Here is a 120,785-nt window from a genome sequence, read left to right as displayed (position 1 = left end):
AAAGCACCTCCTAAAACAAGTTCATGTATTTGGACTTAAGAAATGTAATTAAAACCATGTGAGAAAAATAAATATTGCTTAAATATGTATTCAGCTAATCTGACATCAGGTAGAAGCATACCCAAACAAGCACCATGAAATGCGTCAGTCACTAAGTCACCTCCTTTGTTCTGTGTGTACTAAGAGACCCTAACAATCTACATGAGTGAGCGATGAACAAATACAGATACCTTATAGCACAAATAGTAAACATTTTCAAAATTTATTTCAGTACGAGGGCTGACAAGCTATTTTAAGCAAAAAGATCTAATAAAATGACAAAATTATAGAAGCAACAAACTTAAGAAATAAAGTCAGAACTTCACACAGTAATAGCCCCAAAGTTTTCAAATACACACAGACAAAACTTCATTGTCCTTCAGCAAACACATACTAAAAAAAAAAAAAAAAAAAAAAAAATTCACAAGCTGCTTTCTTCAATGGTGATTTCAACAAAAATACAGTGTTTGCTGTCCTTAAAGACAAATCACATTTGCAAAGTCTGACATTCTACCCATACAACTTCAGCATCTATTATTAAAGACAAGTATTTTTAATTGTACTTCAACTGGTAAATAAATTACAAATGACAAGTATTAAGTTCATATTTCACATCAAAAAAACCCAAACTCAATGAACTTCTGTAAAAATTTTTTCTCAAGATCTACAGTGTGCAAAAACTACACCTCAGTTAAGTTTGAAAAAGTGTATGTGGCAATTTTATATTGCATTAAGTTTTCTTGATGTATCTGCAAACACCTGTCATTTCGATGCTACCGACTGGTTCAGGGCTTAACATCACAAAGATAAGAATAGCATTAATTTGAGAACGGACCAAAAACCTAAAAGCTGGCTGCCTACTGCTTTGGGTAATGTGAAAAGGAGAAGGTGAAAAAACGTTTTCACAAGGAGAATGTGAAAAACTTTCAAAACATTGGCAGCTTACAGAAGAAAATATCCCCTTTTCCTTCCCTCTCCCTGACACACTTGTTTTTGGTTTGCATAGAAACGGGAATGTTGTGTCTGATTTTGGTAGGCTCTTATTTTTCAGTTTAGCTATCACTTGGAAAAAACCCACTAAAAATCACTACAGTTTATGTGTCTTATGATGAAATTCAGAAGATAAATATTTCGCTTTCAGATACCACAGCTACATCTTTCTATTCAGGACAGGTAAAATGATTCTCCATTTCCTTTTGCCATGTAACATATCCACCCATTTCTTTTAATTGCATCCCAAAGTTCTCAATTTCTGTAGTCTTCTTTTAGACTGCCTCCATGTTTTCAAGCATCCTTGCTAGACATCATAGACTCCTCCACACTGTACACCTCCAGAAAGCTTACTATTAAGTACCTAATATGAGTTATTATCCCATCCACTTAGACAACTCAGACTTGCTTTTTCAGACTGACAGAACACTGTTTCTTCAAGAAGGCAGAAGCACGCTTATTCTTCTCCCAAGTAGAAAAATCTGAATCCAAATGGAAACGAGTTTCCTGCGAGCAGATGTACAACTATGAAACAGTTGATCACGTCTCCATTTCAGTCTCCATGGTATCAGTCTTTGAAGGAGTTTTAGCTTCTGGTGGAGTCTCTCCATCCAGGTTCTGAATATCAGACAAATCAATAGTAGGCAGTGGTGCTCTCCAATACAGGAATGAGTTATACTGACAGAATTCTTCTTGCTTTGAAAAGAGACAAATAAACAAAACATTAATGTGTATCACAGCAGTACAGAATAATAAACTTCTATCAAAGAAAATGAAACAAGGAAGAGTTACTCCGCTGTTCCATATTAACAGCCATTTTACACAGAAAAAATATGAGCTATTTCTAAGGAAAACACCATAGAAAATCTCAACCAAATCATTATTTATTTTTGTATTACACATTTAGAAGCTGGTATTCAGAAGAATGTATTTAGCTATTTTACATCAACTCAGAGGATGATACTTGCAGGAAAAGTAAAGCATTGTGTAGTGTTTCTACCACATTCCATTTCTTCTTTTCTGTATCTACTTTTCACACTCAAGTATACATGAGAAAAATGAAGTCCTCTTCTAGGGGCAGGGAAGGCAAAGTCTAAGAACTGCTAAGTAGTACCAGAAAAACCCTGGGGGAATACGTACTTACCTACTACTTTAGTATGGCACCACAAGTTTACTTTTTTTTTTTTTTTTTTTTTTTAAAATCTGTTAGAAAATACACTGTTTATGGTGTGGTTATAAACACTGACCAATCCATGCATGTTTCTGTGGCCATGATACATGTAAGAAGAGGAATTCTCAAATCATTTCTTAGGTTTTGAGCGTGTACTTTCTTCTGGTATGTAAAAAACACTGAATGCTGCCACAAACCTAAAGTAATGCATTTCCATATAATACTGGTTTGCATTTTTCCTAACATACAATGAGAATTTAAAAATATTTTACTTTAATGTCTCAGCTGTAACAGGTGCCGAACAGAAGTACTTTTTAACAAATAAACTGGTATAACCATTTTGGTACGGCTCTTGAAAAACGTCATGCTTTATCTGCTGGCTCTGCAACAGAGTAAGAAAATGTGATGTTCAAAAAAATGCAGTAAATATTGTCCCTAAACCATCTCAGATACTAGAAAAATTATACTTCCCCTGCCTCCCCAAAAGACAGAAGTATGTAAATTCACCATACTTTCAATTTAAATAATACATTTTTCTATTTGTTACCCACAAAACTCTAGTGCATTACAATTTGTTGTACTAGGAAACCTGTTTTAACTACAAAACTATTACACTGTTCAAGACCTGTAATTATTAAGAGAAGCATGAAAAGCGTAGACATTTCATAGCAGCAAGATGGCTCTGTGCCTGTAGAGTACTGCTAACATGAATTTGCTCACTAAGAACATCTTGTCTTCAGGGAAAATATAAAAAAACCACGTTCCTGTTAATGGGAATTGAGACCAAAACCAGTTCAATAATACAGTGCCATAGGAAGAAAAGGACTGATCATATGGAAAGTGGAAGAAAGCCAAACTATAAGCAGTTGCACACATTTGCATAAATATTCTTGCAAACAGAAATTCTTCTACTACATTAACAACAAAAAACAAAGCGTGAAAGGGAAGATTTTCCAGTCCATATTCCAACCTAGGCAGAATCACTCACAGAGAACTGTGGAAGGCAGGTGGCTAACAAGTTCTTTGAAAAAAGTCTCCAGCAACACAGTTGCAGAAACTGTCAGGTACCCTTACAAATTCTCCCCATGTCTAATCTGAACTTCCCTTATATTTTAACAAGTTACTGCTCACATCGTGAGAGCTAAGTCCTTAAAGTCAGAACACCCCTGTGTTAGGTGCTTTGTATGCACAGAGTAAATGACAGCATTCTTGTTTCAAAGAGATAATCTAAAACTTCATAATCACAAAAATATGCATACCCTCAATTTTGGACTTGGACCACATAGAGGATTAGTCTCAAGAGCATTGAAGTCTCCAAAGCAGCAGTACTTCAGTTTATTGCTACCTCCCAGAAAGATTCAGTGTGAAAATGAGCAAATCCAAGGAGCACAAAAGACAGGCACAAACACTAAACATTCATACATACAATGCAAAATAAAATATCAAATATTTACAGTCACCTAAATATCTTTCAACATAGGCTTTGAGAAGAAATTCTAGCAAGGTAGGTAACATGCAACAAGCTTAGAGATACAAAAGCTCAGTTTCTATGGATGAAGTTGTTTAATTTTCAAAGCGTTAACTTTCCAACTCTAGTTGCAAAGGTGTGCTTGCAAATTACAAAAATATTATTTCTTCTCTAGCCAACTGTAATTTAACTGGAATTGCTCTTAATTTTAACAATAAGTGTGAAATTAACAGTATCCTGATCATGCTTATTACTGTAATGAACTACGCAAGCCACAAAACAGCAAAGAATAATCTCAACCTATGACTGTATTTTCAGAAAGGTGTAAAAATCATCATCAGAAATATGTCTGTGAAAGATTTAAAACATACAGGTAGGACACACAGAAGGTGGAAGAAACATCTCTTGTCTGCCATTAACCAAGCTTTATTTTAAAGCGACAATATTTTTTATACAATACTGTAATTGGGGAAACAACCTGTTAAAAATACAGTCCTGCAAAAATACTTTATATAAAGAAATACCCTTCACTGTGTGGAAATTCAAGAGGCTTACTGCCTTCCTACCATTGATAAAGCTTACAACACTATGTCCAATAGCCCTAGGGATAAGTAAAGAACTCAGCACCATATTTACGATGGAGTAAAACTGTTCTGTAGAGGTTCGCTCGATTTGTTTAATTTGCTTTGCTTCAGAAGATGCTAATTCTCTTCAAAAATGAAAGATATGCTTGTGTTTAAAAGGCACAGCCTAAAAAGGATGTACAATTTCCACAGAACACAGGGGTTTTTTCCTCAGTTTTTTTGTGCCTTAATTCTACTGTCACAAAAAAAAACCCACACAACCCAGCCAACCAACCAACCGCGAATTTTCTTTACAGATCACAGATGGCTATTGTACTATCAAAGGCCCCAACTTTTCAAAACCAGTGTAAAAATGGAGTCCAAAGTCCATCTGACCTGATTAGACTTTCTGCCACTTCCATGTAACTGGATCAAATACTTTGGTCCTACTGAAAAGATCCAGGTGGAAGAAAATGTGACTTTACATATATCAAACTTCTAGATAGGCATGAAATTTGACCTACCATTTTATTTTCGCAAAACTAAAACTTTCTTAGTACCTTATTTTGTTTTCTGGCCTATTGTACAAACTGTGGTCAAGGCCAGGATGAAGAATCTACATTGTTCAAAGTTAACCAGAAATGTCAGAAGTCAACTGTGCATTTCAGTACGTCCTGACTGTTAAATAACTGATCCCCTTGCCTTGATGCCCGCCTTCCATAGACATTTCGGTTAAAGATAGCTGTGGTATCACTACTAAATGGCCATCCTGAACAAAGTCAAGAAACAAAGCTGTCAGATACTGTAGTAAGCCTGACCGACAACCTCAAGCAACAGAGATGCTATCAAAATAAACTCTTCAAGTTTCCACCATACTTTTGGATGGGGATGTGGCTAAAGATGGACTTAAGTCAAACTCCAGACGGTTTGTTTTCCCTCTGTTTTTCGGGGGCGTGTGTGAAGCAAGCTAGAAATGTTACTTCTTTTGCTTCGGGAGAAGAAAAAATAAAGAAAAAAAATAGCCTTCAGGAGGCCCACGGCCGACTAGCACGGAAGAGGCTGCGGGGCACAGAGCGCCGTGCTGCGCCTGGCAGAGGCCGGGGGACTCGCGGGCCGAGGTCGCGACCCCGCGGTAACGCCTCCGCCGCCATCAATACCGCCCACGATTTTCTCTCCCCGGAGGCGACGTGCCCGGGCCCGCCCACGGCGGCACCGCAACATCCTCCCCGGGAGACCTCCCGCCGCCCCGGACCCGCTCCGTTACCTCAGCGGCGGCGGCCCGCTCTTTGACCCGGCCGCCGGCGCGCCCCTCCACCGTCCGCTCCTCCTGGGACGCCGCGGGCCCGCCGCGCCGCCGCCGCCTGCCCCCCGCGTCCCCCTGCTCCCCGCGTGGGCTGCTGCCCCGCAGCCCGGGCCGCTTGCCCGGCGGCGCCTCCGCCTCCTCCAGCTTCCGCTTTGGGGCGGCGGGGCCGGCGCCCGCCGCTTCGCCCCGGGGCCGCCGCTCGGACGCGGCTGCGGGGGTCGGCGGCTCGCGCAGGTGCCGCTTGACGGGCACGTGACACACCAGCGGCTCCGCGCGCCGCTTGGCCATGAGGGGGGTCCGAGCGCCGCCGGCTGCGCGGAGCGCGCGGACCCCGCCAACGCACGCACCGCCGCCGCGCGGACAGAGGGCGCATGCGCGCCCCGCGGCCACTGGGGGCGGTGCACGGAGCTCGGCCCCGCCCACCGGCGAGATGCGGAGCCCGGTCCCCACCCCGCCCCGCCCCCGCGGCGCCGGCACCCCGCGGACAGCACTGGGGCGCCCGGGCTAGGAAAAGCAGTCAGAAACTACATCTTACCTCAGCCTGGCTGACGGAATCAAACACATGAGCGAAAGCAAGTCATAATGCAAACTTTAATACCCAGGAAAAAACAGCCCGTTCATTACACACACTGAAAATCGGGGGAAGTTCACACGGAGACACGAAACTTCCCATTCTTTCCTTCGTAACTGATTTAGAGGGCACTACATATAAATAAAAGTACAGGACACTTTATGTTTGTCAAAGTTATTACATATAAAGAAGTATTACACTGAAGATTATGCAGCATTTTATTTTACACCCGGTAATCTGTATGTAGTAATAGTGACCTAAATTAAATGGTCTTGGCTTTGGCTGTAAACACCTTAAGCGTTTTTTCCCCCCCAGCTATACAACTGAAAAGAAGAACGTGATCACATTCAGTAATACACAATTATTCTCGTGCATAAAATTCACCACTTGCATTTTTAGGAACTCATAAATAGGACTGCTGGTAAAACACTATTAACTCATACAGCTTATTCACAAGATTATTCTGCTTCCAGCTCTTAATGCAACTGTACAATTTAAAAGGAAAACATTAGAGAAAACTGGCATTTTCTAGATTAAAAATAGAAGCGCATCACAGTAAATAAAAACATACTTTCTAAACACAACACAAAGAATGGCACTTGTGACAACGTGGCATGGCAAAGAACAAAACCACCAGAACAAAGGGTCCTGACATTCAACCAGAAAGCAAGAGTTCAATGTCCTGTTTGTGAAAAACAGGAACACCACATTTCAAGTGTAACTACAGACTGGCTTGGAGGCAGAAATTGGGCAATATTACAGATATATATACTACTGAGCAACAGTGTAATCAACATTCACCTAGATTTTCCTATTTCAAGGAGCCTGAAAATCAAGCAAAATACTAATCATATTCTACCTAACGAAAAATATCAGACTGAAAGCAAAGAATCACAAAGTTCCTCAAAAAATAAACAGTGCAACAAGGAAATTAAAGCAATGGGTTTTTTTATTTTTAGGTGTGCGTATGAGTTTATTTTTAATCTACTTGTTGCAAAGGCAGTGCTTCAGCTTTAAACAGATTTTTCTTGAAGCAGGGTAGAACTTTGGCAGTTCATTTATGGAGCTAAATCTTGGTGGTGCACTTTCAGGAAAAAGAGAGAGTTCAAAGAAGACTAGTTTAAGCAAAGTGCTAACTGAAAACTTAGGTAGATGAGAAAACTTTACTCTCAATAAGGATTCCAAGCAGAAAGATGCACACTACTGAAACACACTCCGGCACGCACTCTCTTATGCAGCGTTGAAACCATAAAAAAAGTTTGTGTTTTCCTCCTTGAAGACTTTCTTGCAGAATTTAGGAACAAAGGCACAAATTTCTGGCCGCAATGGGAAAAATCCAAAAGCCAGTAACAGATCTATTAAAGAAATGTGATTAGGCCATCACCATGAAAAAAGGGATGGAAATAATAAATAGAAATAATGGGAAACATTTCTATCTAGAAATAGATAGAAAGAATGGGAATCAAGCAAGCTATTGTCCAGTGCCATTATGCCCAAGTATGAAAAACCCCTTGATTCCTTATCATAATGTTTTTGTAACACATTTTTGAAAATGTATTAAAATGCTAACAAAGGTAATCAATATATTAAGAAAACAAAATGGCTAACATGACACCTCCTATCAGCACAGTAATTATTAGTTCATGTTTTCTCATGTACGTAACTTCTAAGCGACGGAGGATTCAGCCTCTTGTATAGTATGATTTGTAGACTAAATACTCACCTAAGCCACATCTGCCAGGAAAAAAACCCAAAAAACATAAGGATAAGGAACCAAGAAGTCCCTAAGTCACAAATGTAAAGTGCCTGAAATTACAAGGAAATTGTCTACCAACTGGCCTACATATGCTGACTCAGGTAGAGGTGATTAGGTATACAGCAGGTATTATTTACGCGTAACTGTTGCACTACCTACACATGGTCTGGGAAACTCAGCTGCTGTAAAATCCAAAAAACTAGGAAAATCTCAAGGTACAACAACTTCCTGTTAAGTATGTTTAATAAAAAATACTGATTCACTGTTTTGGCTTAAGCAGTAAATAAGTGACTTAAAAATCAATCTCTTTTAAGATGACAAAGAATCTTACATATTTCATTTTCAGCATGAAGAGATTAATAACAATTTGTGTTATTCCTGAACGGAGGTTAACATACTCTGCTCCTCTGTGACATGCTACTTTTTCATCACTCAGGACTCTGCTTTCACATAGTATTTCAAACTGCCTATACGTTCTGTATTTTGATTAAATTGTTAACAGTGGTGCAGTCAAAGATTAGAATTTGTGTAATAATCTACTTCATTTCAGTTCCACAGAAAATGTTCTAACAGCTCTGATGGCTATCTATCAAGAGTAATTTTATCACTTTCAAATCATTTCACACTTTGTATTTTAAGTATACATTTAGAAATACTTATCTAAATGTGACAAGGCTAGTAAAGTAAGCACCTCTATGCATTCCTAACATCAGAAAGTAGAAAAAAGAAAATTACTCTAAATCTATGAAAAATGAGGCAGCATATGCAGAGAAGCAGCCTAGTTATGGCAAACATTAAATTCTATTCTCAATAAAAAGTTTTTGCTTTTATTTTTAATGCATTCCAAAGCACAAAGACTGTGTATGTGAAAATTTCCTCCTCCATTTTCACAAGTATATTACAAATATGCATGGCATAGAACATGTCTGGATAGCAACAGATATTAAGAAAATAGACACTATCTAAATCCTAGTAGGAGTAAGAAGGCACCACTGATTTGAGGTTGTGTCCAGACATCACCCAGTCCATTTTGTTCTCATTCCCAGCTTTCAAGCCAACATTTTTTCCTGATTAACCTGTTCATACCACTTCTATTCTGGTTTTCTCACCACAAACAACACACATTCATAGTAGTATTTCATCATGGAGAGTTCATTCACAGTGTAAGTTGACAGTACAGATTCTTTCTCCACCTGAAAAAAGAGCAGCAGTTTTCAAAACACCTCTGCTACAAGAACTCTACATGTTTCTCTTAATATGAAAGAAATTGCAACATACTTACGAGATTTCGAGGCCCCTCTAAACATTTTAAAAACCCAGTAAAGTCAATAATTTGCAAAACACTTACAAACCTTTAGTCCTCCTAGACGTTACTAGTATATGCCATTATGTTGAACTAAATTTAAGGTACAGGTTTATTCAAAGCAGTTTGTCTGGTTTATAACAATACTACTTATTATAACTACAGCATCTTCTTACCTCTATATGGAATCCATATTGCAGTATAACATTTTTTATATCCTCATAGCTTAATTCTATAGAAAGTTCATTTCCTAAATTTTCAAAGTGGTAAAGGAGAGGACCTAGAGTACAAAGATACAATGGAAATGGTTATCAAAAAGACAAAAATGTTTTAAAAATCAAAAGCACATACTGAAAGTACAAGAATGCTTACATCCAGGCTCACATATTCAAATACAGACAAAAGAACGTATTTCTATTATTCACATATGATTTTTATAACGAATTTCAGAATCAATGCAAAACGAAGACAGATTATTTCAGCTGCTTATTCAACAATTAAGTCTCATTTCCTACCAGATTGTGTTTCTGGATCTTAAAATTTCTTCAGCCTAGCATTACTGCTGTCTCTACAGAACAGCAGGTGGGACATGCTGTGGTCTACTCAGGAGCTCTGCTTGCATTCTATGACTGGCCAGGACTGGTCTGGTGACCAACTGACCAGTTTGTACTCCCGAGCTTTGTCTGCCATTCTGTCACCATGGAAGACTTAAATTCTCTTTTGCATTGAGCTAAGGCATACATAAATCTTATTCCCAAAGCTTCTGCTTAGAAGTACAGTACAAATTAGACAACAGATTAAAAAAAAAAAAAAAAGCAAGGATGCGTTTGCAGAACAAGTTCCGTTTTCTTAGAAAAATAGCAAAGGAGAATACAGGACACAACATCTGTCATATAACAAATGCTTGATGCACGAATGCAAAACCTGCCACTGGGAAGATTTACTTTTCTATTTAAAAATCATATGGTATTGACTTGATTGTAAACATCTGGACATATTCTGAACACATCTGAGAATTTCCAAGACCTAGACGTTTCTAGTTCTACAGAGTTTTCAGCACAGACACATTCATCCCCACTGTTCTTTTCAAATACTAGATGCCTGTTATGTGATCAATAAATCAGGGCGAGCAGGAAGAGAGGTTGGTTACACTTGCCTACATTTATCCATATTCCTCCAGGCTTTAATATTTTCCATATAGTATCAATGTAATCAATAACGTTATGTGCTGTATCTATGAAAAAGCAAGTTGCTATGCAGTCCCATGTATCTGCATAAAAAAGAGCAAAGTATACAGAGATTAGTTTCAATGCTTCTACCCCTTTAAAAGTTCATCATTTAACCCTAATATTTTTTTATACACTCAGGATTAGCTTCAACTAACAAGAGTTGAAGGCTCTTTAATTTCCTTTACAAGTAAATAAAATATTTTGATCTATGTTAACAACAGTTGTTTGAGTTCATGTGGCCTATATATATACCTGTGTGTGCATATACACATACACTCTCCAAAACATTATACATATTTATGCATGTTATATTCACATAATGTAAAATATATTCAAAGCATATATTGTAAAATGTAAATATTACAACACATTTTATATAAGTGAATGCCCAAGCGTGCTATACCTCACCTGTCCTATGAACTTCATTACCATAACTGTTAAAAATACAACTGCAGAAATACCCAGTGATTTTGAACCTCTCTAGTTAATATCCGGAACAATACAAGTCTGTACAACTAAAGGGTACTTTCACAAATCACATTTTATTCAGTATCTGAATATTTCTCCAGCTGTTCTCCACTAGTTAATTTAACAAGCAGGATCTTTCAAAGTCTACCTTTTAAAGCATGAGTCGCCCTGTTTTTCTCTACACATGTATCCATGAAATTGCAAAAGTTTTAAGTTCTATAAATAAAAAAAATAAAAGTCTCAATTTATGCCAGTATCGGATGTTTTAATGTAAAACAGAACCTTCAGAAAATTAACCAATTATAAGGAAGGCTCCTGCAAGAAGGTATCTGGAAGTCTAGCTGCACAAGAAATGGCAGATCAACAGCTATATAATCCTGGTGAAAAGTGGTTATGGGTCTAGTAGGGACAGAAAGGTGGAAACAGAAAATAGATGTCTGAGGTGATAACCCAATACTGTGTAATTTAAAAAATAGTGACTTCTAAATAGGCATATGTTAGAATATTAGACTACATATAAAAGAACTGGGTGTTACCTTGATCAAATCCTAAATTTGTAATTGGTAGAGTAGGCACTGAATAATATCATAAGAAAAAATATCGCAAGAAAAAATAAGGTTATTTGTACTACTAGAAGCCTCAACCTTTGGTAATTATCATCCCCATAACGTGCCTCTGAAATATTTACTATTGACAGTCAATAAGTATATATTTTTTCCATTTATAATTTACTACTACTGATATAGTTTGCTTTGCTTTTACAACAGAAAATGAATCAACAAAAAAATATTCATATTTCTACTTTTTACACTAAAGAAGTGCCTAGTTACATTGTTCCCTTTGTATCACTTTTCTACATCAACTAAGCCTTTACATAATACTACTATGCTGTCTTATTCTGAAAGAGACTACTGCAACAAAGACCTGTTAGGCAAGGTGTCCATAATTTTTATAACTAAGAAAAGCTGGTCTGGCATAATAAAATCTTGCTAATCAGTACTTTTTGCTTAATGCTTATAGACACAGCTCTCTTATTTGTAATCATCATAACAAATACTCTGAAAATACAGTTACATGGATAGCCTAGCAGTTTGCATTTACTCACTGCACTCTGAATATATTTCTTGAAAATCCCCTGCTGTCATAGAAAAGTTTGAACCAGAAGGAAGGCTGTGAGGATCAACATCAGGAAAATAAATTGGACGTATCTGATCAGCAGATCTTCTATTATTGCTAAACTGATGAATCCAGGGATAAAGCTTATGTGAGTTAATTTTGGAGCATCTGCAAAATATGGAAATTGGCACAATTCAGTTTCAACTAATTGCTTATCTATTATCTAGAAATGTAGGAGTCAAAGACTTTCACCAACATCCATTGTTTTGTTGATAAAGTTCTTGTAAAGGCTACACATTTTTTAAAGGACTTTTATCTACTTCATAACACTTTACACTGCTCGTCAATTTATGAATTATCAAAAAAATAGTTTTATTCTGAGACACAATTTATCATCACAAAATAATTGCCTTTAATTTAAAAATTTTATTTTTCTATTTTTTACCATTTCTCCCAACTTATTTATCCACTGAAAAAAAATATGTAAGATTCTTTTGTAAAATTAATGACATTTATGGTTTTGTATATTCAGTAAATATAAGCCTTTTTTGATCATAGTTTTCTATTAAAAAAAAGTAATAGTTAACATTAGTTCAATGAATTTTATTGGAAACATTTGTTCTCATTCTAGACTTTTCTGTCTTTCCTGAACCATAATCATAGGGGTTTTGAAGTACAGCAGAACAAAAACACTTTTCAGATGCTAACAGGAAGGATGCCTTTAGATTTCAAAAAATAAACAAATTCCACTTTGCAAAGAGTAGTAGTTTTGCACTAGATGTCATTTTAAGGTAGTAACATCTGGAGTGTTCTAATTATGTTAAGCGAACATGTCTTTATAAAATAAAATTTGTGGGTTGACATGATCAACTAAGTCAACTCTTATTTTAAAAACTGATAAAATACAGCATTAAAGTATAAAAAGCAGTTTTTCGCACAGTAAAATCAGTTTCTAATTAAAAAAAAATGAAGCCATTTTCTTTCAGGGACAACAGAGGACACATTTGTCCAATAAAACACATATCATGAAACACTTCATAAACTGCAAGCAATCTACCAGGTTATAGAAAGTGGACTCTTTTGGCTGGTGGATAGAAAGCATCTGTGATGAAGTCTTTGAAACAACATTTTTTTACTTTCTTCATGTCATATTTATATTTAATTTTATCCATTAAAAAAAAAATAGCAAATCAACCTGTAACTGAGCACCAGTATCCTGTGCTCATCAACTATTTCCATTTATAAGGAATAAAAAACATCAGATATGCAAAGGAAGAAAAGAAGGGAAAAAGCCCTGAAAACATGGGCATATTTTCCTGCAAAAAGAAGGATTTTCTGTTTTGGTTTTAAAAAAAAATAAAATAAACATAAAAACCCCCAAAACCCTCAACCACAACAAACTACCAAAAAACCCTACATTGGCCAACAAAAGTTGTGTGTTAACTGTTCTAGCGTTCTCATTATGTTCCCAGTCAATCTGTATTATCCTCTGAACATTTTTCTTTACCAATGACAATTTCCCCAAAAGCAGTGTAAAGAAAATAAAAGGTCCAAGTAGACTAGAAAGTGGTTTGGTTTTTTTCTGAGATACAAGGGAATACCCCCTCCCTGCATTTTTAATTTCTCTGGCGCAATGTATATTCATGTAGACTTTTGAAGAGTTCCAAAAGAAATTCCCAATTTAATATAAAAGACTAATCCCTCTTGATATTCCAGCTTGAAAACCTCTGTTTCCAGCTTCTATAATTTATACTTCAAAATTAAATACTGCAGTCCTTTACAATTCCTTCCTCACAACAAAAGATGAATTATGAAAGTTATGTTATAAAAATCTAACATCTTTAACTGTGGCACACTTCACTGTTTTCTATAGGGGCTGGGCATTTACTGTTCAACACTCATTTGAAAAGACAATTCTGGAAAAAGATGGGTAGGTCAAATCTTACTTTTGACCACTGATTTAAAGATAAAATGCTTAACTATTTTCATCCGAAGGCAGCCACAGACTTGCAACAACTACAATTAATCAGCCTTCTCAAAATGTCAAGATTTATTTAAAATTACATTATTTTCAGAAAGTAAAGATTAGCTAATTATTAGCATGAATTCTACTGGTATTTACTAAAACTTTTTTAAACTAGCTCTACTCTGACTGTGTACAAAGTGATTTTATATTAGTTCAACTGAACTTTCTCAAATATTCATCACTGAATACTACTGAAGGGCTGCTGAACCAAGGCTACTGACCCTGTGCTCGGAATCACCAACTGCAGAAAACAGCAAGCCAGCAACCAACTGCTGCTGTCTCCCCCACACAGATACCACCCTAGTGTTGTTTCTCCTCCTGTCAGATGTGAAAGCGAAGCAATATGTCTTGTGGCTCTAGACTGCCTGAAAATTTTGGTATGCTTTCCAGAGGCAGGAAAACAGATTACGCTTTTCAGTTTTTGCTCTTTCAACAAGTACAAGAAATGAAGTGTGTTTGTACATCATCAATGATCACCTCTGCCATCTGTCATTATATCCAGAACTCATGTAAACACTAGAAAAAAATACACCAGCAAGAAGAACCATACCCAAGAAGAAGCACAATTTCCCATACAGAGATGGCAGCAGCCTTGGAGCCATTGTAACTTAACTACTCCAGGGTCATTTTGTTTTCATATCAGAGTTTCTTCAACGGAATAATGCACTCTAATTAATTTCAAATACTTACAGTGACCACAGTTACACCTTGACACACTCTCTACATAACATGCTATGCCACTTTACTCATAGTAACAAAAGTTTACAGTTTAAGAGAATAAAGTTTTTTTACATGCATAAATATCAGCAAATACCATTCTGTATACAGAAGACTTAAATTGCTGTACCACATCTAGGAGCCCACTGTAGTAGTTGGCCTGACACCCAAGACAGTACTTTGTCTTCGTAAAAATAAATCAAGGTTGGAGAAAGAATTTATATCCAAACTGTAAGGATGTGTTAGTAAAATCCTCACACTTTTATGAACTGAAAACTAAAATTAATTACATTAAGACTGCAGTTAAAAACTAATTCACAAAATCCTTCTTTCCTAACATTCTTCCTTAACTGGTATCTTCAGCTCATATTTATCATTACTGTTTCTTCCAGTTCCAGGAAGGCAAACATGTCTATTTCAGAGAGCTAACTGGGAACAGCCACTTACAACTAAAACGGAAGATCCCCAAAGTCCCCCAAGCCTTCCTAATAGACATCCCAAGCCCACAGTTAGATGTGGCATAAAGGAATGCTAAGACTTCAGTTGAACTAACTGAAATTCAGTCAGGTTAGCAGTATTCTCTTTCATGCTAGCAAGGAACCTTGTAACTGATAACTTGCCCAGCAAAGATAAAGATTACAGCATCTGAGCAACACTCAGTTTTGCTGTCTAAAATCTAAGATCATTAACAAGTCTAATGCATATACACCTCCTTGCTATATATCTTCTATAAATAGGAAACACCACATGAGCATTAGATGCTAAGAACAATTACTATCATAAGCTAAGCATGGATCTTCAGGAGAATTCCATATATAGGCCAAAGACTCATTATTTAAGGAAGACAAAAAACATGTCAGAGATATTTGAGGGTGAAGTTAACTTTCAGATCTGAACCACTGTGACAGCTGATCAGTGCTCATTAAGATGAGAAATTAATACTTCTATAATGCTTTGAATAATTTTTCAAAAGTTCCAAAGAGTGTAAAAGCCAGCAGGGATGTATAGCTAAGGACAAAAAGAATGTGACCTCTTTTCAGTAGCTGCAAGGCATTAGATCAGCTCAACTGTAATATGCAATTTCACCACCAGATGAGAGTAATTTAAGAATAATATAAGAACAAATAAACCTCTAGCAAATATATATTTTCATCACTCCGACCACTATGGTTTCAAGCAGATATGCAGCAGCCATAATACAGGAGAACAGTGTTCCCTCCCTGTTGTTTGTGAACAGTAAGCTATAATAGATTTAAGATCATCACAGCTGCTATGGACAATCAGTCTACAAAGAGGGCTCCAAAACATCTTGGTATAGCATTCAAGCCAACAGTTTAGGTGTTTTCAGCAAAGGTGTACCACTGCAGATTGAAGAATGAACCGGCAAATTCTGTCTCTCTGAACCTGGTACCAACGCCCCCAAGAAACAAAACACCCCCCAGACCTCTTTCATACTTGATCACACATAGTCGTCCCACCCTCCTTCTTAAAAAGATCAGCTGCATTTGCTGCCTTCTTTCCTTTCTAACAAGTTCCTTATGAAACCAGTAATTTCCAATGCAAGTGACAGAACACCAAATACAGTAATGTCACTCTAAGTTAAACCTATAAAGTGAAATGTACTGCATTCAAATTTAGTACCTCGCTGTAATTGCAGAATCATTAACTATATTATTCTAGCTACTTAGGAAGTGGTTCATCATGCTTTGGTGGTTGCCTTTCATGTTGAAACAGTGCCTAAAATTTTAGTATGTAATGTAATATTTTAACAAGTTTCCTGTTACTAGTCACTACCACTAAGTACCATGCACATATTAACTAGTCCATATTTGACACGACTGAGATAGGTGTGCATTTTACAGGAACAGGTGTGAAATAAATCATAAAACCTATTCAAGATTATGTAGAAAAATCTGTGGTACAATGTAGAGATTTTAAGTCTCATAACTTAAAAGCCATGCTTCCTGCTGTAATTCTATTGAGTCAGATACAATGCTTCCCTCCCCCATTTAACCCACTATTTTTTTTTTCATTAAAACATTCTACAAAGTGGTTATGTGTGTCCTGTATTAGGACTTACAAATCTGTCATTGTGAAATTTCTTATTAAAGTTTTTCCCATTTATAATTTTGCCTCTCCAGGTTTCAATCAGCAAGTAAAACATAAGCTATGTACCTGTTGAGTACAAAGTTAGAAGAAAAGAGCATAAAGAGGCTCCATTCATTTCCTTGGCAAGCATAACCGAGCATAGCTATTTCCCACGCCAATCTACCTAGCCCAGCACCAGGTACCAGGATATTAACTTTGGAGAAATCCCTGCAACAGAACAAAAATAATAGTTAAGTCTTTATCTGATACCTCTTGACAAAACTTACAGAGGTCCAGTCAAACATTTTTCCCCCATACACTTAGATACTATAATATATTTCCTATATAACTTTACTTTTTAAATGCAAACTGAGCCAGTTCTCATCAGATAGGTTAATTGCACAGTCATAATAATTCACAGAAGTTACTCAAAAGAACATATACAACCCTTATTCAGAATACAGAGCATAATTACAAAACAATATTTTATTTTCCCTGAAAATTTTGACAGTTATCAAGCTAAAAATCTTTTCAGTGAATTGAAGAAAGAACATTATCATATAGTACCGTATGTTTTTCTACAAGTCCCACTGGTAACTAATAGATACTCTGAAAATTTTCTTGGTTACATCATGTGAAAAATAAACAAGTATTTTGACATCAGAAACACAAAACAGACGAAACTTCCGTATGCTGATGAGTAATTCAGACTATAAAAACCATAGTTACCTTCTCAGCAACTGTGTGTTTTATATATGCTGTTCACTGATTTCACTGAAACATATTAAGTGGCATAAGATTTCCTAAATCCAGCTAAATCAGCCCTCTAACCCTGCATTACCCATAACTAGGCATCAAGTTGAAGACAACCACAGACATCCAGCAGTGTGTTTACTGAGCTACCTATAAAAACCTCTCCCATCTTCAAAGTTCAGCAACTAAAAAATAGAAGAACTAAAAATCTCAGAATTTTCTCCTCTTTCAGGCAAAAAAGGCAATATATAGATATTGTAACCATTAGGCTTTCATTACAGTGCAATGAAACCTTCACTTCTAAAACAAATAAAACTTCTATACTAAAATTAAAATATATATAAGCTAAAAAGAAATAATTTTTCAGTTTCCAGTCATGAACAAGACTTCACAATTTCATATACCAAAAAAACAAGTGCAAACACTCACGACTAACCCTCCCTTTTGCATGTGACCTTCAAAGACAAAAAAAATACATCAATTTATATGCAACTAAATGAAGCCACAATCAGCACTTCCAAACATATGATGAAACAAAGCAAAATGCAAGGCCTTTGACTACACAGAAATTCAGGATGCCAGAAGAGATTCAAAAGAGTTAGCATGCTGCATAAGCACGAAGATGAGTGAAGGAGTTATGTAATTATGAAAAGTAATACATTTCTGAAGACTATTACCCAAAACCAAAAGAAAGCGTTATTCTTTTCTAAAGGCCACACAAACTAACAAAGAAGTTTTAACAGTGACTTTTGGACTGTGGCTTAACTTATCTAATGAGTGAAGCCTCCCAAAGGGAAAATCAAAGATTTTCTTATTCCCGATTTCCACTCCATTACACTTCCAGATTCTTTGTTTTGTGATTAACAAGAAGCAGGAAATCAAGACTTTGCTATTACTGAAGACCACTCCTATGAAGCAACAGCTCTCCTTACCCCTCTTCTACAAGGAAAGCCAGAAGAAAACTAGCCAGGAAGCCCTACTAAAAAAAAAAAAATATTAATTCAGGGAAAAAACTTGCTCAAGACAACATTTTTGCAAAAAAGGATCCAGAAGGAGAAGGAAGAAGAAAGTCCACTTTCTGGGAGAAACTAGAAAAACCTCAATCTTACAACTTTTTCTATTTGTAGTGGTACACTGTTATTCCAAATGTATTTCTAACCTAATCTATTTAATTTCTTTACAATTTAACTTTATTTATGAAATCTTTAGACCAGCTCTACACAGATTTTTGCACCCCCACATGGATACTTCTACAATGAATGGGATGAAAAGCCTTACACTATTTCCAAGATCATACATTGATTAGAAAAGAGACTTTTCTTAAAACAACCTTATAACTAATCGCTATGCAGGTGTAATCATATTTCCAACTTTGCACCTTTATTCATCCTAAAACATGATAAATCCTCTAACAGTCAAGTGAGTTGATTTTAAATTGCTTGTAACTGCCTTTTGTCTTTTTATTCAAAATATAAAGGTTTTGCATCTCTGAATTAATATTCCCAATTCCCTCTTAGAAAATAGTTGATTTTAACTGCATTTTAATTTGCACCTTTATTAAGTGATTGAAGTCTGTCTGGAAACTTATTAGCAATTTACTTTCTATCTATCCTCTTCATACGCACTGCTAGGGACAGGTTCTGACTACCAACTTCTTTTTAGCACACAGAGACCAGCTAATAGAATACAATATAGTCAAACCTGAGTCCACTAAAATTGACACTAGCCTTCCAGAATGGTTCAAGGGCATTTTTTAAATCTATAATCATAGAAATTAGGTATGTGGCCAACTTACTGCACAGCAAGTAGTAATGGTTGATAGGGTCCTTCTATCAAAAAAAAAAAAAAAAAATGCTCAAACACCTTTTGCTTTGCAAGACTTAAAAGGAACTGTTAGTGAAAAATTGTTGATGAATTAAAAAAAAAAAAAAAGGTACGAAAATAGTGGTAGTGGGAGCACTCCAATGCACTATATTATGGTAATTTCTGAATCATTAAGAACAGTTGAAAATTTTCAATTGCACAGAAACTGCTTTTTTTTTTTTTTTTATGGCTACAGTCATAACTGAGGCTAGAAAAACCTCATTTCCTGTGCTGGATATGCAACTGCAGCAATAGCAAAGACAAAATTAAATCCTGACAATAACCCAAGATTATATAACCATAGTGAAACTAGCCTTGAACTAGCCAGCAGCAGCAGAATTTCTATGACACAGATGTAATATTGGTTAGGAACATAAATCAGCATCCAACTAGTACCCACTGAAAACCTGCCAGGCAATAGGGAAGAAGCACTGGCCTATTAACCTGATGGGTGTGGGGAGAAGTGGCTGGCCAAAGAGCAGGGGAGAAGGCAACAAGGCTTAATTACTGGAACTGCAGCAGTCTACTAAAAAGACAGTAGTGAAATACTAGAAACAACTAAAATCTGTCATGCCGTTATTGTACTGCATTTTGCAGTGTAATATATTTTCAGATACTGGAAGCTTAATGACATTAATGAAGATTTTAACTTGATGTCCCTTTTTAAAGGGAAAAAATATACATGACAAAAATAGAGGTTTCGTAGTTTATGCCTATTGTGCTTTAACAAAAAAATGATGAAGCTGAATGGGTAAACTGAAGTTAAGCAATAGAAAAATTTGTGTGTGTCATCAAACATAAACCTCATTTTCATAAATTACTCAATGTTATCTCATGGTAAGTAGTGGTAAGAAATATACAGCCCATATACAGAAGATCAGTGGAAACATCAGTGTACAATCACACTGTGAAATTCCTTCTCTCCTGGTCTTATCTCTGTAATGTTTGTAAATTTAGACAGTGAATAGATCCAATTCTCAGTATAGTATTTTTCATTATTTTACTGTAGTTGTATTTTCAGGGATTTTTTTTAAAAAGACAACCACTTTCTGAATAATGAAGGTAGCTAAAAAGCACGATCATTTGAAGATAACTTCTCCTCCAAACTTCACAGTTGAGGTTAATTCCATGTAGACCTGCAATGCCTTCAGAGGACTGCAGTAACACAGAAAATACTTTGCTTCTAAATCCAGTATTTAAAGTGAAGTTTAGACTAAGTACAATTTTTTACAAGATTAAAAACCCTGCAAGGACAGATGTGTTTTATATAAAGTTAAATAAAATTTATATAAAGCAGATATTTTATCATCACTATAAATGTATCTGAGCACATGCAAGAACTATAGCCAACCTTGGTCTTAGGGCTAATAAGCTATGTTTTTCAAATAAAAAGGAAACTAAGCATTAGTAACTTCTATCAGTATCTTGGAAAATGTAAACAATTGCTGGACAGCATGATAGATTTAAATTTCAAGTTATAGGTGGTTCCAGAGGCCAAGTTAATGAATAAATGAAAACTTTAGAGAATATACTAAAGTTTACTGTTCTTAGCCATGGAATGATAATTAAGTGAAAGGTTAACTATTTATTTGGTTCCTTTTGGACAAGAAGCTGATCATTTTTACATCTTTTCACCTAAGTACGGAAGGTAACGGTAGAAGTGAAAGAAAATCAAGGTGACAAAAGGGGAATTAGAAAAAAAGTAATATATTGGTATGCTTATTTAGACTTTCAACTTAATGTTTCCCCATGAAAATGCTTCAACACACACATTCCACCAACAAATAAAAATGTATCTGTTTTACAGTTTCCTCTCTATAGAAGGCAGTGATCATGGCTCATTCAGACCCAAGAAATCCAAATTTAAATGGCTTCATCAAAAGGTAGACAATATTAGAGAAACCGTGTGAGTTGAAACACAATTAAATTCCAACATGAGTAATGCAGGAAATCCATCAGTTCTTCTGGAAGACCTTATGTCATGGGACTTCACTTAAAACTGCTTTGTTTATCCTCCTAACAGATTCTGTGTTACGGTGCTAAGCAGAAAGAAGGAATTACTTATGAAGAAGAACAGGCAGTAAGAAACAGCTTTTGCCATTTTTGTTTATTTTTAGATGACAGTCTTGTCAGAAAACTGGACTAAACACAAGAAAACCGTAGCACCTACTTAGAAGACCGTTGTAATTTACAGCTGCTCTCAACCATAGCTTGTATCATTTCTGCTTCCCAGAAGAGCGAGCGTATAGAGCACTTAATTTCTTTTCCTGTTCTTTGCTTACCAACTGAAACAGTACAGGCCAATCTGGTATAGAGCAACTACACAACATGTGCATGCATGAAGCAAAACATACTTGAATAGTTTCAAAAATTTGAACTTCTTTCTCACATGATTCCAAGGCATGGAATCAATAACATTAGCAAATAGTGTTAACTAGGAACTGAATGTACAATTCCACTGAGATCATTAAGAAGTAAAAGGTGACTTGTACTGACAGTTTTAAATTTAAAATATTTATTTCTCCATCTTTTCCAATGCAAAATACATGTAGGCAAAGCTGGTTTTATCGCACGGTGCCAACAATACTATTTTTCTCTAGCACTTTCATTTAATCTTGGGAGACTTCAGCACTCCATACTACAAAAGGGAACTCTAAAGAAATGCAAAGCTGCATTTAACAAAGGTTCCATCTACAGGATGCCTTAGCACCCATAGCCAGTCCTCTCTGGAAGAAATGGACTTTGCACCCACTATACACAACAGACGCAATAACTTCATTATGGTCAGTTCAGGCCCTGTCCATCCGTTCAAACTGAAACAACTGCTCCCCTCCAAAACTGTAAAGAAGGAACCAGACTGACCAGCCAGCCTGCCCTGTCAGGGAAGTTACTTCTCACACAAGAGTGAGGTGGCACTGCCAGTTAAGCCTGATAACACACAAAGAGAATGGGCCCTTCTGGACAACTCTGCTTCCTGCCTCAAAGTGGTAAGTATACCTAAGTAGGAGAGTCCTCCTATCACTAGGAAAAATAGCAAGCTGATGACAGTAAGTAATAATATGTGAACATAGCAAAAAAAGGCTTTACCTAAGTGCTACGACTGCTCCATAATGATCATGAATATTAAACTTTTAAATATGTATGTAATACACATTTTATGAAAAAAAATGTTTCATTTGACAAACTCAAAGTTGTAGTATAGATGTTTGATCTGTTCTGAGATTTCTGTAGAGACTAAAACACCCAACTGGTATTTTAGAGCCATCACAACAGGGACAGAATCACTGTCATATTAGTTGTGTTTGACAAAAACAACAACAAACAGAATGCCCCGGTAAAGTAACATAAACATATCAACTTTAGATTCATCCAAACTGTTACCACACCTTACTTCCTAATACCAACTGGAGATTTTGAAATAGAGTTCATTGGTGGTAAAAGTCAACACTGTCCAACTTCAGTTATGTATCTCTCAAGATCTGACATGTTACCCCTACCATAATAAAAATGCTTTAAAAGCTAGCATACAGAGAAAAGGGTGAACTGCTACCTTGAAAATTAGAATGATTACTTACAAAACTATGACTTTTCCTACAGATCTGCACATCAGCACTACATTAGGTAAGTAGTATTTCATTAATCTTTATCTTATCTAGGGCACTATTAGCACTAAAACCATTGCAGAAAGTTCACCTTCAGATAAAACATTTTTAGTGGTGCATCCACCTTCAGATAAGTCAGCCCAAGGCAAAAGAAAAACCAACTAACCATGTCTACTCCATGTTCTGCCACCACTAGCAGTCTTTACTAATGAAAATTAAAAGCTGGCTAGTGGAAGGTACTTTCAAATCGGTACAAGTGCATTATTAGCAATTACAGAGAAGGAAGAAAACCCACAGTATCAAACTTAAGTTCAGACCTGTTACATGTATGAGTACGAAGTTCACAAATTTTCCTACTAGAAGAGTGTTAAATTTAAACTGAAATGCACTTTATGATGACTGGGCTGACTAAATGGCAGAACCATTAAACATGGAATTCTTACAGCAGTTATATCTTCTGAGATTCCACCAGTATATTTCTACTTAAAATTACCCAAAAAAATTACTATTTTGGTGGTGGTAGCAAGCCAACGCAGTTACAAGGCTACCCTTACACATGCAGCAAAACTTTAAGACTTGCCTTGTAACATCTTCTGTCTGAAACTAAGGCTAGAATTAAGTAAATTCTGAGAGCAGTGAAACTGGACTAGAGGCTAAGTCTTTCCTCTTTCCTCCTTCCACCGTGAAGGGCAATACTCACATTTGCTGCTGTCACAAGCATCCCTCCCTTTATCTGCAGCAAGCACATGCACTCTGAGAATCTGCTAACCTGCAAACTTTACCTTTCTGAGCACCTTCTTCAACATCCTGAACAACAGGAGAAGATCCTGAACACCTTCACAACCTCCTGAGATCTCTTATTTTAAAAGTTAACAGATAACTCATTACGTCAAGCTGCAGAAAAAAAAATATTTCTGGTTTACCTGGTATTCCTTTGTGAAGTTTATGATTATTCTCTTTTCCAACACCTTGTATTAGAAACAAAAACTTCTTTCATTAAAAAAATTAATTCTACTGCATTCATAATAATTTCTGTATTTTCAAATCCAAGCTTTTACTCCATAAAAACTCTTTTAGATTCATGCAATAGCGTACACCCACATAAAAATAAGTCTTAAAACACTATTACCATCTTTCTTTTGGAAAGTTCTTTACAATTTCAGCAATGATTGGCTGGTAGCAGGAATCTCTCTCAGGCTTTCCCTCTTCACTCCAGTCTCTCACAAATTGTTTCAAAGTAGATTTTAATTTATCCATGTCAAATGTTGAAGCTGGTGTAATCTTCCCTCTTCCCTGATTAAAGTGGGGAGAAAAAAAAAAAAGTTAGTGGAAAATGTAGCTTTAGTCTTCGGCAGGGCAGGGTGGGGGAAGTAAATTATAAACAGAAAAAAGCCATGCTATAAGGGCTACTGGGAGTTCTAGCTGAAAAGAGCACTTGCCTTTCACTCCTGGGACCAGGGTTCAAATCCAACCTAAAATCCTAAACAAACTGAGTTTGCTGTTCTGTTTGGCACCCAAGAGACCATATTCCACATCAAAATGGAGTACATAGTATGGCATATCAGAGCACAACTGGTAGTCCTTATTCAGGAAAGGACAAGTGCTTAGCTAGTGCAGAGGCTGACCTGTTTACCCTGAGAAGAGGATCCCTTTAGGTACCGATGAGGCAACACTGAGAAGCTCACAGCAGAGCTGCCCGTTACTGTACCTTGCCTGCAGGTACCAAAAAAGGACTTCACTTTTTATTTCTGACAGTTTGTTAAGCCTGAGTGCAATTTTTTTTGATAGAGATGTCACACTGAAAAAGCAGGTAAGTAGTGAAAAAGTTTTTACAGATGAGAACATTAAAAATACTTGGTCTATCTAAAATTGTAACTGATTTAAATAACCTACAATAGGGGAGACAACACCATTTATGGTCTACATAGTTAACTGAAAAAAAATAACAGGGTAGAGCTACAACTCTGGAGTGAAAAACTGCTTTTTTACAATAAATGATTACTGTCATTTGCCAGATTCAGAGTTAGTTTTCATATGTGTAACCACAAGGACTAACAACAAATGGTTTTATTAAACATCAGCTCTAGAAGATGTGAAAGAGTGAGAAAATGTAAGCAAACAGGAAGTAAGAAAGAATGAAATAAAGAAGGCGAAAGGAAAGCAACTTGGAGGCCTAAAGGTGTGAAAAACTAATGTAGAAAATCCCAAAGCGTACAGAATTTAATTTTGGAGTATGAAAAAGTCCATTTAACATACATCTTCTCCATATTCTTTATTTTCAAACATATGAATGCAGTCATTCACAATGGTCTGTAGTATCTCTTGATTATGATCAATGCACTTTCGAATATCGTCCAGGTGTGGAAGGAATTGAGGAAGAAGACTCTGTTGGTTAGCTGGGAGAGATTTAAACTGCCTTTCTGTTCTGTTCACTCGTTCATGCATATTCGTTCTAAAAAGCAAAAAGTTTAGGGTCTTTAGATATTTAGAAGCAATACACACACTAATTATAAATAATTCACTGTAAAATATTCAGATTACAGTTACTCATTTTATTAGACACAGAAAGTTATCAGACTTTGTAATTCCTTAGAGAACAAGTTTTCAATAATTTTTTAAGCAAAATGCTTAAGTTCTGTATTACCACTCATTTTAACATGTTGCAGTTTAAGAGGACCACTGTTTTCTTGCAGTTTCATCATCAACCACTCATTTCCAATATGGGTGGTCACTACCTTAATTCATGGATCTACAAAATCTAATGAACCACCAGACCGCAAACCCGTGAAAACAAGTCAGATTGTTTCAAAAATCCAATTTAAATTAATAGTTGAATGCTGTGGTAAACTTTGGCTACAGAAATAACAAGATGTGAAGTAGGAATAGGGATCCTCAAAATCAACTGCTTCTGAAGATCCATAAAAGTCACAGCTGGACATTACCAGAGTCCTGGCAGCCACACTAAGATACTAAGCTACCTTCTTTTAAGAGCATATTCCCCTTGAGATACTGGGAATTTGATCATTTAACTGATCCAAACTAAAAATAACTCTTTCACTTTCCCAAAATAAAAATTCCATAATAAAGGTGAATCTACTGCCCAGAGAAAGAGGTCTGCTTTTATCTTTCCCTTTCCTTCCTGTCACCCAGAACAGTTTTTCCCACCACCTTGTTCAAGCACTCACCAGGCCTGCCATAAAGCTTGTTTAACTTTTGAATTCTGTCAGTGTAGCAAGTCAAGTTGGCTGAGCAGTTATAAAGACCTGGAGAGACAGGTCATAAAGCCAGGACAAGGGATACTGACCCTTTTGGCAGCAGCAAATCATTTAATCAGGTCAAGTCATACTGCAGTTTCTCAAACTCTTGTGTCAGCATACAGTAGCACAGAGTTGGAAACTAGCCATCAGAGAGCAAGGTGCAATTGCTGTAATTTTAGTTGCAACCTCAGTCTGGAAATTTGACCATTAATATCTCCAAAATTACCTATGTGCTCTCAGGAAGGGCATGTTCATTGCAATAGCTAGAATGGTTTACAATGACATTGAAGAACGAAAAACAGAAGAAGCAGTAAGAAAAATAAAGTGATCCTCTCTATAAAGCACATCAGCTTAGCCTAGTATCATCTTCTTGAAAGTTCTGTTAGAAGAAAAATCTTTACACTATAAACCTCCATCCTTTCATGTTGAATTTCAACCTTCTAGCAAAATTAATAATTCACTGAAATCAGAACAGCAACACACAAAGAATGAAGTTAAATCCAATTGCCTCCAGAAGACAAGCACTTTGATCTAAACTCATCTGGAAGTGTGTTATTGCCTTACTCATACAATTGCCAATTAAATTATTTTTAACCACCAAGATACATCATTTCACTTAAATTCTGAGTTATTTCTTTGAGGCAGAAATAATTTAATTCCATTTCTGTCCTGGAAATTTGAGTCATATCGTTTTGGGTGTGTGTTTACTGAAAGTGAAGTTTTCAGAAGGAGCCCAGAGTCACAGTTGAGAATGAGGTTGAGAAAGATGTTAGCACATTTTAAGACCTGAGGATACAATTATATCACTGATATAAGTAAATTACAGTTGGCTGTTGAACTAATAGTAGTAACTAACATAGTCTTTGGTATGGCCAAATTGAATTACAGAATTCAGTTTGGAAGAGACACTGAAGTGTCATCTACACCAACCTCCTGCTCAAATACTAGTCCTGGAAAACAAAACAAACAATAGGATATAAAAACAGCAAACAGAAGAAATTCTCTAAACATCACCCACTCCTTCCAAGAACCGGTCATGTAAAATATATGCTCGTATTACATTAACAAAAAGGGTCCAGCACATACTAATGATTCACATGATGCTAGCTTATCAACTTGCCCTGGGTTGGAGTGGTGGGGTTTTTGGTAGTAGAAGGGGCTACAACTGTGGTCCCCTGTAAGAAGCTTCTTGAAGCTCCCCTGCCTCCCCCATCTGTCCACCAAGGCCAAGCCATTCAGCTGCACCTCTGTGATAACTTATTTAAGAAGGGACCTGGGAGGAATTGTGGCAGCTGCATGAACACCAAAGTCAGTGGAGTAACAGAGGAGGAAGCAGGGGGAGGTGGACCAAATCAGAGACACCCCCCGCCTTGTATTCTGTGGTGAGATGACAGGGCCATCTCCCACTCCACCCATGGAGGTCTACAGTGGAGCAGACACCATGCTGTGTCAGGTGACCACACCTGAAGGAGGTTGGGGCACTATGAGAACAAACAGCCCCCCACTGCTGTAGTTCAGTGCTGGGAGGATTGCAGCATGTGGGGGTGTCCCATGTTGGAGCGGCTCAGGAAGGGCTGCAGCCTGTGGGAGGGACTCCAGCCAGACAAAGTTTGTGGAAGACTGTGCCTGTGAGAGGGGGACCACACTGGAGCAGGGAGAAGTTCCAGAAGTTCCCCCCACTGAAGACAGAAGAAGCGGCAGCACTGACTGCACCCCCCCATTCCCTGCCCCTGCGTCACTGGGGGAGGAGGTAGAGATATTGGGAGCAGAACTGAGCCCGGGAAGAAGGCAGGGGTGGGCAGAAGGTGTTCTCAATATGTGGTAATGCTTCTCATCATCCTACTTTAAGTGTTGTTGTTGTTAGTGTCTGTAATAAGTCTATGTTCTTTTTTACTTCCCTTAACAAGTCTGCCTTTTGCCTGTGACTGTAATGGGTGATTTATCCCTCTCTGTCTTATCTCGAATCCCAAGCCTGGCTTGTTTTCCTCTTATCAGAGCTGGGGGAAAAGGGGGAACTGAAGGGCTGCGTGGTGCTCAGTTGCCCTCTGAGCTCAAACCATGACAAACTTAAGTATACAAATATGTAGTGTAACTACATCCCAGAGCTGCTTCCCAAATCTAGAGCAATGTTGTATCTTACCTGATAATACAACCAAAGGGCAGTTGTGAAATAATGCCAGGAGTGGATAAAGGAACTGTTAAAGCTGCCAGTGACCATGAAGAAGCAACACTGTGATTAAAACAAGGAAATACTGAGGGATGACACCGTAAGACCATCAAGAAGGGAAATGCCAAGATAAGCACACAGGAACAAAAGCTGCTGATGAAACCAAGGAGGTAACTTCTTGAACCGTGTGTGAGCTTTCCTCATTAAAACAGTAAAAATCCTTGCCTGAGGAGGAAAAGCCCCTTTCTCACAGAACACACGCACTTAAAAGAGGATATTGTGACTTTAAATGGAGACAAAACCTCACAAGAACCAATGAGAACAAGGGTGGCCAAACCTATCAGTAATAAGTACTGACAACTGTCTGCTCAGAATGTGCAAATGCTTACCATGGGTTAACCAAGGGGTGCTAGCTTTGTGGAATTACCACCTACCACACATTTTTGTGCAGGTATGAATTAACAAGTATCCTCACTCTGTGTGTTTTTCCACTCATTGCATGAAAAGTGAAAAAACCCAGATTGTGGGACAAGTGTTTCAGAAGACAGTTTATCAAAATGCTGTTGAGGACAGGTTATTTTCAGCCAGTCCTCCTCTCACTGCCATCTGCACGACTTTTGTGTCTTCATCCATCCCATGGATTCAGACAGAAAACTAGGTCCCCTTCCCCCTTTATCCCATTCCTATAGGGCCATCAAGCCCTTTTCAACAAATGTCTAGAAAACTAAAGCTATAAAAACCCGACATTCATTAGACCTACCGACAGGTCTAATCTCTTGTGCAAACTGACACATCTTTAAAAAATTTCCACAATAATCAAAACACCGTGAAACACTGTTTGCATTTGCCAGCAGGAGCTACTACTGTTCTGAGTACTTTACAGCCTCTTGAAGCATTTTATTTATAAAATGAGGCCTTTTGCACCCTTTGCAGGTGCATCATACTTTGAGATGGTTCGGTGTTGTGTTTTTGTTGTTGTTTTGTTTCTGTTTTTTTCTTTTGTGCTTCCTAGCTGACAAAGACACCGATACGACTTTTTCCGTATCCAGGAAGGAAACGGGAGCAGAGGTCCTTTCCTGACTCAGGTTTCTGTATCCGGCTGCAGGCACGGCGCTCCCCACGGCGCACAGACCCAGGGAGGCGGCCGCTCGGCACGCACGAAGAGCGAAGAGGTACGAAAGCCGGGGCGCCCGGAGCCCCGCGGGACCGCCGGCACGGACGGCGAGCTCCCGGGCCGCTGCGGGAGCAGGCCGGTGAGGGCAGGACCCTCGCAGAGCCCCGCACACAAGGCGGCAGGTCTCGGTTACCCGTAGTATCGGAAGGCGTTGATGATCCTCCGGAAATGCTCCCGCTCCATCCGCTCCTCCTCCGCCGCCGCCCTGGCTGCCGTGGCAGCCGCCGCCAGTGCCCTCGGTTCTTGCGGCTGCCGCCTCCGCCGCTCGTCGCTGAGCGGGGCCGCCCGCTCGGGCTCGGGCTCGGCGCCGCCGCTGCCCGCGCTCTCTCCTGGCCACGGCAGCTGCTCCCGCTGCTCCCGCTCCTCCTCGTGGCCCCCCCGCAGCCCCCTGCGCATCGCCTTGGCCGGCGGGTCCCTCTCGCCCGGGGGATGCGGCGGCAGCGGCGGCTGCGCTTTACGGGACACGGCGCACGTGGCCGACATCCCCACAACGGCCGTCGCCAACGGTCGCGCCCGGCACGCACGCTCCCTCGCTCACTTCCGGCGCGGCGCGGAGGGAGGTGACGCGGCACGCGCCAAGCTCTCGGGGAGGGCCGGGGCTATCGCGAGAAGACGGGCGATGGCGACCGCAGGCGCGGTCTTGCCGGCGGCGGGGGGTGGGGCCTCGGCCTTTGGAGGCGGGAGCGGCCACTGGCTCTGGGGTCAGTGTGGGGCGGGCGAGGTGGGCAGGTTAACGAGGGAGTCGCTGTCTCCCCCCATCCCACCCGGGGCGGTGTTTTAGATCCGTGCCCCGGCGCAGTACGTCATAGCCGCGCGTTAACTGTCACAGAAACGGCTCTACGTGCAGCCGCGCGGGTCCCAGCCCCTGTGGAGCGGCACCGAGGCTGGAACGCCTCTGCAGCGTACCTGCCTCACTCCTCCGGAGTCCTCACGCAAAAAAAAACTTACAATGAAGCGGTTGTTGGAACACCCAAGCCGCGCTTGGCAGGCCGCAGGCCTCCGCTTGGTCAGCTCCTCCAGCCTGGGGCGAGGGGCAGCAGCCGGCCCCGGCAGCGAGGGAGCTGTGCCGGCAAGGGGCAGGAGCTGCAAGGGCAACTCTGCAGGTACCTCTGTGCCAGACTAGAGCCGGGTTATAGTTTCTGAAAACAAGCACGAGAACTAGCTGCAGAGAGAGAAAGGAAGGGGGCGAGTTAAGCAGTGTCCAGCAATGCACAAGTCACAAGATGCTAGATTTCACCCCACAGTAACACGGTTTCACCCTGATGACAATTCAGCACACCCTCTTCCACCTGACAAAACTTGTCTGACCAGGTGCCAACTCTCTCTGTGGCTCCTGTAGCAATTCACCCTGTGCCTTTCCAACTTGCTTTGAGAAGAGGCAGCATGTACCAGAGGATCTCCTTTGTAAAGGCCCATCCCTTCCTAGGCTTGAGAACCTGACAACCAATGTCCTACATCACACTGCCTAAAGACACACAGGAAGCGGTTGTCTTTTAGTAAACCAAGTAAAGTAACAGGAACAGAAAAGTTTCTCAGCACACTAACTTCGTGGAAATAGGAGCATCAGCCTCCTAAACTAAACACAGTCGCTTTACTGTTCTCCAGTTTTCTTTACTTTCACACTGCTCTTGCTCTCTTGCAACAACATTAACTGGCTGGATAGTTCTGACTCAAGGCATACAGTGGCAGGTGCTAGAGAGAAAGCACAGACATCATTCATGCATCATGCAGGAGACCTGCATGGATGAAGGAAGAGTTCCTGAACAAGCTCAAACACAAAAAGGAATACTACAGAGGGTGGAAACAAGGACAGATAGCCTCTGAGGAATACAGAGAAATTGTCTGAGCAGCCAGGGATCAGGTTAGGAAGGCCAAAGGCCTGATAGAATTAAATCTGGCCACAGATGTTAAAAGCAACAAGAAAAGCCTCTATAGGCACATTGGTGAGAAAAGATTAGGGAAAATATGGCCCCTCTCTGGAAGGAAACAGGAGACCTGGTTACCCATGATATGGAAAAGGCTGAGGTACTCAATGACTTTTTTGCCTCAGTCGTCACCAGCAAATGCTGCAGCCACACTGTCCCAGTCACATAAGGCAAAGACAGGGACTGGGAGAATGAAGAACCCCCTAATGAAGGAGATCAGGTTCAAGACCATCTGAGTAACCTGGAAGTGCACAAGTCCATGAGTTTCACTTATGAGCAAAAAGCAGGTGCAGCTCCCCTGGGGACAAGGCACAGCACCCAGTGAGTGAAAGCTTTGGCTTTATGGGAAGCGCGGCCTCACCACGGCGGGAGCCCCGGGACTCTGACGCTGATCAGACGGGGACCCGGCGCAGCGGAGCCCCGCTCGGGAGCGAAGCTCAAGGGAAAGCACCGCAGGGGTGGATAGTAAAGCCTGCCCTGCTTAACGAACGGGTCACACGTACGCACCGTCCCGTTTCGCTCGTTAGCCAACCCGCCGATGTAACGCAGGCGCTGTTGTCCGAATGGCGAGATCCGCAGCTGGCCGTCACGCTGGTGCCCGTGCAGGGGTGTGTGCAGGCGGGGGGCAGCCGGCTACCCCAGCTGACCCCGACAAGGAGACGAGACGTGCCTGGCACTCTGCGTACGTGGATGGTGGGGTTGGAACTGTCCTGCGTCACCGTAACAGTTTTATTGTCCCCCACACATGGTGAGGCAGGCTGTGCCCCTGCAGCCCGTGGAAGTCCACAGTGGAGCAGATGCGCACCTGCAGCCCGTGGAGAACCCCACACTAGTGGATGCACCCAAAGGAGGTTGTGACCCCGTGGGAAGCCTGCACCGGAGCAGGCTCCTGGTGGGGAGAGAAGCCCACACTGGAGCAGGTTTGCTGGCAGGACGTGTGACCCCGTGGGGAATCTATGCTACAGTAGTCTGTTCCTGAAGGACTGCAGCCCATGGAAGGGACCTACGCTGGAGAAGTTTATGGAAGACTGTCTTCCATAGAAGGGACACCACACTGGATCTGGGAAGAGTATGAGGAGGAAGGAGTGGTAGAAATAACACATGATGAGCAGACCCCAACCCCCATTTCCCATCCTCCTGCACTGCTCAGGAAGTAGAGAAATTGGGAGTGAGGTTGACCCTGGGAAGAAGTGAGGGGTGGGGGAAGGTGTTTGAAGACTTGTTCTTTTTTCTTACTAATCCTACTCTGATTTGATTGGAAATAAATTAATTTCCTCAGGTGAAGTCTGTTTTGCCTGTGACAGCAATTGCTGAGTGATATTCCCACCTTAATCTTGACCCATGAGCCTTTCGTCATATTTCTTTTCCCCCTGTTCCACTGAGGAAGGGAAGTGATAGAGTGGCTTAGTGGGCATCTGGTGGCTAGCCAAGGTCAACCCACCACAGCCATCCAAGTATTAGCTGATCTCTCATAGTTGCACCCCTAACAAAGGGAAATAAAAACAAAAATACAGTTTAAAGTCAGACAGTCCATCACTGCATTTCAGCAAATGCAGTTTGTAATATTTTTACCGCAAAATAACAACACAAGAGTGTTTGGAAGCACTGTCTTAAACACAGCTTTACAGAGCTCTAATCTGTTTAAAACATTTTTCTAACATACAGGTTTAGGACTCCTAATACTCTTAACAATAAGACATTTCAATCACTTAGATGAGTTCAGCTGACAGGCAGTAAGTAATATAGTCCATCCTTTGGTTTTCACATCTGTAGTTTGATTTTCAGTCTGTCTGATAAAAATGTAAGATATTGTATATGTGAGAAACAAGCCCACGTATATATAAAAAAAAGTTTTATTGGGGACAAAGTCAGTGGAGCAAAGAATACAGCGCTGGGCGCAATGGCGTGCCCTGGAGCCAAAAGGGGCTGCCTTTTATTGTATAAATGGTTACATGTTCATCTACTCTAATACATATGCATCACTACTTCTAAGGATAGGGAGGGAATATTACAATTAGTTATGAGAAATCCTTAACATATCCCCCCCACCCCAAATTCCTCCTGTCGCGCTTGCGCAGTGCTCCCTGGTGGTCGTGGGCGGGGGTCTGCAGATGAAGGCTCGTAGTCTTCTTCACTGTGTTCACTCGTTGACCCTTACTTCTGCGCAAACTCAGTCTTGTGGTCACGTACACTTTGTCCTTCAAGTCTGGGCCAATTTGCAGCTCCTTTGTCTTTATGGCTCAGTGGTTTCAGTTCCTCTCTTATCTCAAGGACAAGGGATACCAGGGAGGGCCCATCCTCTTCTTTCTCGTTCCATTGCAAAGGAGTTACCATCCTTTGATATGGACCATCTGGTGAGCATCCCAAAGAAAAGGGGGGGGCTGCTGGGTTGTTGTTTCCTCTGATCAATTCCCCCCCTTCTCTTTTTCCACTAGTAAATTATTTTACTTTTCTTAAAATTTGGATCGTTGTACTAATAATAGCTTTAGCCTGACTCAATAAAAGTAATTGTTTAATTACTTTTAGCGAAAGCAAAATTATTCTATTATTTATCACATATAGAAAAATTTAAGAGTTAATACATTACTAATTCCACAACCAAACATTATTCAGCTTCCCAGTTTATTTAAATATAGGTATGCAAATCTTAAAACAAAGCTTTCTCATGTTTAGCATACTTGCTTTCTGAACAATTTCATTATTATAATTGCAACCTAAGCTATAAATATTAATAAGAATTACTTCTTCCTTCCTCCTCCCTGAAGCGTGCATTTATTGTCTAGTAGTCTGTGCCATCCTAATCCTCAATGTCTGAACAATATGTGTACTTAATCTGGTTAGCAACACATCTGCATTCTCTCCAACATCTTATTCCATCATCTCTTCCAACAACCTGATTCTTTTCAGGTTGGTTTGTTTTTTTTTTTTTTTTAAATATCCATTTCCAACTGCTCCAACATAAAACACAACATAAAAATTACTTGACAAACACCACAGAGGTATTTAGTGAGCCTAAATTCAGTTAAGATGTATTCAATAACGTTCAGTTACTGAATAAGCAGTGTTACAGCTTATACAATCTTAAACTTACTGTTGCTATGGCATACAGCTGGTTCCACTAACCGTGTTTATCAGCAATGAGAAGCTTGTAAAAATATTAGAGGTAATGGCTGTCATTCCTACAGGAACATTCAAATGGCATTCACCTATGTTCAAATATGCTAATTAATCCAACAGACCTGCATCTTCATGGTTTAGTTTTATATAGAAAATTATGTTTATATTCTTTGAAATGTACACATTCAATCAGTTTTGAAGATCAGCCAAAGCATAACTGATTAAAGGAATTCTGAATAATAATGCACTGTTGATACTACTCAACAATGTCTTGAGAGTCACAGAGTTAACAGTTGCTACAAATCCACTTGTGTCATATGAACTAGTATTATGGACACATACATAACATCTGCTCAGTTGGCTGGCTTGCCAAGTATGACAGTCTTGAGGTTTTCAAGTCGGATCAAATGGAACCCAGGCTTTCTACGTTATCACATGGTGACCTGCTGATCTAAAACAAAAAGTATGCATTAACCTGTACTGTTGTTTGTTTGCACATGGCATCACTGTATATTAGAAACTAATACCACCAAAACATCTGATTTCCTTAATGTTTTGCCCCATATTTCTTCTATTGCCCCTTTTAAAAATTATTATTTTATCATTAAATAACAGTGGATTCACCTATCAATTCATAATATCCAATTTCAAGTAACTTAGTAGCTTGTGATGACTTAGAGTAATGGGCAAATATGTATAAGGACCATAATACATAAGGAGATACAAATCTATATAATCTTTGCAGTATTTTCATATATAAGGATTAGATTCTTGTTAACTCAAAATGGGATAAGCAGATTCAATTTCCAGTAACATTACTTACTTCCTTCCCTCAGCTTTTTTAATTCCCAAATTATATCACTATACACAAAGGATAAAAGCTCCTCTTGGGATTTTGTTCCATCCAAATAAACTAAGACAGACAAAAGAAAAAGTTTTCATGAGTTCTACACCAGTTATCTGTAATAGCAATTGGCACAGTTTTCAGTATTCCTATGGGTTCCATCAGGAGAGATGGAAAAAATAAAACCAAGAACAGTACCTCCTTTTTTTAATTTCCCAAATTCATTTTACATGTTTTTAAAAAAAAAAAAAAAAAGAATGGAAAAGTATTCTAGTTAAGAATTTGCAATTTTTGTGGTATAAAAGGCTGCATAATGGTAGTGGTATTAACATTAGGACAGTAGAGCAATGAAATAATTCAGTAGAAAGGTTCCTATGCAGTGGAAGACCTCAGGTTCTTCCTCAAGCTTCAGGGTTTGGGCAAGTCAAGGAAGGGCACTGCAGTTCCCATTCTTACTTCACAGTAAGAAGTGGTATGCTGGTGAAGCAGCCATCTGACTTTTCTTTCTTCTGGCCCTCCCCACAAAAGTAAGTAGGGCAAGAGCTGTACAAATGTGAACATCACACAAGCTCATGGCAGCACCCCATCAGCTGGACTAGCTCTGACGCTTCTCATGCAAGACTGATGGCTGCAGCGTGTACAGTAAGCACCTAGGAAGTACCTTCAGCTTATTACAGAACTTCAACCAGGATTTAAATTCTGTTCTGGAGAATTCTGCCAGTGCATCAGCTGTTGTCTCAAGAACTTCCCATTTAGCCATATGCATGTTGGCACATGTGCACACATGAACTACATTGTTAAGTGGACTTAATTAGTGATCAGAACATTTCTGTAACTTCAGAATTTTCATTATTAATAAAAACCCTATAGACTTGAAAAATAAACCAACAAAAGGTCCAAACCTACTGTCCACTAAAATGTTTGAATAAAACTTTTTCCCATGCAAAAAAAAAAAAAAAAAACCAACAAAAACTAGACAACTGCCCCACTTAAGCATTTTATAAGTTTAAAATTAAGGATACCATACCAACATTACTTGCATTCTCTTCCAATTCATTTTTATATTTCAGATACATAGGCCACACGTGTCCATCGAAGTACCCCGGTGTATCTGCTGGCTGATAGATTCTGGTGCTACACAAAAATATATTTGCTTTCCCATACAAGTTTTACATTCTCCCCTAGCGTCAGCTGGTTTAATAACAACATTTACCCAAAAAACAAAAAGAAAGGCTGGCAGGCTGCATAACTTGGAGCAAAGGAGGCTCCTTTGTTTTAATATAATCTGTGATATGAACTGTTGCTAACTTACCTATTTCTACCAATCAAACTACATTTAAGATAAGGTAAAAGTTTGTTGTTTTTTGGTTCTGTTTTTTGTTTTTTTTTTTTTTTTTGTTTTTTTTTTTTTTTGTTGTTTGTTTGTTTTGTTTTTTTTTTTAATTGAAAAAGATATTACACATAAATTAACCTATATTGAAAGTGGTATCAAAACAAATTACTTTCTCTTTTTTTATTGAGTACACAGATTTCTCAGGTTTTAAATAACTAGCAGTTTTGTCCAGTCACTTCCAGCCTGGACACTAAAGTCCTTTAAAGGTGAGTCTAGTGAGAAACCAAGAGTGGAATCAACCAAAGCCAGCTGAATAGAGGACTACTTCTTTCAGCCAGCAGATTCTGATTTCACACACATGTACTGCTCCAAATTTGGAAGCAAGTCAGACAGTAGCTCAATAATCTAAACCAGATATATGGTACAACTAATGCACAGTCTAAGCAAAGTGTACATTAAGCCCATACATGAACACTTACTTTAACAATAATCATGTATCTGGATTCAACCAAAGATAAGACTGCTTATTATTTTTTTTCAATTGTTTCTCATTTTAAACATGGTTTAACTCCAATATGGAGTCAGTAATCTAAATAATTTACCTGGACAACAAATTCTCTTTTCAGTGGTTGTAAAACTTTTAACACTTAAATATCCCTGTGCTCTAAAATGAAAAAAAAAAAAAAAAAAGGCAAAACAAAACAAAAACACCCAAACAAAACCAAAACAAACCCCACCACCACCACAATCTCTGCATGCTTTTGTTAGTTTTGGTTAAATACCCACAGTCTTCCCTGGGAATCACAGTGGGCAGATGATCTTAATAGCTGACACTTGACAAATACCAAAGAAAAGCTAGTACAAAAGAACCACTTCAGGTTAGGGGTTACAGTGACCCTCAGTGAGCAATAAATGAATACTCCTACCTCCTTCTCCTTTTGCACTCTTCATAAGGAAGGGTCAAAAAATATCTTCTATTCCATAGTTCATTAAGCGGCCTAAGATAATAACATATTTAGTTCTGTCTTCCTATTTAGGGCAGCTTTTAATATACCAGGTTACATATTAGTGCTTACTCATAATTGAATAGCAGAAAGCCTTCAACAATCAAAATATAAATGTCTGTATTTTTCAGATTGTCACATGTATTCTGCAGCTCTTCTGTCACAACACCTGAGCTTGCTGGGCTTTTCATCCAATTGCGAATACTTTTCACCATTTCATCCATATAGAGGGCATCAAGTACTAGATGAAACCAGAAAGTTAGGCATCCATCAATGACAGAGAATAAAACAAATACACAAACAAACCCTTAAGTACCCCTAGGTTAATCAGCAAGAATCAAATTATCTACATACAAGTCTAAATGAAAGGGAACAGGATTACCCCCAAAACTCTCATGCATAAAACTAGTTCCATGTTTGCAACTGATAATACCCTGAAAGTAAAACTTTTCCCAGGATTGGGGTATTTCTGGTGGGTGTGGTCTCTCTGTACTCTCTGGCACCAAAAAGTGTGCAATTTAATTCAGAGTCTTTCCCTTGACTATAACAGTCCCTGCTGTTTCTATTCCATAAAACTTGTAAAAACTTATTTACCCTGAAACACACACCCTCCTGCCAATTGTCACTGACACTCATGAAGAAGCAGGCACTCAAAAGTTTTTGGTTTTGTTTTTTATTGAGTTCAGTTTTTTAGAGGGTGGGGATGGATAGATTGAAAGGAGGATGGCATACAAAGCAGAGCAGCACAATGTAGCACCTGGTTTTGTCTGTAGACATATAATAACATATTGAGGAAGTATTGAATGGTAGAGAGAAGACAGCCTTTGGATAACTTAAGAGCAAACACATTTTAGAGGATTTAGAGGCAGCATTAAACACAGATATTTGAACCAGAATGTCAGACTTACCCCTCCAGTTTCACATTCCAGTTTCAATAAGTCTAGGAGTTGAGCCAAAGACTGCATAGCTGGTAAGTCAGTTTTCAAATACAATTTAAGGTTTTGGCCAATGTTCCAAGTAATACACTTTGCAATCACCAAGTATGAACAGAGATTAGCTAATAAGCAACTGTTCACAACTAGATATGACCTGAACCAAAGCACTGACCTAAAGTGGACCTGGATCTAGAAGTTTATAAGACTAAATTGGCACATTGAGCCAGGATTAACCATGAATTTCGAAACATTTGGTCTCTCTATGACATCTGACATGAAATAAAGGTGTCAGACTCAAGTTTTTACTGATGTGGAATATGACAATGAAAGAGACGCAGTGGTGATATCCTGTGAGTTCATTATCAAAGTGGAAAAAAAAAAATCTATCATTACATAGAAAGGATGAGGTTAAGCTTATGCCAGTGCTACAAGCCAAGACTTTCAACTGAACATTACCATTTGCTACTGAACCAGACACAATTGTAGAAATATAGGAAATTATTAAAAAGAGGAAAGGTCAAGCGCTAGTTTGTGCTATATACTAGTTCAGCAAATTTTCTTATTTATCTCAGTGAGCTGAAAGAAAATGAGCAAAGGATTGCTCTGAAACAATCATTTGTTTACTGCTTTCCTGAGAAGGGAAGAAGGGCAGGAGATGGAGGCGAAGAAGTGTTGAAACTCAGCACAACCAAATTTCGGTACAATGTTCAAGATCAATGCATCAAAGTTACTGACCATCGTACAGCTTAAATCCACGTTCATCTGTTTCTACTTCAGACTCTGGCTGAAGGGGAAAAAAAAAATTAATGTTTTCAAGGCTGCTTTTATGACCACTGTCACAGATATATATACTCTGCAGTTACAAACATAAGAATTATACACTTCTGTATCCCAATTGATTAAATCTACCTTAAAAATTAAACTGCTGTATACAACTATTAAAATAAAATACAAACACCTCACTTAATCTATAACAATAAACTCTCCAAATCATACCTCTTAAATTCATTAGAGCCTTACTTCAGAAATAAGAGCTCCTCACACTCCTTAACAAACAACCTTTGTGTCAATACAAAAGTTTTTCTATTTTGATTTGGGAGAAAAGGAACTACCGATTGCTGTGCGGGTGTAGGGTTAAGACAATATTATTAACTTCGTTAGCACAAAGTATCTTGAAAAATGCATGCAACATACAACTGTTCCTTATTTTAAAAGGGTATCAGAGAAGGCACTAAACTTCTTTCTACTGAGTATACTCAGTGGTTTTAGCCACTGAAAATTCAATTACCACAGTGCTCATTTCATTTCTTTTTCATGAAGTTAACATCAGCTGCATCAGTTTTAAAAGTTTATCAGTAGAAGAGAAGAAATGATACTAAAAATCAACTTGAGCCTACTTCTACCTATCAGGTCTTTCCATCAATACTGTTACCTTAAAGAAGTCATCTTGAGAGATTATATCACAGTTGGGAAGCATTTTCTTAAGCTTTTCTGCCAGCGTTGTTTTCCCCCCATTTGTTACACTGAGTTAGAAAACATAGTAAAATTTTCATGAAGACAAAAATCAATCTTTTAAAAATCTGCACAAGCTCACGCACACATTTCTATATAGTTAACACAATCCAAAACCCCCCAAAAGTTTATTAACATTAAATACTCTCTACCTCTAGAAAATTTCTCGCAGGTTCCAAGAGCATTCAGACAGTAAATCTAACAGTGCCAAGAAAGAGGTTAGAGAGAGGTGGTACCCAAGATCTCCAACCGAGACAGAACAATTTCTTAGGAGTTATATGCCACAAAATGAGACAATTATGTTATATTTGTAATCTATTTTCAAAAAAATATCCATTCAGAAATAGAAGTGACATCACTTCATTTTGAAAGGAAGGCCAGTCTTGAGCTATAGAGGAAATTGAATTTGCTAATACTTACCCTCCAAGGCCAATAACCAATACTTTCATAGTTTGTTTTCTCCTCAGTTCTTCCTTTTCACTGTCAAAAATAGTAGCCTGTGAAAACTCTTAATTCAGCAACAAGGAAAGCAGCTCTTGTATTAAGAAATACCAATTATAGATAAGACTTATTTTCTGCCCCCCCCCCTTTTTTTTTTCTTTTTCTTTTGCAAAGCTACTGTCAGAACCTCAATTGCTTGTTCTAATGCTAACAAAAAACCTGTAACATATATGCCACATCACAGATTTCAATGCATTTTACCTTAGACAGTATTTTAATCATTTGGGGGGAATTCTAAGAGACTCAGTTCTACCAATACCAATATCACAGCAGTCCCTAAAAAAAAGTCATTAGCTCAAGGATTACCAGTATAAAAAAAAGACTAGGTAGACAGAAGCTGTGGTAGCAAAACAAACGAAAACCTTAACAAAGAAACAGGTGACATACTGAGGAGAAAGATGTTTTAAAAACTTTGTTAAGAGTTATAACAAGAAGTATGTTCAAATACTCATTTAAGAATCTGGTCTCAGCAGTGTAAGAATTCACCACTAGCTTGTTGTGGGAGTTAACAGCACAGACCATACAAGAGCTTCTCCACTGCTCCACCAAAGATAATCTGGGGTCATTTAAACTACTGTAAAGGCAGTTTAAGCCATCGTAGCTGATTTAGCACCGAGAAGGATTAGGTAGCACTTGATCTTCTCCAGAAAAGATCGAAGACTGTGGCACTGAAAAAGGTTACATTTATCCACCCATATCCCTGTTGCTGCTAAGAAACCAACCCTGAGGCTCTGGCTGGCTGAACACTTCCAGAAAACACAATCCTGGCTTTCCCTGACTGTTTTCTCAGAATGTTCTTCTGGAACAGGTGCCTACAGAGTCCATAGTGAACTATACTGGAAAAATACTCCAGCTAAAAAACAGTTCTGCAAAAGAAGAGGGAGGGGAAGATTGTTAGTTTTTGACTGAACAAATTCCCTTCAGTTTACCATCCAGTTACCTATGCCTGCAAAGGTGTGGTGTAGCAGAAGGACGGATAGTAATTGGGCTGCTTCTCTTGGCAGCAGCACTAGTCTACAGAGTTTGTCAAACATTGCTTTCTATGAGCACAATCCAATTAATAACTATTTAACCACATGCAAACACCCTGGTTTTCACCTGCTCTGTCCTCCTAGGTCACACTTAAGGAGGTAAGGCTTATGACACCTAAGACCTGAAAGAACTGAGCAGGTAACATTCTCCTCTCCCTGACAAACAAGTATCTGTAATCTAGTAGAAAAAAAGACTGTTACAGAGCATCAGTATGAAAGTAAAATCACACTATTACTGCGAAAGTAAGTTTTAGGCATACACAGAGTCTGAAATAATAGCATTTCATGCAATGACTGGAAGTTCAACTGTTCACAGGTCTGTGATATGATGTGATCCTTGCACAGTTGCTTTATATTTTTTTTTTTTTTCTGTTAAAAAAACCCACAACACACTGACTAGTCCAAGTCATCACCAGTATGATAGCCACTGCTCTGCAGTGGTGCTGCGTCCATACAGTAGTTCACACTGACAAGTTTTGTAAGGTAGCATGTGAGAGTTTTCTAAGCATATTGTAATTCTCAAGTTCAGTGATGCACTGCATGTTTATGGTATTGGCTATCTATTCAAAGAGTGCAAACAGATGATCTGTTCTCAGGAAGCGATAATACTCAGTCCATTTTAAAAAGAAAAAGGTCTTTTCTGAAAATCATCAGTGAGGCTTGTGTTTCAGAGGATTAGCCTTTGTCCCACAAAAAATGCTATGTAACAAGCTAAATAACATCTGGACACACATGCTGAGCTTTGGACTTTAATTTACGTCATCGTCTACATGAAAATTAATCCCAGTTTAAGGCAAAAGACACCAGGATGAAAAAAAACACCAACTCTTCTTCCCCCCCCCGAGTAACGTGTAACACAAATTGCAAAGGCAAATTTATCACCAATGTCGCAACTGAGAAATCCTAAACTACTCTACCTGGGCTTGGCTTAGCATCTCCAAACAGAATGTAAACCCACGACAACCTTAACACAGAATTACAGTCACCCTGTCTTTAACGGCATAGCGTGACAGAGCTGCAGCACACGGTTAGCAGCCGAAGCATGCTTCCTTCTAGACACCGCCAGACGCGGGTGGGAAACTTCCCTCCTGGGCACCGAACCCCCTCATGTGGGTGGGCGCCGAGGCCAAGGGGAGCGCACGCCGATCGCCACAGAGCCCCGCACCTCTCTCAGCAGCTCCCAACGCTTCAGCGCCTTGGGGGTTTGCAGTTAACTTTAACCCCTGCTTGAAGACACCAGGAGGGCACTCAGAAGAAACCGTCCCAGCCGAAGGGCTTCCACGGAGGCAGAGCCCCCGCCACCTCTTACGCCAAGTCGCGGAACAGTCCAAGGCGCGCTGACCGCCGGGCCGGGCCGGCCCCCGCGGGTCCGAAGCTACTGCCACACACCCCGGGTGACGTGAGGTGAGGTGAGGTGAGGTGAGGTGGGGGACCCGGCCCGCCGCCCCGCCGACAGCAGCCCGCTCCCCTCAGGCCTCGCCGCCAACTAACCGCCCGCGGGGCGCGCGCCCCCTCAGGCCGTTTCCGCTCCGCTCGCGCCGCCCGCGGCGGCACCCGGGGGGCGGGGCGGAAGGGCGGAGCCGCGCCGCGCGCGGGGCCGGGCTGGGTCCCGCCGGGGGCTGGCAAAGCGTCCCGCCCGCCCGCTCGCCCTTCCTTCCTCCTCCTCCTCCGGCCGCCGCGCACTGTCCCGGGAGCCCGGCGAGGGCTTGTGCTGGCCGCCCGCTCCGCCCAGCACCGCGGGGCCTGATCGCCGCCCCGCCGCTTCCCCGCCCGCACTCGGGACGGCCCCAGCCATGTCCAAGCCGCCACCTAAACCGGCCAAGCCAGGTAAGGGAGGGGCCCGCCGTCCCGGCCCGCCGTCCCTTGGCCGCCTCGCCGGCCGCGCGAAGTCGGTGCGGGGCGCGGAGCGGCCCGCTGCCTGCTGACACGTGGACGGTTTGGGAGCCGGGTCTCGGCTGTCAGAGCGGCGAGCCCGGCCGAAGCGGGGGGGTTGGGAGAGGGGGAAGAGGGGCTGGGCCGCCTACCCCTTCCTTTCCCCTCCCCGCCGCCATTAGCCGCCGCACCGCTGCTCGGTGCTGGCGGGGGAGGCGGTTCTTTCCGCGGCCCTGGCTGCGGCGGCCGCGCTGGGAGGGGGTGGCGGAGCCGCGCTCGGCACGCCGGCGTCGTGCCTGGGCGGGATCCTGCGCCGGCTGCGGCTCGGGAGAAGGTTCGGGGGTGGCCGCGGGGCAGAGCCCCCGCCCCGTGTCGCGGGTGGGAGCTTGCGCAGGGCCCCGCGATCCTCCCGGCCTTCCCCCTCCTGCGGGGCGCGGCCCCGGCGCGCCCGGCCGGCGGCTGCGGTGGAGGGGAAACTTGTTAGGGCCGAAACCCTTTTAACCTGTTAAGAAACTGGCGCGGAAATGCTCCGGGGTTTGCCCTGTGCTTGCATGGGTTAGCAAAATATTGCTGCAGGAAAGCGGTTTTACAGCACAGTCCCACACAACTTCCGCAGCATCTGCTGCTTTCCCCTGTAGGACTCCCCAGCAGCCAAACTCCCAGCGTGTCCTTTGACGTTCCGGTGCAAACGTGAGCGTTGCCCTTTCTCGTGCATGTAGTCATCAACACGTAAAATTTTGCTCCTGCACCCTTATCAGATAAATCTAGTGCAAAGTCAAAAAAATTTTTTTAAATCACAGTTTTTTCTAAAAATATATTGAAAAAACATTGGAAGTTAGAGTTTTAAACCTTGGAATAGAAATGGCATCTTCCAGGTAAACATATGTTCTTCTGTAAAAATTTAAACCATTAGGTTTAGGGTTGTGTTCTTTTAAATAAAGAATTGATCTGGAAAATGCAGTTGCTGTTTGTCATGTTTGCATATCATCTCCCAGTATGAAAGTTTACATTATTACTTAAAAATTCGTTGTGAATGCAATTAAATAGATAAGACTAGTTGGTGTCTCCCAAAATATGATTATCTGATCCCCAAATCTGTCTGAATTTCAATATTTTTTGCATTTCGAACAGTATTTGAAATACAGATGCTTTTAATAAATAACTAAATATGTAACATAAATAAGTATTTTAACTAGACAGCTTATAAAACAGGTTTTTAATTTGAAATCAAGTAAGTGTACGTCCAGTTCAGACCACTTAAACCATCAGTCTCGACCTACCCACAGAAGCAAAATCTGTTAAAGGTCTCTGAATGTAGAGTTTCATCCCTGGAAGAATTTCCTCTGTCCTACTGTTTGCTGACTCTGAAAACAGATTACTTGAAATAAAAAAGAGAGTAATAGAAGCACTGTTGTTGTGGACCCTCACTGAAAAACCATACTGAGGAAATCTGTGGGCTTCTTAAAGGGTGTTGCTGTTAACAGCCAAATATGTAAGATGAGTAGATTTTTCCTATTAAGTTGATAACTCAGTTTTCTGATTTGGAAACAGATGAGTTGAATTTAACCTAATTCTTAAGGAGTTAAAGGCTCTCGCCCTACGTAAGTTGCAGGAGCTATCAGACTGACTCAGACATGTTATATCTAATACTAGGTGTTTCTCACTAGTTTGCTGGAGTGCAGTTTTCTGGTATTGCTTGATCACATAAAAAATCACCATTAAAAGGACAGATTCGCTACCCCCTCCACACCACACCCCTCCACCCCCTTTCCATTCCATTTAGTGACGTGACAAGCTGGATTGGTGCTCTGACTTTTTATGTTAAGTTATTTTTATGTCTAATGAACTTGCTGAGCTGGTTTACCGCATGAGTGCTTGACACAGCAAAAGGAAATAGGTAGAAATAAATGGCTGAAAAAGGAAGAGGAAGAGCATAAGACTGTCTTGGTAGTGTCTTTCAGAGCTGATTAAGGCTAGTAAGATTACTTTTGCCAAATCCCTGATTTTTGGAGAAAGTCTTATTGAGGCTGTTGCATTAAATTTTTCCAAGGCATTTTCAAGAACAAACTGTCATCTAGCATACTCCAAAATATTTCTGTAGTTGTATGTCTGGCTTTGTTCTGTCTATAATATCAGTTATGCCTATGGTACTGTCATTTAGTCTCTCAAGGTTATAGGTGTTAAAATACGCTAGTTAAAGACAGAGAAATACAGGAACTGCATGTGGTGAAATAGTTGCTACAGCAGCATAATGCCGTCTCTTGGAGGCTTTTAGACTGCCGTTGGTGGAATGTCTTAGTGCATTTGGTCAATCTGTGTTAATTTTTCTTCACTATTATCAGGTATCCAGTCTATAAACTGGGCTATAACCTGTGTCAGGGAACAGCAAACCTGCTTACATTGCTGTTGAATTGTTACAGTTCAAGACAGAAAACAAGATATTGGTTGCTGTAGTCCTTTTATTTGTGTTCAGGAAAAAAAAAAAAAGTGCAGGCTAGATAAAGATGGAAGGAGGTACAGCAGGTGGCAGGGAAGTGAAAATATTTAGTGAAATAAATATTCATCCTTTCTAAAACAGTGAGTGTTCACTGTTCATCACAGGGGTATTGGACATTAGAGTTGGATGTCTAGACAGTGCTTTAAAAGTGTGGGGAAAAGAGGAGATGCAAAGAGAGAAAAACTAACTAGCTATGGCATTGTGTGGGTTTTTTCAGTACATGGGGGCATTTTATCTGACAAAAGGCTCCTCTATTAATCCTGTGGCATACACAATACATTAGGATTTCAATTACAGAGAGATGGCTTTGACATCAGTATACTTTAGACAATCTGATATGTTTGTCAGAATGTGAACTAGTATTCTGGGGTCTGTGGTTAGGCCTTGAGAAAGGGGCCATGATTATTTTTAGAGACTTCAGAAGGATTTTTATTTCTAGTGTTCTGAGAGTTTGGGTTTTTTTAAAACAAGTTCCTAGCTTTGCTTTTCTCTTGGGGCTCTGTATTATTGTTTTCTAGTTGTATTTTCTATTTGGGCTTGCTGTTGAAGATACAAAGGAGTAGGAGTTGAAAATAGCAGAGGCTTTTCTTTGTGAACGTTATGCAAGGGTAGCGTTTTCCCTCCATCTTTCAAAACTTCTGTTGATGTCTCAAACTCCATTATTCTTTCCAGAGTCCATAAACGTCTTAAACATTCTGTGTCAGATGTTAATCCCATATACAGAAGTTACTTAAGTCCTTTGAACTTGACAAGCTATACTGGCTTCTGCTAGTTGTCTCCCTGAACAGTGTTCTCTGTCTGATTATGTATTTTTGATTAGAGCCTTACGTAGTATGCAGCAACAGCTTTTGTGGAGATGAAAGTGGTTTATTGATATTTTAAAGAAACCTTACTTACTTGCATATTCTCCTGATAGGTTAAGATTTGTTGGTCCTTTGTCCCAAGGAAATTACAGTTTTAAATTACTCCAATTGAGAGGAAAGGAGATAGGAGGAAACATAACATATGTAACCTAAAAGGGCTACTTCCTTAAAGCAGGTCCATTGACTTTGCAGCTACTGCTAGATGTCACAGTTAAAAATAGGATTCTGAACATAAATATTTAGTTTGAATCACAATCAAATTCACTTCACCTTAATTCTCAGGTAAATAGGAGCTTCAGTGGTTAGAATTCACAGCAGCGGAAGACCTGCATGGAGTCAGATGCCTGAGGTCTTAGCAGTAGGCTTGACTTAGGTGGTGGTGGTTTGGGTTCCTTCTGTAGTCAAATAAAGGTTTCAGTTAGCTAGGGAGATGTGAGCATGTGGATGTGGGGAGTTATGCTGCAGTCATCAGCTCTTAAGGGGAGAAAAACATCAGAGTAACAATTATGCTGTTCCAAGTCTGATTTCAACATGAATTTTAAACTTTCATTTCTGACCGCAAATCTTCTTATTGCAGGCTGTTGGGGCCACAAACAAGCTTCCTACAAATGAAGGTATTCTGCGTATTTGCAGAAATAAAATTGCTAAGCAGTAGAGGATTTCAACATCAAATTGTACCAGTCAAAACTAATTTGTAAAATTGTATTCACATATATCTTCTGTGAGAATATTCTTAGTACTGATTTTCTGTAAACAAATGCTATTTGTTCCTTCCACTCCAGATACTGACTGGTGCAGTCCATGATTGTTCCTGAGCTACCCCAGTTTGTCATCTACACGGCACCAGTCTACCCTTTACATCCTTTTCAACATGTCCTAGATTTTCTAGGCTTTTTAATTTGTTTAATGCACCCTTTCCTCTTCCTCCCCTCTGATTTGTTTGCCCTGTGTTCGCTTCCCCTTTCTAACAAACACTACTTAGAAGTAAAAGACGGTTCCCTAAACAGAGGGGACTCCACTTTTCTCTGTCTCAGTTTTGGAGGTTGTTAAATCCTGCTTTGTACTCTGTTTGCTCTCTGTGCAAGATCCTGTGAGCAAAATGCCAAAATACAAACTGCACTACAGTAAAACATATTTTCACTACTTTTATTCTGGCATGGAGGTACGGGTGTAAACCACCTTATTTTCCAGTTTCTGATATGCCAGAAAAAGATGTTTCAGTCTGGCCATAATGTCCTTCTAATAAAATTGCACATCTCTTGAGAGACATACATATCATAACATGAACATCTCTTTGCTTACTAAAGCAAACTGCAAGCATATCACAAATTGTTCTGATCTGCAACTTACCTTTGGTATTGTCACTTGACCAAAAGATTGTGACTTCAAATCTCTGGTCTACACTGCCAGGTTGTATAATTTCTTTGCAGGTTCATAGACCAGTGTTGAGAAAACAAACACACTGTCCTTTTGCCACCACACTTTCTATGAGGTTGAGCAAAAGAGGCCTTCCTTCAGAGAAATTTATCTGAATGTGTATCAGAATTTATATTGCCAGTTAAATGTTCTGGGAGGAGACACTAAAACCAGCATAGGCCCTGGAATGTGCAAACCATCTATTTTCTTCCCAACATCCAACATCTTATGTGTATTTTATCTTTGTCATCCATTTGTCATAGGTGGGGACTCAAATTAGTTGTTTGCAATTACACTGGTGCTAGAGAGAGCACCTGATTCTCAACTGCTTCTGTTCAGCCTTATGGGAGCAAGGAGGAGGGTAGCTGATAACAGCCCAAGGATTAGCTTGAACCCTTACAGGGGTTGACAGACTTGAAGTTTTCTAATTTATCCATAGATGACCATGGCCAATTCCGATTTTCTGGAGCACAGTGATTATGCCATTCTTTGTATTATAGGCACCAGTAGTGCTTTGTGACACCCAGTGAGTGTGTTTAGATAAAGTAAGTTAATTATTCTGATTGACAGGTAATGAAGCTACTTTCCCTCACCTTTGGTGCTGGAAGTTCAGCCTAACTCAGATATCTAAATAAGTATTGCCATACAGGGATGTGTACTTTTTTTTTTTTTCCTCTTTTTTATTTTTTTTGATTCTTACCTTTCCCCCCTTCCCCTTCCCCCCCCTCCCTTTTCCCCCTTCTTCCCTTTCTCTTCTTCCCCCCCCCCCCCCCCCAATTCTTCCCCACCATTTTTTTCCCCATTTCCACCCCTTTCTCCTTTTTTCATCTTCTAAGGGCAAAAGCAAATAGAAAAGCAGAGAATTCTTTGGTGGCAAGTTGAATAAAAGGGGACTTCAGTGAAAGTGTCCGTCATGTAGAGAAGCTGGGGTAAAAGAGCAGAAAGGAAGTGGAAAAAAAAAAAGCATCACTGATAGAAACAGTAACTCCTTGTTGCAAAAACAGCTCTTCTTTGGAAACATTCTTCTGTTAATGATACTGAAATTAATTAAAAAATAAACCTCGAAATTGCTTGGAGGAAACAAAAAGCTTCTGTTTTTTTGAGAAAATGGTCTTTTTTCATTACTTTGTATTACAAAGCTCAGCAGTGATCTTGTTTCAATTCACTACATATCAGAAGATGCATTTTTAAGCTGGTGTTACTGTTTAATGCTCGTTTTCTTTGCTTTTATGCACTTAGCTGGGAGAGGTTCACATTAGAAACCTGACTTGCTTGTTTCCTTTCCTCATAAAAGCAGAAGTTTATAGGAGAAGTTATCCACAATCGTTTGAAAGTCATGAGGCCAGCCCAACATGATAAGCTATTTCTTTTATGTTGCTGGTTAGAATCATTGGTTTGACTCCTTTACCCTGTTGTGTTGCTGGGGAAAGGTTTCTCAAATTGTGGTTTCAGGAGTTTGTATGCTAAGAATACTTATATTTGTTTAGCATGTGTAGTAAGTTATCTTTTTTATTTGTCAGATAGTTGTTTTGCAGATGTTTATTGCAAATTCCATGAGAAGGGAAAAGACAGCCTTGTGGCTAAAGTATGGATTGAAAAGAATAACCATTTCAATTTGTCTCTGCACTTAGAAGATTTATTGTGAGACACACCACTGTACTGTGCCTCAGTTTCCTTTGTTTTTAAAAGGGATACTCTCAAATGAGTTGTGCTGAGAATAAAGTCATCAATGTGTTCCTGGTGTCTTGGTATCTTAAAAAGGTACATGCGTCTTCTGTATTCTAGTTATTTTGTTCTCTAGAAGTATATGGTGGGGAGGTGCAGTCAGTCAACTTTGATAAGTTCAAATCAGTGCTAATTATTAGTTCTCTATCCTACATGAATCTTACAACATGGTTCATAGTAGAGAGATGGTAGTAAGGGGAAGCACAGAAGGTCCTCAGGCACTTTCTAACTTTTCACTTATTCCAAAGCACCTACCAATACAAGCTCTAAGTCTGACTGCATGACTAGGAATGGGTACTACTAGATAAAAGTACTTCAAGTGATGACAGGTATTCCTGTGCCTAGTAAAATACAGTTTGTCAGTATTTGCAGAACAGGGATTCAAGTTTAACATGCCCTTTACATCCTTACATTTTGTTATTTTAAATCTTCTGATTTTTTGCATTAAAATTTGTCACAAGTAATTGCCATGCCAAGTGCTAAGATCCTGTTGTTAGCTCTTTAAATGCAGCAACATAACCAGGCTGAATATCAGTTCAAGAAATATTTTTAAAAGATTGGTGCCAGTAATGAGTAGTGTTTAACTCCCATATAAGGTGCTGTAAAACTAACATTAACCAGACCTGCCGTTCTATAGATGCAAATCTATACTTTGTATTTCATCACAGGAAGATGTTTTAGAATGTGTGCTGTGTGTGACACCACAGCTTGACATTTGGGGAAGTAACTCTGTTTCAGTTGCATAGAATTAAAAAAACAAAACAAAACAAAAAAACCAAACACATGAAACACAGAAAAAAACCAATCATGAATTGCCTTTTATTTAAACAACTTCACAGAAATACTTTCATCAGCATTGGTGTTTCCATTCTTTTATTCCCCTTAGAGTGTGATAGCTTTAGAAACCTGTTGACACAGATGCAGTACATTATTACAGGAAATACATATGACACACATACAAATCTATATTTCTTGCTTTTCCCTGTCTTCCACCAGCTTCTCATTTCCCCTTTTAATATTTTTTATTCTTGCCTTTTGTTGTCCATTTCCTCCTTTTACTTACATAAAACCTTGAAAATTGGTGGGTGATGGTTAAAGTCGCCAGCGTGCAAGTTCTGCCTCACATTTTTCTGTCATCTATGTAAGAAAGCCAAGGAGAAGGGGCAGTACTCTGTGTCACGCATCCTGTTTTGTCATATTACGTTCTTTTTTTTTTTTTTTTTTTTGTAATCTTTTTGTTTGACTTCTTCACAGATGCAGTTCAGATACTTCATTCTGAAGCTCTTAGATCTAGGACACATTACTGTCAACTGTTCTTGTTCATCATTTCTGTATCGGTAACGAACAGAATGGAGGTTTCATCCTTTTTAGCTGATGCCACAGTGCAGTTATTTAGTTTCTGAGGCAGAGGTCTGAGAAGTGTTGGACCTTTTACGTCTAGGAAATGGCTGCTCTGTGAGAGAGAAGCAGTAAAGCCAAATTGAAATTCTATGATGTTATTAAAAGATAAGATCTAGGAGGAGCATGTGACATGGTTACAAAATGGGAGAAAAATACAGTGCCTGCATGCATTTGGCAATCTAGAAAGTTTACACTGATTAATTTTATGTTTATACTTTTACATAAACTTAGCCCCAAAAAAGCCTGAGACAGAAGACTACAGAAATTTTTTGCTTAGTAGTTATGCCTTGGTAAGTACGACTTCATAAACATGTGCTGTGGCACGGCTCTTGCTAGGGAATATCCAGAGTTATTTGAAAACATCTTTTAAGAGCCACCCCAAGACTGGGGTAAGCTGCAAAATGACACCTTATACTGCTGAATACCATCCTCCTTTCTCAATCTTGTTAGCATATATACATTTACACTGACATTTCTAAAGTCCTTAACTTTCTAAATTTAAACTTTCTAAAATTACCGCTATTTTGGTTAGGCAAAAAAAAATCTAGTAATGGTTCTTTGCAGAAAGGTAAAGGCTTATTCTTGAGACACAGGGAAACCTAATATACTACACAAGATTATGTGTATGCACACTTTATTGTGCAGTACTATTCAGCAGTAAGTTCATCAGATTCTCTAAGGATACAAAGTAGCTTGGGCTATGTGTGGTCTAAGTAATACCTTGTCTTTATGGACCACATACTTCTTCAATCAGAAGTTAATCTACATAAACATGTATAGCGTAAGAACCTGAAATACAGCTACATACTTAAGCTATTTAAAAGTAAACAAACCTACATACCTAAGACTTCATATATTTATAAGCAAACGATACAGAACAGTCTGCATAATACTGTTCTCCATTGAGTTCAGTGGACTTCAGTAGTTCAGCTAATAAAATTAGTAAAATATAATTTCTTCTCCTGTACTCATTTTATATGTTCAGGTTGGTGCTCTTGAAATGTAACCTTATGGCATTCAAAAAAAAATGTTTATAGGAATGCTTTTTTTGCAGTTTATGAAATTAAATTTGTACCTCTCTGCATTATGGTTATCTTTTCTTGGCTTGAATGCTTTTGACCATTTCTCCGAAACTGCCATATTAAAATAAATGCCTACTTAGTGCAATTATAAACACTATATCTTATTTTAAGCATCTGAACAGAACACCATGTCAGTTGTACATTCCATAAATAGAACTTGGTGACCATTTGTAATTTTTCTTAAATGCAATTATTTCTGTGCTACTGCATTATTTTCCTAATTAGTAATGACTATGAGTAAGTATGAGAATATGTTGCAGACATTGGTCACTGTTTTGATTCTTTATTCTTTACTTAATTCTGTGCCATTTGACAAATCTGGTTTTATTAATAAAAATATGTACAACATGTATAAGTGTGTGGGGGTGTATATGACTGAAACTACATTTTGCCTCAGAAATTGACACTTTAGTTGACTTGCATGATGAGCTATGAAGACCGTGTTAGGTGTGCACAAGAGGCAGCTTACATTTAGCTGATCAGTTGCCCATTTCCTTCAGAACCTGTGCTGCTGGGTTGAGTCTTTTCATCATGATTTTCATTGGCAGAGGCATAGCACATATTCATTCAACAAGCAGCTTTAACGGTTAAGGAAATAAATTTATTTGAATGTGAGGTCTGTATATATATTCTGTGTTTAGAAGGCACGATACTGATACTTTTTTTTCTAATTTATTTTTAGGGCAGGTTAAAGTGTTCAGGGCCCTGTATACATTTGAACCCAGAACGGTAAGTACATCCAGGTTTTAGGCTTTTGAGAAGCTTAATTTTAATCTTGTCTATAATAACATTTCTTCAGTTCTGCTAGGGTCAGCCTATTAGTCTTACTGTACTATGTTTTCAATGAAAAAGCCTGTTGATGGATATTGGTTCTTAATGTGACTAAAACTGCCTGATTAATCATTACTCTCCTTTTTTAAGTTCAGCTCTTTTTAAAAGCAGCATGTTTTCTTCTCTAGAATCAGTTATCTGCAGTCTAAGATCAGCAATCCAAGTGATGTTTTTCTTTTCTTCCAAAGACAGCAAAGATAATTGAGAACTAAGATATTTAATGAACTGGGACCAACCAAAAAAGAGAATGAAGTTAAGAAACACAGGATATATTTCACTGCTTTTGTTGCAGTAGTCTGTTGGAAAGGCCTCAGTCTTTTTCTTTAGTTCTCAGGCAGGTCACAGATCCAAAAAGTTAGCTGTAGGCAAGTCAAGCTTACAGTATGAAAGACTGTCAAGCTGTTGTCTAGTTGTTAGAGAATTTGAGTTACTGTTATTTTGAAAGAATAGCTGAATATACTCTGCATTATCCACGTATTTGTTTTACCTAAGTACACAGATTCAGATTTTTATTTAGTCTTTTTTTTTTTTTTTTTTTTTTTTTAAAGCCAGATGAACTGTACTTTGAAGAAGGAGATATCATTTACATCTCGGACATGGTGAGTCTAAGACATCCTGTACAGACTGAATACTTCTGAGGTGCAGCATATGCCTTCTAAAATATTTTCTCTTTTCTCTGCAGAGTGATACAAATTGGTGGAAAGGAACTTGCAAAGGGAGAACTGGACTAATTCCAAGCAACTATGGTAATGTGTAGAGTATTTTCATTTGATAATATCATTCACAGTCAAAGGAAATCACTAAATAAAAATAACTGATATACTTATTTTCAAAAACTGATCGTGGCGTTGGCATTTAACAGTTCTCTACCAGATTATTTCAGAATACATCTGCAGTATCAGTCATCACTGTACATCAGCAGTGGACAGGCTGTCTTATGTTTTTATAACCTAGAGACAGCTTGAGTTTGCCACATGTTCACATTTCTGGTTGTGCAAGTAACAGTGATAGACATTCTCAGTTTTGAGGGGAAGAACATTGGATCTAAAGAATGGTTTTACAGATGGCACGTGAAACTGATAGGCTTGTCATCTTGATACCCGTGATGAACGTATTGCAGTTTTTGAGATCTTCTTTTAAGCAGTATCTTGGCTATATTCCTTCAGTCTGTAAATTGCCTTTTTTTAAGTAGACCAAAAGATGGACAGCCCCAGCCTTTTAGTAGCTTTGAGATCAAGAAGTCTGACACAGTGTGGGGTGACTTCTTACAGAGATAGATAATCAATACTGGAATTGTTAAGTAAACCTGCATATGGACAGCATGCTAAAACAGATTGTGAGCAATTCTGCAGACCTCCTTTGATTATTCTCCTACCCTTCCCCCCCCCCGCTTAAGAAATAGGACTGCACTGTTTTGCCATTTGTCGTTTTTTAATTATTATATTCAGCCAAAAAAACCCGTTATTTTCTTGGGGATTGTACCACATTAAATATTCCCTACCTGTTTGGACTGAATAGAAATTGCTTTTTCAGAATCAACTAAAATCACTTGGAAAAGCCGTGAGTACAGAAAACAGAGCACAATTCTTCCAGGTCCTCCCAGGAAATGTAGGCAGAGTAGCAGTGTCACATGACAGATTGTGTCAGAACTGCTAATATGTTAGTAACTGTGGTTGCTTTATGTTGTCCCTTCTTCACTAGGAGACATTATGGTAGCAATGCTATGATTCTCTGCCCTGACTTGTAGTTAGTAGAAATACATTAATAAAAGCATATGGTGCAGTTAGTGAAACTATGGCATGAAATTTCACTTCAGTTTGTGACTTCCAAACTGGTTCTACTCTTGTCATCTGCCAGAGGTGATCACTGTTAAACACAAGACTAGCTTACACATGCTTACCTACACTCACATGTCTTTTGAATATTGAAATGTGTTATATTTAGAACAAATGCAACAAATTACTAATTCAGTTTGTGTTCCCATTGTGATAATTTGGAAAAGTTTCTTCCAAAGTTATCTGAGCAACAGTTTAACTTCCATTTTAGGCTGGGCAGGAGGGGTGTGAGGTGGTGGTGTCTCCATCTGCACATTTGCAAACATTTCATGTGCTAGCAGAACAGAAGCCTCTGCAGACCCTAAGAGTGACGAGTACTAGGAACATATCTTCTGATTTAGACAAACTGTACAAAATCCCCGAAGGCCTGCTTCCACTGGCTGCCACCATTATAACTACCTTGGTTCATTCTTAACCATTGAAACTCTGTGATCTCCTAAACTCTTCTGCAACCTTCTTGCAAATGGTGGAGACAGACCTGAAACTACTGAGTCCCTAGTGTAGTCTTGTGCTCCATCTGCTGGGCTTGATGGAACACATTTGAAAAGTCTGAATGGAAAAGCTGATGAAGACAGAATTAGTGTTATCTGCCTTAAAAATACTTACTACTGAGCTTCTGACAATAATTTTCTAAAGACAAAGTTATTTTTAGGCTTTTGAGACAGTGTGAGTGTTAATGCTTTCTGCTGTGCATGGCAAGCACTGCTCAATATGACTAGCATGTTCTGCTGACTGCTCTGGGACTGGCTTCTCCCACTCTGCTTTAGGATTCTGTTGACTGTTTGCACAGATTTTTTTAACTGAAATATCAGAATCTAGCATTTGTGTTTTATTTTACTCACAGCTAGAGAGATAAGCATGTGAAATCTGCAATTACAAGCATTATGGGAGGAATACACACCGAAATAAGAAAAGATCTGGATAGGCCACACCAGTCTTGAGACTTATTTCTGGTAACTGACATGCATTATATTTGCCTGCATTGCGTCCGATTACAGTAATGGTTTGAGGAACACCCTTTCACATTCTTCCTGCCTCCTATAACAAGCTGTAGTGCAAGGGCTTGGAGAGCCTGCTCATCTCAGGTTATACACTGTCCTACTTGCCTGTACCCTTAGTAGTTACAGGGGTTTCCACCTAAAAAAGACATTTTTTTAAAAAGAGTTTATGGATCATGGTCCCATTTCCAACTGTTTCACAGTGCTGTTCAGTTTCTTTTAGCTGTTGCAATGGCACAGTGACCAGGAACGGTTTGCCACACCTCTCTAGTAAAATCTAAAGCTTGAGAGATGAAGGTCTACAGAAGCCTGAACTTCAGCCTGCCCATCACTACTTTCATTGTTTAAGCGGTTTTGATTTGCAGACCTCCTGCAAGCTTTTCAGGGAAAATAAAAAGTATCCACAAAACAAGTAGGAAGCCTACTGACAAATAATTTTTTTAGTTACTCTTCATAGACCTCTTGGAAGTAGTTCAGTCATAACTATAGATGGCAAGCTGTAGGTTAAAAGCCTAGACACATGCAACTGCTCAAAACCATCCTATAAGTGTAGAAAGGGAAGCAACAATTGAGGTGAAATATTGCCAGATTCCTGGTGGCTTGCAACCACTGATCAGTTTGATGCTGTTCTTTGAAGTTTTCACAAGCTCTTATCTGAATTATTTTCCCATACAGAGGAAATTGAAGTGTATCTGACTAGTCCATCACTCACAAATCCCCTTTCACATTAGAATGGAATATGTATTACTGGTTCTTCTAGAATAAATCAAAGTTTTATTTCCACACAGGTGTCAAGTATCTGATCAGTTTCAGAAGTAGTTAGAATTCATTCTCTGTTTCATTTCAGTGGCAGAGCAAGCTGAGTCTATTGATAACCCACTACATGAAGCTGCCAAACGTGGTAAGTGTGATTTGGGTTTTAATTGTGCAATGCTAAAGCGTGATATGTTTGTTTTCTGTCAAAATAATAACATAGTTAGAATGAAGATGCCCTGTCTGTTTTGGTTGTCTGGTATCTTAAACAAGTTACTTGGTAAGTTTTGTAGCTTTCAGAAGCTGAGCTGGTTTACAGCCTGGTAGAATTGCCACTCTGACTGTATACACAGAAAAAGAGTTTGGTACCATCCATTTAACTATATAGGGATCTAAATGTCTTCTGGGAGTGGAAGAAAAGATGTTTGGTATGACTTGGATTGGTTGTTCTATGAATAAGTGTTGCTGCTAATCATTTACTCTTCTCATAAATTCAGAGGAGGACTGACACCTTCCAGAAAGAACTATGTGCCTTTAATGGTTCTGTTAATTTTTCAAAACAAACAAACCAAAAAAAATCATCAAAACTGAATTTGTCTTTCAGGCAACCTGAGCTGGTTGAGAGAGTGTTTGGATAATCGAGTTGGGGTCAATGGCTTAGACAAAGCTGGAAACACAGCTCTGTACTGGGCATGCCATGGAGGCCACAAAGGTATCAGAGAATTTGAAATTACTGTTCTCTGGTTTTCTTGATTTGCTTGTTAGACTGATTTCTAGAATTGCAGTAATAAATAATAAAGTTGGGATTTTTTTAATGTCATTCTAGTTTTTAAGAGAAAAGTGTGCTGAGTTTCTGTGGCAGTGTTTTTGGTAGTGGGGAGGGGGGCTACAGCAGTGGCCCCCTGTGAGAAGCATCTCGAAGGCTCTCCTGGCTCCAAGGCAGACCCACCTCTGGCCAGGGACAAGCCAGTCAGCAACGGTGGCTGCGCCTTTGCAATAGAAAATTTAAGACGGGGAATCTGAGAGGGGGGTTGGGACTTGTGAGGAAAAGTTACAAGAAGGACGAACACCCAGGTCAGTGGAAGGAAGGAGAAGGATGTGGGGGAGGTGTGCTGGAGCAGAGACCCCCAGGATCCCGTGGTGAGACAGCAGGGCGGCCCCGCTGTGACCCACGGAGTTCTGCAGTGAAGCGGGGGCTAACCTGAAGCCTGTGGAGGAACCCACACCAGGGCAGGCGACTGTGCTTAAAGGAAGCTGGGACTCTGATGGGAGAAGCGGCCCCCACTGTTGTAGTTCAGCACTGGGAGGGCTGCAACATGCAGTGGGGACACGCAGTGGGGACCCACACCAGATCAGCATGGGAGCAGTTGCACCCCACGGGGAGGACTCACTGGAGAAGATTCATGGAGGACTGTCTCCCGTGAGAGGGGAGCCACGTGGAGCACGAGAGGACTGTGTGGCACTCCTGTCCTGTCCCGAGCAGGAAGGAGAAGTGAGCTGGCTGTAACCCCCATCCCCTGCCTCCTGCACTGCTGGGGAGGAGGTGGAGACATCGGGAGCAGAGCTGAGCCTGGGAAGAAGGGAGAGGTGGGAGGAAGTTTTTTTTAGATGTGGTGGCACTTCTGACTGTTCCACCTTATCTGTTAAGTGTTACCTTTGTTAGGGTTTGAATTAAAGAGATGGTTCTTTTTTCCCCCCTAATGAGTCTGTCTTTTGCCATGAGCATAATGGGTGAGCTACTTCTCCCTTCCTGTAGCTGGATTCTGGAGCCATTTCTGCCTCATTTTTCTCCTTCCCACTGCTGAGAGGGAAAGGGGTGAGTGAGTGGCTGGGTGGTGTTTAGTTGCTCTCTGGGCTCAAACCAGAACAAAAAAGTTAAAGCTAGAAGGGAGGTTCAGCTCCATCAAATGCTGTGTGTTTTTTTGTTGCTGTTGAAGCAGGCATTCTAATCAGTATAACTGTTAGAAGCAGAGTGGGAAGAAGGACAGACCAAAAAGAAGTGTATTGTTTTGGGTATTTTATGCAGTAGCATTTCTTTGTGACTAATGGCTGTTAGCTCAATGCAGTCTGGCTGTTACAGATTTTAATTAGCTGATTGGATTGCTCTTTCGTTGAATCTTAACCAAAATTTATAGTATGAATGCGAAAAAGCCTATTTAATTTCCACTAAATTTTTGTCTTTATTTCCTGTCACCCACACCTCCCCCTATTTTCTGCAGATATAGTGGATGTTCTGTTTACCCAGGCAAACCTAGAGTTAAACCAACAGGTAGGTTAAACCAACAGACCCTTACAATAGAGGTGTGATGCTATTTATTCTTGGTACAAGCTGAAAGGTTTTTTTGCAGTGTTTTAACCCTGTTGCTTTTCCCTCTAACTCCACAGAACAAATTGGGAGACACAGCTTTGCATGCTGCTGCATGGAAAGGTTATGCAGATATTGTAGAGATGCTGCTGGCAAAGGGTAAAGATCTTCACCAAGGTTTCAATAATCTGTGTGGCAGACCAGATTCCTGAATGTTCATTAATCTGTATTTTTTCAAGTGTTTTCCTGTAACCCGGATACAGCCCTTAGCCAGCTTACCTGCCTGACTTTATAAGCCTTGCAGAAAATTCTGGCAGCTATTGGGGAAGTAGACATCTCACCTGCTCAAGATAAATTTCATCATGCTTTGCAGACAAAATTAGGCACTTAACCCCAGAACAGCAATGACATCTGCTTCCTGGAAAAAGAGAGCAGCCTGCAAGTTCCCTAGCCAACTGTAGCTTGGGGAGGAGCATCCATAGCTTTTAGTTGGCTTCAGAGCAGTCCACAGATGAGATTCCCTTGTCCACTAGTGTTCTATCCATGTTATGGAAACTCATATAATAATACCATTGCTCAAGAAATAGCTGGGACAATGATTCATTGTGAAAATTTTCTATTATAAAGGGGCAAGAACAGATCTGAAGAACAATGAGAAGAAACTGGCTTTAGACATGGCAACCAATGCAGCTTGTGCTTCCCTGCTTAAGAAGAAACAGAGTGCAGGTATTTATGATTTTATTACTCTGATACATATTTCCTTTTTAAGGAGACACAATATTTTGATCAAATACCAATATGTGAATAGCCAAAAAAACCACTTGGGAGCTACATGGGCTAAGAGTTGTGTTTGGAAGGGCTCACTTGAGAGTATTAATTCAGCAGAGCTATGATAGAGGCCTGTGGTTTATCACATTCACTGTTGCTGACTCGACACAAAATGCCATCTTGTGTCAGCAAGAGGCAAAAAAGTTCAGACAATGTGGAAACAGTAAGGGAAGGGAAGGAAATGGAAGACAGAACCTTTAGAGTGGAGAAACAGAAAGAAAACAAGGAAAGAAACAGTATACCACAAGGGACAGGGTATGAGAGTGAAACAATGTGATATGTTCCCCCTTAATGCCTGTTTTGTTCTTCCAAACTAAGCCAAACACCAACAGATGCTCCTCTTTTGTTTTCTTACTGCTATTTTTTTTAAATTTTGTATTCCTCTATCTTTCTGAGTGACTCTAATAGAGAAGAAAGAATGCTTTCAGGTATTTATCAGAATAGGCTCATTGTCTCCCAAATAGCAGTGTCCATGTACAAAGGAGTTAGAGATACAAGGCTATTTCAAAACACTGAGCAAAGACTGAGTTGTTCAGTATTGCATAATTAATGTTACCTGTAGCTTTCAGGGGGCTGAAGTTAGAGTGGAAACCCTAGGTGAATTACACAGGAAATGAGAAATTACTTAAAAACACAGGCAGAGTCACAGCTTGTATCAGTTGGATATGTGGTGTAGCAACTGCATTGTCGCAGGGCTGGTGAGAACAGAGGGAATGTTAACATGTGGGTGGTTAGCAGCTGTGGGAATTAAATGGTGGAATAGCTGTCTGCAGCTTTTGGAAGGCCAAGAAGAGCAGTTGCGGCAAAAATACTGTCCTGCGTTTTGATAAAGGTAATTTCAGAATTTCCCAGAAAACCTTGACAAATTATTTCTGTTAGCTTTGGCTCTGAAGAAAGCAGTTTTAACAAAGGGCAGAAGTTCTTCTGTTTCCATACTTTTTTCTAGTGTTAGTTGATCCCTGTTAGGAGTACTTATTTCATCTTTGCCTGTCAGTTGTTACAGGTGTATTTTCTGCTCTAAGGTCCCTAATAATTGTATTAATGTTTCATTTTCTGATACTAGCTAACTTATCTTCTACTTCTGGTGCATTTGCTTCACTCCCTCTAAATTAATTTTGTTTCATGAGAGACTGATTTTTCGTCCTTAGTTACTTCATCTATCATGAGTTTCTGGTACTCTTGCACACTACCTCTTCTTGTTTGTCTTGATATAAGAGATGATGTTCTCAGTCTGACTGCAATTTCAGTATTAGCTTCCTTGTTTTTCCGTCTTAATTTGGCCTTTTATGATCTCTGTGACACCACTGATCTATATACTTTTCTTGTATTTTGTATTTTCTTGGTTATTTTTATTCATTTCATTCTTCTCTGTCTGTTGATTCTACATTTCAGTATTTCCTGTGTCTGTGAGTGAAACGATTGTTGTTTTTCAGAGGTTCAGTCCTATATCAACAGTGTTCCTGTCCTCAGTTACAAATCTGTTCCTATTTTGGGTATGGCTTCTATCATAATCTGTCTATAAATGATTTTGTTTTATCCAAGGAAGCTTACTTTGCCTCCACTTAAATGTTCAGTTTTGTATTTTACTTGTATACACGCACATTAAAATATCATGATTGCTGAAGTATACTCTAAGAAATTAAAGTTATTAAAGTCCTCTCACAGAAATCCAAAAAGGTTGTGCCATTTGTGCTTCTGAACAAGGAACAATTTCTATACAGAATAAATGGGATTTGTCCTTTCTTGAAGTATGGCCCCCTGAGCACAGGGCTCTACAATTTCCTTATTTTCTTTCCTTTCTTCCTTTGCTGCTTCTCCTACACAAAAAGGAAGAAACACCTATTTTTTTCTCTTATATTTCTTTTATCAAAACAGTTGATCAGGTCAGTTTTAAATGTACTCATTTTTCTTCTTCCAGAAGTCTAGGATAAGATGGTTATCACTTCTGCAAATTACATCTGTCTTGTTATGTCTGAACCTGATATTTTTAATACTTTAATAAGTTATTGAAAAACAATGACTGACTAGGATCTTGTGGTTCCTGGCTCTCAGTAGTACAGTATAATATATGTTATATATAATCCATATTCCTGTTCCCATATGTTTGAAAATCAAATAGGCAAATAATCATCCATCACAAAAAGCCCATGCTGTTTAACTTTGTACAGTCACAAAGGTAATGTAGTTCTCCAGGCACTGCTGCACATCTGGTGAATATACTTTAATACTCTTGTTTTCTGCTTACTATTCTTCAAAAGCAAAAGCTCTTAAGTAGATCTGAGAAATATTTATTCAGGAAAAAAGCTAGGTGAGAAAAGAGGGAGGGGAGAGAAAAGATGCAATGTGTGTGATTTTAAGCAGAGAATGGCAGCCAGCTAGGCGCTCCATATAAAACCACAGAGGCTCTTCCACCAACTCACCCAACCTTTCCTTTACAATTTAAAGGTAATATGTACAGAAAATAGAATTAAAGAGTTCTGGCTCTGCTGTGCAGGTTCCAGGGAGCCAGAAGGTTGCTCTTGAGGTTCATGAACAGACTAAATCTCGTATGTAGGAGATGTTATTACTGGTTTAGCCCTCCCTTCGAGATCCAGATCTACAACTCCCATCTGTGGGGCCCACACATCTCTAAATAATAGAGGAATCAGGTTGCTCAAAAGCTGCTTTGCAAACATTGCAAATGAGAGGCTTTTTCTGATTTTATCCTGGATTAAGAGAGACCTTTTTTTCTTTCCAGGTACAGTCCGAACATTAAGTAATGCAGAGGAATACCTCGACGATGAAGACTCCGATTAGCTTTTTTCATTCAGCCTGAAGAACTATAACTTGCGTTGCCTATGTCATTCCCAAAACATGTCTTTACAACTGTAAAAATATCTTTCTTAGAATATTGCAGTCTTCCAATATAGCATATAAATGAGAGGGTGAAATCATGCTTTCCAAAGGAATAATCTTCATGTGTGCCAGAAGATGCCACATTAAATCAGACTTCCTTTGGAATTATCTCACAGAGGAAGTGTGACATACCCTTATCATTGAATGGGCAGAGGACCATCTTCTAAACTCACAGGTTTCATCTCAAGCCTTCCCAGCAAGTGCCTTGCATCTCTGGAATATGCTCCTCCAACTGAAAGGTCCCACTGGGACAGCAGGACACCATTGCTAACATTTCCCAAAATCTCCGTGGATATAGGTTCCTTTGTGCAGATTAGATAATGCTGGCAGAATCAGTGCTGGCTGACAGGCATGAATGGAGATGCTGTGGTAGAGACTGACTATCTTTTGCCCACATGGAGCCAGCAAGACAAGGTTTGATTTTTTTTTTTTTTTATTTTATTTTTTTTTTGTAAAATATCCCCATTCCACCACCCCATTGCTTCCTGTGCTCCTTTAAGTAAGGGGTAGAATGACATGGGACAGTCTGCCCCTGGATGCTTTGTCTTCTCTATTGCTATGGGCCCAATCCCTGAAATGTAAACTCAGGCAAAATGCTTGCTTAAATCAGTTTTGCTTGAGAAATACACTTAATTTTGGACTTCGTGACTTGATTACTTTGCTTTTTGAAGTACCTTACGCTGAAACGATTCATAGTGAAAGGAAGACACAATATTTTTCTTTTTATCCTGCCTAAAGTTTTTTTTACTGATCTCTTGCTTTTATTTTTTAACTGTTCTTATATTTTGTCCTAAATTACCTCAAAGCTTAGCATATTTGAAGGAATGAGGGAAGATGTGTATCGAATATACCGCAGGTATCTTTAGAAGAGATATCTGAAGCTGAATAAACATTTTAAAAATGTATTGCTTCTTCCTGTGAATTAAAGAGAACTACAAAATAAATTGAGCCATTTTCAAGCTTCCCTGCAGAGTTAAGAAATAAGTACTTCCTTCAGATTGCTCAAATAGCTGCAGTCAAATATTATACCCTACTGAGGGATACTTCCTTACTGTGATGGTAAGAAAATGTTACAAGTATTTGACTTGTAATCTCATTTTCAATTTTTGTTGCTAACTTCCCTATTATCAACTTCGACAGATTCAGTCCAACAGCAGTCTGTGATACTTTGGGAAAAAAAAAAAAGAAAAAGGGAAAAAAAAAAGCTCTTATGGAAGATTGGGGATAAATGAAAAGCTCTCGTGAAAGACTGGGGATAAACTAAAAGCTCTTGTGAAAGATTGGGGATAAATGAAAATCACACTAAGTATTTTAGAGATTAAAAGAAGTGTAGAGCACTCTAACATCCCACTTTTAAAAAATATATTGAACCAGATTTTTGTATTTTTATTATCCTAGAAAGAACAAGATACAGGTAAAGCTTGTTAAACGAGCACTTACCAAGGAACTCGATGATTGGTTGACCGGAGCAGTGTAAGATGGAGGCATTGCACAAATAGTCATCTGGAGATATAATTCTAAACTATTCAAGTGTTAAAACTATAGAACAAATGTTTTAGCCCTATGAAATACTGTGGTCAGTTGAACTGTGACATTTTATATTGTGTGAACTTGAAGATCCTAAAGGGGAGGAAATAAAAACCAAAGCCACCAAGTTTTTCTCTGTAGCTTTCATTAGAATAATTGTTGAATGTGACTTCATAATAGACAGAGACTGTCCCGCTTCATGTTTATAAGCCAGGTATTTTTACTAGCTCAGACTTCTATCACAGTCCAGCTACATGTTGCGCTGCATGCTCTTGATTAATATGCAATTTCACAGTGCAAGCAAAAAAGAACCTGTAATAAGATGCTCAGTAAGCAAGAAAGTTCATGTGTCTGTTACATGAGATGCATTCCTGCATAAATGAAGCTCACACGGTTAAAATTCTTCAGTGTCATGGGACGTGGAGGGAATGGCTCTTCCCAAGTCACTGTTTTCTCTATCAAGCTTTGGAGGAAGAGTTTGTGTTCGTAAATAGCTTAATGTGATGTCTTCTGCTGCTATGGATTTAACATCCTACAAGTTAACTGCAGCATTTCATTCTGAAATTCAATGGTGTGCTCACGTCTGTGGAATTAGCTGCTGCTGGAAGATACTGTGTTCTTCTGCACAGACCTAGGTGCTGCAAGGGAAAAATGGTAACAGAAGCACAAATTGGGCCCAAAGGTTGCATATGAAGTCTGTTCTGGAGTGTCCTGAAGGAGGCACATTGACATCACAAGGCAGCTAGCTAGTGCTGTAATTTGTTTCTAGGACCAAAATTACTTTTTTTTCCCCACAACTTTGTTTTTCCTCATGCAACTGTCTTTTCATCTTGTGAAATACAAATTGCTGTGAAAACTTTCAGGCAATAAATTGCTTTTTGCCTAAGTCTAGCGGTTAAGTTTTGATTTAAAAAAAAAAAAGCAGAAGTCATGTAGCTAGAATGAATTACAGCTAGAGTAAGATGATACGATGTCTTATTAGTTATGCAAACCTACTTACTCCTCTTACTTTATTCCATTGTGTGTGTCACTTCAGGGTCTTGGATAAACTTAAGACTCTTTCCAAGGACAGGTGCATTCAGGTTTGTAACAATAAGAAAAACATTTTTTTAAGAAGATCATCACACTGAAAGTTGTCAAGCTCATGGTGTCACCTAACTGCACATTGAAGGATATTCTGTCGTGTGCTTCTGGTTGAATTATGTGTGCATGTTCCTATTGAAAATCATCTGTGTTCCAGTTAGAAGGGGATAAAAATTGTTCTGATTTATTTGAGGCTTTTTCAGACTAAATCAGTAAATTTTCTGTCTGCACCATCAAAAATCAAGTGCTTACTACCTGTTTTCTAGAAGAGAAAATGGGACATTTCTTGAACTGTCTTTAGTATAGTTCTTAGTTCATGTGGATAATCTTCAAGTTGTTATGCTGTTGTACTAAGACAAAACCCACCTTACTGAATTTAGCTCTGACATGTCCCATCCCCTGAAATGTAATTTTCTTGAAACAGTTAAGGTCACATTAAATGTTTAAACTTAGTGGCCCATTTTCTAATACGCTCTCCAGATTAGAACCCTCTCTGCCCCCTGAATCATAATTTCTGAAGACAGCATTGTGTTCCTTGTGTTTTTGTTTTATATCAAGGACCAAAGATTGCTGAAAGTAAGGTAACCTGACCTTGTGATCATTTCCGTCATGTGCTACAAAGTCAGGTGTTTGAGCATGCAGCATACATGACTGAATTAAAACTTTGTTTTCAGCTGTTGCCACCTTCTAATGAAGCCACTGAAACAGAACACAGAGCAGAGTGAGAAGTAATGGGCCATCAATCTGCTGCTTCTTGAGATGTAAACTGAGGTTCCAAAAAATGTTTCAGGACAATGTTAGTCATACTGTACTTTCATCCTATAAGGAGACAGAAACAAGCAGAAATGGTTTTGAAGAACTTGAAACGGGATTCTTCAAAAGAAATCAATTTGATACAAAATCAGTATTCTTATTATCTACACGATGAAAAGGCAGCAGCTGAGGTTTTTTAAAGCTACACAATAAAAAGCAGAGAGGCTAAAAATAAGAAGTACAAAAGCAGTTCAGAAAAATGTAACTATGTCACAAATTCTGGGGCAGAATTTAGACAGGTGGTAGGACCTGCCTGTGGCAGGGAAAAAACTACCCAGTACCCATTTACCTGATGCCTGCTGTTTCCTGGCTGATAACTGATGCAGATGATGTGTCCAGTCTGCAGCCTCTCCCAGAAAGCTGCCTCTCTAGCGGCCTTCCTTTGGACTCTGTAGAACGGGTCTGTAGCACATCACGGAACTCTGCTGGAAGAGATGTATCTGTGAGACAACCTTCAACTGACCTATGAGCAATGTCGCTGGAAAAATCAGTGTGGTCCGGCCAATGTTCACCTTCTCAGTTACAGAAGCAGGGATAATTTCCTGTGGTTGTGAGCAACTCCTGAGGTCAGAGGCTGAAGGAGCCTGTTGCAGGGATAACTAATTTAGATGGGTTTTTTAGTGCATGTAGAACAGCACAGATCTTGGCAGGGTAACAGCTGTACCACGTGCATTAAGTTTATGCAGCCAGGAAAGGGTCCATAACTTGCCCTGTTCCTTTGAGACAGCTGTCACTGAAATTCTGAATCACACATCAGAGGATCTGTGTCTGTTCTCCACCACCACTTGGGAGCTTTTTCTTATAGAGGTGGATTATTTGGAATATGTGCTATTTCTTAGCAAGAAAATCCAGATTTCTTCTTTCTCTTCTCTCCAAAGACTGACTCGCAACCTAAAGGACTTTAGCGAAATTTAACATAAAACAGGCATGAAGACAGAAGTACCACAGGCAAATTGGAGATTTAAAAGCTTATTATATTTCTAATTTGAAGGTCTGAAGCCAGTCTCTGGAAACCAGTGAAGATACATGGGAAATGGAGGACCTCTGTCTTTAAGCACAAAACAAGCCTATTTTTGTTTTCTTGATATGTGTTGCTTAATATACTAGATTTTTGCTCACAGCTTTACTGCAGTCATGCCTTAAATTGACTTCATGTCTATCAGGATATACTGAAATTAATCCTTAACCCTCTTCAGAGATGTTCAATGTAAAATTAGAATTAAATCCTCAAAATCACATTCAGTTTTAATGTGTCTTTCCTGTTCAGCATACTTCTATAACACAAGTAGTTCCAGAGTGTTCATAATTTACTGCAGCCTTTTTTAGTTGAAGGTTTTAGTTTTAATCTCCTCATATAATTTCCCTAATGTAGGTAAAGTTATGGCACATTTCACATAATCTGAAATTCATCAGAGTAGTATATTTCCTTCTCAGTCTATCAATTTTTACTTCTCTACAAAAGCTAAAATGCTTTTCCCTAAGATTTCTCTTAAAGCTCTTTTGCTAGAAAATCCCATGGAGATCTGGCATCCTACTGCCTAGCTGCGAGTTTAAAACCAAAGAGGAACAAAGAACGTGTCTGGACTACATGCAGTTTAAGCAAGAGCGGTAAACATTTTGTTAAGAAGTCTTGCGAGAGGCAAGTAGCAGGCATTGTACTTAAGAGAAACTTACATAGGTTGATTAAATGCCTGAGCTAGCTTTTACTTTGGTTTTAACAACTCCATCTAATCAGAGAAGGTGGCCGATTCAGTTATAATGCTGTACTTCTCTAAAAAATAGTTTGCACATGGAGTTACAGCAGTGGAAAGTCATGGAGTAATCAAATTGCTTCCAAATATCATTCTGCTGAAAGATTATAGAGTGCTCTCTAGTCAGACAAGAATAATTCAAAAGCGTGAACCACTGCAGAGGCTGAACCGTTGCAAATAGTTTCTCATCAGTGGGAAGATCTCTGAAGATGAACAGTTTACATCTGCTTCTAACTAGTGATGAAAATGCTTGAATTACTTCAGTAGGTGTGACAAGGTTGTTCAAGTTAAATGAGTTTGAAATGAAAATCCATTATTACACAGGAAAAAATAAGATGAAAGGATCAGGTGATGCTTATATTTAACAAGGAGTCATTTCCATTCAGTTTTACTCATACACCAGACACAGCTTCTGCAGTTTTCTTACCACTTAAAGATTCAAGTTTTACTCCTATTATTTTAGGCAAACTCCAGTTTAGTGTTACATTGCCATTTTAAGGGCTGTTAGCTCTTAATTAGCTGAGCTCTGGCTTTGCAATTTCCCTAGAGTCACCAGTTGCCTGCAGCGCACGTACTGTTGTTTTTTGCATTTCAGTCTAATACTTAAAAAGTTCAAACGAAATTTTATATTTTTGTGCTAGTCTTAGTTTTCCGTTTTTTCAAACTGGAAGACCAACTGAAGTGCACTGTAGCCTTCTTACCTCAGAGACTGGGTTTCCTTCAACAGTATATTGAAAGTTAAAGGAAAAAATTAAATACTAAACCTACCACATGGACTTTATAAATCTAAATTTTTTGTTGACCTGTGGGCTAGTGAATGCACGTGTCTTCTCATATGCGAAAAGCTAGAAGTTAGTTCAGTATCGCATCTCTTTGCATACACAGTAGCAAGATGAGGTATTCAAGTACCTGCACACCAATGTAATAGCATTATTTTTTGTATAAAATGCTACAGGCAGCCTTCGATTACTGTTACCTGACTATAATTAAAGCATGCGCATACCTATGGCTTGATTTGGGCCTTTCTTAAATTATCATTTGTCAAAACTTGGTTTCTGGTTTCCAGGAAGCATTTGCTTTAGCATTAATTTGGAAGGGAGAACTTCAGTCCCACATGAAACAAGCCAAAAATATTTTTTGCATGTTTGGTGTTTTTACATACATGTAACTTAATGCTCTGAGATGTGAGTTGAAAAAATCTGCTTAACACTTTGTGTATTAAGACACACATTCTGCTTTTTACAAAGTAATTAGGAGCCACTAAGCATCAATTGATTCTAAAGTACTTCCCACTTGTGTTAAAAGGTAATTTGACCCAGACTCTGGTATGTTAACGAATTACTGATTTTTGCTCCTATATATCAGAGCTTTATTACTTAATCATTTTGATTTTATTTTAAATTAAGTTATGTAGACTAGTGGTTTCCTGCATACTGTACTCTGAAAATTGATCACACCCATGGCTGGGTGCACCCAAATGCATCCCTTTCATTACCTTATCAAGCGGACTTTGCTAACGAGCTAAGTGGTTCTCCTATTTGGGTTCAAAGAGCAAAGCGGAATTTTTATGCTTTCCATATCAGAAATACAAAGTGCAGACCTCATTACATCCTCTATGCAATTCTGTTTTCTGTGTCAACCAGGTCCTAATCATTATTCTGTACAAACACTGTGTGCACAAGGTGACTACACAGACAAAACTTTACAAAATGCAGCTGTACTTGCAGTCAAACTGAAACTGAAGAACTGTGCCCAGTCTCTCGATTTCTGGTTAACAGATGCAGCATAAGATAGCACAAAAGTATTACTTGCTTACTATAAACCAAGTGAATTTCTTGAGTTGAATTTTTCATAACTCTTCTGTAAAAATTAGAGTTATATTTATGTACTAGAAAACAAAGCCTGACTTGTAGAAGAACATTATGATTGGTTCTGATAAAAACACATGGAAAAATGTCCTGTATTGAGCAGTTTATTAAACATAATCATCTCAGTTTGCATGAATGCTTAACCTGTGACTGTGGTAAAACTTGCTGATTTTGTTAAAAAAATCGTAGTACTTTACAAAAATTTGTTAACCAATCCTTCAGTAGTTTACTTTCATTTCACTAGAGAGGAAAATACTTCTTTTGCCTAGTTGAGTAGTATTCCTGTGAACTAAACTTGTAGTGGATGCAGAGCAGGATGTCTAAGTGTACTGACAATCATCAGACTTCAGCTCAAAACAGCAGTCTAGACATGATCTGAAGTCAATCGTACTGTTTCTACTACTCTTCTGAAACAGCTATTTCCAACTGTTTTGCAGTGAGGAACACTTTTGAAATAGGCTATCATGGATTTACATCCAGAAACTGGGATAAGGCCAGTCGGGGCGTGTGAGGGATCATCTGAAGGAAAGTTACCAGAATCAGCATAAAATATAAATTTTTTAAGAGAAAGGATACGTGGATGTACATGCAGATAACTCTGGTTTCAGGATGGTTTCCCTGTTTAAGTATTAATGTGTAAAATTCTCATCCATGCAGTATATTTGCACCAGTTTTTAGCTGATGGACTTAATCTCCAGATTCATTCATGATTCCTTCTTTATTTTTTCTTAAAGCATGTAGTGTTACATATAAATAGCTTTATGTTAAGCCTGGGGGATGAAGAAGGAAAGAGAACTGAGAGGGAAGAGCTAACACTTGCTTAGGTTTGTGCTTAGTCATTTCCTGTTCCCCTACACTTCAAGATATGTTGTGTTTTTTCTGCTAATTTAATTTCCTAACCCTCTACCAATTACTTGGAAAGATTGCTTAATTCTCACTTTTAAAGGCAGAACAGATATGACTTGTAGGCAAGACAAGTTACAGCATCCTCAGTTACCTTAATTTTACTGGCTGTTGCAAATGGAACCATGTGACATAGTCCTGCTGCAGCAGACAGTTACCGTGTTCAATTCAGCACTAGAGTGGATAGATAAAGATTGTAATAGGACTAAGTAAAAAGGAGGGTTTGGCAGATTTTTTTTTTTAAGCATCAAAAATCTGATAAAGGTAGACCATATAGGTTCTACACACACTCTTCTGCTTACACACCATCAGGACCGTGCACACAGACATCCCATGGTGTAATACACGGCTGTGCTCCACCACAAGTCTAGAAAAAACATTCCTATCCGCTGTACTTCTCTTAAGGTCGTGTCAGTATTTGTATTCTTATCCAGAAGCCTTTCAAGAAGGAGAATTTGCATTGTTCTAAGGAACCATATTTACGTTGGCCATCTTAAAGTAAGCACAGCACAAGATGTAGGAAAACCAGGGGAGTTAATAAAGAACGAATGATAATATGAATATTATAATTTGTTACTATATATCACAACTAAATATTTTCCTGTTCCTTAATATGAAAGGCTATTAACATTGTTAGGGAGGGGTATTTAAAGCTGGAACATAACCCTGAGCACTAGAAAATTCCAGGCAGACAGAAGAAAACTAATGATGTGTCGATACACAGGAAGCAAAAGCAGCACAGCTGCAGTAAGCCTGCAGATATTTGATGTGATGGAATTTACCAGTAAAAGCTAGCAGTGTAAAACCAATGGAGCGTTAGCCTGAGTGTCTCATCAAATCTTATGGTCCTATTTGTGAAGAGTACCAGTTTTTGGAAACAACATATCTGTTTTCATATAATATAGAAGTTAATGCTATATTACATACTCATTCAAATACAGTAATAATGCAAGATAATTCTACTATCTATCTCACATCTCAGAAAAAGGTCTGTTTTGGCAAAGATCTGTGAAATGCTGAAAACTATGTAACATACCAAAATTTGCAATCGCCATTGACCAGATCTGTGAATGTAATAACAAACTTAAGGAACAGTAAAAAATGATGCAACTTATTATTTGTGAGGGTCTATTAAAATTAAGTGTTTTTTAAGAAATCCTGATGCAAAATTATGCACCTAGAAAGGAGGAATGAAGAGAATACCATTACAGAATAGGGAATTTTGATTTTGCTCAGGCTGTCATCTCTCCCTAAAATCAATTTCCTCCTCTGAGGGAGAATTTGTAAAATATTCTCTGCCCTTTCCCCTGTTTTTACCAATCTTTGCCTTATTCAAATGGATGGGTCAGTCATCCCAGATACCTTTCAGCACAGAGCAACCAAGGGTGGCAAATTTGTTGTGGGTTTGGGGCTTTGGTTTTTTTGCTTCGTTTTTTCTTGGTGCAAGTGTGAATGAGATTCTACTCTGTTTTCACTAAATTATATATTGATAGAATATATAATGGAAAAAATAGTAATATCACTTCAAAATCAGACACTTTATACAGTGCTTCACAAATACTAGAGAACCTGTTGCAACCCAAGCAATCAGATTTTGTGATAGAATTTGGCTTATCTGCTATAAGGGAAATCAGAAGTGAAATGAGAAAAGGGTTGGTGTCTTTGGTGGTGTCGTGGTTTGAGCCTTGTCGGCAGCCAACCACCACGCAGCCACTCTCTCTCCCTTCTCTTCCGGCAATAAGAAGGGACAGAGAGCCAGGCTTGGGGTTTGAGATAGGACTGGGATGGGGAAAAAATCACCCTTTATGGTCACGAGCAAAAGGCAGACTCGTTAGGGGAAGGAAAAAAAAGAACATACATTTATTACAGACACCAACAACACATAACAGAGTAGGACAGTGAGAAGCATTGCCACATCTTGAGAACACCTTCCCCCCACCCCTCCCTTCTTCCCGGGCTCAGCTCTGCTCCCAATATCTCTACCTCCTCTCCCAGTGGCGCAGGGGCAGGGAATGGGGGGTGCAGTCAGTGCTGCTGCTTTTTCCATCTTCGGTGGGGGGAGCTTCTGGAACTTCTTCCCCCTGCTCCATCGTGGTCCCCCTCTCACAGGAGACAGTCCTCCACAAACTTTCTCTGACTTGAATTCCTCCCACGGGCCGCAGCGTTCCCCACACTGCTCCGTCATGGGTCACTAACTTTCTCCAACTGGATTCCCTCCCACAGCTGCAGCCCTTCCCGAGCTGCTCCGGCGTGGGACACCCCCACATGCTGCAATCCTCCCAGCACTGAATTACAGCAGCAGGGCTACTTTTTCCCACAAGACCCCGGCCTTCTTTGGGCACAGCACCTTGATTATACCAAGCAGAAGCCACAGGCCATAAATCAGTGTCTGCTCCACCGTAGATCTTCATGGGTGGCAGAGGGGACCGCCTTGCCGTCTCACCACAGGATACAGGGGGGTCTCTGCTCCGGCACACCTCCCCCCTCCTTTCTTCATCCATTCCTCCACTGACCTTGGTGTTCACGCAGCTGCAGCAACTCCTCCACACAAGTCCCACTGCCCGTCACCACGTCCCTTCTTAAATACGTTATCGCAGAGGTGCAGCCGATTGGCTCAATTTCCCAAACAGAAGTGGAGCTGACTTGGACCTTGGGGAGCTTCGAGAAGCTTCTCACAGGAGGCTGTCCCTATAGCCCCCTCCCCTGCCACCAAAAAAACTCCACCACTCACTCAACCCAAGACAGGTGGGAAAAAAAAAAAAAAAAAAACAAACCCAAACCGAAAAAATACAACAACAAAACAAAGACTGAAAACACCCCAAAACTTTATATAAGCTAATTCCTCATGTGTAAGGCTGCAAGACCAAGTATCTCAGTCATAGTTGATAAGTGGCATTCTTATACCTGATTGTATTTTACCAGTTCAATGGAACCTTTTCATACTAATGTAAAAATAAATCCTCATGGATGAACCTCTGCTGGTTCCAATGACCATTTTACTATGAGATGATGTTTTTCTCTGGTGATGTATTACTGTTCTTATAGGTCCACTTTTCTGCTAATTCTTAGCAGGGTATGTTTTTCTGCTTTCTTCTAGATTAATACAGCTTGCAGCCCTACCCTGGTGTCTATTGACACTGTAGTAATTTTTTTAAAGCTAAAACTGGTTCCAAGCTAAGAATGTTCTTCAAAGCATAAAAGGCAATTTAAGTAGGCTATAGGGGTTTTCTTTGTCTTTTTTATTTTTTCTTGATCACCTTTTTTCTCTGTAAAAATATGAAAACTTCTACCTTTTTAGGAAAATTCAGACCAACTTTTCCATTTCCTTACCAGATACTCTAGGGACGTCATTCTGAAGCAAGCTAGCACATGACTGGAGGTTAATAGTTGAGATAGTTTTTTATGTCTCATCATGTAAAAACTTCTAAATGACTCAAGCAACACTTCCAGTGACCCTCTAGAGTAATATCATCAACCAGGCATGCTGCCTGTTTTGGATGAGAGCAGCAGATCCCTGAAGCAATTGGATTTGAGCACAGATGCACCCAACAGCTCTTTTGTGAAACTCAGCAACACAAAATGGTATTTTCTATCATTGAATAAGTGTTTGGGACACACATCCTTGGGACTTTAGATGACACCCTCTGAAGTGACCTGAATGTCATAGAATCTTGAGCCAAATTTTCCTATTCCATTTTGGGATGACAACTATAGCTACCCCACAGAGTTTAACATGTCTCAGTGACTTCCAGTATCAACTTTAGCTTTGTGTGTTGCTCCACTTTGTGGTTCAGCTGTCCTGCAACTTTTCAGAAAGCAGATGCTAAGCAACATCAGTAATATGATGAGTAATACCAGCCCTTCCTGACTTATCAAAATTGTCGAGTAAGATATTTGAGTAAATTTCAGAGATCAGTTGCATCCTTCTTTAAGTCTGCTACATTGTGTACATGTTTTGATCTGGTGGACATTTCCTCTCTGAGTTTGATACATGGAATATAGTCAATGGTATCTTCCAATCTTTTCTTTCAACAATACCTTTAACAACTACATGAAAGACTTTTTTCTATTTATCTGACAGGTCAATATCACAACTCAGTGACCTGACTTGCCTGCCACTATAAATGTTACTTACCATTTTGTAAGAGGTGACAGTAACCATGCTACCTTGTCCCATGTGTTGCCAAACTCATTTCTCCTCTGAGTCACCTAATTCATCTCATTACCTGTGGTGAAGTAAGAAATTTCTGCAGGCTTTTCTCTCCTTTTTATGACCAATCCATGATAGTGGAAGAATCTAAAATTCAGTACCCTTGATTTTTTAGTCACAGCTAATGTGTCATGAAGCTATTGTGTATATACAAGTGGAGGAAATCTCAGTGCAGTCGGGAGGATTTAGAAAATGCTAATAAAAAGTAAAGCATCTATTTATTCATGTGCTGGGGTCCACCTGCAAATACTTCCGCAGCATTCCTCTGAGGGACTAATTCATTTGCTACACTAGTCTGTATGTCTGAGCATGATAAAGGGTCATTTGTATGGCCTCAGTTTATTAAAATTTGATAACACTCCTATAACATAGGTACTTGGAAATGTGTTTCTGATCTGCTACTCTCTCTTTTGGGATATAAATTGTACTAGAGAGTTCAAGCAGTTCTTCTGTGATTCTTTTGATAGTGGTACTGTGTCCAGAATTGCCCCCAGAAAGTAGGTCAGGTGTCAGAGATACTTACTGTATGTTTACTTCTGAGCTTCCTTCTGGTAGCTTGATGATTTCACTCCTTACAATTGCATACCTCTACCAGGCATGTAAGTCCCCAGACCCTTGGTCTGGGACCTATCCCTGGACAAGTAAATCTAACAATCTTGGAAGTTACAGCAATAAAATATCTGAGTCAGTCAGTTGTTTTGACAGTTTTTCAGTTTCGCGATGCTTATATAGACTTTTTAATGTACTGTTTTGCCCAGATTTTTCAGATCTTGTTCATGCCTTCTGACACCACCTCAAATCCTTGGGATCTGGTCCAAGGTTTCTGCAGCAGAACCGGAAAACAGAAGAAACCCATGTCTATGAAGCAGTGTGAAGAGCTTGCACTCCTATTAAGGAGCATATTGAGAGGACAGTTTCTACTGTAATCTGGAAGTTAACAGCCCCAAAATGCTGTAGACATAACTGATACTTCAAAAGTGGTAGGATGACTACAATGGTTACTTTTTCTAAACATCTTGAGATCAGCAGAAGTACAGACTTACAGTTTGTTTAGTGCACACATCTGTCTAATGACAATTGCAACTGTTTGTGGGTGATAGTTCATAAATCATTGTATGGGATATATCAGAGATTCATAGTGCAGAACATGGCACTTCCTTGTGTGAAAAAGGAGAGCTATTCCACTTGTTCTGTGTCCACTGTCCTCTATCACTCTAGCTTGTTTAGCTGTATCACAACCACACAACTTCTTTTGCAAAAAGACTGCTTAGAGACACCCAAAGGTTGCCAGTGGAACATACATTTGCCAGGTGGAAGGTGAGACCACATAAACAAACAGCTTGTACTCCCTGTGTAGCTGCAGTAAACCATGTCCTGTGTGACACCTGTGGGTAAGAGGAAATAGGAAGGACCCAGGACATTCTTGGTTTATAGGCATGCTACCAGCATATAGAGCAGCTGTCTCAGCAACATGGATTATGAAGGCCAATACTATAATAGTTGGCTGCTGAGAAGTTAAAAGGAATGGTAAGTCAAAACAAACTATCCTGTGTTTTTCATTTTTTTTTTCCTATGGCAATGTGCAAGGAAAAAGAGCTATTTCTTCATTTTTACTCCTGGCTCCTCCTCTTTTGATACCAGACCCCCTGCTCTGTGACAGTCACTTAGTTGTGTAACATAAGTTCCTGAGACCTTGCTGATACTAGGTACAACAATTGCTGCTCACACTCTACTCAGATTATTCCTTGGATTGACCAGAAAACACAGTCAATAAACTCAGTCATGCTGCTACCAGTGCGTGGGCATCTATCACTGAAAGCAGCTGCCAGGACTTTTCTCAAGCTATTTTCTGCAATATCCCCTGCCTCCTCCTCAGTCTGCTCATTTCTTATCTGCTCACTAGGTGGTGGTTGATTAGGGTAGGTCAGTTGAATATGAGATCAAGGTCCAGTCTCCTTAAAGCAGGGTGGACTTGTCAGACTTGCAATGATGTTCTTAATTTTGTCATACAGACGTTTCGTGCATTTGATACACTCCCTACTCTAGTTGTCTTACAACACGGAACCCTGTTTTTGCCAACTTCTTGCAGTAACTTCACATGAATGCAAATTCCAGGCATGTTATCAAGAAATCACGGGTTTTGTGATATTCTCCTCAACAGAATCTTGCGGTTTCCCAGAAATTTTATACATAAACTGGGGCAGGCTTCATGGAGGAAGCCTGCTAACAGCTGTGGTTTGAATTTAAGGTGGCCAAAAACTACCACCATGCAGGAGGGACTGACTGAAAAGTGAGTAGGCAGAAACCTATGGTAAAAACAGCCTCTGGGAGTATGAAAACATAAGAATATAGCATCTTATCAAGCCATCTCCCATGTAACATCCTCTTCCTCAGCCAAGGCTTAGTAAGAGAGATTCAATATACATGCAAGTTGACAATTTATGTGTTGATGGTGGAGGACAGGGTGAGGGAAGTGCGTGACAACATATGCAGAGCAACACATGAGACACCTGCAAGGCAGACAGTTCTCAGCAGTCTCCCACACTGGCCCAAGCAAAATATTCTCCCAGCACATCAGTGTCTGAGCCACAAGAGGTCACTGGTAGCAGCACTAAGAATAGATCTCAGGCTTCCCAGTCTTGGTGTTCTCTCTCTGGCCCCCATAGCTTGTGCTCCGAGTAGCCAGGTATCACCTACAGCATAAACTGAAACTAACTGCACCCAAACTGCACCTATTAGCATTGCAACAAGCCATGCACGGGTCCACAGCAGGCACCCACCAAGCAACCTTCCTACAAATCCTCAAGTGACTGGAGGAAGGCATGGGCTATTTATTTGTAAAATGCAACCACCCAGCCAGCAGTGGTCAAAGTCTTCTCAGCACAAGGATGTTGTGTTGATTTTAGTGAAACTAACTGGAAAACAGAAGCTGTATTTTACTAAAGCTTTGGACAATTCAGCTCTTTGCTCTCCTTGAACCACAATCTAAACAAAAACTCTCTCATGTTTTTAGGAAACAAGATCATGTCAGCATGCTTGTGGGTGACCTGCAGCATGAAAACCCTGCCTCAGGATTCCTCTCTTCCCCTTTAACTGAGGATGAACAAAAGTTAGGTTTCGGTGCTTTTTTAAATCCCAAAGGTGGCTTCTATTGCCTGATGAAATTTTGCCAAGCACAGGCTGCTAGACAAGCTCTTATGAGCCCTTTCTCCTCTGCAAGAATTTGTCAAAACTGACTTTTCTCCAATAAATATTCTGGTTTGCATATAGCATCGTATTCTGGCAACATTTAATTTTATAAGATCTATTTTATTTTAATATATCAGCAGGAATGCCCACATCTTATCAAATAAGTCAGATTATTCAAAAACTAATGTGTAAAAATACTTATTTGCCATGATTCAATCACTAACCCATCACAGAAACAAGCTCACAAGTATCCTAGGTATGATATTATGGTGATTTGGTTCACTGCGATTTTAACGTAGGCCTTGATTTGTCATTTCTCTTGTTGTAACACCTGTAGTACAACAACTATATCACATTTTTCTGGGAGACTCATAAGAGGTCAAGCTTCAACAGTGCTAAGAATAAAAGCATGTGGAAATTAGACAGTTTTTTGGATGGAAAATTATAGACAGAGAGAAAATACGAAATCAAATCAATGATCATAACTTAGCTCTCTAGCTTTATATTGCAAAATATATGAGAATGAGGTAGTCCCGCTCCAAAGAAAAAATCACCATGCATGTAGCAGCAAGGAGATGTAAGCAGCCTCCCCTACCACTTGCAGTATTGCATGTGACTGTATGGCCAGGTGGCTGACAGGGTCTCAATGCACAAGAGCAAAGTTTAAGAGGAATAAAACTAAAAGAAGCTTTAAGAAAGTTGAAGGTGCTCCCTACCATGTACTTTTCATTTACACAGACAGGCACCACGTACTTTGGGAGGATGTTGTCTGCTTGGCAGAAGAGTCAAGCAAGCTGTCACTGTGTTTGAGAAACCATGCATCTTTAAGCTTCACTCAGAAGCAGCCCTGAGCAGCAGACATGTCTTGATGTCCCCATGCATTTCCTAGTTCAGGTCCCCTGTCCCTCTGCATTCAGTTTTTATGAGCTCTTTGAATGAACAGCTTTCTGTTCATTTTTGGGGGGTTTTCTGCAAACCAGATGTTGATCTACTGGCCCTCCTATGTAACACCAAATCCTATATATTATTACCCTCAGCTTTATTACTACTACAACTGTTTGCCTGAAGCAAAGCCCTTCTACTCAGACAATCCTATTCTTCCTCAAAAATTAAATAAAGATGTTTTGATATATATCTCAGAACATCCTTAGTTCCTTTAGTTCTACTACTCCTTATAAACCATCTTTGTTGTATCTGAACTAAACCATAAACACCTCGAGTCAGAAACTGATCTTATGACTGGGTAGTTACAATGGCATTTAGGAAGTGATAAGTTCACCAACTACAAAGTCCAAGTACCTTGGAAATTTAAAGGCCCTGTCCTGGATTTGAGTGAGTGGTGGGGTTTTTGGTAGAAGGGGAGGGGGCTACAACAGTGGCTCCCTGTGAGAAGCTTCTCAAAGCTCCCCCAGCCCCAAGTCAGCTCCACCACTTTACCACAGCTCAGCCAATCGGCTGCACCTCTGCGATAACGTATTTAAGAAGGGACGTGGTGACGGGCAGTGGGACTTGTGAGGAGGAGTTGCTGCAGCTGCATGAACACCAAGGTCAGTGGAGGAACGGAGGAAGAAAGGAGGGGGGAGGTGTGTCAGAGCAGAGACCCCCCTGTATCCTGTGGTGAGACGACAGGGTGGCCCCCCCCTGTCACCCATGAAGGTCTGTGGTGGGGCAGACACTGATTTATGGCCTGTGAGGAACCTCGGAGAGCCAACTGAGGTGTCTACAACTGAAGGAGGCAGGGAACCTGTGGGAAGAAGCAACCCCCACTGTGAAGTTACACGCTGGGAGGATTGCAGCATGCAGGAGTGCCCCATGCCAGAGCGACTCAAGAAGGGCTGCGGCCCATGAGAGGCACTCCAATTGGAGAAAATTTGTGGAGGACTATCTCCTGTGAGAGGGGGACCACGCCAGAGCAAGGGGAAGAAGTTCCAGAAGCTGCCCCCACCGAAGATGGAAAAAGCAGCAACGCTGACTGCACCCCCCATTCCCTGCTCCTGCGCCACTGGGGGAGGAGGTAGAGATATTGGGAGCAGAGCTGAGCCCGGGAAGAAGGGAGGGGTGAGGGGAGGATGTTCTCAAGACATGGTAATGCTTCTCACTGTCCTTCTCTGTTAAGAGTTGTTGTTAGTGTCTGTCATAAGTCTATGTTCTTTTTTTTCTTCCCCTAATGAGTCTGCCTTTTGCCTGTGAGCATAATGGGTGATTTAACCCTCCCTGTCCTATCTCGAATCCCAAGCCTGGCTTATTTTTATCTTCTCAGTGCTGCTGGGGAAGGGGAAGTGTGCAGCTGCATGGTGCTCTGTTGCCCTCTGAGCTCAAACCACAACAGTACCAAAGCTTAAGAAAACATTACAAAAGAAAAAAGAAAAAGAAAAATAAACCTTAAAGATTTCATGTTTTAGAAATAGGAGAATTTATAGACTATTAGAAGTAATAAAAAGTTAGTTTTGTCAAACATGAAGCCTAAATTTTAGTGTATGAGCTTATTCAATGAATTTCAGAGCTCTTAACCTTGCTGACTATTCCCAACATCCCTGGGGTTACATTGGGCTACATTCTTTTATTAAAAATATTAAAAATATAAAGAAAAGCAAGAACAATGGTCACTGAAACTTATCCAACTATATAGGTAGGAAAAAAAGCCTTTTTGATTTACTGCTTACCAATGTTGTATCCAGACTTGTCTCTTCAAGGAAATAAGCCGAAAGACGGAGAATGGAAAATCAATTCACTTTACCCTCAGTCAACTATACTGTGTGAATTTATAGTGACACTGCTGTATCTCTTTCACACAATATGGATAAATTGTATTAATATGCAGTATTTTCACCTGAACTGGTGGAAAGAGGGGCCCAGAGGATTTGGGGGAAAAGGTCTGTTCTGCTGCCTTTCAGACAATTTGGCAGCCACTGTGGGAAGATCTTTTTTGACCAAAGCAGCCCACTGGGACAGGGCAAATACCATTTCTCAGCTGGCAAATTTGTGTATGAACTCTATTGCCTAAACCCAGAAGACACGGTGAGTTAAACCTTCTTCAGGTTTACTTGTGCCAGCTGAGGTAAAGGCCCCCGGTGTGACCCAACGTTGAAGTCACCACGAATGACAGCAGGGACAGTGTCAGTTCTTTTGTCCTGGCAATAAATCCATACACAATCAATTGACTGAGCAAGCATTTGCCATTTATTGATAGCAAACCCGGCTAGGGTAGCTAGGGTAACTTTTTTCACAGCAGTTTAAAATTTTTCCATTTACCATGTTTTTATTCCATTTGCAAGCTCATTAGCTGCTGCAGCATAGAAGGAAGACTTATTAAAACTTTTCTTTGTGCAGTAATGAAGACAGTGCACACTTGGCTAAATAATATATAAAAAAGGAAAGGAAAACTCTGCTGTCTGGAACACCAAGTGTGTCAGGAAACTGGGAATTTCAGAGCCATTAGGTCAAGGGACATTAATGATGCCCTACAGTATATTTTTCTCTGGTAAAGAGGGTATTTTTGGCTGCCACTATTCTGACAGCCACATGTGTTAATGATCCATCCATCAGGTGCTCTGGAGGGAGCCATTCCCTTCTTTATTCTCTGGTCTGCCTAAGAGCATATGCTGCAAGTGTGCTGTCCACACGTTCATCTACCTAAGTGATGGCTCAACGGGCTGCTGCTATATTGTAATTATTATTAACACACTTGCAGGAAAGTATGACCTTGCATGTCCCTGTTCACACTCATAGGAAACAAGCAGTTTAAGGTACAGCAAAAGTTTTGTTAAACCATCTGATTTTCACTGCTCCAACATGCTGTAAAATTTCTGTCAAGAAATACAGCCAAATGATCTGTCCATTTGACAAGCCTCTGGCATACAGATTTTATTAATTATACTTTGCACCAGTAACTTCAGTTTTGCTCTCCTTTTCTAGCTGAACCCGAGCTTTTTCCTACTGAGAAAATAAGTGTGTCCCATGCACCCTCACCGTGCTAGGTAGTGAGGAAATAAATAGCAATTTCTCTCCCGTTTTCCTAGTAAGTCTTTCTGTTCTCTTCACCTGCTGGACATGCAGCAAAAGCAATATTAATTTCAGAAGTTTCCTGCTGTTCATATGCTTAAATCTGTTTGGCTCAAGTAGCCTCTTTAATTAAAGCTGTGATGGACAGGCTTTTCTCCTACCTCCCTCTTTCACTCCCCATCATTTAACATCTATCTTTCTCAGTTCATAAATGAAGAAGTTTCCTGCCTTTTTTTGTTGTCGTTTCAGTTGTCTCTGCTCCCTGCACTTAATGTTACAGCACAAATTTTTAGAGTAAGCTTTCTCTTCTGGGAAAGTTTGAGTGTATTGTTTCCTTGTGTGCTCCAAGTTAAGAGAAAGCCTGACTTCTAGAAGTAACTTTTTGCAACAACATTTGTGCAAAAATTCCAGTAGCAATAAAGGAGCAAGAGTAACTATGTTGACATACTTCAGTTTCAGCACTTTTCCTAGAGTAAATGCCTATGTTCTTTGAACTGCTAACATCTATGAAGGCACTCTTTTCTAAATTTTCTAGAATTTATCCCCTGACCAGGTACTGCTAGCTTCCTTAGAAAAAATGGTGGAACAGGCATAACTTTTTCTCCCATCATAACATGATCAGACAAAAAACTATGACTCATTGGATAGCAACCACCTTTTTGATAGTAGTTTTTCAATTGATTTATACAGCAGCAGTGGTCATTAAAAAGAAGAGCTGCTCAGGAAGATGCTTGAAATATGTTTACCAATGTTTTATTTGAAATATATAGTACAGTGACTTTTGTTACATGACTTTTCAGTTGCTAAAGTATTTATTGCAAGGATAAAATTTTAATTTTCTATGATATGTTGTTTGAGAGTATATGTTGTTTTAAAATAAACATCAAAAATGTCTTAGTAATTAAAACTATAAACTTCCCAGTACTACTGTGAGGGGTTCAAATATTCAAGTAATTAAAGGAACTGATGTGAAACAAAGACACTACCAGAAAAAAAAAAAAAAAAAAAAAAAAAAAGGCAATTAAAGTCTTATTGCAACAGCTGCTGTGCTTTTAAAAACCTGATAACTTGAAGGTGAACAATCTGGAAGCCAAGGCAAGTTCCTTTTCAGAGCTACATAGCCTAGTGAATGCCCCCATAAAATTAAAGCACAGTGTCTGCAGCACTTCAGTATTAAGTAGCTTCAGAATTATTTTCTGAGCACTTGAAGAACAACCAGTAGTACTTAAGTACTGCAAGAGAGGATATTCTGTTGTGATCTCAGACATACATATTTAACGGTTGCAGATTTTCTGCCTCCTCTTAAAATTTCTCTAAGAATGATGCATGCAATTTTGACACTAAGTTACTGTGACCACTCATCCTTTATGTTAAAGAACATCTGTCTTACATTCTTCTGGTCACATGAGTGAGAAAGCAGAAGCAATAAAATCTCTGAAAAGCCACACTAAATAATGTAATTTTTGATTAAATCTTGATCTTGGTGTAAAAACTTGTCTGAAAAAAGCCCCGTGTTTTAACAAATACTATGAACAAAGCTGTAATAATTTTTAATTTATTTTTTTTTGTAGTTATAAAATGGCAAAGAATTGCAATAAAAAAACCCCAAAACCATCCATAAAATCAGGACTTCATCTTTATATCTAAAAATTCACCTGTTCAGATAAATTACTGTGTTATTTACCCTTCCAACTGAGGTAAAGAGGTTGAATTACAAGGAATGACACTTCTGAAAACTTTCCTTAAATGGTACTGAAAATGGTTTGGCAAAAGCTGGTCCAACATATGCACTGGTATCATTTTTTTGCAAAGATATGGTGAGTACTGTTTGTCAGGTGTCAGTTTGAAACGTGTTTAAAATTCACAAGCAAGTTTCCATCCTTGCTGCCAGGAGACCACTGGCCATTGGATGGTTTTCCTCTTTTAAGGTGTCTGGTGTCTCCCCAGTGCCAGAAAGGTCGAAGGAGTGACATGAAGACACTGGGAAAAAAATAGATTGATTTTGGAACTTAGCCTGGACAAATTAAAGTCATTTCACACTCCTCTCACCCACACAGCTCTTCCTTTATCCTAGCTCTCCCTCTTGTACTTGCCTTATTCCCTGCAAAGCAAATACTGAGCCAGCAGAAAGCTCTTTAATGGTTTTGACTTGGGTTGCTATCTTATCTGAACATACTTTTGTTTTCCCAAATCACTCATCATTTCAGTTTATTTCTATGCTGCTCATTTATCTCCAAAAAGTACTGACAATATATAGATGTTAAAGATACAGAAAATTTTTTTTTACCAAGGAGAAATTAAAAAAAAAAAAAAAAGAACAGAAACAAAAACAAAAAACAAAACAAAACAAAAAAATAAACACACAAAAAAAAAAAAACAAAACAACCAAAAACCAATAGTCTGGCTAGGCATATTTCAAGTCTAGACCAGTTCAAGTCTAGCTAAAGGCCATGTAGAAAGAACAGCATTCTATGGACTTAATTGTCTGCTGTTTCTGCTCCCATCCCCAATGAATAGAATGGGACCATAATTCTGACTGTAGAGATAACTTGCCATACAAACACAAAACACACTCCCGAAGCAATGATTTTATTTGAGCAAGCAATCATGGCAGTAGCTGTGATCGAGTTTGCTGTATCTAATGCAAAAGAAATTCCTTGGAAACTTGTTGTGACATGTGAGATGGAGAACAGGTTGACAAAGAGATGCAGTTCTACTGTGATCTTGTAGGCTACCTTTCCTGAAACGTCCTTTTAAAGAAATTTGAAAACACAACAAAGCACAAGGTGGCTGCTTTGAAGAGCTACAGGAGAGTGCCACTGAATTTTCTAAAAGTCTGAACACATCTGAAAGGTTGAAAGTTGATAAAGAACTAGGTATGAAAGATTCACTAAAGTGCGTAAATGCTTCACAAGACTTATATTAGGAAACTGTGTAGTGTTTTAAAAATTTGAGAAAATCAAGATTTAAAGAGAAAATGTGTGGATACTATTACATCGTATCTCACTGCAGAAGAGGAAATAATATTTCCCTTCTGTAAACCAGACATGAACAGAGCACAGAGACCTGCAAATACTGATTTTGTTGAGACTGAACTTCAAAATAAAAGTTGATGTCTGTTGCTCATATATAGAGTCACACATGGACTCTTAAGAAGAAATCAATAAAATGTTTACGTATAGTAATTAGCTTTTATAATATCATCAATTAGTGTAGAAGGTAATAATAAAACAAACAAACAAACAAACACACTTCAATAACTAATGTCATGGTGAAGGACAGTAGAAATTCAGACTTGGAAGGAAAACCAGAATATATGCTAAGTGGAGTAGAAATGATCTCTAAGGGTCTCTGAAACAAAGTCTTCCCATTCCTTCATGTGCATTATATCGTTCTCTTTTTAAAATCCTCTTTATCTGAGTGTATTTCACCAGAAGTTGATCTCTACAGCCATTAGCTCTGCATTATCCTCCCCTTACCCCCTTGTCCTACAATTTCATTATGTTGTTTTCTGAATATAAAGATTCACTGTTTGAACATCTGACATTTTGTACAGACTAATTTCTAGTTCTACCTGTTCCTTATGCTCCTGCTCACTGATCATCAGAAATTTCAGGGAAGTGCTGTTATCTCTGCCCAGAGATTGGGAAAAGAAAGCAGCAGAGAGATTTGCCAACTGCCTGATTTGTTTCAATGCAAAAGGCAGAAGGAAAATCCACTTCTTAAAGGTACCAAGTAATCTTCAAGGAATCTCATTAGAACAAATTCCTTTTACAATACCAAGATGCAGGTGCTATTTGTCATCTGTGCTTGATTAGAACTCAACCATGTAATCCTTAACCACACTTTTAACTTATTTGCAAGTAAGTCTGGAAAAAACTACAAATGTAAGTGTGAACTGTGAGATGAGCTCTATAAATTATAAACCATTGTGTTGTTACGCAACAGCTGCAGCATGGCTCAATTTACCTCTAGGTGTGCTTACTAAGTAAGTCACATTCATACGCATTTTACTGTGCCTGGAATTCTTCTGCTGCTGCATCAGCCCCTTTTTAGCATTATTCCACAGACACAATTTCAAGTGTTTCTTTGAAGTAGAAGAACTATGCTTTGAAATTATTGTGAAAGCTATAGAGAATTGAGATGAAGGGGCATTCTTTCTGCTTCCGTTCCTCTTCTCACAGCTCCTTTTTTCCCTAACATGGAAACATCACAATTTGTCTCAAAAACATACCTTTACTGAGCAGCAATCCCTTTAAGGTAGGCATTTTGCACAGAACATAACTGTACACAACAGCAATTCAAAGTTGATCACAATTAATAGTTGAAATTTTGCTCACTTAGATCAAAACCCACCAGTTTATATAGCTTCTGACAAACAGGATTATGAAGCTATTTCCACTATAAATTGCTTTTCTAAACCTATTACACAAATTCACATTCCTCAGTGAAACACAGTTCACTTTCTATAGACTTTTGGATTAGCTGCATGAATTAAAAGCAGCTTCCCATTAACAAAATTAGCCTTGATTCTGTAAACATTTTTTAAATATCTCTGATAAATGTTTTTCAGTCATATGATATGCAATACTAACAACACTCTTGCTCTGGGAAGCCATAAAACTGTTATTAACACATGATCCTGATTCGTGTTGTACAAATAAATACCCTATTTCAGGGGATTTCCTGATGATCATAATGTACAGATTAGATTAGCAGTTCATCTTTGTACCGCCTATGTTTAGATCTTCCCCTCAACTATAGAAGCGCCATAAAAAACCCACCAAGATCCTCTTGATGGTAATCTTCTGTTCCTTGTTTTTCCATCTTTTTTGCCTTTTCATTGTGTGGTTTGGACCAGTTCACTCAAATATATAAATGCTCTTTCAGTTTACACAGCCCCATACATGCAATTGTATTCAAAAACCAGGTAAAACAAAACAAATGTGAAGCGTGTTTTGAACACGCAGGTATGAAACAGCTCTAAAATTTCAGGTAAAGTGTAAACCCCAGCTGTCTGGGGATACATCCATTATATTAGAGATTAGGAAGAATCTGGTCTCCCTCACAAGGTGTAGTCCCTGACATCGTGTTGCTGACCAAATGTAACACCAATTGTTCAGGTAGGTGACCAGCAGGTCATTTTATGAAAAATGGGGTATTGGTCACTGCCAAAACTGCAATAGCATGCTGGAGGGACCAATTCACTTGATCTGCTGTTTCTATTCTAATGTTAACTTATTTCATACAACTCAATCTTAAAATGCAGTTAGCACATCAGATTTAGCCCCAAAGTACAGCTAAATAGCTCTCATATCTGATAAAAAAGTCATACCCAGTTTCATTTTCCCTACAGAAAAGAAAAAATGTAAATCTATTGAATGGTACCTCTGGTTCTATAGTATACAATAATACTCTTTAACAACTGGAACACCATGTGCTCCAACCACACAGACTGGGTGTACATTTATTGCACATGTATAAACCACGATTTTATTGTAAAAGCTCATCTGGCAAAATAATAAGAGCAATGAGAATGTTCATTTTCTAAAATACAATATTGAAAATATAAATCAAAATCGGTGAGAGATATCCTTATTTTCTGGTAAAGCTGACTTTAAATATAGTCAGTTCAACATCAATCATTGGGGGAGAGAAAATGATTTTGTGTTCAGTTAAAACGGTGATATACATTTATATAAAAAAAAAACTAATATCCTAAATTCCAAGAAATAGCAAGTTATGGAATAATAACCTATGGGTTATTATCCTATGGGATAATTTCCTTTCTATAATAAGATATATTCCAATTTGTATGCAGTTATTGTATCAGATTTATGGATGTGCTTCAGATGCAGAAACATTTGTGATCCAAAGTTCGGTACTGCAAGAGTCTGAAGTTTCTATGACATGGCACAGGGGAGATCCAGTGGGTTAGAAATATGTTTTCTTTAAAAAATACTAGCATTACCTACAATATCTTTCAAACTTTAACTCTGATTAGTTTGTATTATGCTTAAAAATAATCTCACTAATTATAAAGTGTTACCATAGAACTTGTTAGGTTTAATGTTAAAAGCATTGCAATTGAAACATCTACATTGTCCTCCAAAATCTGAATTTATGACTGTACAAACTGCTGCTCTTCAGCTGTCCTTCCCTAACACATAGCCAGAATTAACCACTGACTGCAATGCACTTTCTGTTTCATTGAAACATGGGCTTGTAAAACCCAGGTATTCACCATTATTCCTTAGAAGCCTTTAGTATAGATTTGATCCCCTCTTGCATCACAGTATCTTGTTCCAGACTGGGCAACCACACACATTGAATGGTACAACCAAGAGCCAGCCCTTGGAGGCCAGTTGTAGGTGTAGACCATTTTAACTGACTGCTGATGATTAGCCACAGGTAGATGGCAATATTACTTTTATTGGGTTTATTATTAGTATTTGTAAGGTTCCTTAGGTAAGACTAACCAGGAATTTTCCAGGGTCCATCATTGTTGCTTGTTGGATAGATAAAATTGTAGTTTCTCCATCTTTTCAATCTGAGAATTTTGGCAGTACCCACAAACTCAGACTTCTGGCAAGTTTTTGGGAGTGTAACAACTGTGCCAACCACTTCATATTCAGCAATTTAGTTTCATAATATTGTAAGAGAAAACTTTCCATTCAAAGATATTTTGCAAAGATAACAAAGTTTCATATACAGGACTTTTTCTTTTGCCTTTTCTCTCCTAAAAAAAAACAACCAACCAACCAACCAAAAAAACCTAAAACCCACAGACCTTACTTTAGTATTGCAAAAGACCTTTTTTTTGAAAAGTGTCATGCTGTTGCTGTCTCTTCACAAGCAAACTGTCAGTAAAGAACTGACACTTAATTCCCTGCTGATGATGCCATCAAATCTTTCACTTCCCCATGGGTTGAGCATCCATTTATCCTTGCTGGAGTCCAGCCAACTGCCCAGGCAATGTAAGCATGGATAGATTAAGCAGCTTTAGTTTTGTGGGAACATTTTATTCTTAACTGTTGTGAGACAACTGATTAATCCTTTCTCTGGAGATCTGAAATTTGTGGAGGCTTAACATAAGGGTCGTAGGGACACAGGGCACTGGTCATGCAAAAGTTTCTAGCAGTGGTTTTGCTTTATCCAGGTTCAGGTAAAGTTCTGTTTTTGTTATGTCAGAGGAAACCTCTCCTGTTTGAGTCAGGACAGTCAGGTCAATTAATTTAAGATTTTTTTAATATTTCCAAAATCAGATTTAAATTGTTACCTGCAAGCCACATGGCACAATCATGCATTCAACTGTAAAATGAAAAGGAACACTGTACAAGGCCTGTCAGATCTACCTGGACCAGAGTTTACCACTAGAAATTAACAATGTAGAATGGAACACCTTGGAAAAGTGAGCAACTGATAGCTAACGGTGAACTGAATTCAACATTTAGCCAACACCTAGATGATTTACAAAGGACAGATTTCATTCTTCTGTCTAGTCAGGTCACTGTTTTCAATACATATATGATGACAAAAGCATATTCTGCATAAAGTTCCAGATAATAGAAAAACTGCTTAGGTTGAAGGTAGTGTCTAAATATAAGAAGGGCACCATGCGGGACTGAAAGGAGAAATCTGGAAAAATTAAGAAAAGTGATTTGGTTAAGTATTTTAATTCCCTTCTCATGACACAGCAGGGAGCCCAATGAAATTTTCTTGTGTTTGAGGATGTGATGACACCAACAGGGCTTGGTCTTGTGAATTGAATCATAAACAAAATTTCTATTTCAAGTAAAATAACATCAATCATTTAATAAGATTAAAGTGTTAATCTTCAAGGAAAGGAGTCAGCAGTTATTTCTTTTGGGAGGAAATGGGAAAGGAGAATAAAAGCTTTTTATCATGAGAAATACTGAATATTCTTAAGTCCTTTCTAAAAAAATCCTTCAGGCATCTTTCATCTTTATAAACAAAAAAGAAAAGCAAAAAAACCCTTTCTTTCAGCATAACACATTTATAGAAGTAGATAAGAAGCACAAGTTTTGCCATGCATGATTCTCTGCATATTATTACAAGCAGTGTGATTATATTTATGGCAATTGATAAGTTTCTTACCTGATAATGATCAGAGGTCAGAAGCTTAAAAGCTACAATGGAACTTATTTTCCCCACAAAACCAAACCAAACTAAAACAACAAAGCAACAAATGAACATTCAAAACCCAGGAGAGGATTTAAAGCTATATCCTGGCTTGTTATGAATCACTGTTTTTTAAGATAGGGGTTTCTTTTTGATAATTTCTTTGTTAAATCATGATCCCATACCTCATATTTTTTTCCTATTTTTTTCTTCTTAGTTCTCACTATTTCTTTCACCTTAATAATATAGTACACTTCTTTAAAAGAGTTAAGTTTACAGATGGGAGATAGTGATCTGTGAAAAATTGCAGGTAAAAGTATAGAAAAACAGGAAGAAAGATTTAAAGATGACACACTTCATTATATTGCCAGCTATCTTAATTTTAATGTAAGTTCTGTCATAATTGACTTTTTTCCTTTCAAGCCTGGGATGCCTAAAATCAAAATCTTTTATAAAAATCTCAGTGTAATTTTTATTAAAAGTTCAGATATTTCTAGCTCTCATAGTGGCAAAAAAACCCTCAGGAGAGCAAAGAAAATACAAATTTAAGGCTAAAAACAGATGAAAAAGATTACTTCCCTGACAACATTTTTTTAAAAGAGAAAACATTTTTATAATTCACAAAATATTGACAAAAAAAATAAGAAAACCTTCAAAAAAATGTTGCTGTCCTCATATTGCCATTTTAAAAAAGAATCTGTTGTTTCAAATATTTTCTATTTTCTAAACAAGTGATAATTAATCACATGGCACATATTAAGGTAAAAATTAAGACATGCTTCCCAACTGTAAAGCTCTGACTGCTGAGAGAGCATCAAGACTTGCATGCAGCCATGCCTATTACCTGTGGCAAAATGTAATTTATAGGCAGAGTCACTTTGCTTTACACTCATTTGTCACTTAGCACCCACAGCTATCTCTAAATGGTTAGGTTCCTGCCCTTACACATGGAATGGCACTCAACATTTCTTAGATGAGCACCAGTCTGAGATGAGCATTATCCCTGGCTTCTGTAAAGACACAGTACATTTGAAGTCTGGGGCTCCACATTTATTTCAGTGTAGTTCAGAGCAACTTTTATAGAAAAGGTAAAAAAAAAAAAAAAAAAAAAAAAAAAAAAAAAAAAAAAAAAGGAAGCATAAGGGCTCACATAACTTTGCCCTGGAGCTACTGACTCCTACACCTAAGGTTCTGATGAGGCTCTCTAGACAGATGACTTCATGTACCCATTCTGATTTGCCACTGGCTCCCACATCCTCAGCCAGCCCTTCACAGACATCCGGGCCACAGGCCACCCAGGCCACAAGCCACACTTTCTCAGACCATAGCTTTGGGTTCACTTTTATCCAGTGTGAATGCATGCCCTTGCTGGCACACACCAACCATTTTCAGACTAATCACTTCCTTTACCCTGCCTGACACACAGCCTCACAAGTGCCTGTGCCAGCAGGAGCAATGTGTGGTTGGGGAGCAGCACCACTTCTCCTAGAATTAGCATGGATTTGTACTTGATTGAAGGGACTAAGGAACCACAGCCTCTGGCTACACATTCATGTCCACACTATCCCTAGAATGAATTATATGTCTAAATTAACTGGAAAATCGGGACTTGTCTGGACATAGCAGTATCAGATGACACAGGGAAGGTGACTTGCTGTATCCTAGTACATCAGAAGGTATCTGCACCATTGTATTCACAAGGGGCACGTATACATACACAGAGAGTACACATACACATACATCCACATAACCACTCACTTCTTAGTGCACAGTTCATTACTAAATTCAAATTCAGCTCATTGTGTCACTCCACAGGGAGCAAGCTAAATTTTCTTTTTCTAGCCTTAAGGCAGTGTGTTAATGCTCTGTCATGGTTTAGCCCCAGTCAGCAACTAAGCCCCATGCAGCCACTTGCTTGCTCCTGCCAGGTGGGGCAGGGGAGAGAATCAGAAGGTAAGAGAGAGAAAACCCATGAGTTGAGGTAAAGCAGAAGCCACACATGCAAGCAAAGCAAACCAAGGTGTTCATTCACCACTTCCCATGGGCAGGCAGGTGCTCAGCCATCCCCAGGACAGCCGGGCTCCATCACCTGTAACGGTGACTTAGGAAGACAAACGCCATCACTCCAAATATCCCCCCGCTTCCTTCTTCATCCCCCAACTTTATCTGCTGGCCACGACGTCATATGGCATGGCACATCCCTTTGGTCAGTTAGGGTCAGCTGTCCCAGCTGTGTCCCCTCCCAACTCCTTGTGCGCCCCCAGCCCCCTCGCTGGTGGGGTGGGCTGAGAAGCAGAAAAGGCCCTGACTCTGTGTAGGCACTGCTCAGCAATAACTAAAACATCCCTGTGTTATTAATCAACACTGTTTTCAGCACAAATCCAAAACAGAGTCCCGCCACTGTGAAGAAAATTAAGTATATCGCAGCAAAAAACAGCACATGATCATTGAAAAACATTGTATCTCTGCCTCAGACTGTAGCAGCCTATTCTCACCTGTGTCAAATGTTGCTATTTCTACTTTCTTCTTGACATTTAAATTCTGCCTACTTCTATGATCTCACCTTCTCTTCAGATAATTTTGATATTTATGTGAAGTATAAAGTGAAGAGGTGATTTACCTCTGGAAGGCCCCCTCCGTCCCCTTAAGGGCAAAAACATCTGAACTCCAAACCCCTGGGCTAACTAGTATAATCTCCTCCAAGATGGTACTTCACTGTCCCTGAAACAGCTGCAGCAAATATCAGACTTGATACTTATGTGAAAGAATTATTTTGCAGAACAGCTCACAGAAGAACCCTTAATTGGTTTCTACATTTCTTTGTAGAGAAAAGTGCATTCACAGAGCTGTCAGAGGTGAATTGGCCTGTAAGTCCCCAAGATAATTACTTTGCTGACATTTGTAGCACAGCAGTGCTGAAGGGGCTCAGAAGGGCCAAGGAAGAGTCACAAACAAGCCTGATATGTAACCCCTTAAATACTGGCACATCTTTATTTCTCACAAAATCTGTTTGCTTAGGTATTTCTAATATTGCTCCTACCAAGGGAGTGTCTAAATATCGAACCCTTTTCTCAGATGTTTTTAGTAAAATCTAAACTGGAGATGATTTAGGTTTAGATAGGGGTCTTTATTTCTTACAGAGTATCAGTGGTACACCACTTGGAAGACTCAAATTTTATGTTGTATGATGTGTAACTGCCTTCATAGTCAGCAGATTTCTGCAGTCTTTGTTCACTTCCAATGATGTAAAAGTAGGAAAAGGGGAAGAAGGGACGTTGGCGTTACTTAACCTTCTGAGCTCCTGCAGTGACATGCTTACCTCTAGGGCTGTGTTCCCACAGGGACTTGAAGGTATAACTACCTGCATAAAGTTAGATCAGTGAAATTTAGGAGTGAAAATACATATCAACAACAGATATCCACAGGAGGGTTTGTGCTGTTATATTTCTACCAGTATTTTTTTTTTTGTAGGTGGACAAACTAACTAATAATCTGATGATCCATTGTTTACACCTTCTCTTCATTAAATGATGTTGGCTCTTCATGCAATTCCTTCCTGTGAGGGGTGGCAACATTAGAGAACTCATATTAACCAAGTACTGAAGTCTCTGCTCCCTTCCTTCTAGTTGTACAGATTTTAGAAGCTATATAGTTTTCTATCAGTAGATGGCCATGTCGTTTTACAGCTATTTTCCCCTTCTGATTTCTTGGATTAAATGTTAGAAGACAAAAGATTGTAGCTGCCCCAATATCATCTCTTCAAGCTACAGATTGTTAGAGGCAAATGAGTTCTATCTTTACAGGGTATGTACACGATGGAGCTTGTCAAAGCCTTTGAAAATGAGCTTCATATGAAAACAGGTGAAAAAAGGTAAAAAACTCTCCCTACATACAGTTCCTAACTCTCCAACCACAGGTCACTAAATGCACTTTTGTTTGATTAAAATTATGCTATATGAAAGTCTGAACTAAAGGACAGCAGGTTCCTTAAAAATAAAGTACAAAGACCAATCCATTAATCATAGTATTTCCATCACAAGATCAGCCTTCTTTTAAAGACTAGTCTGGTTAGCTTTTTCTGTGTACATTTAATAAATACTCAGTATTAGCTGCAACATTTATTCATTATAAGGTTACAGTGAAATATTCATAACAAAATCAATGGTCAGACATCAGTACAAGAGGACCACTAGGTGCTTTCAGATTCTAGGCAGAGTTTATCAGAAGTCCACCTAAAACCAAAGAAAAACAGGAAGTTGCTTTGGCATTTATTTTGCTCTGAATTGTACTGACAAAACAGTTTTCAGAAGATTGTTCCTAACAGAATTAAAATATCTGATTGGTAATGTACTCAACCAGGATAAAGGAAGCCCCAGTCTCAGATCTTTAGTTTCTGCTGATCACAGATTCCATCCTAGGCCCAGAAAGCCTTCTTAGGACAACTCTGAATCTAAGAAACATTCTCATGAAAAGGTCTGATTGTATTGACTTTCTTATTAAAATTGTTACAAGTTACTGGTTAGTTCCACACTTAGGTCTCATCACCTATAAATAATACAGTAAGCATCCCCAATTCTGTCCAAGAATCACATTATTGTATAACTAAAAGCTAGGTCTGAATTTAAAATAATGTTCTCTAGTTACAACATAATGTTATGCACTTTTCTACAAGATTAACACAGGAGTGTTATTTCATGGTGCATAGAGTTGCATATTTAGAGATCAGTTTCTCCATTTTATTACATAAACTTTGGTCTAATATTATTGATGGATCTACCACTGATACAAGATAACTGGTTAATCAGACCTTATACTATACAAGAGAAAGTAGTCACTGTGAGCTTAGTCCTCTCCACTCCCTCTTCCCCCTCGCTCTGTCCGAGTGCACACTTGCAGCATGAGGTATGCTGGGTACACTGGGGCATGCATCACCCTCCCCCTCTTCCAAGGGTGTAACCTAGCCCCTCCCGAGGCCACACATTCAAGATGGTAGCATGACAGTTACAAGACTGGTTTCCAGGGTGGTCACAAGGTTGTTTTCAGCTGTATTGTTTTCAGGTTGTGTTCATAGCTGTGCAGTGTTACTAGGGCAAACTCTAATTTCTGTAGGCTGCAATTTTAATAATGTTGACATCTATAGTTTTATGCCCGTAACAACCACCTTCATAGGATGAAATTCAGGAAGCAAGATAGGACTTTGTAATACCACCTCAAGTATTATTTCCCAATACCTTATAAGCTACATAAGCTATGGTGCACCGTGCATTTTATTTACAGGGTGATGTCTTCAGAGTGTTTGGAAATCACATCATTGCACATGGGTCTGCCTTCATGTTAACATGTCTGGGCTTCCAACTGCCAAATGGTGACATGTGAGTACTCACAACAGACATTTTTTTAACAACACACAAAAGCAAACAAAGGAGGCAATTAATTTGGTAGATTTTTCTAAGCATTGCTGAGTTACTACAATTTGCCATTAGTGTGTGTTACTTACATTAGAGACCTCTTTGGTAAGCTAGCCCTGTTTCCTACCCAGCTTTGACAGCCCCCTTCTTTCCCCGTAGGCCTTAAGGAACTCCACCAGGGCAGAGAACTCACCTGCATGTACCACTTCTCCAGGACCCTTTCACCCCTTACAGGATCCGCTCAAAATGAACTCAAAGTTTCTTTGAAGGGTGAGAGGGGAAAGCCAGTCCAAATTACATTAAATAGATTCTAGAGTGGTACATTAAAATATTCTTTACAGACAACTTTAGTGTTATGTTTGTGATTGACAGATCCTATTGAAGCAAGCATCAACACACAGACAAATGAGTTACAGAAAACACTGCACAGGATCCTCTTAAACTGTGGAATAAAAGTGCTAAATCCTTCCCTGAAATAATCCAGGCTTCAGGTAAAATATAAATCCACAGAAGTACAAACCCCTAATCTTTGTAGGGTACAGCCACTTGCTGTCTGCACAGCACTACATCAGTTGCAAGAAGATGGTGAAGAGTTATGTCCAGTGCGCAACAACCGTTTGTTTCAGAAAAAAATCCAACCTGTCAATCCCTTTTGGGTTCACTGTGGTCATAAATTATGTTCCTGTCTGGGGAATTTCTGTGTAGGGTGGATTACTTCTATGATATTAGGCAAAGCTATGTTTACCCTTCTCCCTAAAGGTTTTGTCATCTATGGGAAATGCCACACCTATTACTGGCGACAGATGAAGCATATTTTGGTTGGTCAGGTAACAACGCAAATGCCTTATGATCCTCCCATCCCATGGGGAGCCTGACTGAGCACAGGCTGCAGGTGTTTCATGCCATTATTGCCCACAGTGGAGGAACAGCAGTGAGGGAAACCCTACTACGTATCATACTGCTTTGTAGGGTCTTTTATTAGAGGTCCTTTGGTGATCTCTTAAGGCAGGTTAATTTCAACAGGAATTCTTTCTTTCTTCCCCATCTCATTTCTGTTGACAATGCATCAGGGACAGCCAAACAAATTGAGATATCAGAAGTGTCCTAAATTCGTATCTTCTGCCAAGAAGGAGAAATGCTATATTCTGATGTAAAGCTTTATTTCCACTTCATCAATGACATACTATGGTTACTGGTTAAGTCCAAAAGATTCATCAGCCACTTGAACTTGTAACCCCACATTTCACTTCTGAGACAAGCATCACTTCAGCTGTTTGTTATTGTAACTTCCTAAGTACCCCCGAACTGCCATTCAGGCTCAGCTCTGGCAGGCATAGCCTGTCAACTCCAGAAGCAGTTCTGCTCACACATGCAACAAGTGCTCTCAGCATACCAGGGCCAGGGTTTTAATTGCAAGACCCTAATTGAAGTTCTGATAGGAAGATGCTACTTAGTCTGGGTTTTGAACTTCCAAAGGGAGTACATGCAGATTTTGCTTACTCAAGACAGACATAAAAGCTTTCACAGCTCATGCCCACAGGGGAGAAATGTGGTTATGAACTGTACTGTACACCTGCACACAAACTGTTTTGTCTCAAAAACCACAGTTTCTTGCATGACCAGGAAATTAGAAGAACAATAACTGCTTGACCTATCTCCTTTCTGAAGAGGACCCATAACCTTTTATTACCAAGATATTTCTTCTGGCTCAGTGCCCCTTGCAAAAAGCTGCTCATTTCCTCCAAGTAAAGACAGTCATTAGGAGTAAGTTTCATATATCCTTCTGTTCGTTCCAATTTGCATTGTACGTACTATGTATACATTGCAACTTCATCTGAACTGCCAGTTGCAGGCCCATACAGACACTGGGTAAAATGTTTTGAATAGTTTAGAACTGAATTTGTAGAGGAATTCGGGAAATTCAGCTCCCATTATTTTACTCCCAAACCCCCCCACCGTGCTTCTTTAAGCATTTATGTGTTGAAATCCCATTGTCAGTAAGACATTGTGCCTGTACTCACATTAGAAAATTTCCTCTGACCTCATTTTTATTTGACTTATTTCATATCTTCAACAACATTTACAAGCCACACATCTTTTAGGTAAAATGCTTTTTAATTATCATCAGCTTCTCCGAAGAAGGCAGCTGCAAGTGCGGTCCCTTAGCCAATCTATTTCTCAATTGAAGTTTGTCCTTCATTCACTGATTCCCCTCTATCTCAGTAGGTGTCTTCGCTCTCCCTTGCTACCAACTACATGAAATCTGGATAACTTTTCCAAAATGTAGAAACAAAAAATCCCATGCAGTTTGAACTGGTGGCTGTATTTGTTTTTTCTGTACCTTACAAGTTAGAATTTCCCATGTGGAGACAAACATAATCCAAGCACAAGAGAAAGAGGTAGCAAATCCTAATTTCTACTTCAATTTCTCTAGCTCACCTTCAACATCTCTGTCATATTTCTGCTTTCCAGTTTCTCCAATGCCACTCAATTAATACATCACGAGAGTCAAGATCTGTAGTGTTTTGAATGTAATAAGTATTATTAAGCACTGTGCCATCTCATTTATTCTATTATGAAACTTCACCCTCACTTTCCAATTTTTCCTCCCAAAGGAGAAACACTTTCAGTGTTTTGGATGGAGACACAGTGGATTTACAAAATGTAGTGTTCTAAGCAACATCATGCAAAGCTATTATGATTTTTTTCTGTTCCCCCCTACCTATACACTTATTCTCTAGATGATGTTTCTGGCATATCCAATAAAACTTGTAATTTCTGGAATGTACATTTTGTTTTACAGTTGTGGCACTTGGTGGGGAAAGCAGGGCTGATGACCTACTAGCTCTGTGGCTGATTATTCTATCCAGTAAAACTCCAACATCTGTTTCTGTAATAAAAAGTCAGTAAGAGTAATGTAAATAATTTTCACCTTCATTTTTACCTTAATTTAAAATGTTGATTGTTCTGGGTTGAGTGAGTGGTGGAGTTTTTTGGTGACAGTGGAGGGGGCTATCGGGACAGCCCCCTGTGAGAAGCTTCTCGAAGCTCCCCCAGCTCCAAGTCAGCTCCACTTCTGTTTGGGAAATTGAGCCAATCGGCTGTGCCTCTGCGGTAACGTATTTAAGAAGGGACGTGGTGACGGGCAGTGGGACTTGTGAGGAGGAGTTGCTGCAGCTGCGTGAACACCAAGGTCAGTGGAGGAACGGAGGAATAAAGGAGGGGGGAGGTGTGCCGGAGCAGAGACCTCCCTGTATCCTGTGGTGAGACGGCAAGGCGGTCCCCTCTGCCACCCATGAAGATCTACGGTGGAGCAGACACTGATCTATGGCCTGTGGCTTCTGCTTGGTATAATCAAGGTGCTGTGCCCAAAGAAGGCCGGGGTCATGTGGGAAAAGGTAGCCCCGCTGCTGTAATTCAGCACTTGGAGGATTGCAGCATGCGGAGGAGTCCCACGCCGGAGCAGCTCGGGAAGGGCTGCAGCCGTGGGAGAGAATCCAGTCAGAGGAAGTTGGTGACCCATGGCAGAGCAGTGTGGGGAAGGGCTGCGGCCCATGGGAGGAACTCCAATTGGAGAAAGTTTGTGGAGGACTATCTCCTGTGAGAGGGGGACCACGATGGAGCAGGAGGAACAAGTTCCAGACACTCCCCTCACCGAAGATAAGAGAAGTGGCAGCGCTGACTGCACCCCCCATTCCCTGCCCCTGCGCCACTGGGAGAGGAGGTAGAGATATTGGGAGCAGAGCTGAGCCCGGGAAGAAGGGAGGGGTGGGGGGAAGGTGTTCTCAAGATGTGGTAATGCTTCTCACTGTCCTACTCTGTTATGTGTTGTTAGTGTCTGTAATAAATTTATGTTCTTTTTTTTCCTTCCCCTAACGAGTCTGCCTTTTGCTCGTGACCATAAAGGGTGATTTTCTCCCCATCCCAGTCCTATCTCGGACCCCAAGCCTGGCTCTGTCCCCTCTCATTGCCGGAGGGGAAGGGAGAAAGAGCTGCTGCATTGTGGTTGGCTGCCAACCAGGCCTAAACCACGACATTGATCAACTCCAGTTCTGGTTCCAGTTCTGAAATAGGTCACAGTAGCTGAATTGATGCTATGAAATGACATCAGTAGCTACAACTGCCTAAAGATCAATAGAGCATGCAACAAATGAAGAATCCCTTGGCTTTCTGGTCCTCTCATGTAATCAGATTGTACTAGGTAGAGTTGGTGAAACTACTGGGTATAATTCAGCAGATAAAAAAATGCTTTCAGTTTAATGAGACAACGGTCTGCTAGTCCTATTCGGGGCATGTCTCATATAGAAAGTCCAATCTTCAGATGGAACGCTTGTAAAAAGATAGACATCCCACTCTAATCTGACATGTTTGAAAAAAAGCAGTTATGATATGCTTCCACAATCCAAAATATTTTTGTGGATGCAAAAAAATTCAAAGAATAGTTATTGGCCTCAGTGGGTGCTTAACTCAGTGATACATTTGTTCTACTCCTACAGGAAGGCATTTACAGCATTCCCCCCATTCCAGCAGGATCTTGATTTAGCCCCAAGAAGATAGGAGATTTTTTGCATTGAGCAGTAGAATTAGGCAGGTAAAGGAGTCAATGAAGGCCTGGTGCTAGGAGGGCACCGGAATGCTGCTTGTTAGCTGATCTTCAAAATGTTCCAGTTAAAACTTACTTAACCTCTTTTCCTTTGAACTATTGTTTCCAGTTCCTTCATCCATACCTTTGAGTTAGCCAAGAGCATCCTCCAGTCATCTTCAGAACTCTTCAGAATGTGGAAATATTGACACAGTTACAGTCATAATTCAATAAAGCAGTTGGGTTTACATTGCTTAGACGCCTTGATATTTAGCTATTTAACTGTCCTAGCTGGGATCACCATCCCAGCTCACACATTGTGATCATAATCTGCCTTGTTAGGGTAGTTTAAAGTTGTATAAAGTAGGTTTATAACTGCAGCATCAAGGCACCTGCCTAACTCTGCTGATAGTAGGAATCTCTTAATCTCACCACAGATGATTTGGTAAAACCCTTCAATTACTGAGATGCAGTTTGGCCATTACCTCTCATATCATAGAGGATTTCTTTGGTTATTTTTAATTCAGGGCCCGGGTTGCTTCTTGGCTGCACAAGAAGCTGTGTGATACAATTGTGTAGGAGTGGAAGGGAGAATAAGAACCACTTGAAAACATCTCAAAGGAAAAAAAAAAAAATCTCATCCAGGATTACCAAGGTACAAGCACAGAAAATGCAATTTTGAGTCTCAGTGCTGAGTGGCAGGAGTGGCACTTTCTCCTCCATTTCCTTGCATCACTGTGCAAACTACCCACCACTTCTTCCACCCACTGGGCAGTGTGCCAGAATTAAAAGAGTTTCCTATTAAAGTGTGTGAAGCATGAAGAAGTAATAATTTTCCACGGCTGTCCAGCCAGCCTAGGTTTGAGAAGGCAATCCAGGGTTGAGAGATTCAATCCTTGGTCATCTAGCCTTTTTTGGTTTTCACTCAGATGGGAAAAATCTTTTAAAATCAGTAGTGAGACACACATATATAAACTCCATATCATAAAAGGACCAGAGTAAAATGACAGTTTACAATGTTAGACATTCATAAAGATTTTATGCTATGTTTTCAACTAAAACCTCTCCTATAAATGTGGGCTAATTAATCATCTTTTACATTTACAAGCACTGTAATTCTGAAGTGCGTAGAGGAAATTTACATAAAACAGTCTTAAATACCAGAAGTGTCATAACTGGTTACATGGAAAACATCCTCCCCAGACTATCTTACTTGTGTCTTGCTTTATTCTGTGCAACATTGACGTCAAAAGGGCTGCACAGCATGAAGCTGATGGTAGAGCATTGCCACAGGGAAATTTGTACACTATGTCCTGGCACGGCAAATTGGCAATATAGGTCAGAGATAGCCTTGCTGTATTATACTGTTGCATTTGTTTTCATCTCTCTTTAGAAATAAGAGCAGAACAAAATCTAAAGTTTTGTATACAGTCAGCATACACCAACCAAATGATCTTTTAATCTTGTCAAAAATGAGTCAGAAAATGTACATAATCTGTTAATTGAAAATTTGGCACTAAGAACATGAACAATTTTCTTTCTATTGCTAATGATGTGTTACTTTCAAATAAACGCAATCCTTTAAACATAGACAAATCAGATATGCCAGAGTTTAGCACCTGATGGAGCCTGCTACTGATAGATCTATGTGCAATTTCAGTAGTAGGATGTGGTTGTACCTCAAGCACCAAGCAAAATTATTGTGTGGTGTGTATCTGTTACACTCCATTTGTGTGAATCAATTAATACAGGAGAAACTATTTTTTGTTCAAGGCTTCTGGTGAATAAATTCAGACTGGCAACATCAAAAGTACAGGTAACTTCAAAGTACAGGACATTTTCAGAAGAGTGAAAATATTGTAGTATAATAAATACTGAATTTTCCAGTTCACCATCTATACTACAGGAATGAAGCAGAAGGAAAAGGAAAAGGGAAAAGGGAAAGGGAAGGGAAAGGGAAAGGGAAAGGGAAAGGGAAAGGGAAAGGGAAAGGGAAAGGGAAAGGGAAAAGGAAAAGGAAAAGGAAAAGGAAAAGGAAAAGGAAAAGGAAAAGGAAAAGGAAAAGGAAAAGGAAAAGGAAAAGGAAAAGGAAAAGGAAAAGGAAAAGGAAAAGGAAAAGGAAAAGGAAAAGGAAAAGGAAAAGGAAAAGGAAAAGGAAAAGGAAAAGGAAAAGGAAAAGGAAAAGGAAAAGGAAAAGGAAAAGGAAAAGGAAAAGGAAAAGGAAAAGGAAAAGGAAAAGGAAAAGGAAAAGGAAAAGGAAAGCTGCAGTGTTAACAAATAAGGACAAATTCAACCAGTATTTGTGTGTAGGTGGATAGCTACAAATTCAAAAAACTCCACCGCCAGGTCAGCTAGAGAAAGGGTGAATTTTGGGGTCAGAGACACAGTGTCTCCTAACATTTCACTATCCAGCAGAATACTTGATGGTTTATTCCTTTTAAAATTTACAGTAGATGGAGTATTGGTGGTTTGTGGGCCATGTTAAAGCTCCTTTAGCTTTTTACATCGACTGACCCATGATTCAATTAGGGTCTCTATTAGCACAGGGGACCAAGATTACGTTCCCAGTATGTACCCAGTGTCAGTGTCCCCTTCTCTGCACCACTGATTCAATTCTAACTTCAACAACAAAACTGCCAAAATGTTTGCCACTAAGTGACTTTGTTCAAGTTTGTCTAGACTTACCTGCTCATAAATGACAAGAAGATCTGACCCATGATCTAAAAATGATAAATGAAACAATGACAGCTTTAATTGCAGAGAAAATGCTGGTAGTACCTTCATATTATGCCACTCTCAAAAATTTTGATTCATTCCTTGTAATCTGGATTTGTCACTGCTGCACTTTTCAAGCCATTGTCTCCCTTATCTCCCCATGCAATAATCTATCCTTCCCGCATGAGCTCCTCACAAATGCCAGTACAGTAATAATAAAAATCTTTCCTCTCAACTGAAAATAAAAACCTAAAATGCACTCTCAGGAATGTTTCTTGCAATTTAATTTTTGTAGCCCACTGAAATGTCCTCTTAGAGTTGATGATGTTTGCTAGTTATGCTGCTGGGTTGAATTACAGCTTTTTGTAAAAAGCCAACAGCTATGCATTGTCAGGGATGTTTTTCATATATCAGAGCCTGTTCTGACTTTGGGAGATACACCCTTAGCTTCTTTTACTTAAAAGGAGTTGTGTCGAAACTTTGGAACACTGGCAGCCTCATTAACCAGTTCCCAGACTCCTGTGAGCCATGCCTAGTCAGTGAAGGTATTGGTTCATTTTTGCAGCTTTGTTTATTATTATTATTCCTAGAGTCATGTCCTCTGCTTGCACTTTTGTCTTTGTTGCTCAGAAGCAATTGCTTATTTCAGATAAACAGCAGTGAAATCCTGGGAATGATCAACATTATGTTTATCCTATCATTACAGGTTATCTTTTAGGATTCTGCTGAGCTCTTTTGATTGTAAAAATGCATCTTGAGTACCGCTGCTGTTAAATAAAACAGTAAGGGGAATTAACAAAGGAAAAATTAGTCTCTTCTCCACAAGGAACTCTATGGCATAGAAAAGCTCTTGCACTTGACCAGGCATGTGTGAATAAACTACCAATTTTGTTCAAAAGCTGAAGCAGAAAGTTAAGGAGAAAACTATGGAAAAATCAACATTTACATATGCCTTGGCATCCTTCTCTCTCTCACCCAAACATAATCTTCATCCTCCTTCATCCCTCCTCCATTGCTCAGGGTAGCTCAGTGAGGAAAAACTCATGGCTGTGGTTAGAAGAGGCTGGATGTAATGACAGGGGATGAATGGGAAGGGTTGTATTCCACAGCAAAATGAGCAAGGGAGAAATGTTGATGTAAAGGCAGAGCTCCTGGGCCTTTTAATCTGATATTCAGAGAAACACCATCTCCATCCAGCCCAGACAGCCTGGCTGACTCTGTTAGAAAGAAGACAGAGCTTTCCCTCCATGTGCCCCACTGTAGTTAATGCCATATGGAAAAACTCGAGCAAGACTCGTTCTACTGGAGGAAGTAGGGCATCAGTTTGTACAAAGGTTTTAAATCAGTGTCTCCTGCCTATCAGATAAGCCTGTGTCTTTTGGACTTGTCCATAAATGGATACTCTTCAACACCACCCCTCTTCAGAGGAACCCAGGACCACCAGAGCAGCCTCTCTTGTTGACATAGTGCAGGCAGCTGCACCTACTAGAGATGGGTTCCCATTTGCAGAAGGGAAATCCTCCATCTAGCTCTGTTCAATGAGGCTGCGCTGGTTTTAGTTTTCTTTAGTTCTTTGTCGTATTATCTCAGGAAATATTTTCAGCTGAATTTTTTATATTCTTGAGCATACGTTATTCAGAAGGAAAACCTTTTGCTTGCTTTCCAAGCAACATGGTAGATTTTAAGGTAGTGGCAATTTTCTGAAATAATGGTGACTGCTGAACTGTGATTCATGATGTTGTTTTTTCTGCTGAGAATTTGATGTACTGACATTTCTGAAAACAAAATTCCTCAACTTCACAAGATCTGCAACTACAGGATGAATGTTGTGAGCTACAACAAATAATTTCATGTATCTGAGTCTTTTAGACTGTCCTGCAGTCCAAACATAGGTCTTTGAAAGGGACAAGATGACATACAAGTCTACTCCAAAATTAGCCAAAAATAACACGAAGAATAACATTTCTCTATTCTAAAACACTCTTAGCTTTAGAAAAGCTACATTATTGAGAAATAGAACCTCGTATTACCATTTTGTGGAAAACATGAGAATATATTTGAAATAATTTGAAACTTATAAAAATAATTTCACTTTGTGTGTCTTGGGTCCTCTGTGTGCAAATTCTAGGAAGAGGATAGGCCACAGACTAGTGATAGGCAGAGTGAGAAGTCTGCAGGTGTTTGCATCTTGTTATCTGACTTGGAGTAAAATGGTCCCTCAGAACTAAAGCAACCAAGGAGAGCTTTTTTTTGAAGAAACTACAAAAGCATGAAACCTCCTGCTAAATGGGTTTCAAAAAACCCAAATAATTAAAGAATGGTTAAAGAGGCAAAGACTCAGTGACTAGTTAGATAAGACATGGTCTCTTAGAGCCAGCAATTGCCTGAGAGATATTAGAAATGCCATTAAGTAGTTGCTTTTCTCTGTCCCTGGCAGGGATCTTGCAAGGATGGATTTCTTGGTGTTGCTCTCCATTGTTTTGCCCAACATGTTCTTCTTTGCCTGTCTATAGATACCGCCATATGTCCAAACTTGAAAGAGTGGGTAAAACTCAAAGCAGATTTCAGTTTCCCTCGGTAAGACTCAGGTCTTCAACAAAAGCCCTGAGATTTAAATCCATCTCTAAGTCAAAAGACACAGAGCATTATATGCAGAAGATACACCATGATTCACTTTCAGGAGTGATTTAAGTAGACACTGGAAAGCTTGAGGTCAAGAACAAAAATCTCTTTGTCACAAATCCATGACACAGGCTCTGAGAGACACTAGAGCAGTGGTTGAATTGAGTGACATTTGTGATAACAATGTTGCAAGGCTGTTGAACTACTTATGAAGTATTTTTATTCTTGTTTATTTATTGGTTTGGCTTTAATTTAAGTGAACAATCTTTTTCTATACTCACTAAATATATGGCCCATGACTAAGTTAATTGCATCTTGCAGAATTTGTTTCACTGGTGAAAACAGCCATAGTTAAGAAAAGAGTTAGTTCACTTTTTTCACTGTTATTATAGGCTCCATACCAGATTGTCCGTATATCTAAAACTCACACTAAAGGTGGGAATGTCAAAGAATATAGGATAAGGCCTTAATTATGAAAATGTAACAAGTCTTAGCTCAAGAGTTTTATAAACCACTAGTGCCCAAGGGAAACGAGCTATCATTATTTGAAAATTATAACATCGTAACAGATTTTGTTGTACTTGAAAACTTTAATAAAATGAGAATTATTAAAAAAACCCTAAAATTTACATATACTCTGCCCACATGCAAGCTACTTAATAAAGCAGATTTCAGGCTGGTCTTCTGATATTTCATATCAACACAGCCACCACACAATTTTACTGTTATTAAATATATGCCAGAGACAAGCACTCCACATTTTTTCCTCCACATAGGTCTCTTTATAACACCTTATTCCCCTTCCCTGAAGGACAAAGCTGAAATGAGAAGGGACATCCAGGAGCAAGATGGACCAGAGCATGTGGTGGAGTTGGGATATAAACATGGTTATTGGTGCAAATATGTTGCATCCGTTATCATTGCAGGAATGCTGCCTTCCTCAAAATTGCTCATATGGGGATGCTCTGGAGAATTAGTGTTTTTTCTCTGCATCTGCATTGTTACAGCTAAGGTAGACCCTGAACTCCAGAGGCCCTCAAAAGGTCTGGTGCCACCTGCCAGTACACAGAACATCACCTGGACAGGACACTACAGTTAACTCTTGGAGGCTGAGAGCTAAACTAAGCAGATGTGCAAGTAAACAGGACATAAGACAGCTTCACCTCTCCCATCCCTGACCTGTGGTTTGGCACAGGAGGCGTGGAGCTGTGGCACTGGCAGCATGGCAGGACAGTGTGCACAGGGGCTTCCTTGAGCTGCCACCCCATGCTCCCAACACATCCTGGGCCACACTAAGCTGGACAGAGGATCTGCAATGACAAACACTCATGTCAGAGGGACAAGCATCCAAGGTTTCAGCTCCCAGGAGCATTTAATTCCTCTCACTGTATTTTAGAAATTTCATTTGCTCATAGGGAGAAGAATCCTTTTTTCAAAGCTCATCTTGTCCTACCAGTTAAAACAAACAACAGCTGACCAAGTCCCGTAATCACAGGTAAACTGGCTGATGTCTTCAGTTTAAAACAAATAAATGAAAACAAAACACCCCCTGCCTCCACTTCCAGCACTTCAAGAAATTTAAAAGGAAGGTTGCAACTTCAGTGAAGAGAGCAGCCAAACTCTGCATCTGGCCCACACACACATTGCTCAAGTCTAGACTGATTAGATGTTTTCAAATTAAATTAGACGTTTTGATCAAAGAACTGGGAACACTTAAGCAGTGCCATAATTTCATAATTCTACATCTTATTATTTGATTTGAGTAAGATTTAACACAGTGACATGGAGTCACAGATACTGAAAGAGCAATAATAACAATAATAATAGTAGTAGGAAAGGCACCCTACTAAGCACTCAGTTTAAGCACAATTTGAAGATAAAAGTGAGTGACAGCCTTTATGTAATTTTTTAAGTCAGTATCACTTCAACAATGAACAAGCTCACCTCTCAAACCATTAGAGAAGAGAAAAATGCCTGCCTCTTGTTCAGTGCAGGCAAGGGTAGGAAAGCCAGAATGTGAAACTCAGCCCTATCCATCTCAGCACCCCAGTGGCCCCAACAATATATTGAATTTAGTTGTTGTTGTGTTAGAACAATGTGGTTTTATCATTTTAAGTTTTAAAGGTATAATAATTATAAGCCTACAAAAACAACAGTGTTATTTAAGAAACTATCTAGTCCATGCCATCACACTACCTACTTCAGCCTGTTCCTGCAGGAAAGACAAAGGCTGTTTTTCAGTGAGCCATCCCAAATCTGCTCATGGATCCTCTTTCCTTAGTGCTCAGAAACATCTTTGAAAAGATGTACTCTGTTGCTGGCATTAAAAAAATGTCTCATACCCTTCAGAGCAGAAATATGCATACTTTCAGACAAGTTCCTGCCAAACTCTTTTGTAAACCCAACAATACTGAAGCCTTTCTATCCAATATACCCCCACTACAGTGACTGGAATTTGTGCTTGTTTATGGTGCACAAGGGCTGTAGGCTGGGAACAGGATAATACCTTCCAGTTTTCAGATAAGCTTTTGTAGCCCTGGGTATGATCTTTGGACTTAAGAACTTAGAGACTTGGACAGGCAGAAGAGGGGCAGAAGCAAATAACAGCAACTTACCTTTAAAACAGTATGTGCTAAATGTTCTAATTTTTTTTTTTTTTTTTTTTTTTTGTGAATGAGAACATGAAGTTAGGCTTGAAAAGAGCATGAACTCCTTGGGACTTCTGGAGCCTGTCATTTGCTATCTAAATGTCAAGAGACATTGTGACAGAGGCAAACACAGAGCAGAGTCAAAGGATGAAAGACCTGCAGGTTAACATTAAAGTAGTACCTTGGAGCCAGTTCAAATAAATTAGTGGGGTTTCCCTAGAGATTACGGGAAATAAAATGCAGGATGATGGTAAACCAATAAACAAACCCAACAACTGATGAAGTAACTTTAGGTTCAGACAAGGCATGGCTTAATCTTTCTTAAATTCATCAATATCACAGCATATTTTTCAACATTGTAAGTACCATAATCAGCAAACAGAGATGTGACTGTGGTAGACAGGCACATCCACACACACATTACTCCTTCCATGCATCTATCTTGAGCTGACTCTCAGACAGCAAGTGAAAATTTGGAAGTGTAATACATTGAAGAAGACAAGTTATAACATTTCTTTTATATTGGCATAGCTCCATGTAACACACTGGCTACTCCATTGGCTGCAGCAAGGGCTGGGTTCAGTCTACCAAAGGGCTCTGCTCTGAAACAATAAGACTATTGCTCAAGCCCTGAATCAGAACTGACACCTGTTTCTAGCTCTACACAACCAAACTCCCATCATTTACTGCTGGGTGTCTCCACTCACAAGCCCTCAGGATCCTTGGGAGGACTGAAACACTTGTACCTTACCCTTTCTCTCCCCTTAGGTAAGCCACTACAGCCATGGTTATTACCCTGTACCAATTGCATTTTGCTTGTTTTGTGCTCTTGGAGGCTGTTGTTAAATGTCAGTAACTGCAATTCACTTGAGATGCTGTTTAGAGGTGCAGCAAGCCCCCCTGATTCAGACTCCTACCCACAGCCCTAGCAGGGTCCCTGTCTCTCCTCTACCAGTCCCCTTCACAGCTTGCCCAGCTAGTGGGGGACACCGATGCTTTTCCCATTGCTCCAACGAGTCCACACTGTTAAGCCATCTCACTGCCACCTTCCTTCCAGAGACTGTGAAACTCTCACTGCTCTGATATATGCCACTGCTATTGCATCTCTGTGCTGTTGCACATTTGTTTCTGCCCACATCTAGAAAACCCTGTTGCCTATCACTGAGACTTCACAGCAGGGAGTCAGATGCAGAGCGCAGCAGGATTTCTGGAGAGCCCTTGCTCCACACCTCTTGGTCTACTGGGTAATCTGTCTTGTTGAACTTGAATTCCCCGCAAAGTCCTGCTGCAAATTCTGAACCTTGCACAATGACTGTATCCCATTATCAGTTATGTATCAGTCATGTTGCAGATAGTGCAAGAAGAAACTGTATGTGAAACCACAGATAAGGAATGTATAGTGACAATTCATGTGGGAGATATTGTTCAGAATTGTTTCTTTCCCTATCAATCAAGGGAGCAGAAGCTTGTCAGCCTGCCTTTAACTGCCCCTGTTGCATATCTCTCACTGTACTTAATAGTTTTACATTCTGTATTATTTTCACATTTTTGTTCTATTCTTATTTTCTCCAGTGTTTTTTATCCATTGCTGTGAAGGAAACAGATCATTTTTATTTTTTTAATTTTTAATAACATAACCAATACTAGTAACTGTTTTATCACTGTAATGAAACAGCACTGTTTATAAATGGATATGTGTGGGGCTGTCTTCTAAGTGTACCAGCATTTGGTGACCTAGTCACACCCAAAAGGCAACAGGAAGAAAATATCCTCCTTCTCTGAAGTTCATGAGCAACCAGACACCTTCATTCCTCTAGAGTCCTGACAAGATAAGAACAAACATTAAACCCATGAAATGGACAGACTCCTTTTTAGTGTTTCATAGTTACCCATCATCTTGACACACATAGCAGATGACAAGCCAGTGGAGAAGAGGTTTGCACATTGAACTTATATGGGTTAATTTTAAATTAATTCTGAGGACAAATCTGTACAGCCACATAAGAAAAACAGGTCAAACTTAAGTGCTTGTGATAGGAAACACCTCTGTGACAAGCAGATGGAGCTGATCACAGAACAGTACTTTAGTGAGGTGATATCACATGATTGCTGTACACTTCACCATCATGTCAAACATTTGTCCCAAATATTTTGCCATGGCCATGTTTATATAATCACTCAGTTATGATCAGTGACAGTCCTGGGTCCAGTATACATGACAAACTTCAAGGATGTTATTTATCAATGGGTTAGCAACTAACATGGCGCAGACCAGTTATATCTCCAGCCCTTGCTTCCCTGCACATCTGGATACCTCACACTCCTTGAAATAACCCAAAGAGGCAGCATGCACTTTTGACTTTTTCTATAAGCAGAAGGTTTGAGATGAACCAGGATTTAGCAATGCAGAACTAAACTAATCTTCCTGATTTGGGAAACACTTTGACACAGTTTCTGATTATGTGATCTCTGCAATAAAAACAGGATATTTTCCCTGAAGCAGCAGCTACAGAAGGAAAGTTGAGGGACCAAGCCACTGTTTTCAGTTTTTCCATTATATTCTGTGCAAGCTCAAATAAGCCACTTTGTGGATTACCTTCTGCATCTGCAAGGCAGGGGCAGACTGATGCGTTTACTGAAAGCACTCAGAGAAAAGCTAATAAAAATGTAGAATTTATCTTCTCATTAGTGCTGATATTTTCAATAGATAAGGAAAAAAATTAAGAACTGTTAAGATAAGAGATTTTGGGGATGAGGAGCTGAGGTGCAGAGTGGTACAATTTCTGGATTTAAAATCTCCACTTGGAACAGGAATGGAGGAGCTCCAGGAGCCCTGTCCCCAGGGGGGCAGCCAGGGCAGTGGCACCACACACTGGGAGACCTGCGACCCTGACCTGACATGTGGCACCAAGGGTGCTGGCAGCCCTCTCCAGCCCGTGCCCCACCTTGGCGTGCTTGTCTTCACAAGAGTCTATCAAACACTTCAGTGAGAAAACAGGTAAGTCCCAACCGGGAAGTCAAGACCTTCCCATTTTTTTTTTTTTTTCAAATTACATTTCCTTTTTGAAAAAAAGGCACTTTTTGACGTCAAAACATGTAATGAGATGTTCTCAGCAGGACTGTTTTCCTGAGCAGAACCAGACATCAAAGACCTGCAGTTCCTCCTGGGAGCAAGAGAGAAATGGATGATGTTGGAGTATCACACCACACAGTACCAGTGAGACTACTGGTGTGTGGGCAGCTGTATCCCTGGAAGAGGGGTGGTTGAACACTGAGTAATCCCTTGCCCCCCTCTCAATTCCAGGAACTCTCCACTGACATACAAGGTAGCTATTTTATCCCCCCTAACTGCATAAATACAGGGAGGATAAAGCAGAAATTAAAGTCCCCTGCTATCTGTTTTCCCTCTGCATAAATCCACTTACAGCAACAGAAATTTACTTCAAAGGAAGTTCACTTATATGTTAAAAAACAAAAACAACTCATAAACCTGCATGACCAAGCATCTTCTGGCAACTCTTGTCATAACAGAGCTATTGTTTGTTTAGGTAAATTTCTTCAAGGATTTTAATTACATGCTAGGGAGCAGAACCCCTGCAATGAAATCCTGTGACCTCAACCCCTGCAGATGTGAGCTTCTTTTTTTGACTTTGCTGAGAAACACATCTATTCCAAAACAAGAAAATAGGCTCCCAGCATTTTAACATAGCTATTAACCTGGCAAGAAGTTTTCATGTCATTTCTTAATTTCATGGTTTAGGCCTGACTGAGATTGGAATGTAATAATTTTGTATTTCTTTTTAATTTTTAAGCTCGGCCAGGGGAGAGGCTCAGATATGCCTGTGACACAAGGAGGGACTGGTGGTTAGTAGAATTTACGGCTGAGTCTTCCACCATAAAATCTAATGTCGTGGATCAATTTTTAACTTACTGTTTAATCCACAAAACCACAAGGACTTTAAATGTATGTAATATATACTAACCCCAGTGATAAAGGGAACTTTATCTGAAAAATAAAGACTTGCTATGGTACAATCCTTTTGGTACAGGTAGACATACTCCTGCTATACTGCTGCAAGTTGTCATAGTTAAACAATACTAACTGGAAAACGTGCGATTCCTAGCTGGGAGGTCTTCGGTGTTGAATTTGAACATTACCACTACAGAGAGAGAGATATGACAATGCTAACAGCAACTCTTCCATTTTCCTTCTCAGGACTGCCTTTTAGGTTGCTTGAGAATCTGCAATTAACACACTGAATATTGGCCAAGCCTATAAGGAGACTTGGTAGCACGTGTTAGTTTGTTTCTTTGGGTTTTTTTTGTGCCTTCTGAAGCTCTCAGTTCAAAGAAGCACAAGGAGCATTTAGCCTTGCAGCACGTTTACCGTGTCTTGCACATCAGAGCCTTTGCCCTCCTTCTCTTATTGAGGAAGAAGAAGACCTGGAAGTAACCAGGCACATGTCTTTTGTGCTTGGCACTGAGTCATGCTCAAGGCCACCATTGCCCTGGACTGACTCAGGTCAGAACCAGTCCCAAGACTTGCCAAGGCTTCTTCCAAATGCCATTACCAGAGAATATTTTTAAAACATGCTAGGTTATTATTAGAGCTTCTGTTAGTTTAGTATATATAGACATCAAAGAGTTTTATTAGGACATCTAATCCATGTCTTGGCCATCATTGTCATTGACGGTATCCTTAAATGACCCGGAATATATTAGCATTCTGAGATAATGTTCCTCACTGGCTCCAAGCCAAAGAATAAAGCAATCTATGGTGAGGATTTATCACTTCCTTTCCATTCGTCTCATGCCTCCTACGTTAACTCTGTGTACGACACAGACCTGCTTGTCAATTAATCACTAGTCATGGTGAAAAACTAATAATCAAATGTGATCAAGGTGAACATCAGATTGTAAACAGACACCATTTTCAGTAGTAATAATAGGCGGTATAGTAAAAATAAAGGCAGTAGTAACAGTGATAGAGCATATCATAACTTTTTCTATAGGGGGCATAGAATTAATCTGGACAGATTTTTTGATGGACTGCAGTGCAATATTTAGTACCTTATTTGGAAGAAAAGAGAAGTAGGAGTAAACAGTTCAAGAAATCTGCCTGTACTGAATGGAAGTCCACAAGAGGAATATATCACAGCAAACCATGACATATCATGATTTTATGTAAAATCAATCAAACAGCACCTGCCTATGTCATTATACATAGAAGGAGCTCTACGGGCTGTGCTGTTTGAGATTGACACAATGGATTCATTACTTTCAAATGAGAGAAAGGAAAAGAAGAATTAAACCCCCAATTTGGACCTATAAACAACTTCTAGTCAACATGATATTCCATTTTTCAGTTCTGAAGTGAGGAATTTTTTTTTTTTTTGCACAGTTCTTATTCATGTAAAAGATAAAACTGTAAAATTTATATGCAATTCAATCACTAAGAGAGGCTTTTCATCTTAGCTTGGTATTGTTGCCATTTCTAACCTCCTCAGAGGCAAATAGATATTTGATCCAGGCCCAGCTTTGTCCCTGGATGTCATCCATGGAGCCCATGTTTGAGACAGAACAAGGTCTCATTGATTAATTCATTCATTGATTCATATTCATTCATTCATTCATTCATTCATTCATTCATTCATTCATTATTTCATTCATTCATTCATGCATTCATTCATTCCTTCTCAGCTGCTTCAGTCTTTCCTGTTAATCACGTTATCACCGTAATCACTCTATAAATATACTAATCTCAAACCCAGCCCTCTTTGAAACTTGTTTTACCAGCTTCTTCTGACTGATTAGTTACTCACAGCTGGTGAGTCATTAGCACGTTGCCAACTGTATCTGGGCTCTACCATATGTACACTGTCAGCTGGTTGCACTGCCTCAACATCTATTATATGCAGGTCACAACAATTGCTTTGAAAAAAGATGGCCTCAAATTTTACCTGTAGAGCTGGTGCACTTAGTTTTAACTAACACCTTTTTCCCCTAAACAGATTGTTCTTAAAAAATAATTAAGATTTCCCTTTGATGTCATGAAAATGTCTCAAAACTCACAGAAAAAAATATTTTAAATACTCATGCTTTTTCCATAACTGAAGCAGTTTGGGATTTGAAAACCAGAATTTAAACAGTAATGCTAGAGACATTTTCAGAACAGATCCATTCTGAAAATTAAAATATTTGCTTATTTTTTTTCTCATGCAAAACTATACAACCACAAGAGTTTACTCATGATTTAGGCTCACTTCTGAGACAATAAATGACAATTTTAACTGACTGCAGAAGCACACTATCAAGCATTAAAGGTAAACCTACCTTAGACACGCTACAAATACATGGTCATCTCTTGAACATCCCATGGATAAGATGCGAAGGCAGCAAGGAAGGAAAATGAATGTCCTGCACAAAACTGCACTCATCATGCAGTGACCTACACCTTCAGATACAGGGAAAATCATACCAAAATAAGGATGGTTCCAGTGTATACTTGCCCTTTTTGACTGCCAGTCATAACTGAAGCAATGTTTTCTCTCTAGGGAAATTCCTTCCTCACAGTGTAAATGCAGCTTCTTGCTTTGTGTCCCTCCCTTGTCCCCAACCTGCTATGAGCATGAGAGCCTGTCTTCTTACAGTCTACATCTCCCATCTGCAGTGAGTTTCATATAATTGAAAATCCAGATCAAAATACTTCCTTTGAATTTGAAAATACTGACCATTTTCCCATGGTTTGTCAGGTATTTGTGACAATTATAAGTTATTGGTTTTGAGTCAGTGGGATCATAATCAGATGTAAAAGGAGAATACTGGAACATAATTAACTTGTTAATACTGTTTTTTGGTTTTGTTTTGTTTTTTATTAGTCAGTATAAAGCTTCAGAGTGAAGACTGTGTGCAGGAGTCATGTGCCAACCTCTCCATGCAATGCACATAAAATGCAGTCCCTGGGATGTTTTACTGAACTGCTCATAATATTCAAGATTCCTCCAAAGAGCCATGTTTTTCTCTTCCTTAAGTGGATACAGCATATAAAGCAGATCCCTGTCAAGCATTTTCTCCTCTGCACAATTAGGTATGAATTGCTAAATGTAACTAATGAAAATTATTCTTTTGCCTGGTAAATTCTGCCAGACATTCATGAGAACTTTCATTCTCTGAACTCTAATCAGTAAAAAATCCTGAACATACTGGAGGAGACAGCATGGTTGCAGTTGGTAAACGTTGTAGTTTTTCCAGTTGCAGGACAAAAACTAAGCATAAACCACTGTTTTTGTAGGATGTGCCTTGAGCACATATATTATATGATTAACTGAATGTGTCCACAATCCTGCAAATCTATGATTTGTTTCTTGCCAATGTTCTTCATATGCTCTGAGCTTTCTGTGACCTTCAAGAGAAATACACGTCCACCTAGCAGCAGGAGGATTACCTGACAAAGTTTTATCTTATGTGACAGGTTGGGAACGGAGGCACACTTGAGACTGTTGCGTCCCACTAAAAGGAAACAGCTTGGTGTGCCCCACCTTGGTGCTGTGCATTTTCTGCTACCCGTGCTGTTCCCCCTCATCATCTTTGCACTGCTGTAAAAGGAGGTACTTTTATGTGAGTGAACTTGAGGACTGGGATCAAGCAAGTTAAACCTTACACATTACTCCTATTCTGGCAACAGGTGATCTTGTAGCTGTGACCCCTTCTAACTACACAGTACATTGTTGGGAGTAAAATGCTGTTGCTTCCAAACAGAAGAAGGTAGGCTCACTATAAAATACACCGTGTGCATAGAGAAAAAACATCCTGTGGCATCCTGGGACAGGTTTTTGGTTGGTAGGAGACTGCTGTTTGCCAGCACACACACTTGATATGTGCGCTGGCCTTAGGTGGGAGGGTTTGCAATACTGGGCTGAGAACCCTTACAATGCTGAACTAAACTCACCAGCTGTGAGAAAGGGGAAGGCAGCAGGTACTGCCTGGACAATGCCACGTGCACGGAGTGGGACAAGGTGGTGCTCCGCTCCCTGGCATGCTCCTTTAACCTGCACTCCGTACAACAGTGCCAACTCTCATCCTAGAGCCCTGACTAGTCCCACAGAAGGACAGCCAGCACTCAGGCTTTGCTTTTCTTTCATAGTGACGCCCCACTTGAAGGCACGGCTGTAATCCAAGGTCTGGTTCTGCCGTCAGGTAGTCAGCATCCTGGAGAAACATGGTACCACTGCAAAGCCTCAACAGTTCCCAAGAGCAACTAATTGAGCATGTACAACACATGCCAGAGGGTGTCTTCCTGCTTCCAGAGACACAAAACATCCTTCTGAAACATGATCTGCCCCAGCCACAATACTGATGGCCAATGTTTAAAAAGAGCGACCAGCAGTTTTTCCTGAAGGTAACACTGTCAGGTCCTTAAAATGTGATCTGTCATAGCTGGTGTATTTATGGGATCCTCAGCCCAAAAAGGATCCTAGTCTTTTTGGTGAAAATAATAATACTGGATTTTGCCAGGACTAAAAGATATCAGACTCTGAGTGGTATTTTTCTGTGTTAGAAACAGTTTTAGGTCATTCCTGGAGAAGCTTTCATAGAACTGTTTTAATATTTCCTCCTCCCTGAAGTGTGTACACTTAGATTCCTGGAAACCAAGTCACTGAGCTGGTCAAGCTGAGAAGACAAAGGATATCTATTAATTCAAAATGCTCTGAAAGTAAAGATGATGTTTGGTCTGGCACATGACCGGTACATATTCCAGAATGACTAATGTAAAAGTTTATCATAACTAATGTTTAAATTTGAAGGAAATTTAAAGAAATTTTAATTACTGTTTCGTTTCTGTGCATTACTCATAAGCAGCTAAACCACAATTTATTGTTCTGATGCTCTTTGTAGTATGTCCGTGCAAAGGCTAGTGTAATAGTTCTGCAGAATTACTAATAGTGATGTCATGCAGGGTAGAGGCGGGTGAACTCCTGATGTTAAAATAGAGGAAAGGAAACATGCTGTCATTTAACTACACCACAAGATATGTAAAAATACAGCACCGGAGAACATAGCAATGAGGATGCTGAGGTCATTTGACATTCCTTGTAAACCTATGGTGTGGGTCTACACTGACGAGACTACTATTTGGAACCTAAATCCAATCAGTGATTTTGCTTCCCTGTTGTAAACTGCAACAATTAATCTGTAAAGTGACTGTAATTCCTGCATCCCAGTGTAGTCCAGAACTTCACTCATAATATCAACAATATCCCTACTGAAAAAATTCCATGCAACTATGTTAATATAGCTGCTTTTTTTTTTTTCCCCACAAGCTAATCTGTTATAACTGAAATTGAGTTTTCACTCCATCTGCCACAAACACAGCACAGCAAACTGAAACAATTGTTTGTATGTTTCAATTAAATTGGAATATGAATTAAAAAAAAAAAAATCCCAACAAACCGTTGCTAAGGATTTTAATTAAATACAAGGGGAAAAAAGATGTAATTATTAGAAGCAATTCATATCAGTATTTGAATGTAAAGAAGGACAGAGAAAGTTAGGAAGAGGAAAAGCAGGTTTACTTGAATGCATTCAGAGGCTCATGCTTGATTTCCCACTCTGTTGCACTGCTTCCATGCCACTGAAATTTTGCTGATGTCAATGAAGCCACACTAGTATGAAGATTAAATAACTGTGGCGAAAGAAATCAGAGGTGTTTTCAAAACCTACTCATTTTTACCAGATGCTCAGCACCGCTGGCTGAGGAAGGAACACCATCGGCTTCCATGGCACTCAGCAGCAGGTGCACGTCTCAAGCTGGCTTTTAAAGAGTTTAGTTCAACAGTTTCTCCAGAGCTGCCTGATCTAGGAATCTAGTCTTCTGTAGCCATTTTTCCAAAGGAAATGTCTTTACATGTTGAAAAACTGGAGAGGCTAAGGGCTGGGGGTCTCACAGGAGAAACACTGTTTCCAGTAGACTCAGGCAAGATTCACATCTACCTGGGACGTGTTTCCTGAAAAACAGTGATGGGGGGAGAGGAACCTGAGATCCGGTTCTTACTGTACACCAGTTAACACACCTCTTCTTTCAAATGTTTGTGGTTTTGTTGTTTTTTGGGTTTTTGTTTTTTGTTTTTTTTTTTTTTTCTTCTCTCTCCCTTTCCCCTACTTCTTTACATATCCATATCCAAGGAATTGGCTTTGTCTACTTGCCATCAGCTGAGTTGTCTTTCTTTAAGCCCTAGCTAAATTTGTCATCCTTCGTGCATAACCATGAAAACTGTTTATAAAGCAGCCGTGGGAAAGAACAGGCTGATTTGACCTTCTGTTGTTGTTTGTTTTTAAATAAAAGATTTAGGTGTGGCATTGGGATATTTTTTGAATATAGAAAAAGGAATTTTCCATACCTGTTTTAAAGAAACATAATGGCCTCTTTGTGTTGCTGCCTTGCAGCTTTGTGAAGCATGTGCACTGCCAAGCATGGGGATGGGGTGGAGTTGGGGGTTACAGGCTGAACATCCGTGAGGAAGAGTGGCTAGGGAAAGAAAAAGAAAAAGAAGACTTTTTGATGTGGTTCTCTTCCATGGAAACAGAACATTTCAACGGAAGACTTCATTCTCCCTACAGCTACATAACACTGTTGTAACTAAACCAAATCACTGTACTTAATGGGTGAAAAATTATTAACAAATCCATCCTGCTACATAGTATTTTGTATACTGCCTTATGTCTCCTGGGAATGTTGCCATGTTCTGTATTGAGCACTCATTTGTTTGCACAGAGGTTCGACAAACAAAACCAAGCTCACAAAACTTACCACATTAACGTTTATGGTTCCAAGAAACCTTCAACTGGCAGTGGAAGCACTGAAAAATCAAGGTGTGTTCTAACAAAGCTGTATGTCATCGATTGCTGCGGGAGTCTAGGTAGTACAGCATTTTGCAAGAATTGGTCAGGTTTTGCCAGCACTAATTCATGTGAGTCCTACCATCAGTAACTTTGGTATCTCTACTTTAATTGAAATGAGATAGACCGTAAGTACCCAGAAAGCTCTGAAACATTAAGCTGTAAATACCAATGGTTTAAGAAGACACTTTCCCAGATCTTGAAGAGAAGGCAGACTGGAAAGTTATTAATAAGACCTTGTTGTGGTCTTATTATTAATTCATTCTTCCCTTTTCAGAAAAAATAAATTTTATTTTCTGTCTAAATAGATATCTTGAAGATGATCCTTTTCTCTTGTTTCTGGGTCAGAGGCACCTGTGATAACAAGACACACACTCAACCCAAGTCTTTTTTATCAGCCTCCCTGAAATACCAACAATTATTGTAGTTGCAGGGAGTCATCTCCCCCAGCCAAGATTTGCAGCTGTGAACCTTATCTAATCTTAGAAGCAGGGGTCAGTGTTTCTCAAACAATATCCTGTTATTTAGAATACAGCAAAACACAAGACAAAGGTTGCTATTTCCTCTCATCTCAAGTTAGAAGACTTGTGTCTCTTAATTGCTTCTTTTACCACCAATTGGGACTTGGTGAGAAACATTAACAATGGGTAGGTAGAATCACAGGCTCTCTCAGTCTCTCTTTCTTAGTAAATAGTTATTTATCCCATAAATAGTCAAACACACAGGAAATTATTCCACCATTCTCAATATCCTGCAGCCTGATGAGAATTAACTGTCTTGGATGGTGAGAAAGAAAAATCTTCCAAAAGTGTCACCTAGAAACTTGACTAAACAGCTGTAGGTAACTAAATGATTGGATGACAGCTAAGTGGGTAATACAAGATGGTAAAGTTAAAATTTTTATGTTCAAACTGGCATCTAAATATATGATTTCTGGGGGTGAGGGAGGAGGAAGGAGATAGCTTACATGAACTGTTCTTTTCTTTGGACTACTTTCCCTAGCATACTGTGGTGGGCTGACCCTGGATGGATGCCAGGTGCCCACCAAAGCTGCTCTGTCACTCCACCTCCTCAGCTGGACAGGAGAGAGAAAATATAACAAAAGGCTCGTGGATTGATTCAAGGGCATGAGAGGTCACTCGGCAGTTACCATCACTGTCAAAACAGACTCGACTTGGGGAAATCAGTTTAATTTATTACCAATCAAATAATAGTAGGATAATAAGAAATAAAACCAAATCTTAAAACACCTTCCCCACACTCCTTCCTTATTTCTGGGCTTAACTTTATTCCTGATTT

The 120,785-nt window shown here is 39.4% G+C and overlaps 3 protein-coding genes across 11 annotated transcripts; 1 reads left to right on the top strand and 2 right to left on the bottom strand.

Annotated features, from left to right (window-relative positions):
- Nucleotides 1–414: 414 nt before the first annotated feature.
- CUNH9orf40 (chromosome unknown C9orf40 homolog) lies at nt 415–5,897 on the bottom strand. Of its 2 annotated transcripts, XM_042788071.1 has the most exons (3): nt 5,496–5,897; nt 2,473–2,582; nt 415–1,725 (listed from the first exon to the last, which is right to left on the bottom strand). In XM_042788071.1, the coding sequence occupies exons 1-3, from the start codon at nt 5,820–5,822 to the stop codon at nt 1,467–1,469; spliced, it is 696 nt and encodes a 231-aa protein (XP_042644005.1). In that variant the 5' UTR covers nt 5,823–5,897; the 3' UTR covers nt 415–1,466. The 2 variants fall into 2 exon arrangements, with proteins under 2 accessions (XP_042644005.1, XP_032839739.2); XM_032983848.2 differs by lacking the exon at nt 2,473–2,582 and having other exon boundaries at nt 1,454–1,725.
- Nucleotides 5,898–6,111: 214 nt separating this feature from the next.
- Nucleotides 6,112–43,869, bottom strand: LOC104356151 (carnosine N-methyltransferase). 8 transcript variants are annotated; one of them, XM_032983860.2, is made up of 13 exons: nt 42,992–43,412; nt 40,715–40,774; nt 40,215–40,305; nt 39,518–39,566; nt 37,920–38,088; nt 37,770–37,841; nt 25,283–25,478; nt 24,156–24,319; nt 16,896–17,036; nt 11,967–12,145; nt 10,321–10,434; nt 9,341–9,444; nt 6,112–9,054 (listed from the first exon to the last, which is right to left on the bottom strand). In XM_032983860.2, the coding sequence occupies exons 2-13, from the start codon at nt 40,741–40,743 to the stop codon at nt 8,953–8,955; spliced, it is 1,410 nt and encodes a 469-aa protein (XP_032839751.1). In that variant the 5' UTR covers nt 40,744–40,774; nt 42,992–43,412; the 3' UTR covers nt 6,112–8,952. The 8 variants fall into 8 exon arrangements, 7 of the variants coding, with proteins under 7 accessions (XP_032839751.1, XP_032839745.2, XP_032839750.1 ...); XM_032983859.2 differs by lacking the exons at nt 6,112–9,054; nt 9,341–9,444; nt 10,321–10,434; ... (3 more) ...; nt 25,283–25,478; nt 42,992–43,412 and adding exons at nt 34,153–35,117; nt 35,490–35,579; nt 36,538–36,644; nt 43,851–43,869; XM_032983857.2 differs by lacking the exons at nt 6,112–9,054; nt 9,341–9,444; nt 10,321–10,434; ... (2 more) ...; nt 24,156–24,319; nt 25,283–25,478 and adding exons at nt 34,153–35,117; nt 35,490–35,579; nt 36,538–36,644 and having other exon boundaries at nt 42,744–43,412.
- Nucleotides 43,424–64,781, top strand: OSTF1 (osteoclast stimulating factor 1). The gene is made up of 10 exons (XM_042788083.1): nt 43,424–43,653; nt 53,365–53,411; nt 54,062–54,112; nt 54,196–54,259; nt 57,194–57,247; nt 57,704–57,811; nt 59,319–59,368; nt 59,485–59,563; nt 60,032–60,130; nt 62,970–64,781. Exons 1-10 carry the CDS (start codon nt 43,620–43,622, stop codon nt 63,026–63,028), a joined length of 645 nt encoding a protein of 214 aa, XP_042644017.1. The 5' UTR covers nt 43,424–43,619; the 3' UTR covers nt 63,029–64,781.
- Nucleotides 64,782–120,785: the final 56,004 nt, after the last annotated feature.

This window comes from Tyto alba, unplaced genomic scaffold, assembly GCF_018691265.1.
Source record: "Tyto alba isolate M040663 unplaced genomic scaffold, T.alba_DEE_v4.0 Super-Scaffold_13, whole genome shotgun sequence".
NCBI classification, from domain to species: domain Eukaryota; kingdom Metazoa; phylum Chordata; class Aves; order Strigiformes; family Tytonidae; genus Tyto; species Tyto alba.
This window is presented reverse-complemented; position numbering and strand designations above follow the sequence as displayed.

What these genes read in the sequence shown, in the direction of transcription:
- OSTF1 (XM_042788083.1), top strand. Translation starts at nt 43,620, where the DNA reads ATGTCCAAGCCGCCACCTAAACCGGCCAAGCCAG. An exon ending in TCATTTACATCTCGGACATG is followed by an intron (nt 54,113 to 54,195) that starts GTGAGTCTAAGA and finishes TTTTCTCTGCAG; the next exon opens with AGTGATACAAATTGGTGGAA. An exon ending in AGAGATGCTGCTGGCAAAGG is followed by an intron (nt 59,564 to 60,031) that starts GTAAAGATCTTC and finishes TCTATTATAAAG; the next exon opens with GGGCAAGAACAGATCTGAAG.
- CUNH9orf40 (XM_042788071.1), bottom strand. Translation starts at nt 5,822, where the DNA reads ATGGCCAAGCGGCGCGCGGAGCCGCTGGTGTGTCACGTGCCCGTCAAG. An exon ending in AGCGGGCCGCCGCCGCTGAG is followed by an intron (nt 2,583 to 5,495) that starts GTAACGGAGCGG and finishes ACTCTGTTGCAG; the next exon opens with AGCCAGCAGATAAAGCATGA. An exon ending in GTTACAGCTGAGACATTAAA is followed by an intron (nt 1,726 to 2,472) that starts GTAAAATATTTT and finishes CTCTTTTCAAAG; the next exon opens with CAAGAAGAATTCTGTCAGTA.
- LOC104356151 (XM_032983860.2), bottom strand. Translation starts at nt 40,743, where the DNA reads ATGAAAGTATTGGTTATTGGCCTTGGAGG. An exon ending in TTGGTTATTGGCCTTGGAGG is followed by an intron (nt 40,306 to 40,714) that starts GTAAGTATTAGC and finishes TTTCTAACTCAG; the next exon opens with TGTAACAAATGGGGGGAAAA. An exon ending in ATAAAGAATATGGAGAAGAT is followed by an intron (nt 24,320 to 25,282) that starts GTATGTTAAATG and finishes CACTTTAATCAG; the next exon opens with GGAAGAGGGAAGATTACACC.